At 45.2% G+C, this 144,179-nt stretch overlaps 1 long non-coding RNA gene across 1 annotated transcript; it reads left to right on the forward strand.

Annotated features, from left to right (window-relative positions):
* Positions 1-14,568: 14,568 nt before the first annotated feature.
* On the forward strand, positions 14,569-86,891 carry LOC143809729 (uncharacterized). The gene is made up of 2 exons (XR_013222419.1): positions 14,569-14,703; positions 86,406-86,891. It is a non-coding gene; the product is annotated as an uncharacterized LOC143809729 (long non-coding RNA).
* Positions 86,892-144,179: the final 57,288 nt, after the last annotated feature.

Raw genomic sequence — 144,179 nt, forward strand, 5'->3', positions numbered from 1 at the left:
GTCATTCCCTTGCCGGCTATCAATGTATCAGTGTGTCTCTGTTACCTTTGCTACCTGCTCCTAGGCCTTCAAGACAAGCTAAGTCTGGATTTCCCTGTTTCATGTTTGCTTTCATGTTTTTAGTCCAGCTTGCAGATATGTAATTCTCTGCTGCTGGTTGCTCTAGTGGGCTGAAATTACCACTCATGTACCATGAGTTGGCACATGAGTTCAAGTAATTTCAGGATGGCATTTTGAAGGGTTTTAAGCTGACCGCGCAGTTCACCTTTTGTATCCTCTGCTATCTAGCTTAAGCGGGCCTCATTTTGCTGAATCTGTTTTCATAACTACGTTTGTGCCTTCCTCTCATTTCACCGTCATTATATGTGGGGGGCTGCTATTTCTGTGGGAATATTTCTCTGGAGGCAAGATAGGTCTGTGATTCTTCTGATAGGGGTAGCTAGATCTCCGGCTGGCGCGAGACGTCTAGAGTCCCCCCAGGAACGTTCCCTGGCTGCTGTTAGTTGAGTGTTGAGGTTCAGGATCGTGGTCAGCTCAGGTTCCATCACCCTAGAGCTCGTCCTGTTTTTGCCCGTGTTATGTGTTTAATTCCCTGCCATTGGGAACATGACACTGTTCCCCTTTTATTCTCTATGTGTTTCCTGTTCCTATGGGGCGGATCCTTCTCTCCAGTAGGGTGCTGTGGTGGCGAAGGGTAAAAATACTGTAATTATTTCCTTCAATGTTATTATTGGAAATTATGGTGCTAACTCACCTATAAGACCTGGAGATTCTGCTTGTGACCTCTGACTCATCCCTCATTGACCTTTGAAAAGTATTATTTCTAATGCCCAAATAATACAGTAACTTTTATTACTCTACATTTTAAGATCCTGCAGCATTAATTTCATCGAGCATCACATCCCCTAATCAAAGCATACATTATATGACATTGCCATAACACGAGATATGAAACCCCACTGAATCATTCCTTAGATGACATTAAGTTGCTCAGCGAAGACCATGCATGAAATGAGTTTGATTCTCCTTTTAGTGTTGCCAACAGCACAACTGTTAGGGATACAGTAACCTTCCATGAGGGTCTTTTTTTGCACTGGGCTGGAAAATCAGATTCTGTATGTTCATTTAACCACTATTTTGCCAGATAATTTTTTGTGTGCATAATTTGCATAATTAGAATGTGTTTTCATATTATGCTTAGTTTACACATGTTCTTTTTTACTTTCACTGAACTTTTTTGTACTATGAAGGAATATTCCGAGTAAATTAGCAATTAATTAACAAATGGCACTTAGCTAAGTGCTAAGTCTATAATCATTTTAGCAGAATCCCTTTTTAATTTTCGATGATGATTCTCTTAATTAAAAAATGTTGCTGGGGATCAGTGTATCTGTATCAAAATGACGAATTAGGAAAATAATCTCTGCCCAATGTTTCTGATATGCTCCTGCTGTCTGCTGATCAAAGCTAAAATGATTGTTTGTTTTAATGGGGCAATCGGTGCCTTTTTTTTTTTTTTTAATAAGGGCCCGAAGTACTAACAAGCAGGTAGTTGCTACCTACCTGCCTGTTATGGAAGGTACTAATCTCTGCCTGCACAGAGCGGTCACATAGTATTCCTGCCCACAATTCAGAGGTTTCCGCTTCTCTTAGGCTTCTTTCACACTAGCGTCGGCACGGGGCCGTCGCTATGTGTCGGCCCGACGTGCCGACGCGCTTTGTGAAAGTAATGCCTGACGTGGGCAGCGGAAGCAGTTTTACAATGCTTCCGCTGCCCCATTGTAATGTCTGGGGAGGAGGGGGCGCGGTCGAAAATGGCGGACTTGACGCACAAAAAAACGCTACATGTAACTTTTTTTGTGCCGACGGTCCTACAAAACACGACGCATCCATGTGACCATGGACGTGTGGCCATACTTCGCAATGCGTTGGTAATGTAAGTCTATGGGGAAAAAACGCATCCTGCAGACAACTTTGCAGGATGCGTTTTTTTCTCCTAAACGACGCATTGCGACGTATGCAAAACGACGCTAGTGTGAAAGTAGCCTTACACTCTACTCTGTTGACGTCATGCTGTATTACAACTTAACCCCTTAAGGACCAGGCTTGTTTCCGTTTATGCGTCTCAATTTTTTGCTCCCCTTCTTCCCAGAGCCATAACTTTTTTATTTTTCTCTCAATATGGCCATGTGATGGCTTTTTTTTGTATTTTGAATAACATTATTGGTTTTACTGAATACTGTCCTGAAAAATGGGAAAAAAATTCAAAGTGCGGTGAAATTGCAAAAAAGTGCAATTCTATAATAGGTTTTTTTCACAATGTTCATTAAATGCTAAAACTGACCTGCCATTATGATTTCCCAGGTCATTATGAGTTTGTAGATACCAAAAATGTATAAGAATTTTTTTATTTAGGTGGTGGAAACAAAAATCCAAAGTTTATAAAAGAAAAAGAAAATTGCCATTTTCTGAGACCCGTAGCGTCTCCATTTTTGGGATCTGGGGCTGGGTCAGAGCATATTTTTTTGCGCACCGAGCTGACATTTTTATTGACACCATTTGGGGTGTATACAATCTTTTGATCTCCCGTTATTACATTTTAACAATGTTGCGGAGACTGTTTTGATTTTTTTTTTGCATAATCCGATTACCGTATTTTTTGCTTTGTAAGAAGCTTCGGATTATAAGACGCACCCCAAATTTTGAGGAGAAAAAAAGAAAAAAAACTTTTTCTAAGTAAAATGGTGATGGTTCTTCTAATCCATGTGTCTTATTGCTTACCGGGTGTGGTGGCTGCGGTGAAGCGGGGTCCCAGGGTCGCTGCTGGAGGAGGCAGGGGTGGAGCGTTGCTGCAGGCTGGGATGAGGGGCTGTGCAGGTGTCCTGTGCCGTGAGGGGGCTCCTGTGCTGCGAGGAAGCTCCTGTGCTGCAGGGGTATCTCCGGTGATGCTGGTGTCTCCGGTGCTGAAGGGGGGCTCAGCCAACATTTTGTGAAAAGCTGAAGCCCCCAGGCAGTTAATCCATGCTTTCCTGTGCGGTGGACTTCTGGAAAATGGCCATCGGGAGGCGGCGCATGCACAGATGGAGATCTCAACACCAAGATCTAGGGGGATGAGATTTCAGCGCTGAGATCTGATCTCTTGAGATCTTGGTCGCGAGATCTCCATCTGCGCATGTGGCGCATCTCTTAGCCATTTTCCCAAAGTCCACCACACTGGGAATCTTGGACAAACTGCCGGGGGGATCTGGCCTTTCACAAAATGGTGGCAGAGCCCCCCTGCAGTGGCGAACACTCTGGGCAGCGGCGCTTACCCGCGGCAGTGGCGGTAGACACCCCCTCATCCAGCCTGCAAGGGTACTGGTAAGTTTTATATCCACATTGTAAAATGCACCCCCATTCCCCCAAAAAAAAATTTTGGGGAAAAAGTGCATCTTACAGAGCAAAAGGTATGGTAATCTTTTTATATTTTGATAGACTGGGCGATTATGAACTTGACTATACCAAATATGTGTTTTTTTATTGTTTTATTTTGAATGGGACGAATGGAGGTGATTTAAACTTTTATATTTTTAAATTTATTAAATATTTTTAAAAACATTTTCTTTCACATTTCATTTGATTCAGTAGTCTGCATGGGAGACCTGAAGCTGCGATCATCTGATCGCTTCCACCCTGCTCTGTGTAGCAGAAATGTTCACTTGCTTTGAGCGCTGTTCACACGGCGCTCATAGCTACCCAGCAATGACAACCACAGGGGTCTCATGCAGGGCCCAGGTTGTCATGCCAAGCTATCCATGACCTGCAGTCATGTGATACGTGCGTGGTTTGTGATGTGCTTCCAACGCACGCATTTTAAGTGCCGCTGTCAGAGATTGACAGCAGCAATTACCATGTTAATAGCCCTGGGTCGATTGCGAATCCACCTGCGGCTGTTAGGGGCACATGTCAGCTGATCAGATCAACTGTCATGTGCCAGAAAAGGTGTGGGCTCATCGCCGAAGCCCACACCAAACAGGGGGAGGCACCCAATGATGGACATTTCACATCATTGGGTGTTAAGGGGTTAATCCCCGCTGCCCGTAGTCAGGGCCAGACTGGCCATCAGGCACTTCTGGCAAATGCTTAATATTTATCAAAGCTTAATATTTTTGGAAGTTGGAGTGTTTTTTTTTAGATTTGGCTATCTTAGGAGGATATCTGTTTGTGCAGGTATCTATTACTGTGCAGAATTATTAGGCAACTTAATAAAAACCAAATATATTCCCATTTCACTTGTTTATTTTCACCAGGTAAACCAATATAGCTGCACAACATTTAGAAATAAACATCTCTGACATGCAAAAACAAAACCCCAAAAAATTAGTGACCAATATAGCCACCTTTATTTATGATGACACTCAACAGCCTTCCATCCATAGATCCTGTCAGTTGCTTGATCTGTTTACGATCAACATTGCGTGCAGCAGCCACCACAGCCTCCCAGACACTGTTCGAAGAGGTGTACTGTTTTCCCTCTCTGTAGATCTCACATTTTATAAGGGACCACAGGTTCTCTATGGGGTTCAGATCAGGTGAACAAGGGGGCCATGTCATAATTTTTTGTTCTTTGAGACCATTACTGGCCAGCCACGCTGTGGAGTAGTTGGAGGCATGTGATGGAGCCTTGTCCTGCATGAAAATCATGTTTTTCTTGAACGATACCAACTTCTTCCTGTACCACTGCTTGAAGAAGTTGTCTTCCAGAAACTGGCAGTAGGTCTGGGAGTTGAGCTTCACTCCATCCTCAACCAGGAAAGGTCCCACAAGTTCATCTTTGATGATACCAGCCCATACCAGTACCCCACCTCCACCTTGCTGGCATCTGAGTGGAGCTTTCTGCCCTTTACTGTTATGACCCCAATGGCAGAGGGTCTCAAAAGTACATACCAAGTCTGCAAACACAAAAAAACAGCTCATAGGGCAGTGGTAACTGGGCTGACCATATATCTAATCCTAGCACCACAAATAGCAGCAGCCGGGGAACGTGCCTACGTTGGTTCTAGACGTCTCGCGCCAGCCGGAGAACTAACTAACCCTAGAAGGGAAAAGATAGACCTTTCTTGCCTCCAGAGAAAAGACCCCAAAAGTTGGATACAAGCCCCCAACAAATAATAATGGTGAGGTAAGGAGAAAAGACAAACGTAAGAATGAACTAGATATTTAGCAAAGAGAGGCCCACTGACTAATAGCAGAATATAGTAAGATGACTTATATGGTCAGCAAAAACCCTATCAAAATTTCCACGCTGGATATTCAAGAACCCCCGAACCGTCTAACGGCCCGGGGGGAGAACACCAGCCCCCTAGAGCTTCCAGCAAAATCAGGAATCACATTTAGTACAAGCTGGACAAAAATAAGAGCAAAGCAAATAACCAAAAAACAAGGAAGCAGGACTTAGCTTAATTTTGCAAGATCCAAGACCAGCAGACAGGAGCAAACAGAAAGGAACTGATTACAACAATGCCAGGCACTGGACAGAGAAACCAGGAAGTTTATATAGCAACACCCCTGGACTAACGACCCAGGTGGGTGCCAAACTGAGGAAAGACAATCCCAGAGTCATATCACTAGTGACCACAAGAGGGAGCCAAAAAAGTCTAATTCACAACAGTACCCCCCCTTTAAGGAGGGGTCACCGAACCCTCACCAAGACCACCAGGGCGATCAGGATGAGCAGCGTGAAAGGCACGAACTAAATCGGCCGCATGCACATCAGAGGCAACCACCCAGGAATTATCCTCCTGACCATAGCCCTTCCACTTGACCAGATACTGAAGCCTCCGCCTGGAGAGACGAGAATCCAAGATCTTCTCCACCACGTACTCCAACTCGCCCTCAACCAACACCGGAGCAGGAGGCTCAACAGAAGGAACCACAGGTACAACGTACCGCCGCAACAAAGACCTATGGAACACGTTGTGAATGGCAAACGACACTGGAAGATCCAAGCGAAAGGACACAGGATTAAGGATTTCCAATATCTTGTAAGGACCGATGAAGCGAGGCTTAAATTTAGGAGAGGAGACCTTCATAGGAACAAATCGAGAAGACAGCCATACCAAATCCCCAACACGAAGTCGGGGACCCACACCGCGGCGGCGGTTGGCAAAACGCTGAGCCTTCTCCTGTGACAACTTCAAGTTGTCCACCACATGATTCCAGATCCGCTGCAACCTATCCACCACGGAATCTACCCCAGGACAGTCAGAAGGCTCCACATGTCCCGAGGAAAAACGAGGATGGAAACCAGAGTTGCAAAAAAAAGGCGAAACCAAAGTAGCGGAACTAGCCCGATTATTAAGGGCAAACTCAGCCAATGGCAAGAAGGTCACCCAATCATCCTGATCCGCAGAAACAAAACACCTCAAATAAGCCTCCAGAGTCTGATTAGTTCGCTCCGTTTGTCCATTAGTCTGAGGATGAAAGGCAGACGAAAACGACAACTCAATGCCCATCCTAGCACAAAAGGATCGCCAGAACCTGGAAACAAACTGGGATCCTCTGTCAGACACAATATTCTCAGGAATGCCGTGTAAACGAACCACATTCTGAAAGAACAAAGGAACCAGATCGGAAGAGGAAGGCAGCTTAGGCAAAGATACCAAATGGACCATCTTGGAAAAGCGATCACATACCACCCAGATGACAGACATGCCCTGAGACACCGGAAGATCTGAAATGAAATCCATGGAAATGTGTGTCCAAGGCCTCTTCGGGACAGGCAAGGGCAAGAGCAACCCGCTGGCACGAGAACAGCAAGGCTTAGCTCGAGCACAAGTCCCACAGGACTGCACAAATGACCGCACATCCCGTGACAAGGAAGGCCACCAAAAGGACCTAGCCACCAGATCTCTGGTGCCAAAAATTCCCGGATGCCCTGCCAACACCGAGGAATGAACCTCGGAAATGACTCTGCTGGTCCACTTATTAGGAACAAACAGTCTGTCAGGTGGACAAGAGTCAGGTCTACCAGCCTGAAATCTCTGCAACACACGTCGCAAATCCGGAGAAATGGCTGACAGGATAACTCCCTCTTTGAGAATACCAACTGGTTCTGCGACTCCAGGAGAGTCAGGCACAAAGCTCCTTGAAAGAGCATCAGCATGCACATTCTTTGAACCTGGTAAATACGAGACCACAAAGTCAAAACGGGAGAAAAACAATGACCAGCGGGCCTGTCTAGGATTCAGGCGTTTAGCAGACTCGAGATACATCAGATTTTTGTGATCAGTCAAGACCACCACACGATGCTTAGCACCCTCGAGCCAATGACGCCACTCCTCAAATGCCCACTTCATGGCTAACAACTCCCGATTGCCAACATCATAATTCCGCTCAGCAGGCGAAAACTTCCTAGAGAAAAAAGCACATGGTCTCATTACAGAGCAACCAGGGCCTCTCTGCGACAAAACGGCCCCTGCCCCAATCTCAGAAGCATCCACTTCAACCTGAAAGGGAAGTGAGACATCAGGCTGGCACAAAACAGGCGCCGAAGTAAACCGGCGCTTCAACTCTTGAAAGGCTTCCACGGCTGCAGGAGCCCAGTTAGCAACATCAGAACCTTTCTTGGTCATATCCGTCAAAGGTTTAACAACGCTAGAAAAATTAGCGATAAAACGACGGTAGAAGTTAGCAAAACCCAAGAACTTCTGAAGACTCTTAACTGACGTGCGTTGAGTCCAATCATGAATAGCTCGGACCTTGACTGGGTCCATCTCCACCGCAGAAGGGGAAAAAATAAAACCCAAAAAGGGAACCTTCTGTACTCCAAAGAGACACTTTGAGCCCTTAACAAACAAAGCATTCTCACGCAAAACCTGAAACACCATCCTGACCTGCTCTACATGCGAGTCCCAATCATCAGAAAAAAACAGAATATCATCCAGATAAACAATCATAAATCTATCCAGATACTTCCGGAAAATATCATGCATAAAGGACTGAAACACTGAAGGAGCATTAGAGAGCCCGAAAGGCATCACCAAGTACTCAAAATGACCTTCGGGCGTATTAAATGCAGTTTTCCATTCATCTCCTTGCTTAATGCGCACAAGGTTGTACGCACCACGAAGATCTATCTTGGTGAACCACTTGGCACCTTTAATCCGGGCAAACAAGTCCGACAACAGAGGCAAAGGATACTGAAATTTAACAGTGATTTTATTCAGAAGCCGATAGTCAATACAAGGTCTCAAAGATCTGTCCTTCTTGGCCACAAAAAAGAATCCCGCACCAAGAGGGGAAGAGGATGGACGGATATGCCCCTTCTCCAGAGATTCCTTGATATACGAACGCATTGCAGTATGCTCAGGTACAGACAGATTAAATAATCTTCCCTTAGGAAATTTACTACCTGGAATCAAATCTATAGCGCAGTCACAGTCCCTATGAGGAGGAAGAGCACTGGACCTGGACTCGCTGAATACATCCGGGTAATCAGACAAATACTCAGGAACTTCCGAAGGCGTAGAGGAAGCAATAGACACCGGCGGGGAATCACCATGAATTCCCTGACAGCCCCAACTTGACACAGACATTGCCTTCCAATCCAAGACTGGATTATGGGTCTGTAACCATGGCAGACCCAAAACGACCAAATCATGCATTTTATGCAGAACAAGAAAACGAATCACCTCCCGATGTTCAGGAGTCATGCACATGGGTTACCTGTGTCCAAAACTGCGGTTTATTTTCCGCCAATGGCGTAGCATCAATACCTCTAAGAGGGATAGGATTTACCAACGGCTCAAGAACAAAACCACAGCGCTTGGCAAACGACAGATCCATAAGACTCAGGGCAGCACCTGAATCCACAAACGCCATAACAGGGTAAGAGGACAATGAGCAAATTAAAGTCACAGACAAAATAAATTTAGGTTGCAAATTACCAATGGCGACAGGACTAACAACCCTAGTTAGGCGTTTAGAGCATGCTGATATAACATGTGTAGAATCACCACAGTAAAAACACAACCCATTCTGACGTCTATGATTTTTCCGTTCATTTCTAGTCTGAATTCTACCACATTGCATTAAATCAGGTGTTTGTTCAGACAACACCACCAGAGGATTCGCGGCTTTGCACTCCCGCAAACGCCGGTCAATTTGAATAGCCAGCGCCATGGAATCATTCAGACCTGTAGGAATGGAGAAACCCACCATCACATTCTTAATGGCTTCAGAAAGGCCATTTCTGAAATTTGCGGCCAGAGCACACTCATTCCACTGAGTAAGCACGGACCATTTCCGAAATTTTTGGCAATACACTTCAGCTTCATCCTGACCCTGAGAAATAGCCAGCAAGGCTTTTTCTGCCTGAATTTCAAGATTGGGTTCCTCATAAAGCAATCCGAGCGCCAGAAAAAGCGCATCAATATTTGCCAATGCCGGATCTCCTGGCGCTAGCGAGAAGGCCCAATCCTGAGGGTCGCCCCGTAAGAAAGAGATAACAATTTTTACTTGCTGAGCTGAGTCTCCAGATGAACGGGGTCTCAGAGATAGAAACAATTTACAATTATTCCTGAAATTCCTAAACTTAAATCGGTCTCCAGAGAACAGTTCAGGAATAGGTATTTTAGGTTCAGACATTGGACTACTGGTAACAAAATCTTGTATGCCCTGCACACGAGCAGCAAGCTGATCCACACTTGTAATCAAAGTCTGGACATTCATGTCTGCAGCAAGCACAAGCCACTCAGAGGTAAAGGGGAGGAAAAAAAGAGAGGAAAGAAAAAAAAAAAAAAAACCTCAGACTTTCCTTCCTTGTAATCCCACTTCTGCAATGCATTAAACATTCAATTTCGGCCTGGCATACTGTTATGACCCCAATGGCAGAGGGTCTCAAAAGTACATACCAAGTCTGCAAACACAAAAAAACAGCTCATAGGGCAGTGGTAACTGGGCTGACCATATATCTAATCCTAGCACCACAAATAGCAGCAGCCGGGGAACGTGCCTACGTTGGTTCTAGACGTCTCGCGCCAGCCGGAGAACTAACTAACCCTAGAAGGGAAAAGATAGACCTTTCTTGCCTCCAGAGAAAAGACCCCAAAAGTTGGATACAAGCCCCCAACAAATAATAATGGTGAGGTAAGGAGAAAAGACAAACGTAAGAATGGACTAGATATTTAGCAAAGAGAGGCCCACTGACTAATAGCAGAATATAGTAAGATGACTTATATGGTAAGCAAAAACCCTATCAAAATTTCCACGCTGGATATTCAAGAACCCCCGAACCGTCTAACGGCCCGGGGGGAGAACACCAGCCCCCTAGAGCTTCCAGCAAAATCAGGAATCACATTTAGTACAAGCTGGACAAAAAATAAGAGCAAAGCAAATAACCAAAAAACAAGGAAGCAGGACTTAGCTTAATTTTGCAAGATCCAAGACCAGCAGACAGGAGCAAACAGAAAGGAACTGATTACAACGATGCCAGGCACTGGACAGATAAACCAGGAAGTTTATATAACAACACTCCTGGACTAACGACCCAGGTGGGTGCCAAGCTGAGGAAAGACAATCCCAGAGTCATATCACTAGTGACCACAAGAGGGAGCCAAAAAAGTCTAATTCACAACATTTACTGATCCAACCTCTGACCCATTTATCTGGCTCATCAAGAGTCATTCTCATTTCATCAGTCCATAAAAACCTTTGAAAAGTCAGTCTTAAGATTTTACTTGGCCGAGTCTTGATGTTTTATCTTATGTTTCTTGTTCAAAGGTGGTCGTTTTTCAGCCTTCCTTACCTTGGCCATGTCCCTGAGTATCGCACACCTTGTGCTTTTTGTTACTCCAGTAACGTTGCAGCTCTGAAATATTGCAAAACTGGTGGCAAATGGCATCTTGGCAGCTTCATGCTTGATTTTCCTCAATTCATGGGCAGTTATTTTGCTTTTTTTTTTGCCCAACACGCTTCTTGCGACCCTGTTGGCTATTTGCCATGAAATGCTTGATTGTTCGGTGATCACGCTTCAAAACTTTGGCAATTTCAAGACTGCTGCATCCCTCTGCAAGACATCTCACAATTTTGGACTTTTCAGAGCCCGTCAAATCTCTCTTCTGACCCATTTTGCCAAAGAAAAGGAAGTTGCCTAATAATTAAGCACACCTTATATAGGGTTTTGATGTCATTAGACAACACCCCTCCTCATTACAGAGATGCACATCACCTGATTTACTTAATTGGTAGTTGGCTCTCAAGCCTGAACAGCTTGAATTAGGACAACATGTATAAAAAGTATCATGTGCTCAAAATACAACTTGCTTAATAATTCTGCACACGGTGTATATCAATGAGTGATAACTGGATTGTGGGGCTATTGGGGGTGCACTACATTACATTCTATGGGGGGCCTGTATTACATTCTATGGGGGCTGTATTACATTCTATGGGGGGATGTATTATATTCTATGGGGGGATGTATTATATTCTATGGGGGTGCTGTATTACATTCTATGGGGGGCTGTATTACATTCTATGGGGGGCTGTATTACATTCTATGGGGGTTGTATTATATTCTATGGGGGCTGTATTACATTCTATGGGGGGGCTGTATTACATTCTATGGGGGCTGTATTACATTCTATAGGGGGCTGTATTACATTCTATGGGGGGCTGTATTACATTCTATGGGGTGCTGTGTTACATTCTATGGGGTGTTGTATTATATTCTATGGGGTGCTGTATTATATTCTATGAGGGGCTGTATTACATTCTATGGGGTGCTGTATTACATTCTATGGGGGGACTGTGTTGCATTCTATGGGGGGCTGTATTACATTCTATGAGTGAGGATTGCATCATTCTCTTTTATGGGGTTACATTATATTCTATGGGGAGGTAGGCTGTATTATATTCTTTATAAAATGTATTCTATGTATTAAATTTATTCTATTCTATGAGGGGTGATTGCATCATACTCTATGAGGGAGCTACATTATATTCTTTGGGGAGCTGTATTATACTACATGAGGAGGGCTGCATTGTATTCTATGGAGGGGCTACATTATATTCTATGGGGGGTTGCATTATGCTCTATGAGGGGGCTACCATATATTATATATGCAGGGGCTGCATTAAACTATATGAGGGGGCTGCATTATATTCTCTGGGGGGTTGCATTATACTCGGGGCTACAACATATTCTGTGGGGTGGCTGCATTATACTCTGGGTTGGCATCATTATACTATATGTGGGCTGCATTATATTGTATTGAGGACTATGGGGAATACATTATACGATATGAAGGACTATTTTGTGCATTATACTATGGGATGTGAATTGTACTACATGGATGTCTATAGCGGTGCATTATACTATATGGAACACTATGAGGAGTATATTATACTATATGGAGTAATGAGCAGTGTATTTTAATATATGGAGGACTATAAGGAGTGTATTATACTATATGGAGAACTGAGGAGTGTATTATACTATATGGAGGATTGAGGAGTGTATTATACTATGTGGAGGACTGAGGAGTGTATTATACAATATGGAGGACTGAGGTGCACATTATACTATATGGAGGACTGAGGTTCACATTATAATTTATGGAGGACTATGGGGTGTATTATTCTAAACAAGCAAAATGCTGCCTATTCATTGAGTGATTGGATTGTTTATGTGGGAACAGAAATCCTTGTTCTCAGCAGCACATCGCCGGTGTAAACTGTAGTTGTGCTGCTGATAACATGATACTGTATGGGGACAGATTGATCTAATTGTGATTGCTCTGTTCCCTTCATTCTTTCTCAGTTGGTGTAAAGAGGCCGGGAAACAAGCGAAACAACTTCAGTATTGTAGATCACACTTGTTTAGTGGCCTGAGATCAGCGCATGTAAATGTAACAGAAAGAGAGGACCTTGCTGATTATAAGAACTTACACTCTACGGAAGAAATAGACCTACCCAGTGACTTTGGAGATGGAATACTACTTTGCTGAACAGATTGTGTTCCACTGGGAACCACTGATCTGTGATGGCCAAGGTACTGAGCACCACTGTACAAAGTTATAATAATCCATAAGGTGTCATAGCTGAAGGGCATTATGTGGAAGTCCGCAAGACTATGCAAAAAGACATTAGCCTGCTCTCTGATGCTTCAGCAGTGTGGGAAAAGGTGCTGGGCAAGTTTTTTCTTGTTTTGCAAACCCTGAATCTAATCTCAAAGTGTTTGAATGTGCGTGAAACTAAGAATTTTGAGAGATTCAACTCAAACTCGATCCTCTTCAGATCAATGTGTTTACAAAATTTCAAGAACAGCTGTATACTGTATATATATATACGGATACTCCTAAAAAAGGTCATTTCATTAGAGAATAGTGAATAATATTATAGTGGAATTGAATTGTAGTTGAATTATACAAAATTGTAAGATTTGGCCAATTATTGCACCAAACAGCTCAATTTTATAAGTGTAGTCTATTTGGCAGTCATGTCATTTAAAAATCATATATCTAATGTTTGCCTGACTTGCACCTGTTCACATTTCCTACATTTTGCTAGAATGTGCTGGCCTGTTTTTGCTTCTCTGAATTATGCCTTGACTGCTGTATTGTAGAGGCTTCCCTCCAATTGTCCTCCTTTAGACCACCCCACCATTTCATAGCACCACCAAGCTCCCACGGAATACCCCCCTCAAATTAACACTTGTAGCACCTTTTCTTTCGCTAAATTGGCCTTTTATTATACAAACATTACAATAAATAACCTTTTGTGAGAAGGTTCTTGGAGTTACAAAATCTGGTGGAAACAAGTAAATAATAATTAACCATCCAGCATTACTTTGTTGCCAGAAAATCTTTTGCCATAACACCGACTCCCAGGGACCCCACCCTGTAGAGCCCCCAAATCCACCAGGCAACTAACCAAAATCCAAACATCAAGGGAAGGTTGCCATCCACTCGTTGTATGACCCCCCACCACAATTTTGCCACCAACTCACTGAAATGACGCAATAACATTGTCATCCAACATTTTGATATTTTACTTCACTTGAACCCCTAAATTCAAGGGTGCGAGGACGGAACCTTTGTTTTTGGTGCCTCATGCCGATTGCTAGACCCTTCCTCCTCTCAGACAACTAAACCCTGCTCAACTGTAAACACCCCCCACTGACCAACCAATTTTGACCCCATAGAGCCTGTGCTTCTACTCTTATTTATTTTAACCCCTGCTTGACCTACAAACCAAGTCATGGGTCAATCCATGGATTTGCTGTGGGTTATGCTTTTTTCTTTATATAGTTTGTCTCATAGTAAGTTAAAAGCAGACAGACAAGGACAACCCCCCATTTCCTTCCAACCTCCGGTTATCCAGCTCAATGCCGGGGATTGCACTGGACAACAGGCAATGCACAGTAAGTTATGCAATGTGGAGACTGGCTTTTTTACATGTTGTTTTATAACTAAAATGATTAGCAGATTGCTATTTAGCATATTTTTAACACAGTAGATTGAGTTCTGTGAAACTACATTGATGACTTATAATAATGGTGTCTTCATAGGTAACCAAAAGATATCTTGGACGTCTATGGTAACCCCTATTGCTTTATGCCTGGATCTAAATGATTTGGATCTCCTTTTGTACACCATGGAATTACTCAACGAGAGCAGGAAAAAATTCTAAAGTTGGAAAATATTTTCTAGCATCTACAGTGTGAGTATATTTGTTTATACATGTTTTGATTACTGTTTTTTTGTTATTATAAATTGAAGCAAAACATTTGGCTTTGATCCTGCAATGGGGAGACTGAACATTAGAATAATTAATATTACTTAATATACATTTTCAAGATTGGATACCAAGATGCCTGCACTAATATAACACAAATACAAAGGGAGCTGTTTTAAATATTTCTTAATTAACTCCATGGGACCTAACATTTTGCCACTGACTATACAGCAGATCAGACATGTACAGATGTCATAAATAATGAGATATAGAATTGAGAGGAAAAGGTAATTTAATTGGCAATGATTTACTAAGGGAGATGAAATAATGAAATATATATAAGATTTATAAGCAGGTGCCGATTATCTATGCATCAATATTTTACAATTTACAATATATACATTGTGAACAATGTATTGCAAATGTTTTGCAAAATGTTGGCTATGAAATTGAATATTTGTTTTTTAGATCACTTACAAGATCGTGCTTTTCCAAAAATGTATAATTTTATCACAAATACTAGAAAATTAGCTTAATTTGCCAAATATGTAGAAAATCTATATACACACGAGAATATTTAGTCCTCTGATAGGACAATCTTTATGGGTACCTGTAGGGCTTATGTTACTTACCTACCAAACCCCTTGGTAAAATAATTGTCCTTTTGCATTAGATAACCTACACTGACTGGGTGGATCCAGGAAATGCTGTAGATATAGTATATCTTGACTTCAGCAAACCATTTGAAAAAGTATCTCACACCATCCTTTTTGAAAAATTAGGCTGGTTTCACATTTGCGGTTGTGGCCGCAGCGTTTGTACCGCATATAACCGCATGCGTTGTGTTTTCCTATATTTAACATTATCGACGCATGCGTTTTTGTTTGTTCGCGTTTTGACGCGTTTGACGACGCATGCGTCGTCTCGTCGTTTGCGGCTTGGCGCGGAAATGCAACATGTAGTAATTTTTAGAGGCATCTATTTGCCGCCTGGAAATGCATGCGGTCGATTGTGCAAGGTTTGCGACAAAAAACGCATTGCTGTCTATATGAACGCATGCGTTTACAAGCACATGCGTTTGGTTGCGTTCTTGAACGCATGCGTTTCAATTGAGAAAAACATGTCTAGACACTGATAAGCCACCCCCCACCATCAAGGTGATAAAGGGAGGGTGTGGACAGTTGCAGGTCACTCCTCAGCAGACAGCCAAGCAGAGCAGACGGACCACAGTGGACAGCCAAGCAGAGCAGACGGCCCACAGCGGACAGCCAAGCAGAGCAGACGGACCACAGCACCTTGGAGCAAACAAGCCTCAGAACAATGTGAGTATATCCTAGCCAATGCCTTTATTTTCTATTTTCTGTCTCTACATGTCCTAATTTCTTGCATTTCTTTCTTTCTACATGCATCAGAGTGTCTTCTTCGGATTCTTCTTCTGGTGAGGAGTTTCGTCCACGACAGTCAGAAGTGGAGCATGTCAGTGAGGTGAGTACTTGCCTCGTCAGATTGGTAAGTATTCACTGTCACATCGACACATGTTACAATTTGATTTTTTCTTTTTTTTTAGCTCTTCTACTGCGGCTGAGACAGGGCAGGAGCAGCGGAGTCAAGGTCCGGTGGAAAGACGGCAGCGGGTACGTATACAAGGCTGACTGTCCTCAGTGTAATATTCTTGAATCTTCCTTTCTTTCCACTTTACTTTTTTCTTCTGCAATCCTTTTGTATGTTGACTTTACTATTCATGCCATTTCTCAGCATCTTTTTTCTTTCTTTTCCTTATGTTAATTGAGCAAACTGTAATGACTTTCTTTAATTTTTAGGTTTCACAACGGGAGGATGATCTTATCGAGAATGACCTCCTCATCTCCCTGGTCCAGGAGCGAGTCCCGTTGTGGGACACCCGGGATCCACTGCACTCAAACAACGTCATGATCCGGCGCTTATGGAATGAGGTGGCCCAAGCGATGTGGGATGGCTGGGACAACGCCCCGACACGGGTCCGAAATGCATTTGGTAAGTATTGCACTGCAGTGTGAACCAGCAGAGACCTTGGCCATGCTCACTCGACTGTGTGTGATGAAAGAAACTCTCAGGAGTTTCCATCATCACACACAGTTGTGTGAGCACTGCCAAAAGTCCTTTTTCTGACCACAATTTTTTTTAACAGTGTACAAAGTCAAAACACGTTGGCGTTCGATGAAGGACCGCTTCTCAAGGACCTGTGTCAAGAGAGCCGTGTTCCCAGTGGTTCAGGAGCAAGGATCCGAAAATACAAATACCATCGCGTTCTGGCATTTTTAAGACTGGTCCTTGCCCAGAGAATGTAAGTATTTTCCCCTTGCATTTGGTTGTATTGTATTGCCATAATCTGTATTTTTATATTCCACAGGATTTTGCATCTGGTTAATTTTTGGTATTAATTGTCTTTTTCCTTTTTTCACAGCACATACAGCACTACTGTTGGCCCAGGTTCTGGAGCGGTCCTTCATCCGACAGCCACGGACCCGTCCCAGCCATCCAGCAGCACTGCAGCAAGTGGGCCTGCCACACTAACTGGAGACCAGGGAGCTGGTCCATCAGGTCTTCCCCTTTCGCAGTCCTCTTCCACTGCCCCTTTTTTGGGGGGCTCCTCCCGGCAGTGGCAGAGGGCTTCGGACAGGTCACTCATGCCCGAGTTTTTGCACTTGAGCTCGGTTTTACATGAAGCAATCAAGGCTTTGGGTGACAGAATGGATGTTTCACATAACCTCTTGAATAGTGTTGAGCGATACCATCCGATACTTGAAAGTATCGGTATCGGATAGTATCGGCCGATACCGATACCCGATACCAATACAAGTCAATGGGACACCAAGTATCGGAAGGTATCCTGATGGTTCCCAGGGTCTGAAGGAGAGGAAACTCCCCTTCAGGCCCTGGGATCCATATTAATGTGTAAAATTACCAATCACAGGCCGCGACGTCATCTAAGGACTTTCAAGCGCTCATTCTTATGAACGGAGGCTGGCGGTTACAACCAGGGCGCGTCAGAGGGTGAGTATATCAATATTTTTTTTTTTTATTCTTTATTTTACACATTAATATCGATCCCGATGCCGATTCCCGATACCTCAAAAGTATCGGATCTCGGTATCGGAATTCCGATACAACAAATATCGTCCGATACCCGATACTTGCGGTATCGGAATGCTCAACACTACTCTTGAATGCACGTATCCAGGAGGTCAGTAAAAGCCTTGATCAAGTGAAAGCTGACCTCCAGAGGCCAGCACATCATTTTTTTAACCAAATTGAGCAGGGCATGTCGGAACACCTTACTCCTGATCTCCAGCTGAGTGTCATGCAGGCCTGCAATGCTGCTTACGTGCAGGCTATGCAGCAGAGTCGGTATTTCCAGCAGACAGTGGCGGCATATCTACCTGTGCCATCACTGTCACGATTGACCTCAATGCCGACCTCTGCTGCATCCCACTGCACGGCCACCTCAATTCCTTCCACAGCCGGACACCACTACAGCACCACCACCATGCCGAGTGCAGTTGGACATCCCACCGCCACCACCATGACATCCGCTGCTCCTGCTTGGATTTCCTCCACTGACACCACGATGCAGCAGGACCCTGGCATGGCCTTCCGTACCGCCACCACCATGATGCAGCAGGACCCTGGCATGGCCTTCCGTACCGCCACCACCACGATGCAGGAGGACCTTGGCATGGCCTTCCGCTCTACAAGCACTATGGACTCTGGCATGGCTGCATGCTCTATGAGCACTATGGACTCTGGCATGGCTGCACGCTCTACGAGCACTATGGACTCTGGTATGGCTGCACGCTCTACGAGCACTATGGACTCTGGCATGGCTGCACGCTCTACGAGCACTATGGACTCTGGCATGGCTGCACGCTCTACGAGCAATATGGACTCTGGCATGGCTACATGCTCTATGAGCACTATGGACTCTGGCATGGCTGCACACTCTACGAGCACTATGGACTCTGGCACAGTGCAGCCGGACCCTGACAGGTCACCCGCCACCACGCCATGCCATATGAGCCCACCAAGACCTCCCACAACCAGGCAAACCAATAAAAAAACACACAAAAAAAACCAGAGGACTCTTAGCATTCCTCCACCTTCACCTCCCAATGTGTCTGTAATGTCAGGTTTGTCTCACCCTTCCAGTGCGTCTCAAGCCTCTCATGTGTCAAGCCCCATCACCGAACTTCCAGACCCTTCTAGTTTCATTGCCCCTTCTCCTGCCACCTCTGTGTCGTCCATGGTTAGCCAGGCCTCAGTGCTTCACACCCCCCGTTTACATCACTCTACCCCAAGCCGGCGCAGTAAATAAATTTTTGGGTTGTTACAAAATAAAAAAAGTTTGATTTGCCACAATTATGTTTGGTTTATTGGGTCTTCCGCCGCCGGCAACACACACCGTGCGCCAAGAAACTTCGCCAAACACTTACTTTTTGGGCCACATCATATCTCCAGTAGTTAAAAAAAAAAATGCAGCTTTGTGTGTCTTTAGTATACAGATATGAGGTGGGCCAAAAAATATTACACGTATCTCCATAATCTCTTTTTGTCTGTGCTTAGTGTGGCAGTCTGAAGAGAAAATGGTGGAAATACAATGCAGACCTCTACTGAACAGGTCAGGTGTCAAAAAACTCATTAGTTATGACACCTGACCTGTTGAGTAGAGAACTGCCTTGTATAACCACCATTTTCTCTTCTTTATACATAATTTATTACACACAAATTGAGGGGACAATGGTGGTCACACACTGCATATCTATGCTCACCTGCACAGGTGTCAGAAATAGTGAATTCATGAGGCTGTAATATGTGCATCATGAATTCATTATTTCTGACACCTGACTTGATGAGTATAGATAGTGTGACAGTCATTGTCTCTTCAGTTTGTGTCCAATGTATACAGCAGAACAGAATCAGGACGCAATGACGTCAACAAACTTACCAATAAAGCAACATGGCTGCCATAACACTAGCAGTATGTGGCCAGTGTTTTATATCAGTATTTGTATGCCAAAACAAGGAGTGGAACATTTAGAGTTAAATTATGATATTAACATAAGAACTAGCACCTCTGCCTATATCACCCACTCCTGGTTTTGGATTACAAAAACTGATATTACACACAGATCAAATACTGCCAGTTTTAGGACAGCCTTGGTTTGGAGAGGAAAAAGATAGGAGACACGGTCAACACAACCAAAAGTAAACTTTATTAATGAGAAATATTATTATCATTGTAGAAAATTACTGGTACAGATCGAATTACAACAGGACATTTACACAACATTGTCCTGCCATGACACACGTCCAATATCTGAATCAAAAAAGGCAGCAAATTGGTCCTGCATGAGACCAACTGCTGCAGTTGACCGCAGCGGGTGATGCTGGAAATCGGGCAGTGGGTGTGCAACTGGTTCATCCAGTTCAATGTTGGGTTGCTCCTTAACCATTATATAATTATGCAGAACCACACAGGCTTTGACCACCTCGTCGACTGTTACCACTTTTAGATTTATGGCTGATGCAAGAATGCGCCATTTAGCGACCAGAATGCCAATGGTACACTCTACTGTTCTTCAGGCCCTGGTCAGTCTGTAGTTAAAGATCCTTCTAGTGTGGTTCAAGTCCTGACTGGAATAGGGATTCAGTAGGTTTTCACACATCTGAAAGACCTCATACCCAACCATAACAAATGGCATCGGTGGACCTTGAATATTGGGGAGAGGTTGTGGCGGGGGAAAATTGAAATTGTTGCCATACACACGGCGGCTCATATCCGAGTTCTTGAATGTCTGGGAATCGTTGCCACGGCCAAAAGCTCCAATGTCCACGGTGATGAAGCTACAGTTCGCATCAGCTATTGCCATGAGCACAACAGAAATTTTTTTTGTAATTGAAGTACTCTGATCCTGTTCTGGCTGGTTTGATAATGCGAATGTGCTTTCCATCCACTGCTCCTAAACAGTTGGGGAAATCACACACACTCCAGAATTTTTCTGCAATTTCAAGCCACATGTCGACGGTGGGTAGGGGTATAAACTCATCTCGGAGCACATTCCACAAAGCCCGGCAGGTGTCCGCAACTATTCCGGACAGGGTGGATATTCCAAGCCGGTATTGGAAGTGGAGGGATGATAAACTCTCTCTGGTTGCCAGAAATCTGTAAGAAAAACAAACACAAAAAACATTACAATCTATTCTTTTTATGGTGTGGTTACGCTAAAGAAAGAAAGGAAAATACCCAAAAAATACATGTCAGAAAACACAAAATTTGGACTGTCATTGGTTTATATTTGGAACGTACCTTAATGTAACCAGCAGACGTTCCTCCTGTGGAATCGCTCTATGGAGCTGGGTGTCCTGTCTCCGAATGGCTCCTTGGACACGAGAAAGCAAATCCCGGAACGAGTCTTGCGACATCCTTGTGTATTCCTGGAATTTCTCTGGGTTGGCATTAAGCTCGGCATAGAGCGTGTGATAGGCTCCATGGCTCTCACGTAGTTCGATAATGGGGTGTCTCCAAAAACGCCTACGTTGTCTCCTTCTCCATCTTTCTCGATTTCTGTCTTGCTCCCAAGCAAAAGCACAGGCAAGAAACAGCTTGATGCTTAAATCCAGGTTGAAATAAAAGCTCTCCATACGAAGATCCATCATGACACAGGATACAGTAGCAAACTGTTAAGATTTCTGTAGCCCTAGGGTCTATATATAGAGATCCCCTAATACACGCCCTCTGTAGTCCCATTGGCGGTGTCTGGTTATCTTGATTTTTCTCTTGTGAAATTTCTCATCATGCGCACCAAAAACGCAAACGCAGGAAAAGCGCATATAAATGCGTACAAACGCGGCGTTTTTTAACCGCATGCGACACCACATGCGTCTAAAAATCGGCGCGTTTGTACGAGTTTATATGTGTTTTTTCCACCACTTGCGGATGTGTTTTAAACGCTGCAAATTTAAACGCTAATGTGAAACTAGCCTAAGTATGGAATGGACAAGGCAACTGTTTGGTGGATTCATAACTGGATTAGTGATCGAACCAAAAGAGTGGTCGTATATGGCTGCACATTCAGTTGGAAGAATGTCTCAAGTGGGGTACCGCAGGGTTCTGTCCTGAGCCCTGTATTGTTCAACATCTTTATCAATGATTTAGATGAAGGAATTGAGGATACACTGATTAAGTTTGCTGATGACAGAAAGCTAGGAGGGGTAGCTAATACTAGAGAAGAGAGAGGATTCAAAAAGATATAAATAAACTGGAGCAGTGGGCAGCAAGCAACAGAATAGTTTTTAACAAGGAAAAATTCAAAGTACTACATCTGGGAAATAAAAATGAAAAGACATACAGAATACGGGGAATAGGGCTAAGCAACAGCACATGTGAAAAAGACTTGGGTATACTAATAGATCATAAACTGAACACGAGTCAAGAGTGTGATGCAGCAACAAAAAAGGCAAATGCAATTCTGGGATGTGTTAACAGAAGCATACAGTCTAGATGATGTGAAGTCATTATTGCCCTCTACTCCTCTTTGGTCAGACCTCATCTGGAATACTGTGTCCAGTTTTGGGCACCACATTTTAAAAAGACATCAACAAACTGGAGCAAGTTCAGAGAAGAGCGACCAGAATGGTGACCGGTCTGCAAACCATGTTCTATGAGGAACGGTTACAGGATTTGGGAATGTTTAGCTTGCAAAAAAGAAGACTGGGAGGAGACTTAATAGCTGTCTACAAATATCTCAGGGGCTGTCACATTGTAGAAGGATCCTCTTTATTCTCATTTTCACAAGGCAAGACTAGAAGTAATGGGATAAAACTGAATGGGAGGAGACACAGATTAGATATTAGAAAAAACTTTTTGACAGTTAGGGTGATCAATGAGTGGAACAGGCTGCCACGAGAGGTGGGGAGTTCTCCTTCAATGCAAGTCTTCAAACAGAGGCTGGACAGACATCTGTCTGGGATGATTTAGTGAATCCTGCTTTGAGCAGGGGGTTGGCCCAGATGACCCAGGAGGTCCCTTCCAACTCTATCATTCTATGATTCTATGATTCTACATATATGAAAAATGTAGACTGAAAATAATTACTGTCTAAAAGGAGATATCGCAGGAAACAATCCATGTACATATGACATCTGAGGGTATATGGATGTCATGGTTGCGGACTCCGGCAACACTGTCTACTCAAAGCTGGATTTCTCTTGCAATCACAGCTGACCATCAAACGATGGGGAAGCTTTTCTTGAGACAAGCCCATAAAAAATAAAGTAGTAGAAAATTTGGATAATTGCCCATGCGGCTCTGGGGTCTACGTACCAGTCAAGTATATTCAGTATGTATAACCCCACTGGTGCTCTACTGGTTTCCAAAGCAGCTGGATAAGAGATCTCCAAATTTTCTTCACCATCCCCGGAATATCTTACAAAAACTCACCAAATGAAGAATATTGTTCTTGCTTTATACCTATCTTCAAATTCCCTTATGTCTTAAGGTACCGTCACACTCAACGACGCTGCGGCGATATAGACAACGAGCCGACCTAAACTAGATAGCTGGAGCGTCGCTGTTTAGGTTGCTGTAGAGACGTCAAACACAGCAACTCCAGAACGATGCAGGAGGGATCCAGTGACGTAACGGCGACTCACTTCTCGTTCTCGCTGGTTGTTAGCTCCATTACATCCATTGTTAGCGTCATTGCTTTTGATGTCAAACATGACGATACACGCCGACCTGGCGACGAAATAAAGTTCTGGACTTCTAGCTCCGACCAGCGATGGCACAGCGGGATCCAGATCGCTGCTGCGTGTCAAACACAACGAGATCGCTATCCAGGACGCTGCAACATCACAGATTGTTGTCATTCTCGTTGCAAAGTTGCTGAGTGTGACGGTACTTTTAGTCAACCTCAAGCAAACAAAGCACATAGTGCAAAAATGTGTCTCACTAGTAATGGTTATTGTCACTCTCCAGCCCTGGGTATCTCGGGTTTCATTCCCTTAACCTCAGTTAACTGCCCTCTGTTGTGTTCCACATCAGGCTTTGCAGATTGTCCGGTGTGCCTCAGTGATGTAATCTCCATGACCCTATTTAAAGCCCATTAGGACACACTTGTGTTTACAGATTGTTATTCCAGAGTCTAGTTTTGTGAATTACACCTCCTGTGCAGATCGTGCTTTACCTGCTCCTTACCCTGCTAACTTCACATCATCCATCCTTCTGCTCCCATACAGAATGTCATATGGTGCGCTCTTTCTTTTTTTTTCACTAGCATGTACCGAACTATTAGAGTATATGGACATTGACTGGTGTTTCCTATTCTGGAGGTCAAAAAGGATGACTCTTTGGAAGATAATTCTGGAGGACTTGAGCTGTTCTGGTTGCATTGAGAGTTTTCTTTTTATCCATGAAATGAGGAAAACCATTCAAGGAGAATAAAATTAGTTTTGAATTGTTCAAAAATTTGGATTTGTCCAATAAAGTTTGTTAGCTTTCATTCCTTCCTCACACTTCCCCAACCCTTTTTTCCCTTTTCCCACTTAATTCCCTTGCTTTATTATCCCTGATTTAAATGTTCAACTTTATTTTTGAGTTGTTCAAGATTATAATCTGATGAAAATGTGTTTTCTACCAAATCAGAATTTTTGATGATTAGCTTTGTGCCTAATATTGCTTAAGCCATTGACATGTGATATCTGAGATTTTCTTAGTGCCGGAAACCCCAGTGTCAAGACAAAAATTATGTTAAAGTCGAGTCAAAGAGAACGCGTGTAGGACTGGACATATAAAAGACTGACTTGATTAGAATACCTTAGAAGCAAATTACATTTATTGCCAAATTTGAGCCTCTTGCCTAATTCAAATTTTGAAAGATACACTCATTGTTAGTCTCAATGGAAAAAAATATATACTGTCTGATCCTGCATTCATTTTCACCTCCATCTATCTCCAATTTTTAAGTTGCTTACAAGAAGAAGGGGGCAGATGCAATAGAGAATGATTGCAGGATCTGTACTCCAGTGGTTTTGTTGACCATTACCATGGAGATTTGTAATTATAGCTTTTTATATGAGCCATAGGCACACAGCCTTAAAATTGTATTAATCAAAACTAGTTGCAAAGATGTTTCATTTTCCTTGACTTCTTGATATGGGTTGGACCCCTTACTCATTTGCAATTTGACCCAATCCAAAATCAATCCAAAAATATCATATCGAAAATTATTTTGTTGTTAAGTGACCACAGCTTTATTTGAAACCGTATGATTACTACAATGAAAATAAGAGTCAATCTGACCTACAGTACTCGACAGATGGCAATCCAAGGGCGACAATATTGTCACGGCACTAAAGCCAATTCACTTCACGAGCTCCAATGACCCTACCAACGATCCTCGTTCCTGTGCTTAAAAGCTGCCCCTGGTTCTTGCCATCATTACCACATCCTTCAGGCTGGCCACAAAAGCATTGCATATTATCAACACTGAGGTCAAAAATTAGTCCACAATAACTTGCTTGACTCCCCAACCAACCACAATAGCAATGATAAATATGGAAATGGAAATTGAGAATTTTCTTTGTTTTTTTTTGTTGCCGTGTATCTAGCTGCTGTGGCTAGCTTCTCTCCTCCTCTTAATCTTGGTGTGGCTCTGAGTTCAGCTGCTGACATGGATGTCCAGAGCTTGGCTTCCAGTCTGGATCATCTTGCTGCTAGGGTTCAAAGTATTCAGGATTTTGTTGTTCACAGTCCTATGTCAGAGCCTAGAATACCTATTCCGGAGTTGTTTTCTGGAGATAGATCTAGGTTCCTGAATTTTAGGAACAATTGTAAGTTGTTTCTTTCTTTGAAACCTCGTTCCTCTGGCGATGCCGTTCAGGAAGTTAAGATTATCATTTCCTTTTTGCGTGGTGACCCCCAAGATTGGGCCTTCGCATTGGCACCAGGGGATCCTGCATTGCTTAGTGTAGATGCGTTTTTTCTAGCCCTTGGATTGCTCTATGAGGAACCTAATCTTGAGAACCAGGCTGAAAAAACGTTATTGGCCCTCTCGCAGGGGCAAGATGAAGCAGAGGTGTACTGCCAGAAATTTCGGAAATGGTCGGTGCTTACTCAGTGGAATGAGTGTGCCCTGGCTGCAAATTTCAGAGAAGGTCTTTCTGAAGCCATTAAGAATGTCATGGTGGGGTTCCCTTCGCCTGCAGGTCTGAATGAGTCAATGACTCTGGCCATTCAGATTGATTGGCGTTTGCGGGAGCGCAAACCTGTGCACCATTTGGCGGTGTCTTCTGAACAGACACCTGAATCTATGCAATGTGACAGAATTCTGACCAGAAGTGAACGGCAAAATTATAGACGGCAAAATGGGTTGTGCTTTTACTGTGGTGACTCAGCTCATGTTATCTCAGCATGCTCTAAGCGCAAAAAAAAGGTTGATAAATCTGTCACCATTGGTACTTTACAGCCTAAGTTCATTTTGTCTCTTACCCTGATTTGTTCCCTGTCATCTTACCCGGTTAATGCTTTTGTAGATTCAGGTGCCGCCCTGAGTCTGATGGATTGGTCATTTGCCAGGCGCTGTGGTTTTGATTTGGAGCCTTTAAAATTCCCTATTCCACTAAGTGGAATTGATTCTACACCATTGGCTATGAATAGACCTCAGTACTGGACACAAGTGACCATGTGCATGACTCCTGTTCATCGGGAGGTGATTCGCTTTCTTGTACTGCATAATTTGCATGATGTCGTCGTGTTGGGTCTACCATGGTTGCAGACTCATAATCCAGTTCTGGATTGGAAAGCTATGTCGGTGTCAAGTTGGGGTTGTCAGGGAATTCATGGTGACGCTCCTGTGGTGTCAATTGCTTCATCCACTCCTTCTGAAGTCCCTACGTTTTTGTCAGACTACCAGGATGTATTTGAGGAGCCCAAACTCAATTCTCTACCTCCTCATAGGGACTGTGATTGTGCTATAAATTTGATTCCTGGTAGTAAGTTTCCTAAGGGACGACTTTTCAATTTATCTGTGCCGGAGCATGCTGCCATGCGGAGTTATATAAAGGAGTCTTTAGAGAAGGGACATATTCGCCCGTCCTCATCCCCTCTTGGTGCAGGATTCTTTTTTGTGGCTAAAAAGGATGGTTCCCTGAGACCCTGTATTGATTATCGCCTTTTGAATAAAATCATGGTCAAATTTCAGTATCCTTTGCCATTGTTAACTGATTTGTTTGCTCACATTAGGGGGTCTAGTTGGTTCACCAAGATAGATCTTCATGGTGCGTATAACCTTGTGCGTATAAAACAGGGTGATGAATGGAAAACTGCATTTAATACGCCGGAAGGCCATTTTGAGTACTTGGTGATGCCTTTTGGACTTTCTAATGCTCCTTCAGTCTTTCAGTCCTTTATGCATGACATCTTCCGTGAATATCTGGATAAGTTTATGATTGTGTATCTGGATGATATTCTGTTTTTTTCGGATGATTGGGAGTCTCATGTTAAGCAGGTCAGGATGGTCTTTCAGGTCCTACGTGACAATGCTTTATTTGTGAAGGGCTCAAAATGTCTTTTTGGAGTCCAGAAGATTTCTTTTTTGGGTTTCATTTTTTCTCCTTCTACTATTGAGATGGACCCAGTCAAGGTTCAGGCTATTCATGACTGGACACAGCCTACATCTGTTAAGAGTCTTCAGAAGTTCTTGGGTTTTGCTAATTTTTACCGTCGCTTCATAGCTAATTTTTCTGGCGTTGTTAAGCCTTTGACGGATTTGACCAAGAAGGGTTCTGATGTGACTAATTGGTCTTCTGCGGCTGTGGAGGCCTTTCGGGAGCTGAAGCGTCGGTTTTCTTCAGCTCCGGTCTTATGTCAGCCAGATGTCTCACTTCCCTTCCAGGTGGAGGTTGATGCTTCCGAGATTGGAGCGGGGGCTGTTTTGTCGCAGAGAAGCCCCGATGGCTCTGTGATGAAGCCATGTGCTTTCTTTTCAAGAAAGTTTTCGCCTGCCGAGCGGAATTATGATGTCGGTAATCGGGAGCTGTTGGCTATGAAGTGGGCATTTGAGGAGTGGCGACATTGGCTCGAGGGAGCTAAACATCGTGTGGTGGTCTTGACTGACCACAAGAATTTGATTTATCTCGAGTCGGCCAAGCGGCTGAATCCCAGACAGGCTCGTTGGTCGTTGTTTTTCTCTCGTTTTGATTTCATGGTCTCGTACCTGCCGGGTTCGAAGAATGTGAAAGCTGATGCTCTTTCTAGGAGTTTTGTGCCTGACTCTCCTGGAGATTCAGAGCCGGCTGATATCCTTAGAGAAGGGGTGATTTTGTCTGCCATCTCCCCAGATTTGCGACGTGTGCTGCAAGAGTTTCAGGCGGATAGACCTGACCGCTGTCCACCGGAGAGACTGTTTGTCCCGGATAGATGGACCAACAGAGTCATCTCCGAGGTTCATTCTTCGGTGTTGGCGGGCCATCCTGGAATATTTGGTACCAGAGACTTGGTGGCCAGGTCTTTTTGGTGGCCTTCCTTGTCACGGGATGTGCGTTCCTTTGTGCAGTCTTGTGGAATTTGTGCTCGGGCGAAGCCTTGCTGTTCTCGTGCCAGTGGTTTGCTGTTACCTTTGCCTGTCCCGAAGAGGCCTTGGATGCACATTTCCATGGATTTTATTTCAGATCTCCCTGTCTCTCAGAGAATGTCTGTCATCTGGGTGGTGTGTGATCGTCTTTCTAAGATGGTCCATTTGGTGCCCTTGCCTAAGTTGCCTTCCTCCTCCGAGTTGGTTCCACTGTTTTTTCAAAATGTGGTTCATTTGCACGGAATTCCTGAGAACATTGTTTCTGACAGAGGATCCCAGTTTGTGTCTAGATTTTGGCGGACCTTTTGTGCTAAGTTGGGCATTGAATTGTCTTTTTCGTCGGCCTTCCATCCTCAGACGAATGGCCAAACCGAGCGAACTAATCAGACCTTGGAGACTTATTTAAGATGTTTTGTTTCTGCTGACCAGGACGACTGGGTTACTTTTTTACCGTTGGCCGAGTTTGCCCTTAATAATCGGGCTAGTTCTGCTACTTTGGTTTCTCCTTTTTTTTGTAATTTGGGGTTTCATCCTCGTTTTTCCTCGGGTCAGGTGGAGCCTTCTGACTGTCCTGGAGTGGATGTTGTGGTGGATAGGTTGCATCAGATTTGGAATCATGTGGTGGACAATTTGAAGTTGTCACAGGAGAAGGCTCAGCTCTTTGCCAACCGCCGTCGCTGTGTGGGTCCCCGACTTCGCGTTGGGGACTTGGTGTGGTTGTCTTCTCGCTTCGTTCCTATGAAGGTCTCCTATCCTAAGTTCAAGCCTCGGTTTATCGGTCCTTATAAGATTCTGGAAGTCCTTGGCCCTGTGTCATTCCGTCTGGACCTCCCGGCATCATTTGCTATTCATAATGTGTTCCATCGCTCATTGTTGCGGAGGTATGTGGTACCTGTGGTTCCTCCGGTTGAGCCTCCTGCCCCGGTGCTGGTTGAGGGAGAATTGGAATACGTGGTGGAGAAGATCTTGGATTCTCGTGTTTCTAGACGGAGGCTCCAGTATTTGGTCAAGTGGAAGGGCTATGGTCAGGAGGATAATTCTTGGGTTGTCGCCTCTGATGTTCATGCAGCCGATTTGGTTCGTGCCTTCCATGTGGCTCATCCTGATCGCCCTGGGGGTTTTCATGAGGGTTCGGTGACCCCTCCTTAAGGGGGGGGTACTGTTGTGAACTCTGTTTTCGGGCTCCCTCTTGTGGTCACTGGTGGTATGGTGTGACTTTTGCTTTGGGCTCCCCCTGGTGGCTTTGTTTGTTATCCTGCTGGTCTCTGGCTATCAGCTGGTTCGTTATCCTCTGGGAGGTTCCTATATAGCTCTGTTTTACTTCCACTTGTGGCCGGCTGTCGATGTAATCAGTGCTACTCAGATTCCTTCTGACTACCTTGCTCCCAGTCCATCCAGGATAAGCTAAGTTTTGTTTGCTCATTTTTTGATCAGCAGTGTTTATCATGTTTTCTGTTCCAGCTTGCTAAAATGTAATTCCCTCTCTTGCTGGTTGCTCTAGTGGGCTGAGTTTCTCCCCACACACCATTAGTTGGTGTGTGGGTTCTTGAAATCTCAGGATGGATATTTTGTAAGGGTTTTTTATTGATCGCATAGACCCCTGCTCTATTTTCTGCTTTCTAGTACTAGTGGGCCTCTTTTGCTGAATCTGATTTCATCCCTATGTATGTGCCTTCTTCTTACTTCACCGTTAATATTTGTTGGGGGCTTCTATATCTTTGGGGATTATTTCTCTGGAGGCAAGCGAGGTCTTTCTTTCTCTTTAGGGGTAGCTAGTTCCTCAGGCTGGCTCGAGACGTCTAAGAATTTTTTAGGCATGGTCACCGGCTACCTCTAGTTGTTTTGGATAGGTTCAGATTTGCGATCAGTCCAGTTACCATCCCCCTAGAGCTCGTCCTTAGTTTAATCACTTGCTGATCTATTTGTGATCCTCCGCCACTTGGGATCATAACAGCATCCTGTGTGCGGTCCCAAATGTCATGTGCCTCCACCGCCCAGTCTGCCACCCTAGAATCGGTGGATGACACGGGCATGGGCACAGGGACATGCGGATGCTGGCCGTAATTAAGGAGAAAAGGAGTCTGCCCAGTGCAATCGGCTACGGCGTTGTTCAAGGCAAATTCCGCCCAAGGTAGCAAAGATGCCCAGTCATCCTGCCTAGCAGAGGCAAAATGTTGCAAGTATGTCACCAGAGTCTGGTTGGTCCTCTCTACCAACCCATTCATCTCGGGATGATATGCAGAGGAGAGATTCAACTCTATGCTGAGTAAACGGCAGAGCTCTCTCCAAAACCGAGACGCGAACTGGGGAACCCTGTCGCTGACAATTTTATCAGGCATTGCATGTAAACGGAAAATATGCTTTATGAATAACGCCGCCAAAGCCCATTCAGAAGGTAACCGTGGAAGCAGCACCAAGTGCACCATCTTAGAGAAATGATCGGTGACAACCCAGATAATGGTGCAGCTACAAGACTTGGGTAACCCCACCACAAAGTCCATCCCGACCATCTCCCAGGGCCTGTCTGCCACTGGCAGAGGGTAAAGCAACCCTGCAGGTCATTGCCGAGGAGACCGATTCTGGGTGCAGGAAACGCATGCCTGAATATAGTCCCCGACGTCACGGGCCATATGCGGCCACCAGTACGTCCTCGCCAAAAGCTCAGATGTCCTTTTGGTCCCAAATTGCCCACCCACTCTGGACGAGTGAGCCCAAGAGAGAACCTCCGGTCGCAAATTCGCTGGCAGGAACGTCTTGCCCGGGGACACGGACTCTAGCGAAACCGGAGCCACAGTTCTCAGGCTCTCAGAAGGGACAATAAGCCGAGGCTCCTCCTCCTCCTCAGATGACACTACGGAGTGGGAGAGAGCGTCGGCACGAATGTTCTCCCCGGACAGAAAATGGAGAGTAAAATGAAACCGGGATAAGAACAGGGACCATCTAGCCTGGCGAGAATTCAGCCGCTGGGCCGTCTGTAGATATACCAAGTTCTTGCAGTCAGTGAACACTTCGAAGGGAAAGCGAGCTCCCTCCAAGAGGTGTCTCCACTCTGAGAAAGCCAACTTCATGGCTAGTAACTCCCTGTCCCCGATGGAATAATTCCTCTCCGCCGGTGTGAAGGTCTTGGAGAAAAAGAAGCAAGGATGCTTCCGACCTTGATCATCCTTTTGGAAAAGGACTGCTTCAGCACCAATGGATGAGGCATCCACCTCCATGATAAATGGCTTATCTACATCGGGGCGATGTAGAATGGGAGCACTAGCGAAGTGTGACTTAATCGAGAGAAAGGCCTTGGAGACATCCTCCGACCACAACTTGGGATTTGCTCCCTTTTTGGTGAGGGCAACCAAGGGAGCTACCAAAGATGAGAAGTGTGGAATGAACTGGCGATAGTAATTAATGAACCCCATAAAGTGCTGCACCGCTTTAAGTGAATGGGGCTCCTGCCAGTCCATCACAGCCTGTAGCTTGGCAGGATCCATAGCCAGACCCTGGGCAGAGATGATATAACCAAGGAAAGGCAAGGACTCTTGCTCAAACACACACTTCTCCAACTTGGTGTAGAGGGAGTTTGCCCGTAAGAGGTCGAAGACTTTGCGAACATCTCTCCGATGGGAGTCAATATCTGGAGAGTAGATGAGAATATCATCCAGATAGACTACGACCGAGGTGGAGAGCATATCCCGGAAGATGTCGTTCACAACGTCTTGGAAAACAGCTGGGGCATTACAGAGCCCGAAGGGCATCACCAGATATTCATAGTGCCCATCCCTGGTGTTAAAAGCCGTCTTCCATTTGTCCCCCTCACGGATGCTAATCAGGTTGTAAGCACCCCGCAGATCTAATTTAGTAAATACCCTTGCTCCCTGTAGCCTATCAAAGAGCTCAGATATCAGGGGTAGTGGGTACTTGTTCTTAACGGTGATGGCGTTAAGACCCCTGTAGTCTATGCATGGACGTAATTCTCCACTCTTCTGCACAAAGAAGAACCCAGCCCCTGCAGGTGACACTGACTTCCTAATGAATCCTCTTGCCAGATTCTCTTGGATGTACTGAGACATTGCCTCCCCCCGGGGAGGCTCAGCACCAGGCAAGTGGTCAATAGGACAGTTATAGGGGCGGTGAGGCGGAAGGGTCTCCACAGCCCTTTTGGAGAACACATCAGCATAGGGCCAATAGTGTTTGGGGAGAGAGGAAAGATCTGCGGGTACCTCTGTTGTAGCAACCTGAACGCACTCCCTCTTTTATCTACCCTCACAGGATTTACTCCATCCCAAAATTCTCCATGAGGACCACTCTATATGAGGAGAATGATAGCGTAGCCATGGTATCCCCAACAGGACCTCATCAATTCCCTCAGGAATGACTAATAGAGAGATAATCTCCTGATGTGAAGGAGACACAGAAAGAGTGAAAGGAATGGTTTGGTGTGTAATCTGTGAGGGTAGTATCGACTCATTTACCACTTGAACGGTTACTGGTTTGGCGAGCATCACCAGGGGTATTGCGTGTCGCTGGGCAAAAGCGGATGACATAAAATTACCCTCCGCCCCAGAGTCCACGCATAGTTCTACCATAAGAGTGGATGGGCCTATGGTAATTGTCCCCTTGAAGGACAACTTAGAGGCAAACGTCGCCGTGTCTATTGTACCTCCTCCAACTGCCACTAGACGCTGACGTTTCCCTGACCACTGAGAACACTTGGAGGCAAGATGTCCTGACTGCTGGCAAACATGACAGACCTTAAGTGCATGAGCGGACCGGGACTTGAACCCCGCTCGTGACACCTCTATGGCCTCATGTGACTCGGGCACCTGGACCGGAGATTCCAAAGGTCTGGCAAAGGTGGGAGCCAGCCGAAACCTCTGCCTACACTGGGCTTGCTCCGACTTTCGCTCGTGAAAACGAAGCTCTATGCGAGTTGATACAGCCATGAGCTCCTCCAGTGTGGCGGGAATCTCCCTAGTGGCCAAAGCGTCCTTCACATGGTCAGCCAGCCCTCTCCAAAATACAGGGATGAGGGCTTTATCTGGCCACTCCAACTCAGATGCTACAGCAAAATGGCTGACCATGGTCGAACCCTGAGTCAATGCCAGCAGTTGGAGCGCCGTATCATGGGTGACTTGAGGTCCTACAAAGACCTGTTTCAGAGTGCCCAGAAACCGAGGAACACTCCGCACCACATGATCGTTGCGCTCCCACATCGGCTTAGTCCACTCCAAAGCTCTGTCCGACAGGAGAGAGATTATGAATCCCACCTTTGCCCGCTCTGTGGGAAAATGTGCAGCCAGGAGCTCGAGATGTATACCACACTGGCTCATGAAACCCCTATAGGACTTACTGTCCCCAGAGTATTTTTCAGGCAACGGGAGGTGAGATAAAGTCGGAACAGAGGTGGCAGTGGGTAAAGCTGCTGCAGCCACACTAGCAGCCTGAACAGTTATTGCGGTAACATCCACCGCCGAGGTTGCACGCTCGAGAGACGCCAACCGGCCCTCCAGCAGCTGGATGTACCCCTGCAATCGCTCTTCATCCACCATTACTTAGCCAGATCCTGGCGCTAGTATACTGTTAGGGTTGGTGGAACGCACTGAATATATTTATTAGATGAGATAGGTGCGTTCTTCGCAACCCGGGATCCACCGTGCAGGAAAGAACCTGCTGCTAAGTAAGGCGGTGAAGTAAATTAGTATAAACAGACTCTGTTACTTCACAGAGCCCGTAGTAAAGAGAATGCAGTGCCCTGTTAAGCACACAGGGGACACGGCTACTGAGTTGAGCCGACAGTGGTCATGCAGTCCAAACCAAACAAAACACGCAGCTCCTCTCCGGTGGAGCCGGAATACTAATGGCTATTAGCCGGCCCTGAATGCACTCATAAGAAACTCCTCGCCGGAGGTGCCAGCATTCTAGGAGCTTATTTCAGCCGGGTCCCTGGCTGCATACACACAAAACTCCTCGCCGGAGGTGCCAGCATTCTTGGGGCCTCTTTCAGTTGGGTCCCTGACCACACACACGACCACACTGGCGCTGAGCTCGTACATATTTGATACTAGCGCATAGCCATGCGGTCATGAGAACCTTTTATAGCTGCAGCAACTTCAGGACCTTCCTAGAAGGACCAATAGAAGGCTGCCACAGAACTTGATCAGGGACAGGACCTGAGCATGTGACCCTTGATCTCCATTGAGAGATCTTACCCTGGGCATGCTCAGTGTGTGCAAAGCAGGACTTAGTCCCAGAAAAGCCTGCTCGTCGCAGACCAGTGCAGGGTTAAATAGCAGAACCTAGAGAGGCAGCAGAAACCCTTCGCACAGTGTCAGATTCAGTGAGACGCTGGGACCGACGTATCCGCTGAGCAGGCTCCACTGCGGCCGATGCAGAATGGGAGACCACAGCAGACATGGTTCGAGATTCCCTCTGTGCAGCAGTGGGAACTCGACTCCTAACATTTTTCAGATTATAAGACGCACCCCAAGTTTTGAGGAGAAAATTAGGAAAAAAAATATTTTTAAATAAAATGGTGGTGCTTCTTATAATCCATGTGTTTTATTGCTTACCGGGGTGGTGGCTGCAGTGAAGTGGGGTCCCAGGGTCTCTGCTGGAAGAGGCAAGGGTGGAGCATTGCTGCAGGTCGCAGGCTGGGATGAGGGAGTGTTCGGATGTGCGGCGCACCACTGTGGGTGTCCAATACTGCGGGTGGTGTCCAGTGCTGCTGGTGTTGTCCGGTTGCTGCGGGGGCTCTGCCGACAATTAGTGAAAGGCCAGGGCCCCCGCAGTTCCATGGTTTCCTATGCGGTGGACTCCAGGAAAATGGCTGCCGGGGGTGGTGCATGCGCAGATGGAGATCTCAGCATCAAGATCTTGGGAGATGAGATCTCTGCGCTGAGAAACATTATTATTATATCAATAAGAAACATTATTGGGCACAACCTTTTCTGCTGTTTAAGTTCATAGCACAGCACACTTTCATGTTTTTCTTTTGTTCAGCCTGAACTATCCGGGATTTGGATGTTTTGCCTCCAGCAGTTCGCCCCCGAGTACATTTTCTTCACCTGTGGGAAGTTATACCATTCAGCTGCCATATCATCACCCCAGAGGACCCCTTTAAGCAGCATCGGTCCCTACTCACCGAATACCACAGGTGGCATCACGAACAAACGTTATTCTTAAACTCCCTTTAAAGACCTTTCCTTTACTTGGATGCCCAGAGCAATGGAACGGGTCACAGCCACCGTAACGTTCCCTTCAAGTACCGAACCCAGTACTGAGTACCCCACTGCCCTGGCGGGCGACTCAACTTGGCGTAACGAACAGGATGTACCCGGGGCGAACTGCTGGAGGCGAAACATCCTATAACCGAACTATCCTTATGCTTACTGGTTCCTTCAACCCCAGAGATTTCCCGTAAAGCCCCGCAGTATTTTTGAGATCCGTGAAGTTTCCCTCACGCAGTGCTACATCCATCTTCCTGTGTATGGAAGTGGTTAAGGTGCTCTCCTTTGCACCTGTATTCTGTATTAGGCTTCGAATATTGCAGGTATGTCAGCAGGGATTTTGTAAGGTCCCATACCACTCAGAACAAAATATGCTGTTGTTGCTATCAGCTCACTGCACCTTGAACTTAACCTTGTCACTGTCACCAATAGGGTTGAGCGAAACGGGTCGTTCATTTTCAAAAGTCGCCGACTTTTGCGGCCATGCGGTACGCAACTTTCGCGCCAAAGTCGCGTTTCAATGACGCGAAAAGCGCCATTTCTCAGTCAATGAAGGTGAACGCAGAGTGTGGGCAGCGTGATGACATAGGTCCTGGTCCCCACCATCTTAGAGAAGGGCATTGCAGTGATTGGCTTGCTGTCTGCGGCGTCACAGGGGCTATAAAGGGGCGTTCCCGCCGACCGCCATCTCACTGCTGCTGATCTGAGCTTAGGGAGAGGTTGCTGCCGCTTCGTCAGAAGCAGGGATAGCGTTAGGCAGGGTCCATTAACCACCAAACCGCTTGTGCTGTAGCGATTTCCACTGTCCAACACCACCTTCGGTGTGCAGGGACAGTGGAAGCTACATTTTTTTTTTCCTCAGCGCTGTAGCTCATTGGGCTGCCCTAGAAGGCTCCCTGATAGCTGCATTGCTGTGTGTACACCACTGTGCAAACCAACTGCTTTTTTCAAAGCACAAATCCTTTTGTTCCTTCCTTTCTGCACAGCTATCTTTTTTGTTTGTCCACACTTTTTATTTAATTTGTGCATCAGTCCACTCCTTATTGCGGCCTGCCATACCTGGCTGAGATTACTGCAGGGAGATAGTAATTGTAGGACAGTCCCTGTTTTTTTTTTTTATTTGTGGGAGATTAAGATTGGCATTTCTGCTAGAGTGCCATCCCTGTGTGTGCCATCTCTCACTCAGTGGGCCATAGAAAGCCTATTTATTTTTTTGCTTGATTTGGGTTCTAAAATCTACCTGAAAAAAAATCACTACATCAATCAGTGGGAGAAAAATATTGGCCTCAGGGCTTGTGTGCCACTCCTGACTCCTGTGTGTGCCATCTCTCACTCAGTGGGCCATAGAAAGCCTATTAATTTTTTTGCTTGATTTGGGTTCTAAAATCTACCTGAAAAAAAATCACTACATCAATCAGTGGGAGAAAAATATTGGCCTCAGGGCTTGTGTGCCACTCCTGACTCCTGTGTGTGCCATCTCTCACTCAGTGGGCCATAGAAAGCCTATTTATTTTGTTGCTTGATTTGGGTTCTAAAATCTACCTGAAAAAAAATCACCACATCAATCAGTGGGAGAAAAATATTGGCCTCAGGGCTTGTGTGCCACTCCTGACTCCTGTGTGTGCCATCTCTCACTCAGTGGGCCATAGAAAGCCTATTTATTTTTTTGCTTGATTTGGGTTCTAAAATCTACCTGAAAAAAAATCACTACATCAATCAGTGGGAGAAAAATATTGGCCTCAGGGCTTGTGTGCCACTCCTGACTCCTGTGTGTGCCATCTCTCACTCAGTGGGCCATAGAAAGCCTTTTTTTTTATTATTTGGTTTCTAAAGTCTCTCTGAAAAAGAAAAAAAAAAGAAAACAGTGAGAGATTAATATTGCCCTTTCTGCTTGTGTGCCAGTCTTGACTCCTGGGTGTGCCATCTCTCTCTCTCAAATTGTGGGCCATAGAAAGCCTATTTATTTTGTTGCTTGATTTGGGTTCTAAAATCTACCTGAAAAAAAATCACTACATCAATCAGTGGGAGAAAAATATTGGCCTCAGGGCTTGTGTGCCACTCCTGACTCCTGTGTGTGCCATCTCTCACTCAGTGGGCCATAGAAAGCCTATTTATTTTTTTGCTTGATTTGGGTTCTAAAATCTACCTGAAAAAAAATCACTACATCAATCAGTGGGAGAAAAATATTGGCCTCAGGGCTTGTGTGCCACTCCTGACTCCTGTGTGTGCCATCTCTCACTCAGTGGGCCATAGAAAGCCTTTTTTTTTTTATTAATTGGTTTCTAAATTGTCCCTGAAAAAATCATTTTATCTTATTCGGTTTCTAAAGTCTCCCTGAGAAAAAAAAAAAAAAAGTAGGTGGGAGATTAATATTGACATTTGTGCTTGAGTGACAGTCCTGCGTGTGTGGCATCTCTGTGATTTGGTGCCACAGAAAACAGAGTGTGTAACATTGTGCCTGATTTTCCTTGTGGTCTCACCAACCTGTTAAGGGATATTGAAATCATACTGAAGTTATAGCTCACCGTGTAACTTGTTTGACAGCAACAAATAAAGTTACTTTGGTTAAGTTTTTAAAACAATGAGGAAGTCTGGTGCAAGAGGTCGTGGCCGTGGGCGTTCATTGTCAGCTGGTAATGATGGTAGTGGTAGTGGAGCATCAGGTGGTCGTGGGGATAAAAATATTCCACCTAAGTCTGGAGCTGTGGAGCCAGTTTCGTCGTCTGGCTACACAAGGCCTCGAACGCTCTCTTTTCTGGGAGTAGGAAAACCGCTTTTAAAGCCGGAGCAGCAACAGCAAGTTTTGGCTTACATTGCAGACTCAGCCTCTAGCTCTTTTGCCTCCTCTTCTGAAACTGGTAAATGTAAAAGCAGCGCATCGCTTGTGGATGTTCACGGTCAGGGACAAGTCGCTTCCTTGTCCTCTTCAGCAAAAACTACAACAAGAGAGAAGGATGCAGCAGGCGACACAATGGGTTACTCCATGGAGCTCTTTACACATACCGTCCCTGGCTTAGAAAGTGAAACACTTAACAGGCCATGCCCATTACAAGTAGATTCTGACATGGAGTGCACTGATGCACAGCCACAGCCAGAGTACTATGCTGCTCCTTGGACTCAGACCACAACATTGCCCTCTCAGGGTACTGATCCACAATCAGACCCTGATGAGACTATGTTGCCCCGCCACGAACGCTATACCACCGACCGACACGGTGACACAGACGAAGTTGCACACGAGCTCAAAGAGGACGTAATAGATGACCCAGTTGTTGACCCCGATTGGCAGCCATTGGGGGAACAGGGTGCAGGCAGCAGTAGTTCAGAAGCGGAGGTGGAGGAGGGGCCGCAGCAGTCATCAACATCGCAACAGGTTCCATCTGCCGGGCCCGTATCTGGCCCAAAACGCGTGTCAAAGCCAAAACCTGTTGGAGGACAGCGTGGCCATCCGGTTAAAGCTCAGTCTGCAATCCCTGAAAAGGGATCCGATGCTAGGAAGAGTGCAGTCTGGCATTTTTTTTAAACAACATCCAATTGATCAGCGCAAAGTCATCTGTCAAAAATGTTCAACTAGCTTAAGCAGAGGTCAGAATCTGAAAAGTCTCAATACTAGTTGCATGCATAGACACTTAACCACCATGCATTTTCAAGCCTGGACTAACTACCAAACGTCCCTTAAGGTTGTAGCACCCTCAGCCAATGAAGCTAGTCAGCAACGCAACATCCCTTCCGTCACTGTAAGGCCACCATTTTCCACACCACCGGCAGTATCTGTGCAGGTTTCTTTGCCAGCCAAAAGCAGTCAGGGTCAGGGAATTACCAGTTTTGTAGGAGGAAATATTGCATATAGGGCACCGGCGGAAACAATACCGTCTCCAACCGTCTCTCAGTCTGCCATGTACACCGGCACACCCGAAAGTTCCACGATCTCCAGCTCTCCAGTCCAGCTCACACTACATGAGACTCTGGTTAGAAAAAGGAAGTACTTATCCTCGCATCCGCGTACACAGGGTTTTAACACCCACATAGCTAGACTAATCTCGTTAGAGATGATGCCCTACCGGTTAGTTGAAAGCGAAGCTTTCAAAGCCCTGATGGAGTACGCTGAACCACGATACGAGCTACCCAGTCAACACTTTTTTTCCAGAAAAGCCATCCCAGCCCTGCACCAGCATGTTAAACAGCGCATCGTCCATGCACTCAGGCAATCTGTGAGTACAAAGGTGCACCTGACTACAGATGCATGGACCAGTAGGCATGGCCAGGGACGTTATGTGTCCATCACGGCACACTGGGTGAATGTGGTGGATGCAGGGTCCACAGGGGACATCAATTTTGGGATAGTTGTGCCTAGCCCACGGTCTAGGAAACAGTTGGCTGTAGGCGTTCGCACCCCCTCCTCCTCCTCCTCCTGCAGAAGCTACAGCTCTTCCACAGACCACAGTCGGCCAACCACTCCATCGGCAGATGACACTGTTGCACACCAGTTGTCCCATTATGGGCCAGCTACTGGCAAGCGTCAGCAGGCTGTATTGGCTATGAAGTGTTTGGGCGACAACAGACACACCGCGGAAGTTCTGTCCGAGTTCTTGCAACAAGAAACGCAGTCGTGGCTGGGCACAGTAGATCTTGAGGCAGGCAAGGTAGTGAGTGATAACGGAAGGAATTTCATGGCTGCCATCTCCCTTTCCCAACTGAAACACATTCCTTGCCTGGCTCACACCTTAAACCTGGTGGTGCAGTGCTTATTGAAAACTTATCCTGGGTTCTCCGACCTGCTCTTCAAAGTGCGTGGACTTTGCTCACATATCCGACGTTCGCCTGTACACTCCAGCCGTATGCAGACCTATCAGCGGTCTTTGAACCTTCCCCAGCATCGCCTAATCATAGACGTTGCAACAAGGTGGAACTCAACACTGCACATGCTTCAGAGACTGTGCCAACAGAGGCGGGCTGTTATGTTTTTGTGGGAGGATACACATACACGGTCAGGCAGTAGGATGGCAGACATGGAGTTGTCAGGTGTGCAGTGGTCGAAGATACAAGACATGTGTCAAGTCCTTCAGTGTTTTGAGGAATGCACACGGCTGGTTAGTGCAGACAACGCCATAATAAGCATGAGCATCCCCCTAATGTGTCTGCTGATGCAAAGTTTGACGCACATAAAGGATCAGGCATCTGCACCAGAGGAAGAGGAAAGCCTTGATGACAGTCAGCCATTGTCTGGTCAGGGCAGTGTACAGGACGAGGTAGCGGGCGAAGAGGAGGTGGAGGACGAGGAGGATGATGGGGATGAGTATATTTTGAATGCGGAAGCTTTCCCGGGGGCACTGGAAATTGGTTGCGTGGCAAGGCCGGGTTCTGGTTTTTTGAGGGACACAAGTGACGTAGATTTGCCTGAAACTGCCCCTCAAGCAATCACAAGCGGAGATTTGACAACTGGAACTTTGGCCCACATGGCGGATTATGCCTTACGTATCCTAAAAAGGGACACACGCATTACGAAAATGATGAACGATGACGATTACTGGTTGGCCTGCCTCCTTGATCCACGCTATAAAGGCAAATTGCAAAATATTATGCCACATGAGAACTTGGAACTAATATTAGCAACCAAACAATCAACTCTTGTTGACCGTTTGCTTCAGGCATTCCCAGCACACAGCGCACGTGATCGTTCTCACACGAGCTCCAGGGGGCAGCAGACTAGGAGTGTTAGGGGTGCACACATCAGAAGTGGCGTTGGACAGAGGGGTTTTCTGACCAGGTTGTGGAGTGATTTTGCTATGACCGCAGACAGGACAGGTACTGCTGCATCAATTGAAAGTGACAGGAGACAACATTTGTCCAGTATGGTTACTAACTATTTTTCATCCCTTATCGATGTTCTCCCTCAACCGTCATTCCCATTTGATTACTGGGCATCAAAATTAGACACCTGGCCAGAATTGGCAGAATATGCATTGCAGGAGCTTGCTTGCCCGGCAGCAAGTGTCCTATCAGAAAGAGTATTCAGTGCTACAGGTTCAATATTAACCGAAAAAAGGACTCGTCTGGCTACCCAAAATGTTGATGATCTAACATTCATTAAAATGAACCACAACTGGATTTCGAAATCTTTTGCCCCACCTTTCCCGGCCGACACCTAGCTTTCCTATGAAAAGCTCTTGCCTGTGGACTACTGTGAATTAGCTGATTGTCCAGCATACGACATGTTTACACCTCCCTAAATGGCCAAACTCCCCACACGGGGCCGTGGTATTGCGACTTGGCGCAAGCACCCGTGAGACTGCTGTTTGTCTGAAGAGGTGGGTGTGCTCGCTTTTGGTCAACGGCATTGCTACTGGGTCCCTCATAGTACAATAAAGTGTCTCTGGCGGTGGTGGTGCACACCCAACGTCAGACACACTGTTGTAACATGAGGGGCCCTTGGCCTGTACCGCCAGCCACAAGAGAGTTCACCCACCCCCAGGTCAAACATTGCTCTACCACTTCCACAGTTATCTTTCACACTTCCACCAATGTTTAGTCTATGCGCTGACATCCTTCCATACCTGCCACTGACAATACCATTGTGTTGACATGTATGATGGTACTTAACATAGTCAGGGGCAGTGTCCTCTATTTACCACAGTAAATATTTTGCGCTAAATTAGTAGGTCTGAAACAACGCAGAGGATCCCACCCCTGAACCTAATGATTGCACCCTTTAGTGTTTTTGTTTTGTTTTAATGCGAGACATTCACATTTATTTGTTGTTTTTGACTACTAACTGGCAGACACTCATTACAATCGGCCTCCGTTGACCAGACCACTGTGTTGTGAATCCGCTTTTGGGCTCCCCTGGTGGTTGCTGGTGGTACTGGTGACTTGTGTGTCTTTGCTGTCTCAGTTCACCTGCTCCCATCAGTGTTTGGGAGTTTCCTATTTAGCCTTGCTCTCCAGTCATTTCCTTGCCGGTCATCATTGTAACCAGAGCCTTCGGTTGCATGTTCCTGCTACTAATCTGCTGATCAGCTAAGTGGACTTTGTCCTTTTGTTTTGTATCTTTTGTCCAGTTTGCAGTTTTGTTATTCTCTGTAGCTGGAAGCTCTTGTGGGCTGAAATTGCCACTCCTGTGTCATGAGTTGACACAGGAGTCTTAAAGTAATTTCAGGATGGTTTTTTGATAGGGTTTTCAGTTGACCGTGAAGTCCTCTTTTGTATCCTTCTGCTATCTAGTAAGTGGACCTCTCTTTGCTAAATCTACCTTCATACTGTGTATGTCTTTTCCTCTAAACTCACCGTCATTACATGTGGGGGGCTGCTATCATCTTTTGGGGTATTTCCCTAGAGGTAAGCCAGGTCTGTTCCTTCCTCTACCAGGGGTAGTTAGTCCTCCGGCTGGCGCGTGGCATCTAGGGTTAATCAGGTATGCTCCCTGGCTACTATTAGTTGTGTGGTAGATTTAGCTCACGGTCAGCTCGAGATTCCATCACCCAGAGCTCGTCCGTTATCTTTGTGTTTTGATGTTTCCCTGCCATTGGGAATCATGACAGTATGACCGGCCCGTGTTAAAGTTACTGGCAGAAGAAAGGAGAGAAAAAGAAGTCTGTAGAGTTTTTTTTTTTTTTTTTCCTATGTTTGCTCCATAGTTGGATCAGTTGTATTTCAGCTCTAATTACAGCCTTTGCCTTTGTCTCCTTCTAATCCTTGAATGGCTCTGATCTCACCTGTTTAAAGATGGATCCTCAGAGCTTGGCTGCAGGTTTAAATAATCTTGCTACTAAGGTTCAAAATTTACAAGAATTTGTTATACATACTCCGATGTCTGAACCTAAGATTCCTACACCAGAGGTGTTTTCCGGAGATAGATCTCGGTTTCTGAATTTCAAATATAATTGTAAATTATTCCTTTCTCTCAGACCTCACTCCTCTGGAGATCCTGTCCAGCAGGTTAAGATTGTGATTTCTTTGCTGCGAGGTGACCCTCAAAACTGGGCATTTTCATTGACACCAGGGGATCCTGCGTTGCTCAATGTGGATGCCTTTTTTCTGGCTTTAGGCTTGCTTTATGAGGAACCTAATTTGGAGATTCAAGCTGAAAAAGCTTTGATAGCCCTATCTCAAGGGCAAGATGAAGCTGAGATATACTGCCAAAAATTTCATAAATGGTCTGTGCTTACTCAGTGGAATGAGTGCGCCCTAGCGGCAAATTTCAGAGAGGGCCTCTCTGATGCCGTTAAGGATGTTATGGTCGGGTTCCCTGCGCCTACAGGTCTGAATGAGTCCATGACAATGGCTATTCAGATTGATCGGCGTTTGCGGGAGCGCAAGCCTGTGCACCATTTGGCGGTATCTTCTGAAAAGTCGCCAGAGAATATGCAATGTGACAGAACTCTGTCCAGAAGCGAGCGGCAGAATTACAGGCGTAAAAATGGGTTATGTTTCTATTGTGGTGATTCTGCTCATGTTATATCAGCATGCTCTAAACGCACAAAGAAGGCTGACAAGTCTATTTGCACTTTACAGTCTAAATTTATTCTGTCTGTAACCTTGATTTGTTCATTATCAGTTATTACTGTGGATGCCTATGTGGACTATGGCGCCACCCTGAGTCTTATGGATTGGTCCTTTGTCAGGCGCTGTGGATTTGATTTAGAGCCACTGGAAGTCCCTATACCTCTGAAGGGTATTGATTCTACCCCTTTGGCTAGTAATAAACCACAATTCTGGACGCAAGTGACTATGCGTATGACTCCAGACCATCAGGAGGTGATTCGCTTCCTTGTGTTGTACAATTTACATGATGTTTTAGTGCTTGGATTACCATGGTTACAATCTCATAACCCAGTCCTTGACTGGAAAACAATGTCTGTGATAAGCTGGGGATGTCGGGGGGCTCATGGGGATGTACCTTTGGTTTCCATTCCGTCATCTACTCCCTCTGAGATTCCAGCATTTTTGTCTGATTATCGTGATGTTTTTTAAGAGCCTAAGATTGGTTCTCTCCCTCCCCACAGAGATTGTGATTGCGCCATAGATCTGATTCCTGGCAGTAAATTTCCAAATGGTCGTTTGTTTAATTTATCTGTGCCTGAACATGCTGCTATGCGAGAGTATATTAAGGAGTCCCTGGAAAAGGGACATATTCGCATATTCGTCCTTCTTCATCTCCTTTAGGAGCTGGTTTTTTCTTTGTGTCTAAGAAGGATGGCTCTCTGAGGCCTTGTATTGATTATCGACTCCTGAATAAAATTACAGTCAAATATCAGTATCCGTTGCCTTTGTTGACTGATTTGTTTGCTCGCATAAGAGGGGCTAAGTGGTTCTCTAAGATTGATCTTCGTGGGGCGTATAATTTGGTGCGAATTAAGCAGGGGGATGAGTGGAAAACCGCATTTAATACGCCTGAGGGCCATTTTGAGTATTTAGTAATGCCTTTCGGCCTTTCAAATGCACCTTCGGTCTTTCAGTCCTTTATGCATGATATTTTCCGTGAATATTTGGATACATTTATGATTGTGTATTTGGACGATATTTTGATTTTTTCTGATGACTGGGAGTCTCATGTTCAACAGGTCAGGAGGGTTTTTCAGGTTTTGCGGACTAGTTCTTTGTGTGTAAAGGGTTCAAAGTGTGTTTTTGGGGTTCAAAAGATTTCTTTTTTGGGGTACATTTTTTCCCCTTCTTCTGTTGAGATGGACCCTGTTAAGGTTCGGGCTATTTGTGACTGGACGCAGCCTACTTCTCTTAAGAGTCTTCAGAAATTCTTGGGCTTTGCTAATTTCTATCGTCGATTTATAACTGGGTTTTCTGGCGTTGCTAAACCTTTGACTGATTTGACTAGAAAGGGTGCTGATGTTGCCGATTGGTCCCCTGCTGCTGTGGAGGCCTTTCGGGAGCTTAAGCGCCGCTTTTCGTCTGCTCCTGTGTTGCGCCAGCCTGATGTTTCTCTTCCCTTTCAGGTTGAGGTCGATGCTTCCGAGATCGGAGCAGGGGCGGTTTTGTCGCAGAAAAGTTCCGATTGCTCAGTGATGAGACCTTGTGCGTTCTTTTCTCGTAAATTTTCGGCCGCCGAGCGAAACTATGATGTTGGTAATCGGGAGCTTTTGGCCATGAAGTGGGCGTTTGAGGAGTGGCGTCATTGGCTTGAGGGTGCCAGACATCAGGTGGTGGTTTTGACTGATCACAAGAATCTGATTTATCTGGAGTCTGCCAGGCGCCTGAATCCTAGACAGGCACGCTGGTCGTTGTTTTTTTCTCGGTTTAATTTTGTGGTCTCATACTTACCGGGTTCTAAAAATGTGAAGGCAGATGCTCTTTCTAGGAGTTTTGAGCCTGACTCTCCTGGGGATTCTGAACCTGCTGGTATCCTTAAGGATGGGGTGGTTTTGTCAGCTGTCTCCCCAGACTTGTGACGTGCTTTGCAAGAATTTCAGGCAGATAGACCTGATCGTTGTCCACCTGGTAGACTGTTTGTTCCTGATGATTGGACCAGTAGAGTCATCTCGGAAGTTCATTCTTCTACTCTGGCAGGTCATCCTGGAATTTTTGGTACTAGAGATTTGGTGGCTAGGTCCTTCTGGTGGCCTTCCCTGTCTCGAGATGTGCGGGTTTTTGTGCAGTCTTGTGATGTTTGTGCTCGGGCCAAGCCTTGTTGTTCTAGGGCTAGTGGGTTATTGTTGCCCTTGCCTATTCCGAAGAGGCCTTGGACGCACATCTCTATGGACTTTATTTCTGATCTCCCTGTTTCTCAGAAGATGTCTGTCATCTGGGTGGTGTGTGACCGTTTTTCTAAAATGGTCCATTTGGTGCCATTGCCTAAGTTGCCTTCCTCATCTGAATTGGTCCCTCTGTTGTTTCAAAATGTGGTTCGCCTGCATGGGATTCCGGAAAACATCGTTTCTGACAGGGGAACCCAGTTCGTGTCTAGATTTTGGCGGACATTCTGTTCCATGTTGGGAATTGATTTGTCTTTTTCGTCTGCATTCCATCCTCAGACTAATGGCCAGACGGAGCGAGCTAATCAAACTTTGGAGACTTATTTGAGGTGTTTTGTGTCTGCGGATCAGGATGACTGGGTTGCCTTTTTGCCGTTGGCAGAGTTTGCTCTTAATAATCGGGCTAGTTCTGCCACTTTGGTTTCCCCTTTCTTTTGCAATTCAGGGTTTCACCCTCGTTTTTCATCTGGTCAGGTGGAATCTTCGGATTGTCTGGGAGTTGATGCTGTGGTGGATCAGTTGCATCGGATTTGGGGACAAGTGGTGGACAATTTGAAGTTGTCCCAGGAGAGGACTCAGCAGTTTGCTAACCGCCGGCGTCGTGTTGGTCCTCGCCTTCGTGTTGGGGACTTGGTGTGGTTGTCTTCCCGTTTTGTCCCTATGAGGGTTTCTTCTCCTAAGTTTAAGCCCCGGTTCATCGGTCCTTATAGGATTTTGGAGATTCTTAACCCTGTGTCCTTTCGTTTGGACCTCCCGGCATCTTTCGCTATCCATAATGTATTCCATCGGTCGTTGTTGCGGAGGTATGAGGTACCGGTGGTTCCTTCTACTGAACCTCCTGCTCCTGTGCTGGTAGGGGGTGAATTGGAGTACGTTGTGGAGAAGATCCTGGACTCCCGTATTTCCAGATGGAGACTTCAGTATCTGGTTAAATGGAAGGGCTATGGTCAAGAAGATAATTCTTGGGTAACTGCCTCTGATGTTCATGCCTCGGATTTGGTTCGTGCCTTTCATAGGGCTCATCCAGATCGTCCTGGTGGTTCTCGTGAGGGTTCGGTGCCCCCTCCTTAAGGGGGGGTACTGTTGTGAATCCGCTTTTGGGCTCCCCTGGTGGTTGCTGGTGGTACTGGTGACTTGTGTGTCTTTGCTGTCTCAGTTCACCTGCTCCCATCAGTGTTTGGGAGTTTCCTATTTAGCCTTGCTCTCCAGTCATTTCCTTGCCGGTCATCATTGTAACCAGAGCCTTCGGTTGCATGTTCCTGCTACTAGTCTGCTGATCAGCTAAGTGGACTTTGTCCTTTTGTTTTGTATCTTTTGTCCAGTTTGCAGTTTTGTTATTCTCTGTAGCTGGAAGCTCTTGTGGGCTGAAATTGCCACTCCTGTGTCATGAGTTGACACAGGAGTCTTAAAGTAATTTCAGGATGATTTTTTGATAGGGTTTTCAGTTGACCGTGAAGTCCTCTTTTGTATCCTTCTGCTATCTAGTAAGTGGACCTCTCTTTGCTAAATCTACCTTCATACTGTGTATGTCTTTTCCTCTAAACTCACCGTCATTACATGTGGGGGGCTGCTATCATCTTTTGGGGTATTTCCCTAGAGGTAAGCCAGGTCTGTTCCTTTCTCTACCAGGGGTAGTTAGTCCTCCGGCTGGCGCGTGGCATCTAGGGTTAATCAGGTATGCTCCCTGGCTACTATTAGTTGTGTGGTAGATTTAGCTCACGGTCAGCTCGAGATTCCATCACCCAGAGCTCGTCCGTTATCTTTGTGTTTTGATGTTTCCCTGCCATTGGGAATCATGACACCACTGCTGCCCATGTACCCCTGGAACCTATTTTACAGTGCCTACAGCCAGCCCATTTTATGATGTTAGGCCTTCGAAGCCTGTCTGCGGTCCCTCCTTCCACTAGGCCTCCACTGACCAGACCACTGCTGCCCGTGTACCCCTGGAACCTATTTTACAGTGCCTACAGCCAGCCCATTTTATGATGTTAGGCCTTCGAAGCCTGTCTGCGGTCCCTCCTTCCACTAGGCCTCCAATGACCAGACCACTGCTGCCCGTGTACCCCTGAAAGCAATTATAAAGTGCCTACAGCCAGCCCATTTTATTATGTTAGGCCTTCGAAGCCTGTCTGCGGTCCCTCCTTCCACTAGGCCTCCAATGACCAGACCACTGCTGCCCGTGTACCCCTGGAACCTATTTTACAGTGCCTACAGCCAGCCCATTTTATTATGTTAGGCCTTCGAAGCCTGTCTGCGGTCCCTCCTTCCACTAGGCCTCCACTGACCTGACCACTGCTGCCCGTGTACCCCTGGAACCAATTATAAAGTGCCTACAGCCAGCCCATTTTATTATGTTAGGCCTTCGAAGCCTGTCTGCGGTCCCTCCTTCCACTAGGCCTCCAATGACCAGACCACTGCTGCCCGTGTACCCCTGGAACCTATTTTACAGTGCCTACAGCCAGCCCATTTTATTATGTTAGGCCTTCGAAGCCTGTCTACGGGCCCTCCTTCCACTAGGCCTCCACTGACCTGACCACTGCTGCCCGTGTACCCCTGGAACCTATTTTACAGTGCATAGAGCCTATTTTTTTATTTTATTTAATATTAATAAAGCCATGATGGACTACGCTGTACCACGCTATGAGCTACCCAGTTGACAATTCTTTTGCGAGAAAAGCCATTCCACCCCTCCACCAGCATGTTAAAGACCACATTGTCCTTTCATTCTGTCAATCTGTGAGTCCAAAGGTACACCTGACAACAGACACATGGAGCGGTAGGCATGGCCACGGAAGGTTACGTGTCCTTTGTGGCGCAATGGGTTAATGTATTGGATGCATGGTCCACACAGGGGACAGCCTGGTAAGTCTGTCTGCAGTCCCTAATTCAAGTTGTCCTCAAATGAATAAATCTGAGCTTCCACCTTCTGGCTCTCATTAAGTGCTGTTTTTTAAAAGATTGGTGGTTCCGGCCTAGTGCCCCTGCCTGGTGTTGTCCTCAACTGAATAAAGCTGAGCTTCTACCTTCTGGCTCTCATTAAGTGCTGTTTTTTAAAAGATTGGTGGTTCCGGCCTACTAACGGTGTCTGCCCCTGCCTGGTGTTGTCCTCAACTGAATAAAGCTGAGCTTCTACCTTCTGGCTCTCATTAAGTGCTGTTTTTTAAAAGATTGGTGGTTCCGGCCTACTAACGGTGTCTGCCCCTGCCTGGTGTTGTCCTCAACTGAATAAAGCTGAGCTTCTACCTTCTGGCTCTCATTAATTTTTTTTTTTTTTTTTTAATTGCTGGATGGGGCCTAATACCTCTGTTTGCTGCTCCCTGGTGTTTGTCCTCAACTGAATAAAGCTGAGCTTCTACCTTCTGGCTCTCATTAAGTGCTGTTTTTTAAAAAATTGGTGGTTCCGGCCTACTAACGGTGTCTGCCCCTCCCTGGTGTTGTCCTCAACTGAACAAAGCTGAGCTTCCACCTTCTGGCTCTCTTTAAGTGCTGTGTTTTTAAAAATAGGTGGTTATGGGCCTACTAACGGTGTCTTCCCCTGCCTGGTGTTGTCCTCAACTGAATAAAGCTGAGCTTCTACCTTCTGGCTTTTGGCCTACAGTAGCAAATATTAAACTGCATTTAACCTATTAGTGTGTTTGGGCACTTAAAACAGTGTCTGCTGCTCCTGGGTTTGCTACTCCACTCAACAAAGCAATGCCGCCTGTTTAGTCCTGTTACCAATTTTGAACTGCATTTAGCCTACTTTATTCTTTGGCCCTATATCTGTTTCCTCCTCATCCTGCCCATTCCCCAGCCACTGCTAGATGAGTCCGTTGGTGCATTGACCTAGACCACTACATTCCCCTTGCACTCTACACAGCCAGAATCTGACCCTGCTGAAAGTAAGGTTCCCCTTCCCGCATGTTATACCACCTTACACAGGGACAAAGAGGAAGGTGCAGATGAAAGTGCAGGTTCCTTCATCAGGTGGGGGGGCATACTCGTTGGCGACGTCACTGGCACAGGGCCCCTCAGAGTACGCAAAAGTGTCACTGCTGGTGGGAGGCGCCCACACACCGCTGTACTTTGAGGGGCCCTGTGCCAGTGCCAATGCCAACGAGGGGGCCTCCCTGCTTGCTTAGGATCACAGCACTTGCAAACTTGACATACTTACCTCTCACTGCTCCACCGCCATGACGTAGTCCACGTTTCCTGGGCCCACTAAAAGCTTGAACCAGCCCTACCCTCCACAACTTTTGCAAAATGACCCCCAAGTTCCAATGCCCAACTATTATTATAAAGTTAATTAAGATTGACAAGCTTCAGAAACAAGAGTGGATGTTTTTTGCATTAAAATGGGCACTATAGGTGTTTTCCTGGCCTCCACTCACTGCCGACTATGCTTCCCCATTGACTTGCATTGGGTTTCGTGTTTCGGTCGATCCCCGACTTTTAGCGATAATCGGCCGACTGCACTCGACTCGACTCTGGACAAAGTCGGGTTTCACAAAACCCGACTCGACCTTAAAAAAATGAAAGTCGCTCAACCCTAGTCACCAACTCTCTCTCTTACTAACTGCCTAAACCAGGAAGCCGTTCCCTTTTACTGGCCCTAACCCCTTGTACTGTGGCCTAGACTAATCATTAACAGTATCTTTACTCTGTCTGCCCCAGCAGTCTGTTGCTTGGTCAGACTTAACCTTTCACCTACTTAAAGTGGTTTTCCCACAAATCAAGTTCATTTTAAAGTTGATTTTAATCAATCGATCTTGGAATAATAATAATTTCCACAATTTTAAACAAATCCAGTTGTGAAAATTATAAATTATTCCAAGGTCTATTGATTAAAACTTTGTTTATGGGACAAACCCTTTAGCGACAGTAACTGTATTCTAACAGTATGCACTAAGCATATTACACTTACAATGACTATCACACTCTGTCTTATGTCCTAAATATTATTCTATGTCTTATCCTGTGCTTACCCTATGCTAGTGCTGGAGTGTACATTACTGACACTGGGCACTACTTTTACACTACCCACATAGCAGCACCATTGCCTAAAACACTATGCATTACTACACATGACATGCCTAAAACCACATAACATAGTTCACACTTCTCATATCACATTACTGTACAAAAATGCATGACCGTATTCACTTTGCGTGATTATGTTCAGGGACAGGAACACGACAGTCACTATCTACACCCTTACACCCGTGTCAGTTCCTCTTGGATTGTGGGGCACCAAATTGCTACCAAAGCAGTTATAGGTCTGATGAAGGCCTCTGTCGCTGCCAATTTGGTACTTCTATAAAGCTCAGTCACATGCTGAGCTCCATAGAAGACTGAGATTTCCGCTATATACTGCAATACTGCGGTATTGCAGTATATAGTAAAAGAGATCAATTGTTCATATGTACAAGAATGGAACATACAGTAAAAAAATTTTTTAAAAGTTAAATATATATATATATATATATATATATATATATATATATATATATATATAAATTCAAACAATCCCCCACCTTTTAAACCAATTTGTTGACCAAATTGGGTCAGAATACAAAATGTATTACTCCAATTGGTCAACGCCCTAATGATAGAATAACAAAGCCCAAATTGTGTGTTTTCAGTCACCCCTCATCCCTAAAAAATACAATGAAAACAGATACAAATTATAATTTGTAAAATGTACAGCTCATCACAACATAAATACAAGCTCAATTAACTGAAAAATAAAAATGTTACAGATCTTGAATAATAGTGACATAAAGCAAATATTTTGTTTCCTTTTTTGCTAGACTCTGAATTTTTTATTTCCCCATTTAAATGAAAATAAAAATCTGTGCAAGTTTGGAATTCCATGTAACTGTACTGATCTAGAAAATTATGATTCCAAGTCATCTTTACCACTTAATGCATGCAGTAAAAAAAAAAAAGCAAACAAAACATGGCATAATTGTATTTTTTTCACAATTTCATTGCAATTGGAATTTGTTCCCCTGTTTTTCTGGACACCGAATGTTAAAATAAATGGTGTCATTCAAATCTACAACTCATCCCACCTGATAAATCCCAAACCTTCATAAAGCTACGTCAATGGAAAAATTTAAAAAATAAGTCATGGCTCTTGGAGGAAGGGAGGAGAAAATACGAGAAGTGCAAAAGCAAACAATTGTCCCATCTTTAAGGTCTTAGGCTACGTTCACATTTGCGTTGTGCGCCGCAGCGTCGGCGACACAACGCAAACAAAAACGCAACAAAACGCACACTAAAACGCTGCGTTTTGCGACACATGCGTCCTTTTTTGCCGAAAGTTGGACGCAAAAAAAATGCAACTTGCTGCGTTTGCTGCGCCCAATGCTTGTGGCCAAAAAAACGCATGCGTCGCAAAACGCAGCACAACGCATGTCCATGTGCCCCCATGTTAAATATAGGGGCGCATGACGCATGCGGCGACGCTGCGGCGCCGAACGCTATTGTGAATGTAGACTAAAATAGCAGTCCATGATGGGTGTTTTAAAGGTTGGAAATTTCGAAAAAAGTGTTGAATCAGTAATGCTACTAATCAAGTTTACGACTTTCTGCTTTTATCAGTTTTTCATGATGAATTTATTTGCCTTGATTCCTGTAGTGAATTTTTATGGAATAGAAGGTATTTATATCATCCGACTCTTGTTTATTGCAGACAATTTCTGATTCTGATCCATCTACAGTAGGAGGAAAAAAAATGCTCCTCGGCGCTGCTGTCATTAATCTTCATAATAATTTCCAGGATGCAGCTGGTGCCGATAGGCTGTCTGTGCGTACTGTCACATGCTCCCAGTCATATCCTATGGGAAAAGCAATTTCACCCAGGCAACTACACTTTCACCGTTACCAAGGAAAAGCGATAAAAGCAGAGGCACACTTTAAAAGAGTGAACTATAGCTCCTTTGTATTCCCAGCTCTAAACATCCATAATATTGAGCAAAGGGTATTTATAGCTGTGTGGATTTTCTGCGTAGAATAAAAGAAATAGAAAAAAAAAACAATGTTAGTGACTCAAAGCCTGTGAATAAACTCACAAATGATGACACCAGGAATCTAACAACATATAAATCACAAACCTACAGGTTGAATTAAATCTTCCATCCCTACACTCTAGAAATAACTTCCTTATACGTTATTCACACAAAACAGATTTGATGAAAAAATTTACATTTTACACTTGTGTATTAGAGGTTTGACTGTTATGAGATGAGATGCGGCCACCAACCTTTCAGGGCTGGTACACAGCATTCTATAAGGCTTCATATGTGCCCTCAAGGCGTCAACTCGACCTGAAAGAGAAGAACAGCTTTTATTATTCTCTCCTCGGATGCAGTCCAGTCTGAGGGGCGTTGCTGTTCTTGGTCCGGCGCCTCCCATCTTCTTGTGATGCCATTTTCCTTCTTGCTTTGTGTGGATGACGTGTCATCCTCAGTGGTCGCCATTGCGACCGGGCCCCGCAGGTCAGGGGCCCCGGGCCGGCAGGGCAGGGCCGGGCTGGACATCGGGCACTTCTGGCAAATGCCAGAAGAGCCGATGCCAGTAGTGGGCCGCTGCACTGTTCCTCCCCCCCCCCGCCGCCGCCGCCGCCGCCGCCGCCGCCGCATTTAACTATACCGGCGTCTATGACACCGGTATAGTTCAATGCAATGATGGAGGAGAGCGTCACCTGACGCTCCCTCTCCCATCATTCCCCGCTCTGCCTCTGACAGTACACTGCGGGTGCGCGATGACGTCATATCATCGCGCACCTGCAGTGTCCTGGGCAGACTGCAGCCACCAGGAGCAGCGCGGGCAAAAGGAAAGGTGAGGAGAGTTTTTTTTTTTCTTTTTCACCGGACTGTGGGGCCATTATCGGGGGGGGGGGGGAGATGAGATGCGGGCTGTGCTCTATATACCCCTGTGCTGGCTGTGCTCTATATACCCCTGTGCTTGCTGTGCTGCATATACCCCTGTGCGGGCTCTGCTGTATATATCCCTGTGCGGGCTGTGCTGTATATATCCCTGTGCGGGCTGTGCTGTATATATCCCTGTGCTGGCTGTGCTCTATATACCCCTGTGCTGGCTGTGCTCTATATACCCCTGTGCTGGCTGTGCTCTATATACCCCTGTGCTGGCTGTGCTGCATATACCCCTGTGCGGGCTCTGCTGTATATACCCCTGTGTGGGCTCTGCTGTATATATCCCTGTGCGGGCTGTGCTCTATATACCCCTGTGCTGGCTGTGCTGTATATACCACTGTGCGGGCTGTGCTGTATATACCCCTGTGCCGGCTGTGCTGTATATACCCCTGTGCGGCTGTGCTGTATATACCCCTGTGCGGGCTCTGCTGTATATACCCCTGTGCGGGCTCTGCTGTATATACCCCTGTGCGGGCTGTGCTGTATATACCCCTGTGCGGGCTGTGCTCTATATACCCCTGTGCGGGCTGTGCTGGATATACCACTGTGCGGGCTGTGCTGTATATACCCCTGTGCGGGCTGTGCTGTATATACCCCTGTGCGGGCTGTGCTGTATATACCCCTGTGCGGGCTGTGCTGTATATACCCCTGTGCGGGCTGTGCTGTATATACCCCTGTGCGGGCTGTGCTGTATATACCCCTGTGCGGGCTGTGCTGTATTTACCCCTGTGCGGGCTGTGCTGTATTTACCCCTGTGCGGGCTGTGCTGTATATACCACTGTGCGGGCTGTGCTGTACATACCACTGTGCGGGCTGTGCTGTATATACCACTGTGCGGGCTGTGCTGGATATACCACTGTGCGGGCTGTGCTGGATATACCACTGTGCGGGCTGTGCTGGATATACCACTGTGCGGGCTGTGCTGGATATACCACTGTGCGGGCTGTGCTGGATATACCACTGTGCGGGCTGTGCTGGCACCCAACACCATGTTGCAGTGCAGGAGATTCCTGCAACAGTCCGAGGCGTATCTAGGGGAAGGGGGTGGGGGGGCGTCACGGAGGTAGGGGGGGGGGCCCCATTTGGAAGTTCGCACCGGGGCCCATAACTTTGTAGTTACGCCACTGATCCTCACAGTCTTTCCTCTCCACCGCACTCCAGTCATACTTATTTGCCGTGTTGAGGGCAGAGCAAAGTACTGCAGTGCATAGGCGGCAGGAAAGGTCGAAGAGGCCCCAGCGCTTGCGCACAGCAGGTATGTACTCTGCTCTAGTCAGGGCAGAGAAGTATGCTGCACAGGAGCACAATTCCAGGAAACACTGTGTGGATGATGTCATCCTCATGAAGCAAGAAGGAGGACGGCATCACAAGAAGAAGTGAGGCGACAGACCAAGAACAGCAACGCCCCTCAGACTGGACTGCCCCTCCCAGGTGAGCATAATAAAAGCTGTTTTTCTTAGCTTTCACTTAGGGTTAGGGTCAGATTTACAGTATTATAACATTCCGTACATCAGCCCTGAAAGGTGGTTGCCATATCTCTTAACTGTCAAACCTGGTGACCGGTTCCCTTTAAGTATAAGCATTGGAATTCAACAGTTTTGTTGATGAGAACATAGAAAAAAATCATCTGTATTCATGTAATATCCCAAAATTGGGAAATACGTTAATGTTTTGAATATGTTAGGTGCTATTCTAATATGCACTTAACCTTTAAGTTGTCGCATTGTTATATGCATAAATTGTTTTATGAAAACAAGGAGAATAGAACCAGCTCAATGGACATAAATATCTTCTTTATTGATACATATTAAAAATTCCAAATAATAAACATATTGACTAAGAACAAAAATAGACAGCAATATGTTTCTGGTGCATAGGCTGTTTTTATGTATTGATATTTGCAGGGGCGGACATGGACAGGCTGGGGATCTTGTGCAAGAAAAGCGATCCACCCCCCTCTTTTTCAGTGTTCAGCATAATTGAGTACACCATCTTTAAAAAGTAAGGTTTTAATCAACATTTTGCTCAACACAAGAACAATTTCCAAAATTTTGATAAGAATGAGTTTCATAGAACATTTTTTAGCCCATAAAATTAATACAAGGTTAATAATATAACTTTCATTGCACAATTTTCAGTTTTACTCATATGAGTTGCTGCAGAAATGCATACACCCCACTTTAAAATCTACTACATCTGGTATTTTGTGACTTTCATGATTTTTAAGGCCCAAAGTTTTCTAGGCATTGGGTAAACAAGTTGGAGACATATTGCAACATCTATCTTTTTCCATTTTGCAAGAACAACCTCTTTTAGAGCCTGGATGCTAGATGGAAAGTGTTGCTCAACTTGTCTCTTCCACTGGACTTGTCCGTACCCTTGGCTGAATATAGAAGTATACCAGCCGCACCCCGCCACTGTTAGACTCCACCACAGTTTGTTTGTTCAATTCTCCATTCACAATGTTTTGGGGCCTACCCAAATTAAAATAAAAAAGAGGGTGTTTTGCAAAGTATCCCCACAGAGGCTGCTTTGCAGAATACCCCACTGATGTTTTTTCGGAGTACTCCCACAGAGATGTGTGCAGAGTAGACACACAGGTTTTTTTGTCACAGTACTCCCACAGACATGAGTGCAGAATATAGCCATTTTTTAGGCCCACAACTCATACATACATAGCTGCAGTGTACACAGAGGCTTTTTGGCACAGTAATTCTAGAGACAGTTTTTTTTGCACAGTAATTCCAGCGACAGTTATTTTTTGGCACAGTGCACACAGAGGATTGTTGGCACAGTACACACAGTGGTTTTTTTTGCATAGTACACACAGATGATTTTTTTCACAGTGCTCCCAGAGGAGGAACGTTTGCATAGTACTCATAGAGGTTTTTTGGCAGAGCAAGTCTTGTTATTAAAGCTGGAGAGAACTATATAGAAGTTGCAGCCTGTTCATTGTGAACTGTGCCTGAAATTGAACACTTCTGTTTGGCTCTGGAAGCTGCTGGGGCTTGGGTTGAAAGGGATACCAAGACTAATGGGATCAGGCCTCTTCTATGTACTGTATGAAATTTGCTCTTGGAGAAAAGACTATAATCTGTTCAGGTAAGCCTGCGCTCACAAATATGTGTCTGTTGAATGAACTGTTTATTTCTGGTGACACCTTTGTGCCCAGAATGGGCTGTTTTTTGGTTTCTAATCCCTTGGAGCTTTATGAAAACAATAAAACTGCATGTGTTTGAACCAACCTGCATTGCATGTGTGAACACCACCTTCAGCATTTTACAGATGTAGAATTTCGAGTGTAGGAACACTGTAGTTAAGCCTCAACCAGACGTCTGTTTTCACTGTCATGTTTTACCATGGCCATGTGCACACGTTCAGGATTTTTCGAGTTTTTTTCGCGTTTTTTCGCTATAAAAACGTGATAAAAATGCTAACATATGCCTCCTATTATTTACAGGGTATTCCGCATTTTTTGTGCAAATGTTGCATTTTTTTCCGCGAAAAAATCACATTTCGGAAAAATAAGCAACATGTTCATTAAAAATGCGGAATTGCGGGGATTCCGCACACCTAGGAGTGCATTGATCTCCCTTAGGGTATGTGCACACGTCCGGATTTCTTGCAGAAATTTCCTGAAGAAAACCGGACATTTTCTGCAAGAAATCCGCATTTTTTTTTTGCGGGTTTTTTTCGGTTTTTTTGCGGTTTTTTTTAGCATTCTGTAAGCGTAATTAGCTTGCAAAATGCTAAAGTTTTCCAAGCGATCTGTAGCATCGCTTGGAAAACTGACTGACAAGTTGGTCACACTTGTCAAACATACTGTTTGACAAGTGTGACCAACTTTTTACTATAGATGCTGCTTATGCAGCATCTATAGTAAAAGATAGAATGTTTAAAAATAATAAAAAAAATAAAAAAAATGGTTATACTCACCCTCTGCAGACAGCCAATCTCAGCGGCGTTTATCATCACAGGTCCTGAACCACACCGGCATCTATAGGAACGGAAGAGAAAGCATGCACCAGAGAGGCTGGAACACTTCGGGGGCCATCAGAGGGTGAGTATATTACTATTTTTTATTTTAATTCTTTTTTTTTTACCAATTATATGGTGCCCAGTCCGTGGAGGAGAGTCTCCTCTCCTCTACCCTGGGTACCAACCGCACATAATCTGCTTACTTCCCGCATGGTGGGCATAGCCCTGTGCGGGAAGTAAGCAGATCAATGCACTCCTAAGTGTGCGGAATCCCCGCAATTCCGCATTTTTAATGAACATGTTGCTTATCTTTCCGCGATGCGATTTTTTCGCGGAAAAAAATGCAACATTTGCACAAAAAATGCGGAATACCCTGTAAATAATAGGAGGCATATGTTAGCGTTTTTTTCGCGTTTTTATCACGTTTTTATAGTGAAAAAACGCGAAAAAAACGCGAAAAATCCTGAACGTGTGCACATGGCCTTATAGTCTGTTTTGTTTTTTTTTAATCTGATTATTGAATTCAGGGATTGAAAGTTCCTATTCAAGTCTATGGGTCATGAACCAAAGCACACTTTGCCATCCGTCTGCAATTTGATTGCTTTCATTTTCAACATTGCAGTGGCGAAGAAAAACTTAGCAAATTTTTTTTTTTTACATATGAGAAAATCACTGATGAATAGTGTTGAGCATTCCGATACCGCAAGTATCGGGTATCGGCCGATACTTAGCGGTATCGGAATTCCGATACCGAGATCCGATACTTGCCGCGTATCGGATACCGGAATCGGAAGTTCCCAGGATTCAAACTGCACAACTTTGTACGAAATCAGCCAATGAGAATGATTCCAAGTGTGGGCACATCCTGTTCAGCATGGAGGGCCTGAAACTACTGGCAAGGCTGTGATTGGCTGCTGAAATGATGTCATGATGCAGTTTAAAAGTCGCTGGCGCCATTTTGTGCTCACTCTGCTGTGAATTCAGTTAGTGACAGGACGCTGTTTGCTGACTGAGGGCCAGTTTAGAGATAGCGATTTGCTTCTTTGTGCTTTTCAAAGGCTAATTTAGCAACCGCTGTGTTCACCTACTAATCACCTTGCTTTTGCCTTGTAGCGCTGTTTTCACAGCGATCTGCAAGGTCTGTGTGTGTGTGTGTGTGTGTGTGAGTGCAGCCCACTCTCTAGTCTGAGTGCAGCCATAGGCCATCCATAGCTGGTTGTATACAGTTCAGGGAGGGTGGTTCATTGCCTCATACCGTTCTTTTTTTTTTTTTTTTTTTTCCAAGTAGTGTAGTCTGCTGCTAATTTTTTCCAAAAAATCCTATTAGTGTCTTTCCACCCGTCTCCAGCTAACTTGTGGAAAAACACTACATAGGATAACGTAGAGGAGGGTTTTTGGGCCTTGCAGCGCCGTTTACGGCTGTCTGCACGGTCTCCGTGTGACTGCAGCTCGCCCTGTAGTCTGTGAGCAGCCATAGCCTGGTTGTCTCCAGCTCAGGGTTCTTCACTGCGACATACCGCAAAATCAATTTTCCTTTTGTTTTAAGTAGTGCAGGCTGCTGCACATTTTTTCAAAAAATTCCTATTAGTGTCTTTCCACCCGTCTCCAGCTAACTTGTGGAAAAACACTACATAGGATAACGTAGAGGAGGGTTTTTGGGCCTTGCAGCGCCGTTTACGGCTGTCTGCACGGTCTCCGTGTGACTGCAGCTCGCCCTGTAGTCTGTGAGCAGCCATAGCCTGGTTGTCTCCAGCTCAGGGTTCTTCACTGCGTCATACCGTAAAATCAATTTTCCTTTTGTTTTAAATAGTGCAGGCTGCTGCACATTTTTTCAAAAAATTCCTATTAGTGTCTTTCCACCCGTCTCCAGCTAACTTGTGGAAAAACACTACATAGGATAACGTAGAGGAGGGTTTTTGGGCCTTGCAGCGCCGTTTACGGCTGTCTGCACGGTCTCCGTGTGACTGCAGCTCTCTCTGTTGTCAGTTCAGCCCCCCAAAAATAAATAAATAATAAAGTTCACCAAACACACCAGTGACACCACTTTACATTTGTGTAGGCCACATTAGCTCATATTAAAGTCTAGTCCACACTTTAGAAAATTAGTGTTTCTTATACCTGTTAGGAGTTGTTCAGGAATAAGCACACAAAGCCGTTAGTACTAGTGTTGAGCGATACCGTCCGATACTTGAAAGTATCGGTATTGGAAAGTATCGGCCGATACTGGCAAAGTATCGGATCCAATCCGATACCGATACCCGATACCAATACAAGTCAATGGGACTCAAGTATCGGACGGTATCCCTGATGGTTCCCAGGGTCTGAAGGAGAGGAAACTCTCCTTCAGGCCCTGGGATCCATATTAATGTGTAAAAGAAAGAATTAAAATAAAAAATATTGCTATACTCACCTCTCCGACGCAGCCTGGACCTCACCGAGGGAACCGGCAGCGTTGTTTGCTTAAAATTCGCGCCTTTACTTCCTTACGTGAAGTCCCGGCTTGTGATTGGTCGCGTGCCGCCCATGTGGCCGCGACGCGACCAATCACAGCAAGCCGCGACGTAATTTCAGGTCCTTCAGGATTTTAAAATTATGTTCTGGCTTGTGATTGGTCACGTCGCGGTCACATGGGCGACGCGACCAATCACAAGCCGTGACGTCACGGGAGGCTGGACACGCGCGCATTTTAAAATGTGCGCGTGTCCTGCCTCCCGTGACGTCACGGCTTGTGATTGGTCGCGTCGCCCATGTGACCGCGACGCGACCAATCACAAGCCAGAACGTAATTTTAAAATCCTGAAGGACCTAAAATTACGTCACGGCTTGCTGTGATTGGTCGCGTCGCGGCCACATGGGCGATGCGACCAATCACAAGCCGGGACGTCACGGGAGGCAGGACACGCGCGCATTTTAAAATGCGTGCGTGTCCAGCCTCCCGTGACGTCACGGCTTGTGATTGGTCGCGTCGCCCATGTGGCAGCGACGCGACCAATCACAAAGCCGGAACGTAATTTTAAAATACTGAATGCCTAGAAGGACCTGAAAATTACGTCACGGCTTGCTGTGATTGGTCGCGTCGTGGCCACATGGGCGGCACGTGACCAATCAGAAGCCGTGACGTCACGGAAGGAAGGAAAAGCGCGCATTTTAAGCAAAGAACGCTGCCGGTTCCCTCGGTGAGGTCCAGGCTGCGTCGGAGAGGTGAGAATAGCAATATTTTTTATTTTAATTCTTTATTTTACACATTAATGTTGTTTCGATACCGATACCCGATACCACAAAAGTATCGGATCTCGGTATAGGAATTCCGATACAGCAAATATCGGCCGATACCCGATACTTGCGGTATCGGAATGCTCAACACTAGTTAGTACTTTTCTGCTTATCTTTATCAGTCAACCAAGATGAAGAAGGCAGTGAGTAAGGCACGTGGGCGTGGGCGCGGAGCAGGGAGAGGACGTGGGGATTCTGTGCCTGCTGCGGGCACCGGTGACACATCAGCACCCACTTTCACCAGGGAACAGTCTTTCATGCGCAGCTTTGTCGCAGAGCGCCGTACACCGCTGCTGCGTGAAGACCAAACTGAAGTCGTTGTTGGATGGATGGCAGCTAATGCATCAACTTCAATTAGTGCCACATCCTCTCAGACACAGAGCACTGGAGAGCAGCCATCTGTCTCTTCACCACCTGCCAAATTGTCCAGGCAGACAGAGAGCCCAGGTCAGGAGCCTGGGCAATTTGGCAGGTCCTGCCCACTCCAAGGATTGCAGGAATCCATTCTGTACGCATTGACTCCTCCTCTTACACCAGTTCCTCAGAATCATCGCTGCAGGAGCCGTCACAGTCCACCTCCACATGGACCCGTGATGAACGTTTACCTGTTACGACTGACATGAGCACAGCCGTGGCCAAACGTCAACAGGCCGTCTTGAAATTAATTTATTTGGGGAATCGAAGCCACACAGCGCAGGAGCTCTGGAATGCCATCAAGCAGGAGAGCGATGTGTGGTTTGTGCCAGCGAATCTCCAGCCAGGCATGGTAGTGTGTGATAATGGCCGAAATCTGGTGGCAGCTCTGGGCCTCGGCAACCTCACTCACATCCCATGTCTGGCACATGTGCTCAATTTGGTCGTGCAGAGTTTTTTGAGGGACTATCCGGATCTTGATGCACTGCTGCACAAGGTCCGCCTAGAGTGTGCTCACTTGCGGCGTTCCAGCACGGCAAAAGCGCGCATTGCGGCTCTGCAGCGCCGACACCGCCTGCCGGAACATCGCATCATATGTCACCTACCTACCAGGTGGAATTCCACGTTACATATGTTGGAGCGGTTGTGTGAGCAGCAGCAAGCTGTAATGGAGTACCAGCTGCATCAGGCGCAAAGAAGTCGCACTCCGCGCCGTTTAGACTTCACAACCACAGAGTGGGCCACTATGAATGACGTCTGCCAGGTTTTGCGTCCCTTCGATTATTCCACGCGGATGGCGAGTGCAGATGATGCACTAGTCAGCATGACTGTCCCCCTTATCTGCCTGCTTGAAAAATCACTGCAAGCGCTAAGGGATGATCTTGTGGAAGAGGTGGAGGATGAGGATTCACCATTTCCATCATCTTCTGGACAGTCAGCGCCACGTGGTTCCTCACAAACGCGTAGGCAGGGGACAGTTTGTGAGGAGGATGAGGAGGAGTCAATGGAGGAGGAAGACATCCGTCCAGAGGAGGGAGTTACACAATTGTCCAGTACTCAGTGTGTACAGCGAGGGTGGGGTGATGACGAGCGGGCAGAGATCACGCCTCCAGCAGGGGACAGCTTTTCTTGGGCAGTTGGCAGTCTGCAGCACATGGTGGATTACATGCTGCAGTGCCTGAGAAACGACCGCCGCATCGCCCACATTCTCAACATGTCTGATTATTGGGTGTTCACCCTCCTCGATCCTCGCTACTGGGACAACGTAGAAAGCCTCATCACACCGTTGGAACCGGGAGCGAAAAATGCGGGAGTACCAAGACACACTGGTGAATTCCATCATCTTCTCCATTCCAAGTGAGAGAAGTGCTGCTAGTGCATTACAAAGCAGCTCAGTGCGTCCAGGCAGTGGTGGAGGCTCTGCACAAAGAGGGAGCAGAAGCAGTGCCTCTGCCCAAGGCAAGACCAGTATGGCCCAACTGTGGCACAGTTTTCTGTGCCCGCCACAAAAGTCTACACCATCACAGACGGCTCCAGTCAGCAGGAGGCAACGGTTCCGTGAGATGGTGACAGACTACATGTCTTGCCCTCTTGCTGTACTCCCAGACGGCTCTTCACCTTTCAAGTTTTGGGTCTCAAAGCTGGATACATGGCCAGAGCTAAGCCAGTATGCATTGGAGGTACTGGCTTGCCCTGTGGCTAGTGTATTATCGGAACGCGTCTTTAGTGCTGCAGGTGGTGTACTAACTGACCGTCGCATGCGACTATCCTCCGATAACGTTGACCGGCTTACTTTCCTGAAAATGAACAAGGCCTGGATCTCGCAGGAATTTGCCACTCCTCTTCCTGATTAAATAATTAGGTCACTGTCTACGTTATCCAGGTCTCCTGTTGTGTTCATCTTTCTACCACCTGAACTTAAATTCCTGGGCTCCAACACCGCCAGTTGAGGCTCAGAAGTGCCGTCTGCACAGTCAAAACATACGACCCAGTGTTATTGGGTTTCAGTAACGTCAGCTGATCCCCAGCTGTGTAGCCGGCAATGTGTCCTGCGACCGCCACGCTGACACAACAACTGAAATGTAAGGGAACCTGTCCCCCCCCCAAGGCGTTTGTTACTGAAAGAGCCACCTTGTGCAGCAGTAATGCTGCACAAGGAAAAGGTAGCTATTTTTGTTTAGCTCCTTGCACACGCAGAACTAACACTTATAAAATGTGTCCACTGATACCGTAAAACCGTCCCGGAGGTGGGACTTTCCTTCGTAATATGACGCAGCACAGCCGTCATTCCTACCCCCTCGGCGCCGTGCCCCGGCTCCTCAGTGTTGTTTGATTCCATCCCGGAGCCTGCGCTGTTATGTTATCCCTTGGCCAGGCACACTTAGCGCTGCCCATCTTCTGACATCATTTATGTCAGGCTGGCTGCGCCTGTGCGGCCGCGCTGGCCGAGAGCCCGCCTCGCAGTGTCTTCTGATTTAATCCCACTGGGGGCCTGAGATCCATGGACATGCGCAGTGCATATCTGAACCTCCACCTCTCCCTCATCTCCCTACGGCTTCTTCAGACTGTGCGGTGTCAGCTGGTCCCTAATAGCATGCCACGGCCGTGACACCGCACAGTCTGAAGAAGCCGTAGGGAGGGGAGTGAGAGGCGAGGATAAGCACTGCGCATGGCCACGGATCCCAGGCCCGCGGTGTGATTACATTAGACGACACTGCGAGGCGGGCTCTCGGCCAGCGCGGCCGCACAGGCGCAGCCAGCCTGACACCAAATGATGTCAGAAGATGGGCAGCGCTAAGTGTGCCTGGCCAAGGGATAACATAACAGCGCAGGCTCCGGGAAGGAATCAAACAACGCTGAGGAGCCGGGGCACGGCGCCAAGGGGGTAGGAATGGCGGCTGTGCTGCGTCATATTACGAAGGAAAGTCCCACCTCCGGGACGGTCTCACGGTATCAGGGGACACATTTTATAAGTGTTAAGTTCTGTGTTTGCAAGGAGCATAATGAAAAGAGCCACCTTTTCCTTTTGCATCCTTTGTGCTGCACAAGCTGGCTCTTTCAGCTACAAACGCCTTGGGGGGGGGGTTAAAGGTTCCCTTTAGACTTTCTCCAATCAGGCTTCGGCCTACACTGTGTTCCTCTGCTTCTCCTGCTGTCCCTGGGCTCCAACATGGCTAGTTGTTGTCCAGAAGTGCTGTACGCACAGTCAACAGTCGCTCCTCTGTTATTGGGGTTCAGTAACGTCAGCTGTTCCCCTGCTGTGTGTGTGGCAATCCCTCCTATCTCCTCCTCCACCTCCTCCTCCTCCTGTCCCTGGGCTCCAACACCGCTAGTTGCCGTCCAGAAGTGCTGTCCGCACAGTCCCAACAGTCCCTCCTCTGTTATTGGGGTTCAGTAACGTCAGCTGTTCCCCAGCTGTGTGTGTGGCAATCCCTCCTATCTCCTCCACCTCCTCCTCCTCCTCCTGTCCCTGGGCTCCAACACCGCTAGTTGCCATCCAGAAGTGCTGTCCGCACAGTCCCAACAGTCCCTCCTCTGTTATTGGGGTTCAGTAACGTCAGCTGTTCCCCAGCTGTGTGTGTGGCAATCCCTCCTATCTCCTCCACCTCCTCCTCCTCCTCCTCCTCCTCCTCCTCCTGTCCCTGGGCTCCAACACCGCTAGTTGCCGTCCAGAAGTGCTGTCTGCACAGTCCCAACAGTCCCTCCTCTGTTATTGGGGTTCAGTAAAGTCAGCTGTTCCCCAGCTGTGTGTGTGGCAATCCCTCCTATCTCCTCCTCCACCTCCTCCTCCTCCTGTCCCTGGGCTCCAACACCGCTAGTTGCCGTCCAGAAGTGCTGTCCGCACAGTCCCAACAGTCCCTCCTCTGTTATTGGGGTTCAGTAACGTCAGCTGTTCCCCAGCTGTGTGTGTGGCAATCCCTCCTATCTCCTCCACCTCCTCCTCCTCCTCCTGTCCCTGGGCTCCAACACCGCTAGTTGCCGTCCAGAAGTGCTGTCCGCACAGTCCCAACAGTCCCTCCTCTGTTATTGGGGTTCAGTAACGTCAGCTGTTCCCCAGCTGTGTGTGTGGCAATCCCTCCTATCTCCTCCTCCACCTCCTCCTCCTCCTGTCCCTGGGCTCCAACACCGCTAGTTGCCGTACAGAAGGGCTGTCCGCACAGTCCCAACAGTCCCTCCTCTGTTATTGGGGTTCAGTAACGTCAGCTGTTCCCCAGCTGTGTGTGTGGCAATCCCTCCTATCTCCTCCACCTCCTCCTCCTCCTCCTGTCCCTGGGCTCCAACACCGCTAGTTGCCGTCCAGAAGTGCTGTCCGCACAGTCCCAACAGTCCCTCCTCTGTTATTGGGGTTCAGTAACGTCAGCTGTTCCCCAGCTGTGTGTGTGGCAATCCCTCCTATCTCCTCCTCCACCTCCTCCTCCTCCTGTCCCTGGGCTCCAACACCGCTAGTTGCCGTCCAGAAGTGCTGTCCGCACAGTCCCAACAGTCCCTCCTCTGTTATTGGGGTTCAGTAACGTCAGCTGTTCCCCAGCTGTGTGTGTGGCAATCCCTCCTATCTCCTCCACCTCCTCCTCCTCCTCCTCCTGTCCCTGGGCTCCAACACCGCTAGTTGCCGTCCAGAAGTGCTGTCCGCACATTCCCAACAGTCCCTCCTCTGTTATTGGGGTTCAGTAATGTCAGCTGTTCCCTAGCTGTGTGTGGCAATCCCTCCTATCTCCTCCTCCACCTCCTCCTCCTCCTGTCCCTGGGCTCCAACACCGCTAGTTGCCGTCCAGAAGTGCTGTCCGCACAGTCCCAACAGTCCCTCCTCTGTTATTGGGGTTCAGTAACGTCAGCTGTTCCCCAGCTGTGTGTGTGGCAATCCCTCCTATCTCCTCCTCCACCTCCTCCTCCTCCTGTCCCTGGGCTCAAACACCGCTAGTTGCCGTCCAGAAGTGCTGTCCGCACAGTCCCAACAGTCCCTCCTCTGTTATTGGGGTTCAGTAACGTCAGCTGTTCCCCAGCTGTGTGTGTGGCAATCCCTCCTATCTCCTCCACCTCCTCCTCCTCCTCCTCCTGTCCCTGGGTTCCAACACTGCTAGTTGCTGTCCAGAAGTGCTGTCCGCACAGTCCCAACAGTCCCTCCTCTGTTATTGGGGTTCAGTAACGTCAGCTGTTCCCCAGCTGTGTGTGTGGCAATCCCTGTTGTGAACTATACTTCTTTGCTCCCTCTTGTGGTCACTAGTGATTTGGCACTTGGATTGCCTTTTACCAGGTTTGTACTCACCTGCTTCGTTAGGCCTGGGGTGTTGCTATTTAAACTTCCTGGATTCTCAGTCCAGTGCCTGGCATTGTTGTAATCAGTTCATTTCTGTTTGCTCCTGTCTTCAGGTCCTGGTTCTTTGCAAGATAAGCTAAGTCCTGCTTTCTTACTTTTGTTTATTTGCATTGTTCTTATTTTTGTCCAGCTTGTACAAGATGTGATTCCTGATATCGCTGGAAGCTCTAGGGGGATGATATTCTCCCCCCTCACCGTTAGTCGGTTTGGGGGTTCTTGGATATTCAGCGTGGATATTTTGCAGGGTTTTTTGCTGACCATATAAGTCATCTTACTATCTTCTGCTATTTAGTCAGTGGGCCTCTCTTTGCTAAAATCTAGTTCATTCTTACGTTTGTCTTTTCTTCTTGCCTCACCGTTATTATTTGTTGGGGGCTTGTATTTCTTTGGAGTCTTTTCTCTGGAGGCAAGAGAGGTCTTATTTTCCCTGATAGGGTTGGTTAGTTCTCCGGCTGGCGCGAGACGTCTAGGATCAACGTAGGCACGTTCCCCGGCTACTGTTAGTGTTTGTGCTAGGATCAGCTATATGGTCAGCCTAGTTACCACTTCCCTATGAGCTGGTATTTATGTTTCCAGACTTTGCTTAATCTCTGTGATCCCTTGCCATTGAGATTATAACAAATCCCTCCTATCTCCTCCACCTCCTCCTCCTCCTGTCCCTGGGCTCCAACACCGCTAGTTGCTGTCCAGAAGTGCTGTACGCACAGAGCCAAACACCTCGCCAATGTGTTAGTGGGGTTCAGCACCGCCAGCTGTTCCCCTGCTGTGTATACGGCAACGTGTACTGCGACCGCCACGCAGGCACAACAAGTTAAATTTAAGGGAACCTGTCCCCCCCCCCAGGCGTTTGTTACTGAAGGAGCCACCTTGTGCAGCAGTAATGATGCAAAGGGAAAAAGTGCCTCTTTTTGTGGTGCTCCTTGCACATGCTGAACCTAACACTTATGAAATGTGTCCCCTCCTACCGTGATACCGTCCGGTTGGTGGAACTTTCCTTTGTCATGTGGTGCAGCACAGCCGTCATTCTTACCCCCTTGGCGCCGTGCGCCGCCTCCTCAGCGTTGTTTGAATCAGTCCCGGAGCCTGCGCTGTTAGGTTAGCCCTTGGCCATGCACACAGTTTGCGCTGCCCGTCTTCTGACATCATTTGGTGTCAGACTGGCTGCGCCTCTGCGGCTGCGCTGGCCGAGATCCTGCCTCGCAGTGTCGTCTAATGTAATCCCACCGCGGGCCTGGGATCCGTGGCCATGCGCAGTGCATATCCTCGCCTCTCACTCCCCTCCCTATGGCTTCTTCAGACTGTGCGGTGTCAGCTGATCCCTAATAGCATGCCACGGCCGTGACACCGCACAGTCTGAAGAAGCCGTAGGGAGGGGAGTGAGAGGCGAGGATATGCACTGCGCATGGCCACGGATCCCAGTCTGACACCAAATGATGTCAGAAGACGGGCAGCGCAAAATGTGTGCATGGCCAAGGGCTAACCTAACAGCGCAGGCTCCGGGACAGATTCAAACAACGCTGAGGAGGCGGCACACGGCGCCAAGGGGGTAAGAATGACGGTTGTGCTGCGTCACATGACAAAGGAAAGTCCCACCTACCGGACGGTTTAACGGTGTGAGGGGACACATTTCATAAGTGTTAGGTTCAGCATGTGCAAGGACCATAATTAAAAGAGCTAAGTTTACCTTTTCCAGCATTAGTGCTGTACACGATGGCTCTTTCAGCTACAAACGCCTGGGGGGGTTAAAGGTTCCCTTTCAACTTGCTCCAGTGCAGGCTTCGGCCTACACTCCGCTCCCTCTCCTCCTCCTGCTGACCCTGGGCTCTAACACCGCCAGTTGGGGCCCAGATGTGCTAGCTGCACAGAGAAAAACACCAGCCAATGTGTCAGTGGGGTTCAGCACCGCCAGCTGTTCCCCTGCTGTGTAGCCGGCAACGTGTCCTGCAACAGCCACGCAGACACAAGAACTGAAATTGAAGGAAACCTGTCCCCCCTCCCCCAGGTGTTTCTATGTTTTACAGCCACCTTGTACGGCAGTAATGCTGCATGTGTGCAAGGTGGCTCATAAACTTATTCTCCTTGCCCATGTTGAACTGAACACGTGTAAAATGAGTCCTCTGCGACCATTAAAACGTCCCTCAGGTGTGATTTTCCTTTGTATTGACACGCAACAAGCTCCTTGGTAGCGCTGCCCGTCTTCTGGCATCATTGTTTGGCTGCCTGCGCCTCTGCGGCCGCCTTGCCCTACACAACGCCCCTCAGTGTCTTATTTATTTGGACTGCGAGGGTGTGATTGACGGGCATGAACGGTGCATTTTTTCACCTGTCCATCATCTCCTTCCGCCTTCTTCGGACTGTGCGTCTTCATGGCCGTGGCATGCGATAAGGGATCAGCTGACGCCGCACAGTCTGAAGCGGGGGTAAGGACCCGAGTGTGAGAGGCGAACATATGTACTGCGCCAGGCCATGAATCCCAGCCCCGCAGTGTTTTAACTATGTAAAGACACTGCGGGGCTGGGATTCATGGTCATCGCAAACCGCAACGGCCGACATTACATGATGTCAGAAGACGGGCAGCGCTAACAGCGCAAGGCCAAGGGATAACACGACAGCGCAGACTCCTGTACAGCAAATAACAACGCTCAGGAGGCTGCGCCCAGCACCAAGGTGGGATTCTTGACATCTGTGCTGCGTCTCATTACGAAGGGAACTCTCGCCTCCAACACAGTTTGACTGTATAAAGGGCTAAATGTTATACGTGTTTCATTCAGCGTGTGCAAGGAGAAAAATTAAAAGAGCAACCTTTGACTTGTGCAGCACTACTGCTGCATAAGCTGTGGCTCTTCTAGTTTGTAACACCTGAGGGGGGGTTAAAGGTTACCTTTGAAATTGGTTCAATTAGGCTTCGGCCTACACTCCGCTCCCTCTCCTCCTCCTGCTGACCCTGGGCTCTAACACCGCCAGTTGGGGCCCAGATGTGCTGGCTGCACAGAGCCAAACACCTCGCCAATGTGTCAGTGGGGTTCAGCACCGCCAGCTGTTCCCCTGCTGTGTAGCCGGCAACGTGTCCTGCAACAGCCACGCAGACACAAGAACTGAAATTGAAGGGAACCTGTCCCCCCTCCCCCAGGCGTTTGTATGTTTTCCAGCCACCTTGTACAGCAGTAATGCTGCATGTGTGCAAGGTGGCTGATAAACTTATTCTCCTTGCACATGTGGAACTGAACACGTCTAAAATGTGTCCTCTGTGTGACCATTTAACCGTCCCGGAGGTGTGACTTTCCTTTGTAATGACACGCTGCAACCCCCTTGGTAGCGCTGCCCATCTTCTGGCATCATTGTTTGGCTGCCTGCGCCTCTGCGGCCGCCCTGACCAACACAACGCCCCTCGGTGTCTTATTTATTTGGACTGCGAGGGTGTGATTGATGGGCATGAGCAGTGCATAAGTTCGCCTGTCCCTCATCTCCTTCCGCCTTCTTCAGACTGTGCGGCTTCATGGCCGTGGCATGCGATAAGGGATCAGCTGACGCCTCACAGTCTGAAGCGGGTGTAAGGACCCGAGTGTGAGAGGCGAACATATGTACTGCGCCAGGCCATGAATCCCAGCCCCGCAGTGTTTTAACTATGTAAAGACACTGCGGGGCTGGGATTCATGGTCATCGCAAACCGCAACGGCCAAATGATGTCAGAAGACGGGCAGCGCTAACAGCGCAAGGCCAAGGGATAACACGACAGCGCAGACTCCTGTACAGCAACTCCTGTTCCCCTGCTGTGTAGCCGGCAACGTGTCCTGCAACAGCCACGCAGACACAACAGACCCAAAGCTGCCGCCAGTGCAGGCTTCGGCCTACACTCCGCTCCCTCTCCTCCTCCTGCTGACCCTGGGCTCTAACACCGCCAGTTGGGGCCAAGATGTGCTGGCTGCACAGAGCCAAACACCTTGCCAATGTGTCAGTGGGGTTCAGCACTGCCAGCTGTTCCCCTGCTGTGTAGCCGGCAACGTGTCCTGCAACAGCCACGCAGACACAACAGACCCAAAGCTGCCGCCAGTGCAGGCTTCGGCCTATACTCTGCTCCCCCTGCTGACCCTTTGCTCCAACACTGCTAGTTGGGGCTCTAGGAAGACAAGCTTGAATAGGTCCCCATCTTGGTTCCAGCACCGTCAGCTGGTTCCGGGCAGAGCCTTTGGCTTAGGTGCCTCCTTCTGGGTATCCGAGTTCCACCAACGTCAGGTGGTCCTTGGTAGTGCTTTCAGGCACGGGTACCTCCTGCTTAGTAACCGGGTTCCAGTAACGTCAGCTGGTCCTCGGTAGTTCCATTCGCTCTTGGACCTTCGGCTACCCATCCGGGTTCCAGTACCGTCAGCTGGTTCTCGGCAGTATCTTTTGCTCTTGTACCTTCTGCTCCCCATCCTGGTTCCAGTACCGTCAGCTGGTTCCGGGCAGAGCCTTTGGCTTAGGTGCCTCCCTCTGGGTATCCGAGTTCCACCAACGTCAGGTGGTCCTTGGTAGTGCTTTCAGGCACGGGTACCTCCTGCTTAGTAACCGGGTTCCAGTAACGTCAGCTGGTCCTCGGTAGTTCCATTGGCTCTTGGACCTTCAGCTACCCATCCGGGTTCCAGCACCGTCAGCTGGTTCTCGGCAGTGTCTTTTGCTCTTGTACCTTCTGCTCCCCATCCTGGTTCCAGTACCGTCAGCTGGTTCCGGGCAGAGCCTTTGGCTTAGGTGCCTCCTTCTGGGTATCCGAGTTCCACCAACGTCAGGTGGTCCTTGGTAGTGCTTTCAGGCACGGGTACCTCCTGCTTAGTAACCGGGTTCCAGTAACGTCAGCTGGTCCTCGGTAGTTCCATTGGCTCTTGGACCTTCGGGTAGCCATCCGAGTTCCAGTTCCATCAGCTGTTTCTCGGCATTTTCTCAGCTTTCTTGTACCTTCTGCTACATTTCCAAGTTCAAGACCCTAAAGACGATGACCCGGAAGACCACCCCTAAGATGATGACGACACCAGAGACGACAACCACCGAGATGACGACGACCCTGGAGACGATGACCCTGAAGACGACCCCGATGACGACGACCCCGGAGACGACGACCATGGAGACGTCGACGACCTGGAAGACCGAGAAGCAGAAGAACAAGAGGCTGCAGAACAAAGAGCAGAAGAACATTAAGACTAAATATCAGAGCAAAAGATATTATCTAAATTATAAGCAGAAGAAGACTAAGCAGTGTATGGGGGTGAGTCCGTTCCTCCTCGTGGTGCCCCTGGATAAAGCCTGATGCTGCAGGCCAAACTGAACGCGGACAAATGTAACTCTTTTGTGACAGGCAGAAAGGAAGGTGTAATCTTCAAACTTTTATAGATAACAACTACGGGAATGCCTGGCTGTCACAAATAAGAATATGATGAAGAAGTTGAATACGAAGAAGATAATAGTTAAATAAAAAGAATATGAACAATGTAAGAAAAAAAATAATAGGTAGAAGATGAAGAAGAAGATGAATAAGGTGAAGAAGTTGATGTCAAAGAAGCTGATGATGAGGATAATGAAGAAGAAAGTGTGGGAGAAGTAAAAAAGAAGGTGAAGGGCGTGGAAGTAGTGAAACATCAATATCTGGCAAAATAAATAAAAAATTAACATAGTAAAAATCTTTCTAACGCCGAACGTCATAAAAAAATATAAAAATCCTGCTATTCTATTTGATTGGGCTAAACCTCTGTGCCTTTAATGTCTCCGCCACCTCCCCCAATACATCCTACATTACTCTTAGTTGTTTTCCTTCATGTAGAATTAACCTACAAGGAAAGAAAGGGTTTATTTTAATTCCGATATTTTCGTCCCATTGACTTGCATTGGGATCGGGTATCGGTATCGGATTAGATCCGATACTTTGACGGTATCGGCCGATACTTTCCGATACCGATACTTTCCGATATCGGAAGGTATCGCTCAACACTACTCATGAAACATTGATAGTAAAAACTGTCACACTGATCAAAAACTGATGAAAATTTGAGCCAAAACACTGATGAAACTCAATGTCCTACGATTGGGTGACAATGTAGATAACCCATTGTCAGGTATCAAGGGTCTGTTCACAAATGTTTGATGGAAACTACAACGCTCTTATGTTATTATTGTGTTGGCTACAAGTCATACACGGATGATATAACATTACATCATGATGTAGCCTGTTGCCAGCATACGCTTGCATCATTAGTGCTTACTGGCTGTGCTGTACCTGGTAATCATGTCTTGAGCTTCTTCACTCAATTTCTTCTTCCTAAAAATCTAATTTTCGGTGCACTGCTGAGCTGAGGAGGGTCACAGCTTGAATAGTACCGATCTGTTTCCCCTTTCCACTTTTTGTGCATGAAGTGGAAGATTGCATTGATCTGTAATCTTTTGTCTCGAAGAATTTGTGCATCATATACATCAAAATATTTTTTTCAAGTTCTCAGATTTTCTTTGTCCTCCACAGGGAGTGTGTATATATTTTTTCCTTTACTATGTCCACATCATTAATCTTAAAAATAAATTATTGTAAGCTAGAAATATATTATTGTGAGTTGTAAAGGCATTTAAGAATTGAAATCCAGGTACAAGAGAAAATATTCTCATTTCAGATTTGTTTTTTTATTTTACATTACAATACAGAAGTTTTGGACATTATTATGGACACACACTATTCTATGCTGAGTGTATTATTATTTTGATTTGTATTTTTCTTTTTATTCTTAATTAAATAGGTTTTAAATGTCTTTAATAGAGTCCTTTCTAAAAGTTAAGCTTTATAATTAAATTTTAATTGTGCCCTTCAGTTTTTTCCTTCCCATATCTCAAGAGCCGTAAATGTTTTAGTTTTTTGTCAACAGAACCATACAAGGGCTTGTTTTTTGCTGGACAAGTTTCAAGTTTGATCTATATTATTCCTTTTAGAATAATGTACAAGAATACTTAGTAAAGAAAATTCTAGTGCAGTGAAAGGGAGTGGGGGAGGGCAAAATAAATTGAAATTTGACTATTGCTTTTTATGTTTTGTTTTTAATTTGTTCTTTGTAAGGTAAAATTGACCTTGTAAAATGATTTTCCCAACCCATACGATTCTGGCGATACCAAACTTGTATTTTTTATTTAAGTGGTGAAAAAAATGTAGTAATCTGTAAAGAAAGATATATACTGTATATCTATATATAGATATATATATCTATCTATATATATATATATATATATATATATATATATACGTAGTTTTATGTCCATAGTTCAAGGGGTACGTTATTGACACTGTCTAACCGATGGAACTTACAGTGATCCTGAGAATAGACCTATGGAACTTTAAATTAATCAGTAATACTTCATCTATTTTTTTGTCCTTAGTATGAAGCTAATGGAAATCTGCCAACCTACTCAGATGGGCATATAAAATGTCTTTTATACATGAAAAATACACTACTATCTGCAGCAAATCTCAAAGATAAACTACAGGTGACGATGTCAAAAGATATTTTTGTTTCTGGTTGCTCAACACCTTAGATGCCTGTGGCAGAGCTGAGTAGGATGTTAAACAGTTTGACATTATTAGGCATAATACATTGCAATACAGAATTATTGTAGTGTATGACCTTAATGTTGAAAAACTCTATGGTCTTGTCCCCTAATGGAGCAAAATAATGTAAAGAAATGAAATGTTAAAAATATATTACAAAAACAAGGCTGCGGTACCTCTGCAACCTCTCAACCAGTAGTGATTAAGGTATTTCCTTTGAACAATGGTTTCCACCAACGCATTTCTTTCACTGAGGTTGAAGGCCCTACAATGATCTATGTGCTCTATGTGCTGATGCCCACTCTGGGGTGGACATATCTTAGGTGCAACCTGTGCATCCACACAGGGGCCCAAGAGGTAAAGTGGCCACTTCTATCTCCAAAGCAGGTGAAATTGTTCATTATGATGAGCTATTGGGTGTTGTCTAGTGGAGTCATACTCATATTTATGACATGCATTTTGCCACTATGGTCCCACTATCAGCATTTGCAAGCCAAATCCATGTGAGGAACAATCAGAGAAAAGATATAATAGAAACACGTCACAATTTCTAAATTTTTGACCCACTCCTGGTTTTGGCTTCCAAATACTGAAGAAAAATAGTAACCAAATACTGATAGTTGGGCCGTAGCCTAAGATGAAAAAAAGCCACTCAAAAATTTTTAAAAAAAGCATGAGTGGGTGGTAATCACCATGTTCCCTTATGAATATAGCTGAAGAACGGCATTCAGCATGAATTTATTTGTCACGTTTCCTGACAAAGTATTTTTCTATTGTCTTTCTAGATCTATTAGAATTTGCTGATGAATGACCGCATTGTGTTTTACTATTTCTTACACAATCAAGATAAATTCTTTACTCTTCAGCATTTACGCAAACAAAACCCTAGAGAAGTTAAAGAAGGATCAAAGGATTCAAGAAAATGAAAGGCTCTAATATAATAGAAATATTAGTAATAACCACACAAAACTGCATTTATTTCAACAAACAGGCAGTACAGACAATGCTGGCTTACAACATGTAGACCACTATGCCTCGACCATCTGTTCCTCTCCGCATGTTTCCCTGCATAGTGTGACAAAAAACACTGTCAAATAGAGCAACAGATGCTTCCCGTGTGTTTTGCATGGTGTGATACTTTAAAGTTGTGTTACTATCAGCCTCATTCCCTGGCAATTTGGCTATCAGTATATAACAAATCAACACACAACTCTCACCTTTTCTTGTTTTAGTCAAAGCTGGTAACTTAGTTCTTCCCTCTTCAGAGATGCTTAACAACAGGAAATTCAGATCAAGGTTTATTAAAGCAGATTCACGTTGGTTCACATTGCAAAACATTAATTATAATGTTCCTATGCATTTTTTGAATAATGGATATATAGATAATAGGTATGATATAGGCCTTCATAATAGTCTGTCAACACAAAATGACTGTTCAAACCAAGTACAGGTTCTCAGCGCACCGACAAAGTAATCAGCTCACCATTGTAGGGGTCGGAATATGAAATATAAACACTGATACATGGAAAAAACAAGAACAGCAATCCAGCTGTGGAACCACACAATTGTAAGGCTGGAGTCACACTCAGCGTAAGACAAAACGGTCCGTTTTTTACGGCCGTAATACGGCCGTAATACGGAGAAGTGTTCCCAAAATAGTGATCCGTATGCCCTCCGTAGGCAGGGTGTGGCAGCGTATTTTGCGCATGGCATCCTCCGTATGTAATCCGTATGGCATCCGTACTGCGATATTTTCTCGCAGGCTTGCAAAACCGACATCTAATGGATTTATGTGCTCAAATGTTCGGTAAAACATATATACAGTATATATATATATATATATATATATATATATATATATATATATATATATATATATATATGTATATATATATATATATATATATATATATATATATATATATATATATATATATATATATATATATATATACACTCACCGGCCACTTTATTAGGTACACCATGCTAGTAACGGGTTGGACCCCCTTTTGCCTTCAGAACTGCCTCAATTCTTCGTGGCATAGATTCAACAAGGTGCTGGAAGCATTCCTCAAAGATTTTGGTCCATATTGACATGATGGCATCACACAGTTGCCGCAGATTTGTCGGCTGCACATCCCAAAGATGCTCCATACAAGGCAGGATGGATCCATGCTTTCATGTTGTTTACGCCAAATTCTGACCCTACCATCCGAATGTCGCAGCAGAAATCGAGACTCATCAGACCAAGCAACATTTTTCCAATCTTCTACTGTCCAATTTCGATGAGCTTGTACAAATTGTAGCCTCAGTTTCCTGTTCTTAGCTGAAAGGAGTGGTACCCGGTGTGGTCTTCTGCTGCTGTAGCCCATCTGCCTCAAAGTTCGACGCACTGTGCGTTCAGAGATGCTCTTAGGCCTACCTTGGTTGTAACGGGTGGCGATTTGAGTCACTGTTGCCTTTCTATCAGCTCGAACCAGTCTGCCCATTCTCCTCTGACCTCTGGCATCAACAAGGCATTTCCGCCCACAGAACTGCCGCTCACTGGATTTTTTTTCTTTTTCGGACCATTCTCTGTAAACCCTAGAGATGGTTGTGCGTGAAAATCCCAGTAGATCAGCAGTTTCTGAAATACTCAGACCAGCCCTTCTGGCACCAACAACCATGCCACGTTCAAAGGCACTCAAATCACCTTTCTTCCCCATACTGATGCTCGGTTTGAACTGCAGGAGATTGTCTTGACCATGTCTACATGCCTAAATGCACTGAGTTGCCGCCATGTGATTGGCTGATTAGAAATTAAGTGTTAACAAGAAGTTGGACAGGTGTACCTAATAAAGTGGCCGGTGAGTGTATATATGTCATTGAGACACATATATATATATTCTGTATTTATATTTAATTCAGCGCGATATCTGTGAAAAGCCGGTAATTCAATTGCCGGCTTTTCATTTCTCCTTCACAAAAACCCGACAGGATATGAGACATGGTTTACATACAGTAAACAATGTCATATCCCCCTTTTTTTTGCATATTCCACACTACTAATGTTAGTAGTGTGTATGTGCAAAATTTGGGCGCTGTAGCTGCTAAAATAAAGTGTTACATGGCAGAAAAAATTGGCGTGGGCTCCCGAGCAATTTTCTCCGCCAGAGTGGTAAAGCCAGTGACTGAGGGCAGATATTAATAGCCAGGAGAGGGTCCATGGTTATTGCCCCCCCCCCCCCGGCTACAAACATCTGCCCCCAGCCACCACAGAAAAGGCACATCTGGAAGATGCGCCTATTCTGGCACTTGGCCACTCTCTTCCCACTTCCGTGTAGCGGTGGGATATGGGGTAATGAAGGGTTAATGCCACCTTGCTATTGTAAGGTGACATTAAGCCAGATTAATATTGGAGAGGCGTCAATTATGACACCTATCCATTATTAATCCAATTGTATGAAAGGGTTAAAAAACACACACACACACATGATTAAAAAGTATTTTAATGAAATAAGCACACCGGTTGTTTTAATATTTTATTGCTCTCTCAATCCATTTGAAGACCCTCGCTTGGCAAAATAATAAACCCACAATATACATACCCTCTGATGAACTGTCAGGTCCCACGAGGTAATCCATCTGAAGGGGTTAAAATATTTTACAGGCGGGAGCCCTGCTAATGCAGCTGTGCTCGTGCCTGTAAGCCCCGGCGAATGAAGGAAATGTAGGTCAATGACCTCTAGTTACCTTCAGTCGCGGTGATGCGCCCCCTGGTGGATGTCCTCATGAACTGCAGCCTGGGAACTTTTTCCCACGCTCCAGGTCATATGAGGACATCCAGCAGAGGGCGCATCACCGCGACTGAAGGTAACTAGAGGTCATTGACCTACATTTCCTTCATTCGCCGGGGCTTACAGGCACGAGCACAGCTGCATTAGCAGGGCTCCTGCCTGTAAAATATTTTAACCCCTTCAGATGGATTACCTCGTGGGACCTGACAGTTCATCAGAGGGTATGTATATTGTGGGTTTATTATTTTGCCAAGCGAGGGTCTTCAAATGGATTGAGAGAGCAATAAAATATTAAAACAACTGGTGTGTTTATTTCATTAAAATACTTTTTAATCATGTGTGTGTGTGTTTTTTTACCCTTTCATACAATTGGATTAATAATGGATAGGTGTCATAATTGACGCCTCTCCAATATTAATCTGGCTTAATGTCACCTTACAATAGCAAGGTGGCATTAACCCTTCATTACCCCATATCCCACCGCTACACAGGAGTGGGAAGAGAGTGGCCAAGTGCCAGAATAGGCGCATCTTCCAGATGTGCCTTTTCTGGGGTGGCTGGGGGCAGATGTTTGTAGCCAGGAGGGGCCAATAACCATGGACCCTCTCCTGGCTATTAATATCTGCCCTCAGTCACTGGCTTTACCACTCTGGCAGAGAAAATTGCGCGGGAGCCCACGCCAATTTTTTCCGCCATTTAACCCTTTATTTTAGCAGCTACAGCGCCCAAATTTTGCACATACACACTACTAACATTAGTAGTGAGGAATATGCAAAAAAAAAGGGGATATGAGATGGTTTACTATATGTAAACCATGTCTCATATCCTGTCGGGTTGGGGAAGGAGAAATGAAAAGCCGGCAATTGAATTACTGGCTTTTCACTAACACCGCTGCGTATTTCTCGCAAATCACACTGCTGGTCCGTGTGGAATCCGTATTTTTCTCGCCCCCATAGACTTTCATTGGCGTATTATTTGCGCAATACGCTGACAAACGCAGCAAGCTGCGATTTACTACGGCCGTAAAAAGCCGTATAATACGTCGCCGTAATATACGGATGATAGGACCAGACCCATTGAGAATAATTGTGCCGTTTGTTTGGCGAGTTTTACGGACGTATTTTCTGCGCTCATACGTCCGTAAAACTCGCTAGTGTGACTCCAGCCTAAGAAGTACCAGCACAGAAAAAATGTATAAAATGAAAATTGTATTAAATAATAGAACAATGACACTCATGAGACAAAAATTAATGTAAAAAAGGAAGGAGTGAAACTGAACCTATCTCCTTCCTGAGCGGTATGATGGCTGGACATTAACATTGTTTGTGCTGGAGAACGAGGCACCTTCAGGTATCTTGAAATTGTACCCAAGGATGAGCCAGATTTGTGCAAGTCCAAAATTCTCTTCCTGATATATTGGCTGATTTCTTGAGACTTTCCCATGATGATACACAAAGAAGCAGTGTGTTTCAGGTGTGCATTAAAGGGACTCTGTCACCTGAATTTGGAGGGAACAATTTTCAGCCATAGGGGCGGGGTTTTTGGGTGTTTGATTCACCCTTTCCTTACCCGCTGGCTGCATGCTGGCTGCAATATTGGATTGAAGTTCATTCTCTATCCTCCATAGTACACGCCTGCGTAAGGCAAGATTGCCTTGTGCAGGCATGTACTACGGAGGACAGAGAATGAACTTCAATCCAATATTGCAGCCAGCATGCAGCCAGCGGGTAAGAAAAGGGTGAATCAAACACCCGAAAACCCCGCCCCTATGGCTGAAAATTGTTCCCTCCAAATTCAGGTGACAGAGTCCCTTTAACATACATCCACAGGTGTCTCTAATTAATTCCGATGTTGCCATCAAAATCAGAAGCTTCCAAACACACAACATCATCATATGGGCAGTCCAGAATTGTGTAAAGGTATAGTAATCTTAGTGTATATAAACTTATGACTTTGCAGTAAGTAATAAAAATGCCTTAAAACATTCTCTCTCTCATTGTTCTGGCATTTGGCAAATATTAATAATTATGGTAATCCTAAGTGACCTAAGATGGGAAAGGTTTATTCTGATTTCATGTCAGATATTGAGAAAAACATGCAGATGTGTCTTTTTATAAAGTGTATTTGAACTTCTGTTTTCAACTGTACACTGTGTGCAGAATTATTAGGCAAGTTGTATTTTGATCACATGATACTTTTTATACATGTTGTCCTACTCCAAGCTGTTCAGGCTTGAGAGCCAACTACCAATTAAGTAAACCAAGTGATGTGCATCTCTGTAATGAGGAGGGGTGGTGTCTAATGACATCAAAACTCTATATAAGGTGTGCTTAATTATTAGGCAACTTCCTTTCCTTTGGCAAAATGGGTCAGAAGAGAGATTTGACGGGCTCTGAAAAGTCCAAAATTGTGAGATGTCTTGCAGAGGGATGCAGCAGTCTTGAAGGCTTGAAATTGCAAAACTTTTGAAGCATGATCACCGAACAATCAAGCATTTCATAGAAAATAGCTAACAGGGTCGCAAGAAGCGTGTTAGGCAAAAAAGGCGCAAAATAACTGCCCATGAATTGAGGAACATCAAGCGTCAAGCTGCCAAGATGCCATTTGCCACCAGTTTTGCAATATTTCGGAGCTGCAACTTTACTGGAGTAACACAAAGCACAAGGTGTGAGATACCCAGGGACATGGCCAGGGTAAGGAAGGCTGAAAAACGACCACCTATGAAAACAAGAAACATAAGATAAAACGTCAAGACTGGGCCAAGAAATATCTTAAGACTGACTTTTCAAAGGTTTTATGGACTGATGAAATGAGTGACTCTTGATGGGCCAGATGGATGGGCCAGAGGGTGGATCAGTAAAGGGCAGAGAGCTCCACTCCGACGCCAGCAAGGTGGAGGTGGGTTACTGGTATGGGTTGGTATCATCAAAGATAAACTTGTGGGACCTTTTTGGGTTGAGGATGGAGTGAATCTCAACTCCCAGACCTACTGCCAGTTTCTGGAAGACAACTTCTTCAAGCAGTGGTACAGGAAGAAGTCGGTATCATTCAAGAAAAACATGATTTTCATGCAGGACAATGCTTCATCACATGCCCCCAACTACTCCACAGCGTGGCTGGCCAGTAAAGGTCTCAAAGAAGAAAAAATAATGACATGGCCCCCTTGTTCACCTGATCTGAACCCCATAGAGAGTCTGTGGTCCCTTATAAAATGTGAGATCTACAGGGAGGGAAAACAGTCCACCTCTCGGAACAGTGTCTGGGAGGCTGTGGTGGCTGCTGCACACAATGTTGGTCGTAAACAGATCAAGCAACTGACAGGATCTATGGATGGAAGGCTGTTGAGTGTCATCATAAAGAAAAGTGGCTATATTGGTCACTATTTTGGGGGGTTTTGTTTTTGCATGCAGAAATGTTTATTTCTAAATTTTGTGCAGTTATATTGGTTCACCTGGTGAAGATAAACAAGTGAGATGGGAATATATTTGGTTTTTATTAAGTTGCCTAATAATTCTGCACAGTAATAGTTACCTGCACAAACAGATATCCTCCTAAGATAGCCAAATCTAAAAAAAAAAACAAATAGGAAGACTCAAAAATGATACCGCGCTTAGGTGTTTAAAATATACTGCCTATAATAACCAGGATACAACACATGAGTGTGGATGCACTAAACAGCAGGACACCTGCCAGCCGCCCTGTATACTGCGGATATCAGTGCACAAAGGTCCCCTCGAAATATAAGTGTTGGTTCATAGAACCGTATGATGTGACTGATTGCACGCTGAACTCTTCCTAGTGTATATCCAAGGGGGCGTGCAGACTACCGTAAGTGGTTGTGACGGGCACATGCGTGGAGTAATCCTGCGGGTGACGGGCGACAGGTGGGCACACAGGTAGTGATCCTGCGTGACCTGCGTGGGGTGTAGCTGGTAAGTGCAGAGCCAGAGAGCGCCCCGGCCGAAGGCGTCCCTGGTTGCACTTAGAAACAAAGATGGCCGGCTCCTTAGGCCTGTGATGTCACACGCTGCCCAGCAGCGCCGGCCATCTTTGTTTCTAAGTGCCCCCTTGGATATACACTAGGAAGAGTTCAGCGTGCAATCAGTCACAGCATACGGTAAGGGTTCTATGAACCAACACTTATATTTTGAGGGGACCTTTGTGCACTGATATCCGCAGTATACAGGGCGGCTGGCAGGTGTCCTGCTGTTCAGTGCATCCTTGCAATCACCTACAGGCATTTTGGTGGGTATTATTGGGCCCACCATCATTGGATTTTATCATTACACACTCATGTGTTGTATCCTGGTTATTATAGGCAGTATATTTTAAACACCTAAGCGCGGTATCATTTTTGAGTCTTCCTATTTGGTTTTTCAGAAGTGGCACATATTCTGTAGATACCAGCAGCTGGGTGTTTTTACAGATCAGTCCCACAGGTATCAGTGGGAAGGAGTGTTGAGCGCCAGTGTATTTGTAAAAAAAAAAAAACACTCCAACTTCCAAAAATATTAAGCTTTGATATTTGAGTCTTTGAGTTTATTGAGAACATAGCTGTTGATCAATAATAAAAAAAATCCTCTAAAATACAACTTGCCTAATAATTCTGCACACAGTGTACAAGTTGGTTACCGGCTTATGCAGCATTACATAAACACCCTATTTATTACCGTATATACTCATGTATAAGTCGCGTTTTTCAGCACTTTTTTCGTGCTGAAAATGCTCCCTTCGGCTTATACACGAGTCATTGTCCCAGAAAGACGGGGGGGAGGGGGAGCTGGAGAGAGGCGGAGCAGCGAGTCACAGAGGCAGGTGTCGACAGTTGTGGCTGTAAGGGTACTGTCACACAGTGGCACTTTGATCGCTACGACGGTACGATCTGTGACGTTCCAGCGATATCCATATGATATCGCAGTGTCTGACACGCTACTGCGATCATGGACCCCGCTGAGAATCGTACGTCGTAGCAGATCGTTTGAAACTTTATTTCGTCGCTGGATCTCCCGCTGTCATCGCTGGATCGTTGTGTGTGACAGCGATCCAGCGATGCGTTCGCTTGTAACCAGGGTAAACATCGGGTTGCTAAGCGCAGGGCCGCGCTTAGTAACCCGATGTTTACCGTGGTTACCAGCGTAAAAGTAAAAAAAAACAAACCATACATACTCACATTCCGGTGTCCTTCAGGTCCCTTGCCGTCTGCTTCCCGCTCTAACTGACTGCCGGCCGGAAAGTAAGAGCAGATCACAGCGGTGACGTCACCGCTGTGATCTGCTTTCACTTTACGGCGGCACTCAGTCAGAGCGGGAAGCAGACGGCAAGGGACCTGAAGGACACCGGAATGTGAGTATGTACGGTTTTTTTTTTTTTACTTTTACGCTGATAACCAGGGTAAACATCGGGTTACTAAGCGCGGCCCTGCGCTTAGTAACCCGATGTTTACCCTGGTTACCCGGGACCTCGGCATCGTTGGTCGCTGGAGAGCGGTCTGTGTGACAGCTCTCCAGCGACCACACAACGACTTTCCAACGATCACGGCCAGGTCGTATCGCTGGTCGTGATCGTTGGAAAGTTGCAGAGTGTGACAGTACCCTAAATGTGCCTGCTGCTAAAGAGAAATGCGCTGCGCTGGCAGTGAAAATTTATTTCTCTTATAGCATGCACAGTTACAACTGCAGCCTACATACCTTCCCTGCATGCCCTCGCTGCATCTCCTTCTGGTGCCAGTCTTCCGGCGAGCAATCACCTGTCCCCTGCTCACTAAGGTAATGAATATTCACCCCTCTCTACTCCAATAGGTGTGGAGTGAATATTCATTACTTTAATGAGTGGGGACACGTGATCGCTCGGCCGGAAGAGCTGCTGGTGCCGAAACAAGATGCAACGAGGGCACGCAGGGAAGGTAAGTAGGATGTGTTTTTTTATAGGAACCATGCATAAAAGGATAGAAGATAAGGAGCCATGCATACAAGGACCGGGAGCCATGCATACAAGGACGGAGATGGGGAGCCATGCATACCAGGATATGGATGAGAGTACAATGCATACCCGGCTTATCAAGTCAATAAGTTTTCCCAGTTTTTTTAGGCAAAATTAGGTGCCTCGGCTTATACTCGGGTCGACTTATACTTGAGTATATAAGGTATATTGATGGCTGGGACCGTACAATACAAGCATTTGTTACCATCCACCTCTCATGTCTCCCTTTTTCCTCATAGATTGTAGCTTGCAAGCAGGACCCTAATTCCTCTTGGTATCTGTTGATTTATTATTATTTGATTATTGATATTCTGTTATGTCTTTTATTGTCTGTGCAAGTCCCCTCTAAAATGTAAAGTGCTGCGGAATATGTTGGCGCTATAGAAATAAAATTTTTATTATTATTACATTAAGAATCTTGGACACAGTGGTTAAGGAAGGAAACTTAGTGCAGCAGATGAAAGACACATCATTCTTCTCTTCAAAACTGGCAGCTATCCAGCAGTGTCATAAAATCAGAACTGGCAGTGGGACCTAGCTACACCAATCTACTGTCCAGAGAAATCTGGCCAGAAGAGGTCTTCATGGAAAAATTGTGAGCGAAATCCATAATTTTGACATGGAAACAAGGCTAAGTGACTGATCTGTCAATGAAAACATGGGAACTATGATACAGACAACTGCCAGCAGGTGTTCTCAATTGATGAGTCAAAATTAGTGTTGAGCGATACCGTCCGATACTTGAAAGTATCGGTATCGGAAAGTATCGGCCGATACCGGCAAAGTATCGGATCTAATCCGATACCGATACCCGATACCAATACAAGTCAATGGGACTCATGTATCAGACGGTATTCCTGATGGTTCCCAGGGTCTGAAGGAGAGGAAACTCTCCTTCAGGCCCTGGGAACCATATTAATGTGTAAAATAAAGAATTAAAATAAAAAATATTGCTATACTCACCTCTCCGACGCAGCCTGGACTTCAGCGAGGGAACCGGCAGCGTTGTTTGCTTAAAATTCGCGCTTTAACTTCCTTACGTGAAGTTCCGGCTTGTGATTGGTCGCGCGCCGCCCATGTGGCCGCGACGCAACCAATCACAGCAAGCCGTGACGTAATTTCAGGTCCTTCAGGATTTTAAAATTACGTTCCGGCGTTGTAATTGGTCGCGTCGCGGTCACATGGGCGACGCGACCAATCACAAGCCGTGACGTCACGGGAGGCAGGAGACGCGCGCATTTTAAAATGCGCGCGTCTCCTGCCTCCCGTGACGTCACGGCTTGTGATTGGTCGCGTCGCCCATGTGACCGCGACGCGACCAATTACAACGCCGGAACGTAATTTTAAAATACTGAATGCCTAGAAGGACCTGAAAATTACGTCACGGCTTGCTGTGATTGGTTGCGTCACGGCCACATGGGTGGCACGCGACCAATCAGAAGCCGTGACGTCACGGAAGGAAGGAAAAGCGCGCATTTTAAGAAAAGAACGCTGCCGGTTCCCTCGGTGAGGTCCAGGCTGTGTCGGAGAGGTGAGTATAGCAATATTTTTTATTTTAATTCTTTCTTTTACACATTAATGTTGTTTCGATACCGATACCCGATACCACAAAAGTATCGGATCTAGGTATCGGAATTCCGATACCCGCAAGTATTGGCCGATACCCGATACTTGCGGTATCGGAATGCTCAACACTAGTCAAAATGTGAAATATATGGTTGTGACAAAAGATAAATTGTTTGCCGAAGGGCAGGACAACGACACAATGTTGAGTGTCTGCAGGCAGCAATAGAGTATAGTTGAGGATACTTACATGTTTGGGTCTGCCTTTCAGCAAGTGGAGTTGGGGATTTGGTCAAGAATAATGGTATCTTCATTGTTGCGAAATGCAGCCAGACACTCATCCATCATACAGTAACATCAGGAAGCTGTCTTATTGTTTCAAAATCTATTTTCAGGCAACAACCACAAACATACAGCCAATGTCATGAAGAACTATTTTCAGCATAAAGAAGAACAAGGAGTCATTTAAGTGATCATATCATCAGGACTTTCTGGGATTACATGAAGAGATTTGCACAAGCCTACTTCCAAGAAGATATGTGGTTAGCTCTCCAAAATATTAGGAACAAGCTCCCTGGTATGACACCTTACAATGATTGCTTCATTCCCTGCCTCTGCTTTTATAGTGGCTTTGATAGTTCTTCCTTATTGGCTAATATTTATGTCTTTGGCATATGCAGTAATTATGTATATTGTTTTTTCACTAATGCAATATTTTTATGTATGGATTGTATTCCCTGCTGGTATGTAACAATGTATGTGTGGTTTATTTACTAGCATTTTGTATTTATTGACAAGTGGAGGTTTTATTTTGTATGTATTCATGCATGTCTCTGCAATAAACATGTGCCCTATGCTAGTGAAGGAGGGACAAAGACACATCTCGGGTTACTAAGATGATCTTTTACTCACTAATATTTTAGCATGGACATGATTGGGACACTAAACCTCAAATGTACAATGATATTTTGCTTGTTTAGTGGCCCAAATTGACTAGCAGGTTCCCTTTAAAAAAAAAAAAAAGTACAAAATCGAATTTTTGCTTTTGACAATTGGGTTTCTAAAGAGCTGAAATGGAATGTAGTAAAGTTTATTATTTATGGGGGCTCCAATAGACTAAGCTTCAGCTATGAAGTGCAATGAAGATGCAATGTATAAACATTGGGGCCAGACAAAGGCCCAAAAGAGTGCTTGGCATCATTCAAGCAGGAGAGGACCTTTCTTATATGTTTGTGCTTATATACTTACCATTTATTGTATTTTTAATATGTTTATACATTGTATCTTCATTGCACTGTCCTCATATTACTCTGCATGACATTGATCATATACATGGATATCCTCTCCTTCTGGAATATATTTCACATTTCATGGGTGTGTCACCATTTGTCCCTTTCTGACTGTTTGATATTATTTCTTAGTTTACATCTTATATATAAGAATATATATATTCTTCTTCTTGGGGGGCATGTTCGTGAATACCCTCTAAGTCTATGTACATTAGACTGACGTCAGTCGAAGCTGCCAATATCAATGGATTCAGCGGACAGTCTAAGGCATAGATGGCAAACTCAGGCCTGCTGTCCAAATCTGGTCAACATTTTAATTGTATTTGACCAGCAAGAAAATAGAATATGTCTACTAGAGCTGGCCCGCCAGTAGACAGAGCATGCACCGCTAATACTACAAATCCCGCGTTTCTGGTCTGGCACGCTCCCTGGTTACTATAAGGCTGTTTATAACTTGCTCCCTAGCATGGACGCACTTACTGACCAGGATTTACCTGAGCCAGAAGTTCCCTCCTCTTCTCCCTACAACTTCTCCCCTTGTGCTCTCCCATACATCTCACGCATAGCACCTGCTACCCTCTACATTGTCCACAAGCTGGGAATGTGTATACTATTGAGCTGGTGCTCTCATGCCATGATTTAGTTTATTGTTCTATTTGGTCATTTATTCTCCATTTCGTTTCTTGTACATTGTTTGTCATGATCCATTTTTGGATTCGTGGCAGCTTTGGTTTCACTATGATTTGAATGAAACTTTTTTCCTTTCAGGACCAGCGGGGGTTGATGCCAGTTTCCTCATCGATATTTAGGTCAACTGATGTGGATGGTGACCACTCCCACTATCCTTTACATGGTCAACTGATGCATCAGCTGACTGTTAGGGATAGAGCAATCTACAGTGACCAAGCATGGAGTAAGGAGCTTGCTGGATGCTGTGGTTTTTCAGCTGGTTTCATGAGTTTGTGATCCTGTGCCTTTATTCTGCAGTGTGGTGCTTTGCAGCAGAAGTTGTAAAGCTAAGTTGTGTTATTACTCCATCTGTCTTGTGTTTGTCACTGTCTTCTGTGTTGTACTTTCAGCAGTGGAGAGGCTATTGCCCTTGCCAGCCAGTGCACTTGCCAGGGCAGTGTGAGGTGATAGCGAGGGGCAAGGTTCCTGATGGCATTGGGGGAAGAACCCACCTTGGGCATTAAGGGAGTGCAGGGTCAGGCTCAGGTTTGAGCAGGAGGTGACCATCCCTCATTTCCCTATTGGTAGGGCCTTCCTCACCCCTTTACCATCCCATTGTGTGTCGTGCAGTCTGCTGACCGACCCCCCTGTGGGGTTGCTATATACTGTATATCGTGACATTGTTATCATTTCCCTATGTATTGATATCTTACCCCATTTTGTTCACTCCATACCATCTTGACTCTGTTAAGATTATTGTTTTGGTGCTGTTTATGGACTTCTGATCTTCTCTACTTCCCTATATTTCCTTTTTCTTGAGAGTCATCACTCCCTTTGCATTCTCCTGTATCTACTATCCCCACAATCATAACTTCTCTTGCAGTATTGGGGTTCTCCCTACCCTAGGAAGATTCCCCCAACCAATTCCCTCCCCTTTTTTTCTGTCACATTTAATGCTATAAATACTAAGGCTGACCCTCGACTTTGCCCAAGAATTTTAATTTTGGTCCACTGTGTATTTCAGTTTGACATCCCTGATGTAATGTGTATGGGGACCTCCAGAAGATGGTTGCCAGGGGAGTTTGATTTCAGACTTCTGATCATTTTGTTTTCTTGGAGAAAACCAGCCGCCAAAGGTGTCTGGCAGTGGCTCTCTCATGGAAAACAAAAGTGAATGACCGAGTGAGTACTCTTGTGTATAGCTGCTGGCTAAGCGATCCTTTTTTCGACAACTATGTAAGGCTAAATTTACATGTTCAGTAATCTTCCATTTGAAATGGATGTATTAAGCAAAAAAATGGATTCAATTCAAATGGAAGAAAAATGGGTGGTTATTAGTGATGAGCGAGGGTGCTTGGATAAGGTGTGATCCGAGCACGATGGCTCATCACTAGTGGTTATTTAACAGAACCATTTTCCATAGACATCAGTGTTAAAGAAAGTACATCCAGTTGCAATCTGTTTTTTTTAGCTGGACAAAAAAGTTTTTTTTTTCGTCCTGCAAAGATAACGGATTGCTCCTGGGTTCATTTCAATTGGACATGTGAACTCAGCCTTAAGGATAGGTCATCAATATTAAATTAGTGGACAGCCCCTTTAAAGGCATGTCATGATTACTATATGGAACACATATTAGACTAAGTCAGCCACCACTTTGGCGGTAAGCTCTAGTGACATCTTACATGTTGCTGAGATTTAGGATAGGTCAAAGATCGCAGCACCGACATGCTGCATCACAACATAATAAAAGTGAATGTGTTCCTCTGCCCTTTGCAGGATTCCATGGCCATGACACACAGGTTGCCAGAAATTCCGTCCTGCTGCAACAAATTATGGGTTGCTAAGCGACCATCTTTACTTTTAATATATTGTGATGTATCATTGCAATACTGCAGTTTACTGTCAAGAGACTGTAGTTGCCGTGTAGCCCTTGTAAGAAAGTCCTCCTGGCCTTAGAATCAAAATACCAACGCATTTATCTTGGTATCTTGTATTTCAATAACTATTTCAATTTAATTATCACATAATTGGAAGGAACATGTAATATAACATCTGTTACCGAGGCAGTGAGATCTACAACTAGTTTTGTTGTTATTCGGAATGACAACTTATATCAATAACTCGTCCGTGTCAAAACTTGACATCACTTTCAGCAAAGTTTCATTCATTGAAAAATCTCATGTCAAATGTTTCCAATTGTAACATTTTTGTTCACAAATATTGGTAGCGACATCTTTTAATAAATCTCATTCCTTCTACTGAAATAGTCATGTTAACCTCCGTATCCAGTAACCCCTTTATGTCAGAGCATGATCCACGCAAACCATCTGTGTTATAGAGAGTTTAGAACCAGGTTTTGGTCCCTCATCTGAGTGCAGTATAATGTAGAAAAAGAGACCCTGATTCCAAAGATGTGTCACTTAGTTTACTGGGTGCAGCAGCTGTGAAACAATCAGAGTTCTTAGATGTAGCAGAGCTCAGAAATCTAACCCCACCCACATCACAGCTTTGTGTACACTGTCTATTGAAAATCGGCAAATCAAAGATGGGGGTGTGGTTGGACCAGGAGACATGCGGGAGCTAGTCTGGTAGTGATAATCTCCTGCTGATAAAACACTTATTGTATCGAAGCAATATCACACAGTCTAATAAGTAACAAATGACTGAAATCAGTTTCACATCCACTACCACATGTTGTCTTCAGATTCCATAACAAAAACCTGCTGACAGATTCCTTTTAAGACATTTTCCTGACAAGCCTTGATGTCACATCTGATAAGGTTTTTTTTAAAAAAGTAGAGATTAACCCCTTAACGACCAGGGGTATTTCAGCTTTTGCGTTTCTGCTTTTCGCTCCTTTTCTTCCCAGAGCCATAAGTTTTTTGTTTTTCTGTTAATATGGCCATGTGAGGGCTTGTTTCTTTGCAGGACAAATTGTACTTTTAAACATCATCATTGGTTTTAACATATCATGGAAAATGGGAAAAAAAATTCCAAATGTGGTGAAATTGCAAAAAAATGCAATTCCACAGTTGTTTTGTGGGTTTTTTTTTACCTTGTTCACTAAATGCTAAACCTGACCTGCCATTATGATTCTCCAGGTCATTACAAGTTCATAGACACCAAACATGTCTAGGTTCTTTTTTATCTAAATGGTAAAAAATCCAAAATTTGTAAAAAAATAAAATAAAATAAATAATTTTTTTTTACCTTTTTCCGGTACCCGTATTTTCTCCATTTTTCATGATCTCGGGTTGGGTGAGGGCTTATTTTTTGCGTGCTGAACTGACGTTTTGAATTATACTATTTTGGTGCAGAAATTATCTTTTGATCGCCCGTTATTGCATTTTAATGCAATGTTGCGATGACCAAAAAGCGTAATTCTGGCGTTTTGATTTTTTTCTCATTACGCCGTTTAGCAATCGGGTTAATTCTTTTTTTTTTTTATTGATAGATTGGGCAATTCTGAACACGGCTATATCAAATATGTGTATTTTTTTATTTTTTTTAATGGGGCGAAACGGGGGTGATTTGAATATTTATATTTTTAAAAACCATTTTTTTAACTTTTTGCTTACTTCAATAGTCTCCATGGGAGACTAGAAGCTACAGTACTTTGATCGCCTCTGCTACACACAGGTGATGATCAGATTGCCTATGTGTAGCAGAAATGTTCACTTGCTATGAGCGCCGTCCACTGGGCAGCGCTCATAGCAATCTGGCTATGACAACCATAGAGGGCTGCTGGAGACATCTGGTTGTCATGCCAATCCATCAATGACCTGCAATCATGTAACGGGGTCACCAATAGGTGACATAAATGACACGCTTCCGGTAAGCACAAGTTAAATGCTGCTGTCCGAGAGTGACAGCCGCATTTAACTAGTAAACAGCCACGGATGGATCGCGATTCTATTCGTGGCTGTTGCGGTCACATGTCAGCTGTATAGATCAGCTAACATGTGCCCGGAAAGGTGCAGGCTCAGCGCCGGAGCCCACACTAAACATGGGGAGTCCGACGTGGGCTTATTATTGCGCCCAACGTTGGAAAGGGGTTAAGGCTTTTTTTTTTTCCAGGGAAGGTTTAGATCAATGAATTTTAACCAGTATGGATGGGTTCTTTTTGCAACACTTTTAAAATATTTTGATTACCTGAGAATAGAGTTTATGTAAAATTACACATATTTTTGCATTTATTATGATTTAATTAGCTGTTTTATTGTTGACCATCGAACTCCACATTTGGCAGCTATGAATGTGATAAGGCCACACTTCGAATATCTCCAAAATGCTTTACCATTTTAACAAGAAAATCATCCTGAAGAGTTTGACATGAGAGAGCATATATTGGAATTACTTGTAGGAGCAGTGATATTGAGTAGTGATGAGCGAATATACTCGTTACTCGAGATTTCCCGAGCACGCTCGGGGGTCCTCCGAGTAATTTTTAGTGCTCGAAGATTTAGTTTTTATTGCCGTAGCTGAATGATTTACATCTCTTAGCCAGCATAAGTAGATGTGGGGATTCCCTAGCAACCAGGCAACCCCATATGTACTTAAAAAAAATTCCCAGGCTCGAGTTCATATGAGGACATCCAGCAGAGGGCGCATCATTGCGACTCAAGGTAACTACACGACATTTCCCTGCTTTCCATTCATTCCCCGGGGTTTTACATCCACGAGCACAACTGCATTAGCAGAGCTCCTGGGTGTAAAATGATTTAACCCGTTCAGATGCATTTACATCGTGGGAGAAGACTGAACGACGGAAGGTGTGGGATATTGTTGATTTTTTTTTCCTTTTTTACAGAACGAGGGTCTTCAGGTGGATTAAGAGAATAATAAAATATTACAACACCCTATGTCTTTATTTCATTAAAGTACTTTGTAATAATGTGTGTGTGTTTGATTAACCATTTCGTACTATTGGATTAATAATGGATAGGTGTCATAATTGACGCCTCTCCATTATTAATCTGGCTTAATGTCACCTTACAATAGCAAGGTGACATTAACCCTTCATTACCCCATATCCCACAGCTACACAGGAGTGGGAAGAGAGTGGCCAAGTGACAGAATAGGCGCATCTTCCAGATGTGCCTTTTCTGGGGTGGCTGGGGGCAGATGTTTTTAGCAAAGGGGGCCAATAACCATGGACCCTCTCTAGGCTATTAATATCTGCCCTCAGTCACTGGCTTTGCCACTCTGGCGGAGAAAATTGCGCGGGAGCTCACACCAATTTTTTCCACGATTTAACCCTTTAATTTAATAGCTAGAGCACCCAAATTTTGCACATACACACTACTAACATTAGTAGTGTGGAATATGCAAAAAAAAGGGATATGAGATGGTTTACTGTATGTAAAACCATGTCTCATATCCTGTCGGGTTTGGGAAGGAGATAGCAAAAGCCGGCAATTGCATTACCGGCTTTTGTGCTTTCTCGCGCTGAATTAAATATAAATACAGTATATATATATATATATATATATATATATATATATATATATATATATATATATATGTCTCAATGACATATATATGTTAGCATAGCACCTACTACGTGTCTTGGGGAACACTCGCTTGGCAGCAGAATCAAAGCACTCAGGCACGGTTTTCTATCAAAAACACAGTCTTTTCGGTTTATTTCACATAATGTAAACCACATCCACAGGAACTTGGTAACAGTTTGAACACAGTCTGCATATATTCATCTTTACCACAGTTCGTCTCTTACCCCGGTCAGCATTATACACGGTTTTCAGACCGTTACCCGTTGGCAACCTTTACGGGTTCCTGGACACCCCTTGGCCTTCGAGGTGCCCATACACAATGTCTCTCACTCTGACCCCGGTCAGTGTCACACGGTTCCTTCCCGTTACCTGTTGGTGCCGCACAGGTTTCCCGGATCCCTCTTCTCCACAGAGGTATCCATCAGACGTTTCTCACTCACACTGACTTCAGGTCAGTCCCAGGTCCTCAACACAGACCTCCCAGGTCTACGGTCTCCAGGTGCTTCCAGGACGACTCCACTCGCCGGAGCCTCCAACACCAACCGTCCGTGCTATGTCCAGCACGCAGGCTCTCCAGCCTGGAATGGTCACTGTGTGCTTCCAGGACGTCTGTCCCCACCTGGGACCGTCCAGCACACAGGCCACTTTGCAGTGTCCTGCCAGGACACACGGAAGTGTGTCCACCCTGACAGACACTTAGGGTACCGTCACACAGTGGCATTTTTATCGCTACGACGGCACGATTCGTGACGTTCTAGCGATATCGTTACGATCTCGCAGTGTCTGACACGCTACTGCGATCAGGCACCCAGCTGAGAATCGTACGTCGTAGCACATCGTTTGAAACTTTCTTTCGTCGCTGGATCTCCCGCTGTCATCGCTGGATCGTTGTGTGTGACAGCGATCCAGCGATGCGTTCGCTGGTAACCAGGGTAAACATCGGGTTACTAAGCGCAGGGCCGCGCTTAGTAACCCGATGTTTACCGTGGTTACCAGCGTAAAAGTAAAAAAAAACAAACCGTACATACTCACCATCTGATGTCCGTCAGGTCCCTTGCCGTCTGCTTTCCGCTCTTTTACGCTGGTAACCACGGTAAACATCGGGTTACTAAGCGCGGCCCTGCGCTTAGTAACCCGATGTTTACCCTGGTTACCCGGGGACTTCGGCATCGCTCCAGCGCCGTGATTTCACTGTGTGACCGCAGTCTACGATGCTGGAGCGATAATCATACGACGCTGCGACGTCACGAATCGTGCCGTCGTAGCGATGTAAATGGTACTGTGTGACGGTACCCTTACCCACTAACACTCACACTCCACCATGTGCTCCACACACCTCCTTTACATAGGTGTAACCACACCCAGGTACCTGTCACATGGCTAGTCAGGTGAGCGTGACATCACCACAGGTCCTTGCACACCATATATATGCCTCAATGCATATCTCAAGGAGCACACACAGCGCCCCCTATCTGCCACAGGGGTCGCTATACCACAATATATAGACTGTATATACAGTGGGGCAAAAAAGTATTTAGTCAGTCAGCAAAAGTTCCACCACTTAAAAAGATGAGAGGCGTCTGTAATTAACATCATAGGTAGACCTCAACTATGGGAGACAAACTGAGAAAAAAAAATCCAGAAAATCACATTGTCTGTTTTTTTATCATTTTATTTGCATATTATGGTGGAAAATAAGTATTTGGTCAGAAACAAACAATCAAGATTTCTGGCTCTCACAGACCTGTAACTTCTTCTTTAAGAGTCTCCTCTTTCCTCCACTCATTACCTGTAGTAATGGCACCTGTTTAAACTTGTTATCAGTATAAAAAGACACCTGTGCACACCCTCAAACAGTCTGACTCCAAACTCCACTATGCTGAAGACCAAAGAGCTGTCAAAGGACACCAGAAACAAAATTGTAGCCCTGCACCAGGCTGGGAAGACTGAATCTGCAATAGCCAACCAGCTTGGAGTGAAGAAATCAACAGTGGGAGCAATAATTAGAAAATGGAAGACATTCAAGGCCACTGATAATCTCCCTCGATCTGGGGCTCCACGCAAAATCCCACCCCGTGGGGTCAGAATGATCACAAGAACGGTGAGCAAAAATCCCAGAACCACGCGGGGGGACCTAGTGAATGAACTGCAGAGAGCTGGGACCAATGTAACAAGGCCTACCATAAGTAACACACTACGCCACCATGGACTCAGATCCTGCAGTGCCAGACGTGTCCCACTGCTTAAGCCAGTACATGTCCGGGCCCGTCTGAAGTTTGCTAGAGAGCATTTGGATGATCCAGAGGAGTTTTGGGAGAATGTCCTATGGTCTGATGAAACCAAACTGGAACTGTTTGGTAGAAACACAACTTGTCGTGTTTGGAGGAAAAAGAATACTGAGTTGCATCCATCAAACACCATACCTACTGTAAAGCATGGTGGTGGAAACATCATGCTTTGGGGCTGTTTCTCTGCAAAGGGGCCAGGACGACTGATCCGGGTACATGAAAGAATGAATGGGGCCATGTATCGTGAGATTTTGAGTGCAAACCTCCTTCCATCAGCAAGGGCATTGAAGATGAAACGTGGCTGGGTCTTTCAACATGACAATGATCCAAAGCACACCGCCAGGGCAACGAAGGAGTGGCTTCATAAGAAGGATTTCAAGGTCCTGGAGTGGCCTAGCCAGTCTCCAGATCTCAACCCTATAGAAAACCTTTGGAGGGAGTTGAAAGTCCGTGTTGCCAAGCGAAAAGCCAAAAACATCACTGCTCTAGAGGAGATCTGCATGGAGGAATAGGCCAACATACCAACAACAGTGTGTGGCAACCTTGTGAAGACTTAAAGAAAACGTTTGACCTCTGTCATTGCCAACAAAGGATATTTTACAAAGTATTGAGATGAAATTTTGTTTCTGACCAAATACTTATTTTCCACCATAATATGCAAATAAAATGATAAAAAAACAGACAATGTGATTTTCTGGATTTTTTTTTCTCAGTTTGTCTCCCATAGTTGAGGTCTACCTATGATGTAAATTACAGACGCCTCTCATCTTTTTAAGTGGTGGAACTTGCACTATTGCTGACTGACTAAATACTTTTTTGCCCCACTGTATGTTTTAACGAACATTTGAGCCCATAAATTCATTAGATGTTGGTTTTGCAAGCCTGCAAGAAAATCTCGCAGTACGGATGCCATACGGATTACATACAGAGGATGACATGCGCAAAATACGCTGCCACACCCTGCCTACGGATGACATACGGATCACTATTTTGGGAACATTTCTGCATATTATGGCCGTAAAAAACACACAGTATTTTCATACGCTGAGTGTGATGCCGGCCTTAGACATATGGTTATTCCAATATATTTTCACTAGAAAAACTTTTCCATTTGTTTTATTTTTCTTAGTTGATATTTTCTCAGATTTTTGCATCAATACCTATGGATGTTATACAAAGCAGTGCTTCATTTCGTTTTTCATTTTACACAGTAGGACATTTGCGTAAATATGAGTATAGGAAAGATATTGCATTATAGTTTACTTATTGTTCTTTACCGTACTGTTTGCATAACTCATACGTTACTCAACACTCAACACAGTGGAACAATTATTAGCTTACCTCGGTAAATGTCATCATTTGATTGCAGCTGATATGGGACTTTCCGGAGAAGAAGTAATAATGTTTTGTAAATAACAACTACTAAATTTACTCTTTCTAAACATCAATGTTTTTATAGGCTTTGATGACAATTTTTTTTAATGATTTCTTAATATTTTTTATCTTGTGCGTCACATGTTTGATGTTAGCTTCATTGTCGTTGTACATTTAATATCTAAGGCTAAACTAAATTATTCAAGATGTTCTGTATTAGGGTTGTCCCCTATTAAAGGGGTCATGTATACAAGACATAGTATTTGACTAGGTTTCAACTTCTTACGCTTATTTCTTACTCTGTGTATGCTGCTGAGGATGAGGTTATTGCTGAGCACTTACTTGGCTCCCAGTCAGGAGGAAGATAATCCCACTGTCACTGCAGACTCCAGAAGAGCCTTATGTTGACAGTGTTGGGTTGCCAGATCCAGCAAAGTATTCTTTCCTAAGGCTGGAGTCATACTAGAGTTTTTTAAAATTGGTCTGATTTTAATGCAAGTGAGTTGGACGAGTGATATGCGATTGTTTTTCTGAATCTTCTGCGAGTGTAGTGCAATTGTGAATATTTTTTTTTCCAAATGAGACCATATGTGATGCAATTGTCATCCATCTGCCATCAATGAGGTAAAAAAAACTGTGGAGAAATAAAGTGCAATAGAGTCTTATCTGGTGACAATGAAGTGTCAAAAAAGAGGATGCACTCACCTTGTTAGGTTGCTAAAGGCAACACATAACGGGCATGTATAACAGCTGCTGCACGGATACCAGTCAGGAAGTTGACCAAGGTAACGGAACGAGGATGGAGGTATCATTATTCTGCTGCTGATGACAGATCATAGATAAAATGAGCTACATTTATTAAACAGGTTTAAAAGTCAACGCGTTTCAAAGTCACGCAGGACCTCTTCATCAGGACAAACCTTAAAGTAGCTGAGCTGTGTACGAAGTGTTGCTAGACTCCTGGAAAGCATGTTGCAACAGCAGAGACATATATATTGGCTAGCAAGGGTGGATTCAGACTAGACAGCGCCACATGCTGTTTGGAAGGTGTGGCGCCCCAGGTACCTGATGTATCACATTACATGTCACATGATCCCCTCTTATAGATCATGTGATAGGTCATGTGAGTAACACACAGGTGCTCTGGTGCACATCCATACACGGAAAATAATGGAAACAGAGGTACGTTATGAGCACATGAGCACATTTTTCCCCCATGTACGGCACTATAGATAACAAAGTGCTATACAAAATAAAGTAGTGGTGAGAGATTAATTTTCCCAAGGGGCCACATGACAGACAGTGACTACTGTGGATGTTGAACCAATAGGCTGAAATTAATTCTGCTTAATATTAATATAATATAAAAAAAAATATTAAGAATTGAATGACTCAGTATTGAACAGAATTAAGAAAGCTGGCATCCCCCAATATAAAGTACATCCCACCATATAGCCCTCCTACATACAATATGAGCCCCCACACAGCCCCCTCAATCAACAACCGAAGTGATCAACCTATGTGGCCCTTATGCATGTAAACTATAAAAAAAAATAAAAAAAATGTCTTTAGTTAGTTTAAAAACCCAATACTTAAGGACATAAATGTTCACACAATTGCACAGAAAAATAGTGATATAAAAAAGAGCAGAAATTAGGTGAGAAAGGGACTAGTTTTGCCTTTCACAATTTCTGTCCTGACAGTGGAGGTTGGCACCCTAAGTTGTAATGTTATGGAACCCCGGCTCCCAGTCCACTTCCCCATATGTAGCCCTACCACTATTCTGCTTGACAAAGATCCACACTTGGGATTGAAACGTCGCCATATGGGCCATTGAAGAGCACCTTTTTTCTACCTCAGTATGGTGTGCTGCCTCAATCTGTTATTTCCAAGGACTGGTATGTACCTCTGAGGCCTGGCACCCTATTTTAACTGTGCTGTTACTCTATTTAATTGTATATATATATATATATATATATATATATACACTGCTTGCTCAAAAAATAAGGGGAACACTTAAACAACAGAGTATAACTCCGAGTAAATCAAACTTCTGTGAAATCAAAATGTCCACTTAGGAAGCAACACTGATTGACAATCAATTTCACATGCTGTTGTGAAAATGGAATAGACAACAGATGGAAATTATTGCCAATTATCAAGACACCCTCAATAAAGGAGTGGTTCTGCAGGTGGGGACCACAGACCACATCTCAGTACCAATGCTTTCTGGCTGATGCTTTGGTCACTTTTGAATGTTGGTTGTGCTTTCACACTTGTGGTAGCATGAGATGGACTCTACAACCCACACAAGTGGCTTAGGTAGTGCAGCTTATCCAGGATGGCACATCAATGTGAGCTGTGGCAAAAAGGTTTGCTGTGTCTGTCAGCATAGTGTCCAGAGGCTGGAGGTGCTACCAGGAGACGTGCAGGGGGCCGTAGGAGGGCAACAACCCAGCAGCAGAACCGCTACCTCCACCTCTGTGTAAGGAGGAACAGGAGGAGCACAGCCAGAGCCCTGCAAAATTACCTGCAGGCCACAAATGTGCATGTGTTTGCACAAACAGTTGGAAACCGACTCCATGAGGATGGTCTGAGTGCCTGAAGTACACAGTTGGGGGTTGTGCTCACATCCCAACACCGTACAGGATGCTTGGCACTTGCCACAGAACACCAGGATTGGCAAATTCACCACTGGTGCCCTGTGCTCTTCACAGATGAAAGCAGGTTCACACTGAGCACATGTGATAGACATGTGATCCTAGATATCTCTGAATGAAATATTCCAGTTGCAAATTTTTATTCATTGCATAGTGGAATATGTTCAGAACAATAAAACATAACAATTATCAATGTAAATCAAAATGAATATCCCATAGAGGTCTGAATTTGGAATGATACTCAAAATCAAAGTGGAAATGTCAGGACATTTTTTACCTTTTGTGCATTACTGCCCTTTTTCAAGATGGTGTCTTTGGTCTCATGTGCACTGTGTCTCCTGCTATAAAACTCCACCCCAGCCTTCAGTCTGTGCTAGAGTATTCTGCCTTGCATCCAGCTCCTGACCTCTGATTACTCCCTGGCTATACACCTGCTCCTGTGAACCTGTGTGGTGATCCTGCCACTCTGCTATGAGTTCCTGCTGCATACACAAGTTTCCAGTAATCCTCCTTCATCTGCTGTTCGTGTTTACTTCCATCTGCATTTGCTGGTCATGTAAGCTGTTGCTGCTTTGCAATAACCTGAGACTATTAACCAGGCCTCCCTGGTTGAGCTAAGATATGATTTGAACTGCCTAATAAGCATATCTATCTGTGCCTGGACTAAGACAAGGATTTATTCGTGTCAAGTATTATTATTATTATTTATTGTTATAGCGCCATTTATTCCATGGCGCTTTACATGGGAGGAGGGGTATACATAATAAAAACAAGTACAATAATCTTAAACAATACAAGTCATAACTGGTACAGGAGGAGAGAGGACCCTGCCCGCGAAGGCTCACAATCTACAAGGGATGGGTGAGAATACAGTAGGTGAGGATAGAGCTGGTCATGCAGTGGTTTGGTTGATCGGTGGTTATTGCAGGTTGCAAGCTTGTCGGAAGAGGTGGGTTTTTAGGCTCTTTTTGAAGGTTTCGATGGTAGGCGAGAGTCTGATGTGTTGTGGTAGAGGGTTCCAGAGTAGGGGTGATACGCGAGAGAAATCTTGTATACAATTGTGGGAAGAGGAGATAAGAGGGGAGTAGAGAAGGAGATCTTGTGAGGATCGGAGGTTGCGTGTAGGTAAGTACCAGGAGACGAGGTCACAGATGTATGGAGGAGACAGGTTGTGGATGGCTTTGTACGTCATGGTTAGGGTTTTGTAGTGGAATCTCTGGGCAATGGGGAGCCAGTGAAGGGATTGACAGAGGGGAGAGGCCGGGGAATAGCGGGGGGACAGGTGGATTAGTCGGGCAGCAGAGTTGAGAATAGATTGGAGGGGTGCGAGAGTGTTAGAGGGGAGGCCACAGAGCAAGAGGTTGCAGTAGTCAAGGCGAGAGATGATGAGGGCATGGACTAGGGTTTTTGCAGATTCTTGGTTGAGGAAGTATCCTCAAGAATAACTGTGCTTTATAGACTTTCTGCTTCATTGCATTTTCCTCTGAAGTTTCCTATAGACTGTTAAGCTGCGTTTATTATTTGCACTAACTGTTGTGGACTTGAGTTTCTCTCTGCACCTGTTTGAATCACCGTGTGATAATATAGACTTTACCACTTTTAAAACTGTGTTCTGTAGTTTTCTTGTTCCACGCAAAGAGTCTCCTGAGTTATCCCCTATAATTACTACAGGATACTCTAGCCTAAAAAAAAAGGAGGCCGCTGGAACAATGACTGCAGAAAGCAAATTAGAGCAGGTGTTTTCCATAATTAGATCACTGCAGAAAGATGTGGAAGGTCTGCAAAAGAAGTTTGGAAGCTTTGAACACAATCAACAAGTGTTAGGACAAACTTTGCAGGACTTGAGCAACCGCATGGCAGCCCAGGAGAACAAACTTGCTGGCATAGAGTCCCAGTATGGACGGGCTTTTCAGGACATAAGCACGCAAATAGCTGCACAAGTTACTTTACCCTCTTGGCAACCGCCACCAGCTGGCCCACCTAAGTTGCCCCCATTCAGATTTAATGGTGATCACGACAAATTTCGTGGCTTTGTGAATCAATGTATGCTATATTTTGATGTGCATTCTGACCGTTTTCCTACTGATAGATCCAAACTATTGTGTGTAATAATGCTACTGACCTCACGAGCGCACGCCTGGGCGAATCCGATGATTGAGTCTCGTGACCCACAGTTAAATGACTTGGATGATTTCTTGGCTGATATGGCATTAATGTTTGATGACCCTAATCGCTGTGCAACCGCTGAATCTGTTTTGTTGTCTTTACGCCAGGCTAAACGTTCTGTTATTGAGTATGCCACTGAATTCAGGAGATTGGCGGTAGATACCAATTGGGACAGTTATGCACAATTGCCTATTTTTAAAAGGGGTCTGTCTAGTATTGTAAAAGATGAACTAGCCCGCTCTTAGTCACCACAAGAGCTGGAGACATTTATACAGCATTGTGCGCACATAGACATTCGCCTTACTGAGCGTAGGCAGGAGAAATTTGCTGCATATAACCGTGTTTCTAACTTTTCCCTTCCTTCCAAAGAGCCTGCAGGTAAAACCTCTCGGGAGGTGGAGGGGGTGCCCATGCAAATTGATTCCGTCCAGAGGCGCAAGATATCAATGAGCGCTGGGAGCATCGCCTGCGTGAAAGTCTATGTTTCTACTGCGGCCAGTCTGACCACTTCTTGATCAATTGTCCTAAGTGTCCTAGACAGCCTAACAAGGTGCTAGCAGCAATAGGGGAGTATGACAACTGTGATGATGAATCTGACATCTCTGAATATAGCCTGCCTTTAAATGCTGTATTCCATTCACTTTCTTTGACATTACCCCCGAAGGAGCTGAAGGAAAAGAACTCTCACTGTTCTCTCCCTTTTAAGATCCTGTGTTCAGGACAGTGGATTTCCAGTTCAGCTATGATTGACTCTGGTGCAGGTGGCAAATTCATGGATATCGCATTTGCCAAGGAACATGGTATTAAAATTCAGCAAAGAGCCTCTCCAATTACCATGGAAACAGTGGATGTTTCACCTTTAATCTCTGGGCCTGTGGATCAGGAGACCATACCCCTTGAAATTTTGTTGGAGCCTAAGCATCAGGAGCAACTTTCTTTCTTGCTAATTTCTTCTCCTCATTTTCCTGTGATTCTAGGCATTCCTTGGTTGCGTTTTCAGAACCCAATTATCAACTGGGAGACCAAGGAGATTATCTTCCCAACAAGGAGCAACCCAACGTTAACAGAAGCTGTCCCTGAGTCCACGGCTACGGAACCACATGTACAGGTATTTTCTTTACCTCTTGACATCTGTGACAAGAAGAATGCAGATCAGCTTCCTCCACACAGGCATTATGACTGTCCCATTGAGCTGCTTCCTGGGGCAGCCATTCCTTTTGGTAACTTTTACCCTTTGGTGGCACCTGAGCTTCAAGCCTTAAAGGAGTATATTGATGAAAATCTGGCCAAAGGCTTCATACGTCCTTCTTCCTCACCAGCAGGGGCACCTATATTTTTTGTAAAGAAGAAGGATGGGACCCTAAGACCCTGTGTTGACTATCGAGAACTCAATAAGGTAACCGTACGAAACCGTTACCCTTTGCCTCTGATTCCTGAATTACTGGAAAGAGTCCGCCATGCTAAGGTGTTCTCTAAACTGGATCTTCGTGGGGCTTATAATTTGGTGCGTATTCGTCCAGGGGATGAGTGGAAGACAGCATTCAGATGCCAGTATGGACACTTTGAATCTCTTGTGATGCCCTTCAGGCTTTGTAACGCCCCTGCAACATTTCAACACCTTGCTAATGACATTTTCAGAGATTTGTTGGACCAGTTTGTAGTGATCTATTTGGACGATATACTAATCTTTTCTGACTCTCTACAGGAACATGAAGAACATGTCAAAACTGTTTTAAGACATCTGAAAGAGAACCATCTGTATATTAAGCCGGAGAAATGCGAGTTCCATCATTCTGAGATACAGTTCTTAGGTTATATAATCTCTCCCCAGGGGCTGAACATGGAATCTGGTAAGATTCAGGCTACTCTTGACTGGCCGGTACCCAAGAACATTAAGGAGGTCCAACGTTTTATTGGTTTTGCAAATTTCTACAGACGCTTCATTCGAAATTTTTCTGATATTGTCCGTCCCATTACTTCCTTGACAAAGAAGGAAAAGCCCTTTAAGTGGTCATCACAGGCTCAAGAAGCTTTTGATCGGCTTAAAGTCTGTTTCACATCAGCACCGCTGTTGATACACCCAGATCCAACACTCCCTTTCATTGTGGAGGTGGTCGCTTCTGATAATGCTTTGGGGGCTATTCTCTCCCAAAGAACTGGAGAGAAGGGTCTGCTACTTCCTTGTGCTTTCTTTTCCCATAGACTAACCTCAGCAGAGAAGAATTACGACGTGGAAGACAAGGAATTGCTGGCTATTATTGCGGCTTTCAAAGAATGGAGGGATCATCTGCAAGGAGCTGCACAACAGATCATAGTGCTAACTGACCATCGCAATCTAGAGTTCCTTAGATCCGCTAGATGTCTTTCTCCTCGTCAGGCTCATTGGAACTTACTTTTAAATCAATTTAACTTTGTTATCTCGTACCGTCCAGGTTCTCGTAATGGGAAGGCTGATGCTTTATCCCGAATCCATGCTGCGGATTCCATACCTGGAGCCCCATCCAAGACCATTCTATCTGATGCCAATTTCATCGGAGTTATCCACGATCAGGACTTGTGGAAGGAGTGCAGGGAGGCCTATGAAGGTGATGTATTTCTGGCCAACCCACCTGTGGATATTAATCTTGTCTTTAAGGGTGGTATGTGGTTCAGAGATCGATGTATCTATGTCCCGGAGGTCATCCGTCTGCAGATCCTCAAGTTGGTACATGAATCCAAGTTGGCTGGTCACAGGGGGTACAGAAGACACAAGATTTCCGGAGCCGATTCTTCTGGTGGCCAACTTGACTGAAGGATACCAAGGACTATGTTCTTTCTTGTGTAACGCCCCCACTGCCGCAGGGCCGAGGGGTACCCGGTACCGGGCCTCTGAGTCTCTGCTCTGGGGTCGTCACGGTGGCTAGACCCGGTCCGTGACCCTGCTGAGGGGCGCACAGTAATAGATGTAGGTAGATGATGGTGGTGGGGATGCTGTAGTGGTGCGGTGCAGTAAATAACGAGGACACCAGGTTGCAGTCTCTTTACCTCTTTACTGAAGATCTCTGGGTCCTCAGTCTGGAATCCGGATAACCAGGCTGAGCAAGTCCGGCCGGTCCGATGGCACCTCCAGAGTTCTCTTAACAGGTGGAAATCTGCGCCTTCCTGCTAGCGCTATGTGTTGTGGTCCTTCCCTGCTGTGCTTACGGAAAGTCCCCACAACTGTTGTGTCCGTTTCTTAAGTTCCCTCACAACTCGATTAGATGATGTTCTGCTAATCCTCCGTCCCTCCCTGATGTTACGGTTGGAACGGCACCCATATGATGGGTAGGCTCGGAGCTCTTCCGGGACCCTAGAGTCGCCCCTCTCCACAAGTTGCCCCCCAAGACTGCATAGGTGATTTAGGTGAGACAGCCCGCCTTAGACTGACTGTCCTGCCGTAGTTTAGAGTATTGCTTGAAGCTGAATGTTGTAATACTCCCTCGGCGTTCCGGCCGCCGGTTGTGCGCCTCAGTAGGATGTTGCCTCGGTCTTACAGCACGACTCCTACTGGTATTCTCCTTGTTGCTTTGATCTCGTTTCTCACTCAGCACAATCTATCTCGCTTCCAGTCCCTTCTTGGGTACCGCCGCTATGCTGAGCAGGCACGGTCCCGTTACGTTCGCTCAAGTTGCCAAGCCTCTGTCAGGATCCCACCCCTGACAGGGACCCTACCGAATCTTCTCCTGCAACACCCTCTGCCACAAGGTGTTGCCTGGTTCCAATCCAGTCAGCTTTCTGTCTAACTTCCTGCCTGACCCCCAGTTTACCCTCAATGGTGGGGAGTGGCCTAGTGAATAGAACCCTTAGCTCCCCCTGGTGGCCCGGCTGTGAAATGTATTGGTGTCTGTGATACCTGGTCAGATGAACTCCTTCAGTGCCATCGGACGTACCATAGCTCCCCTTAGTGGCGGAGCCACAGTACTGCAACGACCAGGACTCTGGGGCGCTGCACTTGCAAGGTATGTGCCCATTATAAGACTCCTCATGTGGCACCTACGGGTCTTCTACAACCATTACCTGTTCCGTCCCGCCCTTGGGGGTGTATATCAATGGACTTTATTGTGGAGCTGCCTACATCGGGGGGCATGAATACAATCATGGTGGTAGTTGATCGCCTGACTAAAGCTGCTCATTTTGTTCCGTGCACCGGCCTCCCCTCAGCTAAAGATACAGTGAACTTGGTTATACAGAATGCCTTCCGGTTGCACTGGGATCCGGATGAGATCATCTCTGACCGTGGAGTACAGTTCACTTCAAGATTCTGGAAGAGGTTTTGCTCTGCACTCAATATTAATGTCTGTCTCTCTTCTGCTTACCATCCCCAGACAAATGGTCAGACTGAGCGTACCAACCAGACGCTGGAACAATATCTAAGATGCTATGTCAGCCATCTCCAGGATGATTGGTTGGAGTTGTTGCCGTTAGCCGAATTTTCATATAATAATTCTCTATTTTACCTAGGTCTCCAATTAATTCTCCGGTTCCGGCAGTGGAGGAAAGGCTGACTGCAATGAGACAGAATCTGGAGGTTCTGAAGGAATCCCTGACCACAGCTCAAGAACGTTATAAGAGATCGGCTGATAGATTCCGTAAACCTGCACCCATGTTCAAGGTACGAGATTCCGTGTGGTTAGCAACTAAGAATCTGAAGTTAAACGTTCCTTCACAAAAACTTGGACAGAAATTCATTGGCCCTTTCAAGATCAACAGTATTGTGAGTTCTGTGGCCTGCCGGCTGAAGCTGCCTAGGGCAATGAAGGTACACCCAGTTTTTCATGTATCTTTACTAAAGCCTGTATCTCCTAATACCTTCCAGGGATGTGTTGTGCCACCTTCGCAGCCTGTGGTGATTGATGGGCAAGAACAATTCGTGGTGGAGGAAATTATTGATTCCAGGATTCGCAGGAATCGGCTCCAATATCTGATAAGATGGCAGGGATATTTCCCTGAGGAAGACTCTTGGGAACCTGTGGAAAACATCAATGCCCAACAGAAGATTTCTCGTATTCATCAGAGATTCCCTGAGAAACCAGGTCCAGGATCGTCCTGAGGCCCCTTCTAAGGAGGGAGTAATGTCAGGACTCTGAACATGTTTTACCTTTTGTGCATTACTGCCCTTTTTCAAGATGATGTCTTTGGTCTCATGTGCACTGTGTCTCCTGCTATAAAACTCCACCCCAGCCTTCAGTCTGTGCTAGAGTATTCTGCCTTACATCCAGCTCCTGACCTCTGATTACTCCCTGGCTATACACCTGTTCCTGTGAACCTGTGTGGTGATCCTGCCACTCTGCTCTGAGTTCCTGCTGCATACACAAGTTTCCAGTAATCCTCCTTCATCTGCTGTTCATGTTTACTTCCATCTGCATTTGCTGGTCATGTAAGCTGTTTCTGCTTTGCAGTAACCTGAGACTACACTGTGTTCCAAATTATTATGCACAAAGAGTTTAGGAGTGATAAGGTTAGAATTTTTTTGTGTGTCATTTAAACTCATTGATGGTGATGTGTGTCAGGGCTCTTTATATCACTGAAAGCAATTGCAGATACCTGTGCAAATTAGTTTGGCAGGTGTGTCCAAATAAAGGCAAGACTACTTAAGAAGGCTGTTCCACATTATTAAGCAGCCTACATTTTTTGCCAAAATGGGAAAGAAAAAGGATGTGTCAGCTGCTGAGAAGCAACAAATTGTGGAGTATTTAGGTCAAGGCATGACTACAATCAACATTGCCAAGACACTTCATCGTGATCATCGCACAATCAAGAAGTATGTAGCTGATTCCCAGCACACACGTGTGCGTGCTGATAAGGAAAAATTGAGGACTCTTTCCAACAGGCAATTGCGCAAGGTTAAAAGAGCACCTGCAAAAATGCCTTGTCATAGCAGCAGACAAGTTTTTTAAGCTGCTGGTGCCTCCAACGTCCCCAGAACAACAAGATGCAGGGTCCTTCAGAGGTTTGCAGCTGTGCGTAAGCCATCCTGTCGACCACCTCTATCCACTGCACACAAGCAGAAACTGCTCCAGTGGGCCAAACGATGCATGAAGACTGACTTCCAAACTGTTTTGTTCACCGATGAGTGCCGTGCAACGCTCGATGGTCCAGATGGATGAAGTGGAGGATGGCTGGTTGATGGACACCCCATGAAAACACGGCTAAGGTGCCAACAAGGAGGAGGTGGAGTAATGTTTTGGGCTGGAAACATGGGGAGAGAGATTGTCGGCCCCTCTTTATGATCCCTGAAGGGGTAAAGATGAACTCCATAATCTATGTGGAGTTTCTAAAACAACACTTCCTGCCATGGTTCAAGAGGAAGAACCGAGCTTTCCACAGCAAGATCATTTTCATACATGATAATGCACCGTCTCATGCTGCAAAAAACACATCTGCATCTCTGGTTGCTATGGGCATAAAAGAGGACAAACTTATGGTGTGGCCACCATCTTCCCCTAACCTCAACCCCATTGAGAACCTCTGGAGCATCATCAAAAGGAGTGTCTATGATGGCGGGAGGCAGTTCACATCTAAGCAACAGCTCTGGGAGGGTATTCTCTCCACATGCAAAACAACTGAAGCAGAAACCATCCAAAAACGGACAAATTCAATGGATGAGAGAGTTCAGAAGCTTCTTTCGAACAAGGGGTCCTATGTGCAAATCACCTAGAATAAAGTTTTCACTTGAAAACTGTTTGATTTCATTTTGTAATAAGCTGATAATGCTTATAACTTCACAACTGACCATTTTTTTGTTCAAAATAAATTAAAAAGGTTGAAAACTCTGCTGTGCATAATAATTTGGAACATGCATTTTGAGTGTTTATTTTTTTTAAAAAAAGATACTGTTTTCATAGGCAGTTTGTTCCAAAACATTGCAATTATACTAGAACAGTAGATGACTGGAAAATAACAATGACTGCAATTCAGATAGGTAATTTAGAGAAAATATGAGGACATATTATTTGCATAATAATTTGGAACACAGTGTATTAACCAGGCCTTCCTGGTTGAGCTAAGATATGATTTGAACTGCCTAATAAGCATATCTATCTGTGCCTGGACTAAGACAAGGATTTATTCGTGTCAAGTATCCTCAAGAATAACTGTGCTTCATAGACTTTCTGCTTCATTGCATTTTCCTCTGAAGTTTCCTATAGACTGCTAAGCTGCATTTATTATTTGCACCAAGTGTTGTGGACTTGATTTTCTCTCTGCACCTGTTTGAATCACTGTGTGATAATATAGACTTTACCACTTTTAAAACTGTGTCCTGTAGTTGTCTTGTTCCATGCAAAGAGTCTCCTGAGTTATCCCATATAATTATTACAGGAAAATCAAATTACAGGCTGATCCAACTTCAGTGGAAATGCCTCATGACAGGAAAAAGATGCCCAGTATTGTGTGTGGCCTCCACGTGCCAGTATGACCTCCCTATTGTACATCGCCTAGGTATACTCCTGATGAGGCGGCGGATGGTCTCCTGAGGGATCTCCCCCCAGACCTGGACTAAAGCATCCGCCAACTCCTGGACAGTCTATGGTGCAATGTGATGTTGGTGTGTGGAGCGAGACATGATGTCCCAGATGAGCTCAATCGGATTCAGGTCTGGGGATCTGGTGGTCCAGTCCATAGCTTCAATGCCTTCATCTTGCAGGAACTGATGACACACTCCAGCCACATGAGGTCTGGCATTGTCCTGCATTAGGGGGAACCCAGGGCCAACCGCACCAGCATATGGTCTCACAAGAGGTCTGAGAATCTCATCTCAGTACCTAATGGCAGTCAGGCTACCTCTGGTGAGCACATGGAGGGCTGTGTGGCCCTCCAAAGAAATGCCACCCCACACCATTACTGACCCACTGCGAAACCGGTCATGCTTAAGGATGTTGCAGGCAGCATATCGCTCTCCACGGCATCTCCAGACTCTGTCACGTCTGTCACATGTGCTCAGTGTGAACTTGCTTTAATCTGTGAAGAGCACAGGTCACTAGTGGTGAATTTGCCAATCCTGGTGTTCTGTGGCAAATGCCAAGCATCCTGCACGTTGTTGGGCTGTGACCACAACCCCCATCTGTGGACGTTGGACACTCAGACCATCTTCATGGAGTCGGTTTCTAACCGTTTGTGCAGACACATGCACACTTGTGGCCTGCTGGAGGTAATTTTGCAGGGCTTTGGCAGTGCTCCTCCTGTTCCTCCTTACACAAAGGCGGAGGTAGCAGTCCTGCTGCTGGGTTGTTGCCCTCTTATGGCCCCCTCCACGTCTCCTGGAAGCGCCTCCAGCCTATGGACACTATGCTGATAGGCACAGCAAACTTTCTTGCCACGGCTCACATTGATGTGTCATCCTGGATGAGCTGCACTACCTGAGCCACTTGTGTGGGTTGTAGAGTCTGTATCATGCTACCACGAGTGTGAAAGCACAACTAACATTCAAAAGTGACCAAAACATCAGCCAGAAAGCATTGGTACTGAGATATGGTCTGTGGTCCCCACCTGCAGAACCACTCTTTTATTGAGGGCGTCTTGATAATTGCCAATAATTTCCATCTGTTGTCTATTTCATTTGCAAAACTGCATGTGAGATTGATTGTCAATCAGTGTTGCTTCCTAAGTGGACATTTTGATTTCACAGAAGTTTGATTTACTTGGAGTTATATTCTGCTGTTTGTGTTCCTTTTATTTTTTTGAGCAGTGTATGTGTGTGTGTATATATATATATATATATATATATATATATATATATATATATATATATGTAATGTGAGAGATGGGCGGGTCTAGCTACCCACCTCTCGGTGTGGTTAATAACCTGTATAATGGAGGCTGTTGTTTGGCACATGGTCTGTATGTTGGGTTGGAGAAGGCCTCCTGTGTGTTTGGCTCCAGAGCCTGAATACTGGATGCTACCCGAGCCTGTGTGCCCACAGTCCTGGTGGAGTAGAGCCCTGCTATGAACATTTGTATTTGCTTTGCCTGATCTGAAAGCTGATTATCTGTTTTTGTTTCTGGGTCTATGAAGCAATAAATCCACATGAACTTATAAAGGAACAAGCCTCCCGTTTTCCTCCCATTGCACCCAAGAGAGTAAAACCCCTACTATATATATATATATATATATATATATATATATATATATATATATATATATATATATATATATATATATATCCTGTTGTGAATTTGGATTCTGGGCTCCCCCGGTGGCTACTGGTGGAATTGAACTGGTGTCTTCATCTTCTCTGTTCACCTGTTCCCATCAAGATGTGGGAGTCGCTATATAACCTTGCTGCTCTGTTAGTTGCTTGCCGGTCAACAATGTTATCAGAAGCCTCTCTGTGCTTGTTCCTGCTCCTAGACAACTACTAGATAAGTTGGACTCTTGTCCATGTTTGTTTTTGCATTTTGTTCCAGTTCACAGCTGTAGTTTCGTTACTGTGTCTGGAAAGCTCTTGTGAACAGGAATTGCCACTCTGGTGTTATGAGTTAATGCCAGAGTTTTAAAGTAATTTCTGGATGGTGTTTTTGATAGGGTTTTCAGCTGACCATGAAAGTGTCCTTTCTGTCTTCTGCTATGTAGTAAGTGGACCTCAAATTTGCTAAACCTATTTTCATACTACGTTTGTTATTTCATCTCAACTCACCGCCAATACATGTGGGGGGCCTCTGTCTCCTTTCGGGGTATTTCTCTAGAGGTGAGCTAGGACTAATATTTTCCTCTGCTAGCTTTATTTAGTCCTCCGGCTGGGCTGGGCATCTAGAATCAACGTAGGCATGCTACCCGGCCACTGCTAGTTGTGCGTTAGGTTTAGTTCATGGTCAGCCCAGTTCCCATCTTCCAAGAGCTAGTTCCTATATATGCTTATGCTATGTTCTCTTGCCATTGAGATCATGACAGTTTGACCGGCCAACAAAGTGTTAATTGTTTGGGCTGAAGCAGGAGAAAAAGAAGTGTTGAAGGGAAATTTTTTTTTTTTCCCCTCAGAGTTTTGCTGCCTAGCCCTTAATTGCTGTCTAGCTGCTTCTTACCTCCTCTTAACCCTTGAATGGCTCTGTGTCCACCTGTTTGTAATGGATCTTCAGAGTGTAACTGCAGGTTTGAATAATCTCGCCACGAAGGTACAAAATTTGCAAGATTTTGTTTGTCATGCACCTGTATCTGAGCCGAGAATTCCTTTGCCGGAATTTTTCTCGGGGAATAGATCCGGGTTTCAGAATTTTCGAAATAATTGCAAATTATTTTTTTCCCTGAAATCTCGCTCTGCCGGAGACCCTGCACAGCAGGTCAGGATTGTGATTTCCTTGCTCCGGGGCGACCCTCAAGACTGGGCTTTTTCATTGACACCAGGGGATCCTGCGTTGCTCAATGTGGATGCGTTTTTTCTGGCCTTGGGGTTGCTTTATGACGAACCTCATTTGGAGCTTCAGGCAGAAAAAACTTTGATGTCCCTATCTCAGGGGCAAGATGAAGCGGAAATTTACTGCCAAAGATTCCGTAAATGGTCTGTGCTTACTCAGTGGAATGAGTGCGCCCTGGCGGCGACTTTCAGAGAGGGTCTCTCTGATGCCATTAAGGATGTTATGGTGGGGTTCCCTGTGCCTGCGGGTCTGAATGAGTCCATGACAATGGCTATTCAGATCGATAGGCGTTTGCGGGAGCGCAAACCAGTGCACCATCTGGCGGTGTCCACTGAGAAGTCGCCAGAGAGTATGCAGTGTGATAGAATTCTGTCCCGAAGCGAGCGGCAGAATTTTAGACGGAAAAATGGGTTGTGTTTCTATTGTGGTGATTCTACTCATGTTATATCAGCATGCTCTAAGCGCACTAAAAAGCTTGGTAAATCTGTTTCCATTTGCACCTTACCGTCTAAATTTATTCTATCTGTGACCCTGATTTGCTCTTTGTCATCTATTACCACGGACGCCTATGTCGACTCTGGCGCCGCTTTAAGTCTTATGGATTGGTCCTTTGCCAAACGCTGTGGGTATGATTTAGAGCCTTTGGAGACTCCTATTCCTCTGAAGGGGATTGACTCCACCCCATTGGCTAATAATAAACCACAATACTGGACACAAGTAACTATGCGTATTAATCCGGATCACCAGGAGATTATTCGCTTTCTGGTGCTGAATAATCTACATGATGATTTGGTGCTAGGATTGCCTTGGCTGCAATCTCACAACCCAGTCCTCGACTGGAGAGCTATGTCTGTGTTGAGCTGGGGATGTAAGGGGGCTCATGGGGATGTACCTGTGGTTTCCATTTCATCATCTATTCCCTCTGAAATTCCTGAGTTCCTGTCTGACTATCGTGACGTCTTTGAAGAATCCAAGCTTGGTTCGTTACCTCCGCACCGAGAGTGCGATTGTGCCATAGATTTAATCCCGGGTAGTAAATACCCAAAGGGTCGTTTATTTAATCTGTCTGTGCCTGAACATGCTGCTATGCGAGAATATATAAAGGAGTCCTTGGAAAAGGGACATATTCGTCCATCGTCATCTCCCTTAGGAGCCGGTTTTTTCTTTGTGTCAAAAAAAGACGGCTCTTTGAGACCATGTATTGATTATCGGCTTTTGAATAAAATCACTGTTAAATATCAATACCCATTGCCGTTGCTGACTGATTTGTTTGCTCGCATAAAGGGGGCCAAGTGGTTCTCTAAGATTGACCTTCGTGGGGCGTATAATTTGGTGCGAATCAGGCAGGGGGATGAGTGGAAAACCGCATTTAATACGCCCGAGGGCCACTTTGAGTATTTAGTGATGCCTTTTGGTCTTTCTAATGCTCCGTCAGTTTTCCAGTCCTTTATGCATGATATTTTTCGCGATTATTTGGATAAATTTATGATTGTGTATCTGGATGATATTCTGATTTTTTCGGATGACTGGGACTCTCATGTCCAGCAAGTCAGGAGGGTTTTTCAGGTTTTGCGGTCTAATTCTTTGTGTGTGAAGGGTTCTAAGTGTGTTTTTGGGGTACAGAGGATTTCCTTTTTGGGATATATTTTTTCCCCCTCTTCCATTGAAATGGATCCTGTCAAGGTTCAAGCTATTTGTGATTGGACGCAGCCCTCTTCTCTTAAGAGTCTTCAGAAATTTTTGGGCTTTGCTAACTTTTATCGTCGATTTATTGCTGGTTTTTCGGATATTGCTAAGCCATTGACCGATTTGACTAAGAAGGGTGCTGATGTTGCTGATTGGTCCCCTGATGCTGTGGAGGCCTTTCGGGAGCTTAAGCGCCGTTTTTCCTCTGCCCCTGTGTTGCGTCAGCCTGATGTTGCTCTACCTTTTCAGGTTGAGGTCGACGCTTCTGAGATCGGAGCTGGGGCAGTGTTGTCGCAGAAAAGTTCTGACTGCTCCGTGATGAGGCCTTGTGCCTTCTTTTCCCGTAAATTTTCGCCCGCTGAGCGGAATTATGATGTTGGGAATCGGGAGCTTTTGGCCATGAAGTGGGCTTTTGAGGAGTGGCGCCATTGGCTTGAGGGGGCCAGACATCAGGTGGTGGTATTGACTGACCACAAAAATTTGATTTATCTTGAGACCGCCAGGCGCCTGAATCCTAGACAGGCGCGCTGGTCATTATTTTTCTCTCGGTTTAATTTTGTGGTGTCATACCTACCGGGTTCTAAGAATGTTAAGGTGGATGCCCTTTCTAGGAGTTTTGAGCCTGACTCGCCTGGTAACTCTGAGCCCACAGGTATCCTTAAGGATGGAGTGGTATTGTCAGCCGTTTCTCCAGACCTGCGGCGGGCCTTGCAGGAGTTTCAGGCGGAGAGACCTGATCGTTGCCCACCTGATAAACTGTTTGTTCCTGATGATTGGACCAGTAGAGTCATCTCTGAGGTTCATTCTTCTGCGTTGGCAGGTCATCCTGGCATTTTTGGTACCAGGGATTTGGTGGCAAGGTCCTTCTGGTGGCCTTCCCTGTCACGAGATGTGCGAGGCTTTGTGCAGTCTTGTGACGTTTGTGCTCGGGCCAAGCCTTGTTGTTCTCGGGCTAGTGGATTATTGTTGCCCTTGCCTATTCCTAAGAGGCCTTGGACGCACATCTCGATGGATTTTATTTCAGATCTGCCTGTTTCTCAGAAGATGTCTGTCATCTGGGTGGTGTGTGACCGTTTTTCTAAGATGGTCCATTTGGTTCCTCTGCCCAAGTTACCTTCTTCTTCCGAGTTGGTTCCTCTGTTTTTTCAAAATGTTGTTCGTTTGCATGGTATTCCTGAGAATATCGTTTCTGACAGAGGGACCCAATTCGTGTCTAGATTTTGGCGGGCATTCTGTGCTAGGATGGGCATAGATTTATCTTTTTCGTCCGCTTTCCATCCTCAGACGAATGGCCAGACCGAGCGGATTAATCAGACCCTGGAGACATATCTGAGGTGTTTTGTGTCTGCTGACCAGGATGATTGGGTTGCTTTTTTGCCATTGGCGGAGTTCGCTCTCAATAATCGGGCCAGCTCTGCCACTTTGGTGTCCCCGTTTTTCTGTAATTCGGGGTTTCATCCTCGATTTTCCTCTGGTCAGGTGGAATCTTCGGATTGTCCTGGAGTGGATGCTGTGGTGGAGAGATTGCATCAGATCTGGGGGCAGGTGGTGGACAATTTGAGGTTGTCCCAGGAGAAGACTCAGCTTTTTGCCAACCGCCACCGTCGTGTTGGTCCTCGGCTTTCTGTTGGGGATTTGGTGTGGTTGTCTTCTCGTTTTGTCCCTATGAGGGTCTCTTCTCCTAAGTTTAAGCCTCGGTTTATCGGCCCGTATAAGATATTGGAGATTCTTAACCCTGTTTCCTTCCGTTTGGACCTCCCTGCATCCTTTTCTATTCATAACGTTTTTCATCGGTCATTATTGCGCAGGTATGAGGTACCGGTTGTGCCTTCCGTTGAGCCTCCTGCTCCGGTGTTGGTTGAGGGTGAGTTGGAGTACGTTGTGGAGAAAATCTTGGACTCTCGTGTTTCCAGACGGAGACTCCAGTATCTGGTCAAGTGGAAGGGATACGGCCAGGAGGATAATTCTTGGGTGAATGCATCTGATGTTCATGCCTCCGATCTGGTTCGTGCCTTTCATAGGGCCCATCCTGATCGCCCTGGTGGTTCTGGTGAGGGTTCGGTGCCCCCTCCTTGAGGGGGGGGTACTGTTGTGAATTTGGATTCTGGGCTCCCCCGGTGGCTACTGGTGGAATTGAACTGGTGTCTTCATCTTCTCTGTTCACCTGTTCCCATCAAGATGTGGGAGTCGCTATATAACCTTGCTGCTCTGTTAGTTGCTTGCCGGTCAACAATGTTATCAGAAGCCTCTCTGTGCTTGTTCCTGCTCCTAGACAACTACTAGATAAGTTGGACTCTTGTCCATGTTTGTTTTTGCATTTTGTTCCAGTTCACAGCTGTAGTTTTGTTACTGTGTCTGGAAAGCTCTTGTGAACAGGAATTGCCACTCTGGTGTTATGAGTTAATGCCAGAGTTTTAAAGTAATTTCTGGATGGTGTTTTTGATAGGGTTTTCAGCTGACCATGAAAGTGTCCTTTCTGTCTTCTGCTATGTAGTAAGTGGACCTCAAATTTGCTAAACCTATTTTCATACTACGTTTGTTATTTCATCTCAACTCACCGCCAATACATGTGGGGGGCCTCTGTCTCCTTTCGGGGTATTTCTCTAGAGGTGAGCTAGGACTAATATTTTCCTCTGCTAGCTTTATTTAGTCCTCCGGCTGGGCATCTAGAATCAACGTAGGCATGCTACCCGGCCACTGCTAGTTGTGCGTTAGGTTTAGTTCATGGTCAGCCCAGTTCCCATCTTCCAAGAGCTAGTTCCTATATATGCTTATGCTATGTTCTCTTGCCATTGAGATCATGACAATATCCTATATGGCCTGAACACTTGTGTACTTAGCTTAATGGCATCTTCTTCCAACGTGTTTCCCCCCATTCAAGGTTTTATCAGGGAATTCATTCAATCAGGACAAGAAAAGGGGACCATAAGCCATACTGCAATGAGGATAATAGCTCACAGTCCCAGGCTATATGCCCCCTGCATAAAATATGAGCCTCCACACAGCCCCGTACATACAGTATGAATCCACACATAGCCCCTACAGTATCCTATACACATATTAATATATATATTTTAAATACATACTCACCTCGCTCCTGTTCCCCTGGCGCTCTGCTCTGGTCTTGCTGGCACAAAGATGTCATCGGGACGGCGCCAGCTGATGATGTCATTGTGCTGAGACTAGAGACAGAGGTGACTAGAGCTCCCCTGGAGCTGCGCTGCCATTCTGCATCCTCGCACCGCCCGGGGCTCCCCGGGCGGTAGCCCAAATTGCCCTCATTATAATCCGCCTATGTTGGCAAGTAGATTGATGCAACAGATTTAAGGGTGCGGACAGCACTTTGAATTAGCAGAGCTGAGGTAGTAATAAATCTAGAAATTGGAAAGCACTCAGAGGCAGTAGATAATCAGGCACCTGACTGAAGCAGAGCCAAGTGAGAAGTGTTACTAGACTCCTGTAGAGCAAGCATAAGTGAAGAGAACACCGATTAAAAACCCAGATATAGTTAAAAATATTTTTTATTAGGTATTCTTAATAAATCAATATAAAATTGGAGCAGGTGGGAACAAAACACAGAACAGAGGGACGCATACAACTTAAGGACCTGCTAGATGTAAATGAATCATATAGAAAAAAAAAAAATATATATATATATATATATATATATATATATATATATATATATATATATACAGTATATATATATATGCACGTGAGCAACCAACAATGCTACAAAAAAGTAATAATTTATATATATATATATATATATATATATATATATATATGTATAGTACTTAGTATGGTACTTTGGGTAATAGCATAGTAAGGTTACCGCATATGCATAAAATATAGTATAAACCCCATAACAACAGGTAAAGGTTGTTAAAAAATATGACGAAACGCGCGTCGGGGTGGACACATTCTTTGGACAGGTCGCCATTTTGTCACCCACTCCACAGGTATTTACTACTGTCAGCTGATGACAACACTTAATCTCATCACTTGCATTATAAGACTATATGTCCACTAGGGTTGAGCGAAAAGGGTCGATCATTTTCAAAAGTCGCCGACTTTTGGCTAAGTCGGCGTCTCATGAAACCCGATCCGACCCCTGTGCTTGTCGGCCATGCGGTACGCGACTTTCGCGCCAAAGTCGCGTTTCAATGACGCGAAAAGCGCCATTTCTCAGCCAATGAAGGTGAACGCAGAGTGTGGGCAGCGTGATGACATAGATCCTGGTCCCCACCATCTTAGAGAAGGGCATTGCAGTGATTGGCTTGCTGTCTGCGGCGTCACAGGGGCTATAAAGGGGCGTTCCCGCCGACCGCCATCTTACTGCTGCTGATCTGAGCTTAGGGACAGGTTGCTGCCGCTTCGTCAGAAGCAGGGAGAGCGTTAGGCAGGGTCCACTAACCACCAAACCGCTTGTGCTGCAGCGATTTCCACTGTCCAACACCACCTTCGGTGTGCAGGGACTGTGGAAGCTATTTTTTTTTTTTTTCCCCTCAGCGCTGTAGCTCATTGGGCTGCCCTAGAAGGCTCCGTGATAGCTGTATTGCTGTGTGTACGCCACTGTGGAAACCAACTGCTTTTTTCAAAGCACATATCCTCTTGTTCCTTCCTTTCTGCACAGCTATCTTTTTTGTTTGTCCACACTTTTTATTTAATTTGTGCATCAGTCCACTCCTATTGCTGCCTGCCATACCTGGCTTACATTACTGCAGGGAGATAGTAATTGTAGGACAGTTTTTTTTTGTTTTTGTTTTTTTTTGTGGGAGATTAAGATTGGCATTTCTGCTACAGTGCCATCCCTGTGTGTGCCATCTCTCACTGAGTGGGCCATAGAAAGCCTATTTATTTTTTCCGTGATTTGTGTTCTAAATTCTACCTCAACACAAAAACACTACATCAATCAGTGGGAGAAAAATATTGGCCTCAGTCAGGGCTTGTGTGCCACTGCTGTGTGTGCTATCTCTCATTCAGTGGGCTATAGCAAGCCTATTTTTTTTATTTTTTTTTTTTATATTATTTGGTTTCTAAAGTCTCCCTGAAAAAAAAAAAAAAACCTAAAAAAACAGTGGGAGAGTAATATTGCCCTTTCAGCTTGTGTGCCAGTCTTGACTCCTGGGTGTGCCACCTCTCTCCCTCTCATTCAGTGGGCCATAGAAAGCCTATTTATTTTTTTTTTAAAATATTATTGGGTTTCTAAAGTCTCCCTGAAAAAACAAAAAATACATAAAAAAACAGTGGGAGAGTAATATTGCCCTTTCAGCTTGTGTGCCAGTCTTGACTCCTGGGTGTGCCACCTCTCTCCCTTTCATTCAGTGGGCCATAGAAAGCCTATTTATTTTTTCCGTGATTTGTGTTCTAAATTCTACCTCAACACAAAAACACTACATCAATCAGTGGGAGAAAAATATTGGCCTCAGTCAGGGCTTGTGTGCCACTGCTGTGTGTGCTATCTCTCATTCAGTGGGCTATAGCAAGCCTATTTTTTTATTTTTTTTTTTAATATTATTTGGTTTCTAAAGTCTCCCTGAAAAAAAAAAAAAAACCTAAAAAAACAGTGGGAGAGTAATATTGCCCTTTCAGCTTGTGTGCCAGTCTTGACTCCTGGGTGTGCCACCTCTCTCCCTCTCATTCAGTGGGCCATAGAAAGCCTATTTATTTTTTTTTTTAAATATTATTGGGTTTCTAAAGTCTCCCTTAAAAAAAAAAAAAACCTAAAAAAACAGTGGGAGAGTAATATTGCCCTTTCAGCTTGTGTGCCAGTCTTGACTCCTGGGTGTGCCACCTCTCTCCCTCTCATTCAGTGGGCCATAGAAAGCCTATTTATTTTTTTTTTAAATATTATTGGGTTTCTAAAGTCTCCCTTAAAAAACAAAAAATACATAAAAAAACAGTGGGAGAGTAATATTGCCCTTTCAGCTTGTGTGCCAGTCTTGACTCCTGGGTGTGCCACCTCTCTCTCTCTAATTGTGGGCCATAGAAAGCCTTTTTTTTTTTTTTTTTTTTTTTTTTTTTAATATTATTTGGTTTCTAAAGTCTCCCTGAAAAAAAAAAAAACATAAATTAGGTGGGAGATTAATATTGACATTAGTGCTTGAGTGACAGTCCTGCGTGTGTGTCATCTCTGTGATTTTGTGCCACAGAAAACAGAGTGTGTAACATTGTGCCTGATTTTCCTTGTGGTCTCACCAACCTGTTAAGGGATATTGAAATCATACTGAAGTTATAGCTCACCGTGTAAGTTGTTTGACAGCAACAAATAAAGTTACTTTGGTTAAGATTTTAAAACAATGAGGAAGTCTGGTGCAAGAGGTCGTCGTGGGCGTTCATTGTCAGCTGGTAATGATGGTAGTGGTAGTGGAGCATCAGGTGGTCGTGGGGATAAAAATATTCCACCTAAGTCTGGAGCTGTGGAGCCAGTTTCGTCGTCAGGCTACACAAGGCCTCGAACGCTCTCTTTTCTGGGAGTAGGAAAACCGCTTTTAAAGGCGGAGCAGCAACAGCAAGTTTTGGCTTACATTGCAGACTCAGCCTCTAGCTCTTTTGCCTCCTCTTCCGAAACTGGTAAATGTAAAAGCAGCGCGTCGCTTGTGGATGTTCACGGTCAGGGACAAGTCGCTTCCTTGTCCTCCTCAGCAAAAACTACAACAAGAGAGAAGGATGCAGCAGGCGACACAACGGGTCACTCCATGGAGCTCTTTACACATACCGTCCCTGGCTTAGAAAGTGAAACATTTAACAGGCCATGCCCATTACAAGTATATTCTGACATGGAGTGCACTGATGCACAGCCACAGCCAGAGTACTATGCTGCTCCTTTGACTCAGACCACCACATTGCCCTCTCAGGGTACAGATCCACAATCAGACCCTGATGAGACTATGTTGCCCCGCCACGAACGCTATACCACCGACCGACACAGTGACACAGACGAAGTTGCACACGAGCTCGAAGAGGAGGTAATAGATGACCCAGTTATTGACCCCGATTGGCAGCCATTGGGGGAACAGGGTGCAGGCGGCAGTAGTTCAGAAGCGGAGGTGGAGGAGGGGCCGCAGCAGGCATCAACATCGCAACAGGTTCCATCTGCCGGGCCCGTATCTGGCCCAAAACGCGTGTCAAAGCCAAAACCTGTTGGAGCACAGCGTTGCCATCCGGTTAAAGCTCAGTCTGCAATCCCTGAAAAGGGATCCGAGTCTAGGAAGAGTGCAGTCTGGCATTTTTTTAAACAACATCCAACTGATCAGCGCAAAGTCATCTGTCAAAAATGTTCAACTAGCTTAAGCAGAGGTCAGAATCTGAAAAGTCTAAATACTAGTTGCATGCATAGACACTTAACCACCATGCATTTTCAAGCCTGGACTAACTACCAAACGTCCCTCAAGGTTGTAGCACCCTCGGCCAATGAAGCTAGTCAGCAACGCAACATCCCTTCCGTCACTGTAAGGCCACCATTTTCCGCACCACCGGCAGTATCTGTGCAGGTTTCTTTGCCAGCCAAAAGCAGTCAGAGTCAGGGAATCACCAGTTTTGTAGGAGGAAATATTGCATCTAGGGCACCGGCGGAAACAATACCGTCTCCAACCGTCTCTCAGTCTGCCATGTACACCGGCACACCCGAAAGTTCCACGATCTCCAGCTCTCCAGTCCAGCTCACCCTACATGAGACTCTGGTTAGAAAAAGGAAGTACTTATCCTCGCATCCGCGTACACAGGGTTTTAACGCCCACATAGCTAGACTAATCTCGTTAGAGATGATGCCCTACCGGTTAGTTGAAAGCGAAGCTTTCAAAGCCCTGATGGAGTACGCTGAACCACGATACGAGCTACCCAGTCGACACTTTTTTTCCAGAAAAGCCATCCCAGCCCTGCACCAGCATGTTAAACAGCGCATCGTCCATGCACTCAGGCAATCTGTGAGTACAAAGGTGCACCTGACTACAGATGCATGGACCAGTAGGCATGGCCAGGGACGTTATGTGTCCATCACGGCACACTGGGTGAATGTGGTGGATGCAGGGTCCACAGGCGACATCAATTTAGGGACAGTTGTGCCTAGCCCACGGTCTAGGACACAGTTGGCTGTAGGCGTTCGCACCCCCTCCTCCTCCTCCTCCTCGTCCTCCTGCAGAAGCTACAGCTCTTCCACAGAACGCAGTCTGCCAAACACTCCATCGGCAGATGACACTGTTGCACACCAGTTGTCCCATTATGGGCCAGCTACTGCCAAGCGTCAGCAGGCTGTATTGGCTATGAAGTGCTTGGGCGACAACAGACACACCGCGGAAGTTCTGTCCGAGTTCTTGCAACAAGAAACGCAGTCGTGGCTGGGCACAGTAGATCTTGAGGCAGGCAAGGTAGTGAGTGATAACGGAAGGAATTTCATGGCTGCCATCTCCCTTTCCCAACTGAAACACATTCCTTGCCTGGCTCACACCTTAAACCTGGTGGTGCAGTGCTTATTGAAAACTTATCCTGGGTTCTCCGACCTGCTCCTCAAAGTGCGTGCACTTTGCTCACATATCCGACGTTCGCCTGTACACGCCAGCCGTATGCAGACCTATCAGCGGTCTTTGAACCTTCCCCAGCATCGCCTAATCATAGACGTTGCAACAAGGTGGAACTCAACACTGCACATGCTTCAGAGACTGTGCGAACAGAGGCGTGCTGTTATTTATTTGTGGGAGGATACACGGGCAGGCAGTAGGATGGCAGACATGGAGTTGTCAGGTGTGCAGTGGTCTAAGATACAAGACATGTGTCAAGTCCTTCAGTGTTTTGAGGAATGCACACGGCTGGTTAGTGCAGACAACGCCGTAATAAGCATGAGCATCCCCCTAATGCGTCTGCTGATGCAAAGTTTGACGCACATAAAGGAGCAGGCGTCTGCACCAGAGGAAGAGGAAAGCCTTGATGACAGTCAGCCATTGTCTGGTCAGGGCAGTGTACAGGACGAGGTAGCGGGCGAAGAGGAGGTGGAGGACGAGGAGGATGATGGGGATGAGTATATTTTTAATGCCGAACCTTTCCCGGGGGCACAGGAAATTGGTTGCGTGTCACGGCCGGGTTCTGGTTTTTTGAGGGACACAAGTGACGTAGATTTGCCTGCAACTGCCCCTCAACCAATCACAACCGGAGATTTGACAACTGGAACTTTGGCCCACATGGCGGATTATGCCTTACGTATCCTAAAAAGGGACACACGCATTACGAAAATGATGAACGATGACGATTACTGGTTGGCCTGCCTCCTTGATCCACGCTATAAAGGCAAATTGCAAAATATTATGCCACATGAGAACTTGGAACTAATATTAGCAACCAAACAATCAACTCTTGTTGACCGTTTGCTTCAGGCATTCCCAGCACACAGCGCACGTGATCGTTCTCACACGAGCTCCAGGGGGCAGCAGACTAGGAGTGTTAGGGGTGCACACATCAGAAGTGGCGTTGGACAGAGGGGTTTTCTGACCAGGTTGTGGAGTGATTTTGCTATGACCGCAGACAGGACAGGTACTGCTGCATCAATTGAAAGTGACAGGAGACAACATTTGTCCAGTATGGTTACTAACTATTTTTCATCCCTTATCGATGTTCTCCCTCAACCGTCATTCCCATTTGATTACTGGGCCTCCAAATTAGACACCTGGCCAGAATTGGCAGAATATGCATTGCAGGAGCTTGCTTGCCCGGCAGCAAGTGTCCTATCAGAAAGAGTATTCAGTGCTGCAGGTTCAATATTAACCGAAAAAAGGACTCGTCTGGCTACCCAAAATGTTGACGATCTAACATTCATTAAAATGAACCACAACTGGATTTCGAAATCTTTTGCCCCACCTTGCCCGGCCGACACCTAGCTTTCCTATGAAAAGCTCTTGCCTGTGAATTACTTTTCTAATGTCTAATTTGCTGCAGCTGATTGTACAGCATACGACATGTTTACACCTCCCTAAATGGCAAAACTCCCCACACGGGGCCGTGGTATCGCGACTTGGCGCAAGCACCCGTGAGACTGCTGTTTGTCTGAAGAGGTGGGTGTGCTCGCTTTTGGTTGACGGCATTGCTACTGGGTCCCTCATAGTACAATGTAGTGTCTCTGGCGGTGGTGGTGCGCACCCAACGTCAGACACACCGTTGTAACATGAGGGGCCCTGGGGCGGTCCCGCCGGCCTCAAGAGAGTTCCCCCCTACCCCAGCTCAAAATGTGCTCTACCACGTGCAAAATTATGTCGCACAGCTCCACCAATCTTTAGTCTATTCGCTGACATCATTCAATGTCTGGCACTGACAATACAAATTTGTAGACATCTATGATGCAACTTAAAGTAGTCTGTGTCTGTGTCCTATATTGGCACCATTAAATAGTTACTGCCAAATTACTATGTCAGAAACTCAGTAGATGAGCCCACCCCTGTACCTAAGTATGCCACCTTTTTTTTTGTTTTGGTTGTTTTGCGAGACATTAACATCTATTTATATTTTGGGAGTACTGGGACAGACACTCCTTGCACTACTCCTCCACTCACCACCAAGCTGCCTGTGTATCCATGTAACCGCTGTAAAGCTGCCATGAGCCTATTGTTTGTTATTTTAGGCCTTTGATAGCCTGTCTGCGGTCCCTACTTTAAATACTCCTCCACTCACCACCAAGCTGCCTGTGTATCCATGTAACCGCTGTAAAGCTGCCATGAGCCTATTGTTTGTTATTTTAGGCCTTTGATAGCCTGTCTGCGGTCCCTACTTTAAATACTCCTCCACTCACCACCAAGCTGCCTGTGTATCCATGTAACCGCTGTAAAGCTGCCATGAGCCTATTGTTTGTTATTTTAGGCCTTTGATAGCCTGTCTGCGGTCCCTACTTTAAATACTCCTCCACTGACCAGACCACTGCTGCCCGTGTACCCCTGGAACCAATTATAAAGTGCCTACAGCCAGCCCATTTTCTTATGTTAGGCCTTTGAAGCCTGTCTGCGGTCCCTACTTTAAATACTCCTCCACTCACCACCACCAAGCTGCCTGCCCGTGTATCCATGTAACCGCTGTAAAACTGCCATAAGCCTATTGTTTGTTATTTTAGGCCTTTGATAGCCTGTCTGCGGTCCCTACTTTAAATACTCCTCCACTCACCACCACCAAGCTGCCTGCCCGTGTATCCATGTAACCGCTGTAAAACTGCCATAAGCCTATTGTTTGTTATTTTAGGCCTTTGATAGCCTGTCTGCGGTCCCTACTTTAAATACTCCTCCACTGACCAGACCACTGCTGCCCGTGTACCCCTGGAACCAATTATAAAGTGCCTACAGCCAGCCCATTTTCTTATGTTAGGCCTTTGAAGCCTGTCTGCGGTCCCTACTTTAAATACTCCTCCACTGACCACCAAGCTGCCTGCCCGTGTATCCATGTAACCGCTGTAAAGCTGCCATGAGCCTATTGTTTGTTATTTTAGGCCTTTGATAGCCTGTCTGCGGTCCCTACTTTAAATACTCCTCCACTCACCACCAAGCTGCCTGTGTATCCATGTAACCGCTGTAAAGCTGCCATGAGCCTATTGTTTGTTATTTTAGGCCTTTGATAGCCTGTCTGCGGTCCCTACTTTAAATACTCCTCCACTCACCACCACCAAGTTGCCTGCCCGTGTATCCATGTAACCGCTGTAAAACTGCCATGAGCCTATTGTTTGTTATTTTAGGCCTTTGATAGCCTGTCTGCGGCCCCTACTTGCAATACTCCTCCACTGACCACAATGCTGCCTGGAGTGCCTGCCTGTGTATCCATGTAACCGATGTAAAACTGCCATGACTGCCTACTGTTTGTTATTTTAGGCCTTTGATAGCCTGTCTGCAGCCCCTACTTGCAATACTCCTCCACTGACCACACCAATGCTGCCCGTGTACCCCTGGAACCTATTTAAAAGTTCATAGAGCCTAGTTATATATTTTATTTACTATTAATAAGGCCATGATGGACTACGCTGTACCACGCTACAAGCTAACCAGTCGACACTTCTTTTGCGAGAAAAGCCATCCCAACCCTCCACCAGCATGTAGAAGACCGCATTGTCCATGCACTCTGGCAATCTGTGAGTACAAAGGTGCACCTGACAACAGACGCATGGACCTGTAGGCATGGCCACGGAAGATTACGTGTCCATTACGGCGCAATGGGTTAATGTGGTGGATGCATGGTCCACAGGGGACAGCCTACTAAGTCTGTCTGCAGTCCCTAATTCAAATTGTCCTCCACTGTCTAAATCGGAACTTCCACCTTCTGGCTTTCGGCCTATAGTATCAGAAATTAAACTGCATTTGGCCTTCAACTTTGGTTAGGGCCTACTAACGGCTTCTGCCCCTCCCTGGTGTTGCCCTCAACTAAATAAAGCTGAGCTTCAACCTTCTGCTCCAAATTACCATTTTGAAAAATGCAATAGGCTTTTCAGGCCTACTAAAGGTGTCTGTCTGTGTGCCCCTGCCTGGTGTTGTCCTCAACTAAATAAAGCTGAGCTTCAACCTTCCGGCTCTCATTAAGTGGTTTTAAAAAAAAAAAATGGTGGTTAGGGCCTACTAACGGCTTCTGCCCCTCCCTGGTGTTGCCCTCAAATAAATAAAGCTGAGCTTCAACCTTCTGCTCCAAATTACCATTTTGAAAAATGCAATAGGCTTTTCCGGCCTACTAAAGGTGTCTGTCTGTGTGCCCCTCCCTGGTGTTGTCCTCAGCTAAATAAAGCTGAGCTTCAACCTTCCGGCTCTCATTATGTGGTTTTAAAAAAAAAAATGGTGGTTAGGGCCTACTAACGGCTTCTGCCCCTCCCTGGTGTTGTCCTCAACTAAATAAAGCTGAGCTTCAACCTTCCGGCTCTCATTAAGTGGTTTTAATAAAAAAAAATGGTGGTTAGGGCCTACTAACGGCTTCTGCCCCTCCCTGGTGTTGTCCTCAACTAAATAAAGCTGAGCTTCAACCTTCCGGCTCTCATTATGTGGTTTTAAAAAAAAAATGGTGGTTAGGGCCTACTAACGGCTTCTGCCCCTCCCTGGTGTTGCCCTCAACTAAATAAAGCTGAGCTTCAACCTTCTGCTCCAAATTACCATTTTGAAAAATGCAATAGGCTTTTCAGGCCTACTAAAGGTGTCTGTCTGTGTGCCCCTGCCTGGTGTTGTCCTCAACTAAATAAAGCTGAGCTTCAACCTTCCGGCTCTCATTAAGTGGTTTTAAAAAAAAAAAATGGTGGTTAGGGCCTACTAACGGCTTCTGCCCCTCCCTGGTGTTGCCCTCAACTAAATAAAGCTGAGCTTCAACCTTCTGCTCCAAATTACCATTTTGAAAAATGCAATAGGCTTTTCCGGCCTACTAAAGGTGTCTGTCTGTGTGCCCCTCCCTGGTGTTGTCCTCAACTAAATAAAGCTGAGCTTCAACCTTCCGGCTCTCATTAAGTGGTTTTAAAAAAAAAAATGGTGGTTAGGGCCTACTAACGGCTTCTGCCCCTCCCTGGTGTTGTCCTCAACTAAATAAAGCTGAGCTTCAACCTTCCGGCTCTCATTAAGTGGTTTTAAAAAAAAAAATGGTGGTTAGGGCCTACTAACGGCTTCTGCCCCTCCCTGGTGTTGTCCTCAACTAAATAAAGCTGAGCTTCAACCTTCCGGCTCTCATTAAGTGGTTTTAAAAAAAAAAAGGGTGGTTAGGGCCTACTAACGGCTTCTGCCCCTCCCTGGTGTTGCCCTCAACTAAATAAAGCTGAGCTTCAACCTTCTGCTCCAAATTACCATTTTGAAAAATGCAATAGGCTTTTCCGGCCTACTAAAGGTGTCTGTCTGTGTGCCCCTGCCTGGTGTTGCCCTCAACTAAATAAAGCTGAGCTTCAACCTTCTGCTCCAAATTACCATTTTAAAAAATGCAATAGGCTTTTCCGGCCTACTAAAGGTGTCTGCCCCTCCCTGGTGTTGTCCTCAACTGAACAAAGCTGAGCTTCCACATTCTGGCTTTCGCCCTATACTATCAGATATTAAACTGCATTTGGCCTACTAGTGTGGTTAGGCCCTTGAAACAGTGTCTGCTGCTCTTGGGTTTGCTACTCCACTGAACAAAGCAATGCCGCCTGTTTAGTCCTGTTACCAATTTTGAACTGCATGTAGCCTACTTTATTCTTTGGCCCTATATCTGTTTCCTCCTCATCCTGTCCATTGCCCAGCCACTGCTAAATGAGTCTGCTGGTACATTGACCTAGACCACTACATTCCCCTTGTACTCTACACAGCCAGAATCTGTCCCTGCTGAAAGTAAGGTTCCCCTTCCCGCATGTTATACCACCTTACACAGGGACAAAGAGGAAGGTGCAGATGAAAGTGCAGGTTCCTTCATCAGGTGGGGGGGCATACTCGTTGGCGACGTCACTGGCACAGGGCCCCTCAGAGTACGCAAAAGTGTCGCTGCTGGTGGGAGGCGCCCCCGCCATGCAAACACACCGCCGTACTTTGAGGGGCCCTGTGCCAGTGGCAATGCGAACGAGTGGGCCCCCCCCCTGCTTGCTCAGGATCACAGCACTTGCAACTTTTAAATACTTACCTTTCCCTGCAACACCGCCGTGACGTAGTCCGCATTTCCTGGGCCCACGAAAAACTTGAGCCAGCCCTACTCCCCCCACAACTTTCCCCCAATTCCCTATGCCCAACTATTATTATACAGTTAATTAAGATTGGCAAGCTTCAGAAACAAGAATGGATGTTTTTGGCATTAAAATGGGCACTGTAGGTGTTTTCCTGGCCTCCACTCACTGCCGACTATGCTTCCCCATTGACTTGCATTGGGTTTCGTGTTTCGGTCGATCCCCGACTTTTAGCGATAATCGGCCGACTGCACTCGACTCGACTCTGGACAAAATCGGGTTTCCCAAAACCCTACTCGATCTTAAAAAAATGAAAGTCGCTCAACCCTAATGTCCACACCATGTGAATACCCATGGTATTAATATTACTTTATATGCACGGTCACTTTACTTGAGTATATCATTACTTATTTTGCTTCAATGTTGTTTTTTTGGCAATATTTTTTCATATTATTTTTTAACAACCTTTACCTGCCATGAGGTTTATACTATATTTTATGCATATGCGGTAACCTTACTATAATATTACCCAAAGTACCATACTAAGTACTATGTGTATACTGTATATATATATATATATATATATATATATATATATATATATATATATATATATATATATATATATATATATATATACAGTTAGGTCCATATATATTTGGACAGAGACAACATTATTCTAATTTTGGTTCTAGACATTACCACAATAAATTTTAAACAAAACAATTCAGATGCAGTTGAAGTTCAGACTTTCAGCTTTCATTTGAGGGTATCCACATTAAAATTGGATGAAGGGTTTAGGAGTTTCAGCTCCTTAATATGTGCCACCCTGTTTTTAAAGGGACCAAAAGTAATTGGACAGATTAAATAATTGTAAATAAAATGTTCATTTCTAGTACTTGGTTGAAAATCCTTTGTTGGCAATGACTGCCTGAAGTCTTGAACTCATGGACATCACCAGACGCTGTGTTTCCTCCTTTTTGATGCTCGGCCAGGCCTTCACTGCGGTGGTTTTCAGTTGCTGTTTGTTTGTGGGCCTTTCTGTCTGAAGTTTAGTCTATAACAAGTGAAATGCAGGCTCAATTGGGTTCAGATCAGGTGACTGACTTGGCCATTCAAGAATATTCCACTTCTTTGCTTTAATAAACTCCTGAGTTGCTTTGGCTTTATGTTTTGGGTCATTGTCTATCTGTAGTATGAAACGACAACCAACCAGTGTGGCTGCATTTGGCTGGATCTTAGCACACAGTATGGCTCTGAATACCTCAGAATTCATTCGGCTGCTTCTGTCCTGTGTCACATCATCAATAAACACTAGTGACCCAGTGCCACTGGCAGCCATGCATGCCCAAGCCATCACACTGCCTCCGCCGTGTTTTACAGATGATGTGGTATGCTTTGGATCATGAGCTGTACCACGCCTTCGCCATACTTTTCTCTTTCCATCATTCTGGTAGAGGTTGATCTTGGTTTCATCTGTCCAAAGAATGTTCTTCCAGAACTGTGCTGGCTTTTTTAGATGTTTTTTAGCAAAGTCCAGTCTAGCCTTTTTATTCTTGATGCTTATGAGTGGCTTGCACCGTGCAGTGAACCCTCTGTATTTACTTTCATGCAGTCTTCTCTTTATGGTAGATTTGGATATTGATACGCCGACCTCCTGGATAGTGTTGTTCACTTGGTTGGCTGTTGTGAATGGATTTCTCCTCACCATGGAGATTATTCTGCGATCATCCACCGCTGTTGTCTTTCGTGGGCACCCAGGTCTTTTTGCATTGATGAGTTCACCAGTGCTTTCTTTCTTTCTCAAGATGTACCAAACTGTAGATTTTGCCACTCCTAATATTGTAGCAATTTTTCAGATGGGTTTTTTTCTGTTTTCGCAGCTTAAGGATGGCTTGTTTCACCTGCATGGAGAGCTCCTTTGACCGCATGTTTACTTCACAGCAAAACCTTCCAAATGCAAGCACCACACCTCAAATCAACTCCAGGCCTTTTATCTGCTTAATTCAGAATGACATAATGAAGGGATTGCCCACACCTGTCCATGAAATAGCCTTGGAGTCAATTGTCCAATTACTTTTGGTCCCTTTAAAAACAGGGTGGCACATGTTAAGGAGCGGAAGCTCCTAAACCCTTCATCCAATTTTAATGTGGATACCCTCAAATGAAAGCTGAAAGTCTGAACTTCAACTGCATCTGAACTGTTTTGTTTAAAATTCATTGTGGTAATGTCTATAACCAAAATTAGAAAAAGGTTGTCTCTGTCCAAATATATATGGACCTAACTGTATATATATATATATATATATATATATATATATATATATCAATTATTACTTTTTTGTAGCATTGTAATGCATTGCCAGACTTAAAAGGCCTTGGGTGCTGACATCAGAGATGCACGTAATCTATTATAGAAAAGCCAATGCACACTAGCACAGAGGGTGCCAGACGTAGGAGGAGGAAACAGAGTCTGGCACTGGAGCAGGGACAGATGAGTAACAGACATCATACAATGAATCATTTATCCGCTCAGCACTATGATAGGCCGAAATTAAACAGTGGTACAAACATTCATATATTAATCTATTGCGAGGTGCATTTTAAAAAAAGAAGGTACAGAATTAAATCCAGCTACAACACCCATTATGCATGTACAGTATTTGCATTATTATTTATGTATTGTATAATAGCTATGCACAATACCCATAAATAAAAAATAACTCTTTACCTGTGGAATTGCTTCTTCAAGTATACTTAGAGATTTAGACTACAAAACTGACCATAATATATTTCATTCATGGAAAGGTGCAGTGTTATATGGTAGCTCTATGGACAGTGCAATTAAGTGTTCTTTCCAGCATGGGAGAGATTGACAGCTTTGTCACAGTATAGTTGGGTTTATTCAGTTATCTACCAGAGCTGACAGTCACACTCTACCTCCTCTATTCCTCTTTATCAGACAGACTCCATTTAATCCCCTGCTTGACATCTCTCTTTCAGGAGTAAAAAAAATGAAGGGTTCCATATCAAAAGCTATAGCAGCTCATTAAAAAAAAGTCCTTGCACCCGTATGATCTCCCTCTGTGTAATATTATGATGTAGCAAAGGCTTATAAAAACTAAAATAAATGGTCAGTCATACAGATGCATTATCATATTGTAAAATGCAATAGAGATAAAACTCCTATCAAAGAAGCCCTTGTAAAACACAAACTATATTAATAAAGATAATGCAATTCGATCAATCTGGTTTCTGCCTGAAACAATTCCTAACCATAAGTTCTAGTAGTGGATGTAATCGAGTTTGTCCTCACTTCGACTTTACCCTCTACATCCATTTCAAATAGTAGCTTTGCTCTGGCATTATCGGGATGGTGCAATCATTTATTGGAGTTGAAAATTTCTGTAAGTGAAGAAACTGTAGCATCTAGCATCATGGCATAAAGAAAATTTGAAAAATTGAAAATTTTAGTGCCCACTGCATGTTATGTTTAGTCCAAAATTCGTGAATTTTTACTACTTTAGCCACTTTTGAAAAGTGATAAGAAAAGTGAACACATTTAAGCAGAAGGGAATGGGGGTGATCAGTGGTTCAGCAGATATTAATTTACCTTCCAAATTGCTGCAAATTACATAGGTCTGCAAAAAAAATTTTTTGTAATCATCGCAGGTGACTTTGTACTTTTCTGAATCATCTTTTTGTCCTGATTTCAAAAATGTATATCGTTTTTCTGTAGCACGTATAGTTTCCATGGAGCAGCATCATTATTATAAGGTATAGGAAATATAGTGGCGACATTAAGAAAACAGTAATCTATATATCAGAAAAAAATGCTTCACCTTACAAAACAGTTTTTATTGAACAAAAATAATTTCCCATGCAAAATAGAAACCAAAATATGAGCAGAAATTTAAAGTGCTTGACATTAGACTGTCGTTGATACGATTTTTCAGGGTTGTCCCTATACAACATCCAAAAGTAATCTGCTGTCATTGAGTCATTCCAAAAACCCTGTTAGCGGTGTTCCATTACTTTAATGTCCTGGTGAAACCGCTCGCCTTGTTCATCACTTACATTCCCAAGATTTTGAGGGAAGAAATCTAAATGTGAATGCAAAAAGTGCATTTTCAGAGACATGCAACATCCAACACACTGGTATGCATTTAGCAGTTCCTCAACACCTTCAATATATTCTGGAGATTTTTTTTTGCCAAGAAGTTTTCACAGAAAATTGAAAGCTTTTCCAAGATCTCAATGCCTTATCATTTAGAGTTCCTTCAAACACATCATCTCTCATAAGCTCTCTGATCTGAGCACCAACAAATACCCCTTCCATCAGTTTTGCTGGTGAAATGCTGGAGAATTTCTGTGAAATGTACTCGAACCCTTGTGAATTTGTCTTTTCCATGGCTTTCACAAAGGTTTTAATTATGCTGAACATTGTCTTTACCTGGAGTATAGATGTTTCTCTGTCCCCAATCATGAGGAACATAATGCTCTACTGTATTTCTACTGTTCCATAAACACAAGAAGCAACAATATTAGCAGACCAATCACTTTCAAATCTCCACAGATATTCCATTGATGATGTTTATATTGTATAGCATCCAAAACAACTGACAGATTTTCATAACTTTCCTTTAGATGACATGAGTGAGCAATAGGGATTGATGGTTTCATATTACCATTGTGAAGTAACACTGCTTTCAAACTTCTCTGGGATGAGTCAATAAGCAATCACCAATCTGCAACAAAATACTCTTGATTGAGTTCTTCAAAGAGGCCATTCACATTGTTACAGTACACTATTGGTCCATCAATTGTGAAAAATTGTGTTAAAGTGTTACTTTTGTTTAGGTAATAACACACCTTGACATAATCATGACGAAGATTCTTCTGTTTCAACCTAGATGCAAGAAGTTCAGCTTTATCTTTTGACATTGAAAGGTCTCTGATAATATCATTTAATTCATGTTGAGTAAAGCATTCTGGCTGCTCGGCTGCTCCATCAGGTACATACTCATCTTGACTTGAGGTCTCCATGTCTTCGCCAGTAGCTTCAGCTCCATAGTCTTCATTTTCTACTTCATTTTCATCCAATCCAGACAACGGTGCTACAGGAACTGGCAAAGTGCCATCATGTGGAACTGACCTAATCACAGATTCAGTTTCAGGGTAAGTAATCTTATGTTTGTTCTTTGTAGAAAAGCCCTTCAGTTTGACAAAACAAAAGTAGCAGTCATCACTATGATTTTTGGGTTCCGTCCAAATCAAGGGAACAGCAAATGGCATATCCACTTTCCTCATATTCAACCAGTCACGAAGACCATTTGAACAACTTGACCATATCACATGAGGGGCACAACTTTTGTTTTGATCACCAAGTGGACACTTAATGTACATCTGATACATCTTTTTAATATCATGAGTGATTGAACGTACTTGGCCTTTTGGTGTAAAAGAACCACACACGTAGCAGAATCTGTTCAGATGATTGATACACTGTTGGGGCATTTTTCTCCTTTAAATCAGATCAGGGGTGGATTAAGGGTAGCCAGGGCCCCGGGCTGTTCAGACACTGTGGGCTCCCCGGTCATGTGACGGGGGTCATGTGACGGGGGTCATGTGATGGGGTCATGTGACGGGGGTCATGTTATACCCGAACCAGATTATTCCTGAAAAATGGCCGGGCCCTACTCTACTGTAACCTATTAAATATTTGTTAAAATCTGCAATACAATTTAGGTATATTTTGACCAATAATATCACATACAAGGAACAAATACCACCGCGCCATGACCAGACCACAAATTACAACCACAGTGATCGAATAATATCACATACAAGGAACAAATACCACTGCACCATGTCAAGACCACATATTACCACCACTTGGTGACCAAATAGCACATTCAAGGGACAAATACCACAACACCATTTCCAGACCACATATTACCACCACATAGTGACTGAATACTACAATAGTGATCAGTAATGATAAAAAAACCCACAATACTATCACCATAAGTGCCAGTATTCACAGGAGATCTGTACTTAGTATGCAGTGTCTATGTAGAGGTTATACAGTGATCACTGGTGACATTATATACAGGAGCTCTGTATATAGTATACAGTGTATAGTGTCAGTGTACAGGTAACACTGACTCACCAGTGACGTCTCTAGGTGAAGTCCTTCATCTTTCATCAAGCACAGACCGCCATCATTTCTTCCAGCCAGGACTCGTTTCTGCAGGAAATAACACAGTTATCTCGAGCTCTGCTTGCAGAACACATTACTTAATTTTTCACAACTTCTACATTACACCACATGGAGAAAAAAAGGCGATATAGTGTCACTCTGCACAGTAACAGGACCGCCCCCCCATTTAAAACAGTATACTCAAAAAATAAAATAAATACATCAGTGCAGTAATAATATCCCTTAATTAGCCCCTATGGTAATAATATTCCCCACCCTGGCCCCGTGAGTCTCATTCCTGGCTCCAGCCATATGTTCTCCCATCCTGCACTCATGAGTATCCATTCTACACCATATGATCTCCCCATCCTGCCCCATGTCTTTCATTCTGCCCCGTGTCTCCAATCATGCCCCGTGTCTACATTCTGCCCATGCCTCCAGTCCTGCCCCCAGTGTGTCCAGCAATCTGCCCCTGTGTGTCCAGCATATTACCCCCAGTGTGTCCAGCATATTACCCCCAGTGTGTCCAGCAATCTGCCCCAGTATGTCCAGCATATTGCCCCATTGTCCAGCAATCTGCCCCAGTGTGTCCAGCATTGCCTCCAGACAGTGTCTCCAGCAATCTGCCCCAGTGTCTGACTCCAGCATATTACCACCAGTGTGTCCAGCAATCTGCCCCAGTATGTCCAACATTGCCCCAGTGTGTCCAGCATATTACCACCAGTGTGTCCAGCAATCTGCCCCAGTATGTCCAATTGTTCAGCAATGCCCACAGTGTGTCCAGCATTGCTCCAGTGTCTCCAGCATTGCCCCAGTGTCTCCAGCATTGCCCCAGTGTCTCCAGCAATCATCTGCCCCAGTGTGTCCTCCAGCATTGCCCCCAATGTGTCCAGCAATCTGCCCCAGTGTGTCCTCCAGCATTGCCCCAGTGTGTCCAGCAATCTGCCCCAGTGTGTCCTCCAGCATTGCCCCAGTGTCTCCAGCATTGCCCCCAGTGTGTCCAGCAATCTGCCCCAGTGTCTCCAGCATTGCCCTAGTGTCTCCAGCATTGCCCCAGTGTTTCCAGCAATCTGCCCCAGTGTCTCCAGCATTGCCCCCAGTGTGTCCAGCAATCTGCCCCAGTGTCTCCAGCATTGCCCCAGTGTCTCCAGCAATCTGCCCCAGTGCCTCCAGCATTGCCCCAGTGTCTCCAGCATTGCCCCAGTGTCTCCAGCAATCATCTGCCCCAGTGTGTCCTCCAGCATTGCCCCAGTGTGTCCAGCAATCTGCCCCAGTGTGTCCCCCAGCATTGCCCCAGTGTGTCCAGCAATCTGCCTCAGTGTCTCCAGCATTGCCCGCAGTGTGTCCAGCAATCTGCCCCAGTGTCTCCAGCATTGCCCCAGTGTCTCCAGCATTGCCCCAGTTTCTCCAGCAATCTGCCCCAGTGTCTCCAGCATTGCCCAAAGTGTGTCCAGCAATCTGCCCCAGTGTCTCCAGCATTGCCCCAGTGTCTCCAGAAATCTGCCCCAGTGTCTCCAGCATTGCCCCAGTGTCTCCAGCATTGCCCCCAGTGTGTCCAGCAATCTGCCCCAGTGTGTCCTCCAGCATTGCCCCAGTGTGTCCTCCAGCATTGCCCAGTGTGTCCAGCAATCTGCCCCAGTGTCTCCAGCATTGCCCCAGTGTCTCCAGCAATCTGCCCCAGTGTGTCCTCCAGCATTACCCCAGTGTGTCCAGCAATCTGCCCCAGTGTCTCCAGCATTGCCCCAGTGTCTCCATCAATCTGCCCCTGTGTCCTCCAGCATTGCCCCAGTGTGTCCAGCAATCTGCCCCAGTGTGTCCTCCAGCATTGCCCAGTGTGTCCAGCAATCTGCCCCAGTTTCTCCAGCATTGCCCCCAGTGTGTCCAGCAATCTGCCACAGTGTCCTCCAGCATTGCCCCAGTGTGTCCAGCAATCTGCCCCAGTGTCCTCCAGCATTGCCCCAGTGTGTCCAGCAATCTGCCCCATTGTGTCCTCCAGCATTTCCCCAGTGTGTCCAGCAATCTGCCCCAGTGTCTCCAGCATTGCCCCCAGTGTGTCCAGCAATCTGCCCCAGTGTCTCCAGCATTGCCCCAGTTTCTCCAGCAATCTGCCCCAGTGTCTCCAGCATTGCCCCCAGTGTGTCCAGCAATCTGCCCCAGTGTCTCCAGCATTGCCTCAGTGTCTCCAGCAATCTGCCCCAGTGTCTCCAGCATTGCCCCAGTGTCTCCAGCATTGCCCCAGTGTCTCCAGCATTGCCCCAGTGTCTCCAGCAATCATCTGCCCCAGTGTGTCCTCCAGCATTGCCCCAGTGTGTCCAGCAATCTGCCCCAGTGTGTCCCCCAGCATTGCCCCAGTGTGTCCAGCAATCTGCCCCAGTGTCTCCAGCATTGCCCCCAGTGTGTCCAGCAATCTGCCCCAGTGTCTCCAGCATTGCCCCAGTGTCTCCAGCATTGCCCCAGTTTCTCCAGCAATCTGCCCCAGTGTCTCCAGCATTGCCCCCAGTGTGTCCAGCAATCTGCCCCAGTGTCTCCAGCATTTCCCCAGTGTCTCCAGCAATCTGCCCCAGTGTCTCCAGCATTGCCCCAGTGTCTCCAGCATTGCCCCCAGTGTGTCCAGCAATCTGCCCCAGTGTGTCCTCCAGCATTGCCCAGTGTGTCCAGCAATCTGCCCCAGTGTCTCCAGCATTGCCCCCAGTGTGTCCAGCAATCTGCCCCAGTGTCTCCAGCATTGCCCCAGTGTCTCCAGCAATCTGCCCCAGTGTGTCCTCCAGCATTGCCCCAGTGTGTCCAGCAATCTGCCCCAGTGTCTCCAGCATTGCCCCTAGTGTGTCCAGCAATCTGCCCCAGTGTCAACACCAGCATTGCCCCAGTGTGTCCACCGTTCGCTTACCAAAAAAACAAAACAAAACAAAACAAAAAAAAAAAAACAGTCTCCTCACCCGACCAGCGCTCCAGGCGGAGAGCTCCCTCCAGCAGCGCACACTCGCCGGCGACTGACAATGACGTGTGCGCTGCGGCCGACTTCAGCTGCCAGCCTCCAATTGGCTGGCGGCTGTTGTTAACTATTGATGTGCTGGCGCGCGCCCGCATGTCAATAGGAAACCGCCGCAGCGCCGGAAGGGGCCCGGTGAGCAGATGAGAAGGGGCCCGATGCGGGCCCCCTCTCTCTGCCCACTGGGTCTGGGGGCACATAAATGCCGGCGCCCGGCTGGCATTCACAGTCACACTCCGGCGGATTATCAGAGGGTCAATCTGTGCGGTAGCCCAGGGCCCCCCCACACCACTGGGCCCTGGGCTACCGCCCATATTGACCCTCTGATAATCCACCCCTGAATCAGATCAAACAATAGAGTACATTCAGTTCAATGGTGGTGACAAACTAGGAAAAAAAATGCGATGAGCCGACCGACTATATTTAGAAATTTCCCCAGATATGACAGAGACAGCTTGTATTTAGAACTGATTTTACTGGAGATAATCTGATAGATAACTATATACAGTTGTGAGGTAAATGGGTCAGCCTATTCCTTACAGATGAACATTTGCAGACAGGCAGTTTCTCTGTGTGATATTGGCTGCTTTCAGGTTCTCTCTCTGTGGAGACCCTCACTCAGTTACACCTCAGTGGCTGAGCTGTTTTCTTCTCTTTGAGGCAACTTGCCCTCCGAGAAATGCAGTGAAAATCCTCTCACAATGGCGTCTGTCTGCTGCCTTCCTTTCTATCTCCCTGTGGCAGGGCTCAGATCCCTGTAGAGGCCTGTCACCTGTCAGAGTCTCACATACCAGTCCTTGCTGCCATCACCATCCTTTTCTGACTGACTCAAATCTTACTGCCACATTTAGCACAGTTAGCTCCTCCCCATAATGTGACTTTCTGAGAAACAGTCATTGGTTGACTGCACTGTCAATACTCCTTCCCATAAAACTCACTAAAACCTTTACTGATATTGTCCCTGTAAGAAAATTCACAATTAAGTACGACAAACAAAAATATGGGAATAACATAGGAAAAATCACATACATCGAAAATGCAGAAATAACGTAATAACAAAAATACTTCTATCTCAGAAAACTTTATGTGATAGAGCAAAACTAAGCACATTTTTTTGAATCAGCACATAAAACTCCATAAATCAGACATATTACATTTGCTGATGATTTTTTGTGTTGATCAGTGTTATAGGACAAATCTACACTTTGTGGTTATAGATTGGGAAGATCTACATTTTTCATAGTGAAGAAATCCCCCGGCACTCACCTTATCATTCAAACACATCGCAAACTCCTTAAACTGCTGTTAATTCTCTAATAACACTATTATCATATCCATGTCTGAACATACTGCTGCCACCTCTGCTCTGATTGCTAGGAGACGCTGTCCTGATAACACAATCACTGCTAGAGGATAGCAGAGCGTGACTTTTTAGATTTAAGATTGCGGAAACTTGTCCCTTTTCGGTCCACATGTGTTTTGCTGCAGTGAGCTGGTATGTAAGCTGACAGCCAGTTATTTAGCTCAGCTAGGCCTAGTCATAACGCGCCCATTACTCTTGTTGTGCTTTGGGTATCCTGTTTTCTGACCTTAGCTTGTATTTTGAGCAACATTACTTTCTGATTTTTTTTTTCCTGATGTGACTTCTTGGTATCGACCATGCATAAGAACCTTTCTTGCTACTAGTTCCTCCACCAGTCAGCAGCTGACTCTGTTGTCCCAGCACAGGGGCAACTGTGTAAGTCATGATTCCTTTACAGAGGATTAAGGGTGAAAACCAGAATACTTTTAAGATCTGATAAATGGAGTGGGCTAGCACTAGACCTTTTAATGGAAGCCCTTATAGCAGCTTCCAGGCTACCATAAAGAGTGCACCTGTCACAACTATCAGCACATTAGTTATGAACCCTGACCTGTACTGTATATAATGGATGAATGGATTTTGTACTTTATAAATATATTTCTCCTTTCACAATGCTAAAATATGCTGACAAAAGTTGGGGCCACGGACGTGCCCATCGCAGTGCCAGTGCTGTAGACTTATTAGTGGTTGCCAACACAAAGTGAGAAAGAGAGAGACCTCCAAAGCTTCACAGATGTACTCCATGCATGATACATTTTTATCTGTCATAGCCCCAAAATGGTTTTAATGACTGCAATGCCATCAGTATGATAAAGCTTATATACAAACTGTCCACATCAGTTATGGCCATTTTGTATGATGTCTCCTGCCAATAAAACTTAGCCATAGTCTGTAATAGAGTTTTTGTGTCCAATAAACAAGAGGTGACACTCTGTAAAAGTGGTCCAAGGTACCAGCCCAAGTAGTTACTGGTAGCTACTGCCATTATAGGTCGTCCATTAAAACTCTGTTGGGGAGAGAACAGTTAAAAATGTATCATGCTGTATGTTGAGTACATCTGTATGATGTTGAAGTGCTTTATCTCCCACAGTGAGTTTTGTGTTGATTTAGAGACCAGTACTGGCACTGCGATGGGTACATCAGTGTCACCTACCCCTATAGACAATTCCTCAGGCTAAAAATTAATAGAACATACAAATCCTTCTTGAATCAATTGCTGTAAGTTACATTATAGAGGCTAAAGGGAAAGGGTTATTTCCAGAGCATTTGCTAGGGCCATCAATCAGGAATGCACCTCATAATTTAATATAAAGTGCAAGAAACTTAACAATTAAAATTTTTCTTTTCTTCAAATATACTCACCAAGCAGATAATATTTTATTTTCCATAAATATTGGCATATAATTGGAGCAGTTGAGGATTTGGCTGAATGAGCAATGCTCTATTATTGCCTTTGGGAGGTGTAAAATTTTGAGGGATGAACTTGTTAGAGGTCGATATAAAATGTACCAACAAAACTGGATTAGGGATTTAATGCCAAATTGGAATTCTAGATGTGCCACTGTTTCTATTGTTATTTCATGCATACAGGGAGATTGATTCACGGGAGAGTGGCACATCATACCGTAGGTAAAGTTTTATATGTTTTTATATTACCTGCTACAGAGTGTTTTTGTGTTTTTTTATTTAATTGTACTGAGCATCATCTGATCCATTGAAGGGGATTTGAAACTAGTGACATTTATCCTGTTTGAAGCCTTGAAAAAAAATCTGAGCACCTGGAACAAGTGTTATCTGTCGCTGTTTTTTCTCCCGTTTTGCACTTTTGATGATCGTATGAGTGCCGTGACGTTGCTTCCATACCTAATTACTATGAATTGTATGTTCTGATCTTACAGCACCACTGTGTTTTAATTGGACTAACAACAGTGAGAAGTGCTGACGATCCAAGGGTCATGACGTTTCACGGGATGCCATCAAAGGCAACGAGTTTTTCAAGCAAAAACTGCTGCCCTATAGTGTTTTGTTATTTTTAGGCTATGTTCACATGTTGTGTTTTTGCTGTGTTTTTTTCTGTAGGCAAAACCTACTCTTTTGGCAGTAAAGAAGCTGTTTACAAAAAAAGGTTTTGCTGCATTTTTTGCTGTGTTTTTCAGGATCCCAAAGTTCAGCTTTGCTTCCACCATTGAAGCATGAACATTGCAAGGTATTAGGTCACCAATGCAAGGCATTTGTGAAACCATGAAATGAGTTAGAAAAAAAGGGAAATTTGATCAAATTATTTAGAGGAAAAAGATTTTTATGTCTGAAAAAACAGTGACAATTCTGAACAAAAAAGTTAATGTAAGTTCATGAAAAAAAATCACAATTACAAATATAAGAGTGGGGAAGGTGAATTGTGTGGAATAGTTTACCTGAGACATTGGTAGAGCATTGAGTTTGTAGGACACTGTTTACTTTCACACCTTGGTCAGCCCTTCAGTTGGTTAGGGATTATTCAATTTTACACCTTGTTCAGCCAAAGTTTACTTTACACGTATTACTAATTTCATTAAACTGTACTAATCCTAACCGCCATTCTCAGGTGAGGATGCCAAGACATTATGGTTTAATCTTGTGAAAATCACAAAAATAAATGTAAATGGTTTTCACATACTGCTGTACAGGTTTTTTTCACTAAATGCCTACATTTTTACTGTATTTTTGTATTTACTCATTGCTCTCTATTGGTGAAATAATACTGCAAAACACTGTAAAAATGCTGAAAGAAGAAGTGAGATGCTGCAGTTTTCAAAAACACAGCAGTTTTCCAATTCCCTCAGGTAAAAAAAAAACAATGTGTGTGCAGAAGATTTCGGAAATCTCATAGCTTTTGCTGTTACTGTAAAACGCAGTTTAAAATTAGCAAAAATGCAGCAAAAACACAGCGTGTGAAAATAGCCTTTGGTGTTTCCTGTAAACTTTTCTTTCTTTTTTGAGTGATTTTTTTACATCCATTAACTAAAATTGCTAGTCAAAATGGCTCAAAAATGCTAAAAAAAAATGGCAAGTGGAAAATGCCTGAAGAATGGTCTGCTTACTTCTTTTATTCACTCATTCATCAAAAGCCTGAACCTATGAAAAGCAAATAGTTTGTCATTAGAAATGAATAACATAATAATTCAAATATGTTTTGAGTGACTTTTCCGATTTTTTTTTTTTTAGAGCAGACCTGTGCTTCAAAAAAAAAACTTCATCTGAACATACTGTAAATTGTTATGTCATGCAATTTCTCATACATGGGCAGCATAAAATGGGCCAATAGATATGATCTTACCAAATTTGATCCGTTTTACTACAATATTCTTTTTTTCAGACTGTCATATGTAATCCCTCATTGTGGCTGACTGATAAAAATAGTAGCCTCATGTAAGTTTATATTACAAATGGCTAGTAGAAACTGAAGACAGGTTAGGCTAGTTTCACACTAGCATTTAGATGAGCTGCGGAGGGCTGCGGACTTCCTCAGTGAAGCCCCGCCTTCGGCCGCTAGCTCCGCCTACTTCTGCATGTGACCTGCAAGCGGCCTGCGTACCTATCTTTAACATTAGGTATGCAGGTCGTGCCGCTGTATGCGGATGCTTCCGCATGCGTCGTTTTGACGATGCGGAGAAAAAAAATTGCTACAAGCTGCATCCTACGCTGGTCACCGCATCGTCAAAACGACGCATGCGGAAGCATCCGCATACAGCGGCACGACCTGCATACCTAATGTTAAATATAGGTACGCAGGCCGCATGCAGAAGTAGGCGGAGCTAGTGGCAGAGGTGCGGCCGAGGGCGGGGCTTCACGGAGGAAGTTCACAGCCATCCGCAGCTACTCAAAACGCTAATGTGAAACCGGCCTTATTTCTGAGGTGCAATAAACTGAGCTTATGTAAAAAAATACTTTTTTGCCTGATTGGGTTCAGGGTCTCCCACTGCTATACAAGAAACATCATTTTTGTAGGTTATGGCTAGACATAAACTTCCATTGTGGTTTACATTGCATCATTGTATTTCAAGGGACCTGTCACTCGCTCAAAAAAATTTAGTTAAATACCTTGTTAAAAATATTTTGCTTACCTGATTCTGCTTCTCTTTTCTGTTTTTCACTGTCACTCCATTACAAAGATATCCTCATTTATTGATTTTAGAGCACAGTATGTAAAATCTCTGCTTGCAGACCAACTGGGTGTTTCTTCAGAGTCTTCTCTGTGGCTGTATGCTTTCACCCCAGCCTCCCAGGTGCTGTCAATTAGAGCTTGGAGGGTGATCTAGCAGTATCAGCTGTTGCCGAACTGTGATTGGCAGTTCCTAGTCATAAGGGGTGAAAGTAAATGCCTCCAGTGAAGATTCTGAAGAAATACCCATTTGGTCTGCAAACATAAATTTCGCTTACTGCTCTCCACAAAATAATAGTGACTATCTCAGCAATTAAGTTTTGCAGTGCAAAAATGAAAAGTGAATGATTTTCGGGTGCTTGTAAGGGACCATTCATGATGAGATTTGCTTTGTGGTCCCAAAGCACCTGGTTATGGTACCCCTGAGTCTGGGTAAGTGATCTGGGGCTTTGCTGTCAATCCATATTCAGGCCGCAAGTGGTTCCGTGGTATGGGGACCTTGAAAATATATGACGAATCAGAGAGACCAGAGTCCGATCTAAAAAGATTAGAACATCTTTACTGCACTTCCTTAAATAGAACTGTAATACGCAATAGCAGGCAATACATTTTTGTTACAATTCTTCTGTATTATATGTAATAGACATTGCATTTTGATGATGCAATTTCATTTTGCAAGTATAGGAGCACTTTCCAAGCTTTCCCCTGCCTTTTCCTTCACCTCTCTTATCCCCCACTGTTACAGGTGTACCTCTATGTCACCTGCTTGTAAAAATAGAAACTACTATCTGGCAGGACCAGCTTATCTTCCAGGTCTAGCTAACACATTGCCATTGCAGCCCACTTCTTCTAA

This window comes from Ranitomeya variabilis, chromosome 2 (genome assembly GCF_051348905.1).
Source record: "Ranitomeya variabilis isolate aRanVar5 chromosome 2, aRanVar5.hap1, whole genome shotgun sequence".
NCBI lineage: Eukaryota > Metazoa > Chordata > Amphibia > Anura > Dendrobatidae > Ranitomeya > Ranitomeya variabilis.